Raw genomic sequence first — 144,179 nt, forward strand, 5'->3', positions numbered from 1 at the left:
TGTGCACTGTGATTCATAACAAAGGCAAATCCAGCAAAGCTATATTCATCTTGGCTATTTGACATGGCCCTTCTTTGTCCTGCAGAATACACATGATGTCCCTTCGTTGTTATATGATGTCATAAAATTCAAACTCATCTGCACACGTGCTTTTAAGAATGTGTATGAGTGGTTTTGGTGGAGGAAAGGAAAAATAGGAAGGCAAAACTGAAGATGAAAGACATTTTGTTCAACCTTGCTTGTAAAGAACCACATGGCCAAAACATAGATGAGCTTTCTTTCTAGCTGAAAAAATAGTTTGTGATACTAATATTTCCCTTTGCCAGAACCTCTGTCAGTGCATTTACTCTTAGTTGAATTCCAAAGATTGAACATTGTTTTTTACATAAAAAGCTATTTTTGGAAAGCATCAACATTCCCGTGGGATTACAACATCTGCACCCTGGTATTTGGGCCCAACTGAGTTTCCCTTGGACTGGGAGAGTGGAACATGAGTCAATGATCCCAATGAACTGTGTATTGAAGTTGCAGGCTAAGAGAAAGGGAAAACAAAATAACATGGATGTATGGATTGATCTAGGAAAATCTCATTGCTGACACAATGAGATCAACAAATAATAGACTTATTAATGAGCTTAGAGATTGCCCCATTTCATTGAGTTTAAGTTTACCACAACATTAAAGAGGTATGATACAGAAAAAAGAAAAGTGATACATAGTTTCTAAATGTTTTGAAGTATATTAGCAAGTGCAAATGGTAGGGCGGCTACAGTTGACAATCCAAACCTCACAAGTAACTGCTGTTTCTCTAGGCTGTTAAAGAAACCAATACTGAGGCCTCAGGTCATTTAAGGCTTTAGGCTTTCATGCAGCTATCCTCACCAGGAAATCAACATATACTCTAAGACAAGCTTTCCTCAGTGAAAGAAGCTATGAAACAATAGCAGAGGGGTTCCCAGCTAAAACCTGTGGGTGTGGGGTGGGGGTATGGAATCCCTTTTCTAATTTCTGTGGGAACTGTTCTGAGGAGAGATCGATGTAATATTTCTCACCACTGCTCAGATACCATTACTGAAGTCCCTTTCTTTTCTTTCCTTCAAAGTCTAAATTTTTTCAGTCAAATACTGAAAAATATCTACTATTAGTAGTGGTAATACAATAATTCATAATGCATTTTTTACATGGGTGTCAAGCATCTCCCACACAAGGAGATGTTAAAACTTAATATGGGACTTTTTTGCAGACTAAAGTAGCTATGCATTGATAGGGACAAGTCATCTGGAGATGTTAATACACTTTAGAACAGCTAGAAACCATTTACTTAGACCATCCTTGAAGCCGAGAAGAGTGAAAATAGGTTTCATTCTGTTATTTAGCCTGAGATCTAAAAATACTTTGTGACAAGGTTTTGACATACATCCTACAAGTAGAAGCTCCCTTCTCTATGGGGAAGTACTTGGCTGCTATTAAAGCTGGATATGTCCTTAACAATACAGGTGGCCCTGTAACTGCACAGCCACCTGGAGGGTTCATCAGGTATCTCTTCACTTAAACATCAGCAAGTGCCTGGAGGCAAAACCATATGGGATGAAAAGGACTCTCCCAGTAAAGTAATTTCTTACTTGTAAATCCTACTAATTTATGACCCTGTGTTAATACCTCAAGCTCTTTGAAGAAGTATTACATAAATCTTTTTTAACTGCATTGTCATCTCTTGCACACAAACCATAATTTATTCTAAGGACTCCAAAGGTCATCAGTTATCCTGGCTGCAGCTCCAGCCTGACATGGCAATCCATTAAAAACAGAGAGACTTTCTCAACAAAGTTTTTCACTTTAAATTGTCACATGACTGAAACTGTTAAGTGGTCACTCTCGGACAAATTGTCATATTTTTATCATCTTCAAAAGCTTCTGTTCAACTCTGCAGTCTATTAAGACATCAGCCATCTTCCCCATGGCCTGTATTTTTCAAGAATTATATAACATCCTCATATGTTCCTGTATATCTGACCTTGATGAGTTCCATCCCCAGTATTATCCCAAACTCTTGGAGTGGAGCACAAATCAGGGCAAGAAGTTTGTTTTGTAAATCTATTCAGAAGAAAGGCACCTTTTCCCAAGTATTTCGAGCAAGATTTCTTTGGTGTTCAAAAAAGTTCTGCCCGCTTCACATATGTTTATACCCCTGGTCTGAATATCATCTTTGTATCAAAAGGATAAAAATTCTGTAAAACTATTTCAAGTGTTTATCATAGAAAGTCCAAAAAACACCTCCAGAGGAACTGGAAAAAATATACAACTAAAAGAAAAAACAAACCAAAAAAGCTTGAAAGCAACTCAAACAAAGAGGGATTTACCAAATGGAAAAGACAGCTGTAATGGCTGAACTCTCTTTATCAGTATTCTAACAAATAACACCTCCTGTGCTTTAAATATTTAATATGAAATCCATGGATTTATATAGCTTACAAAATGCCAGAGGCTTATTATCTTTACAGATTGCATGACAGGAATATTCACATCATTTGATTCCACTCTTTAAGACAACAGGAATTCCTCCAGGTGCTAATGGTAGATAACTTGCATGCTGCTTCAATAATCTACTAATTATAGAATCCCTCAGGTAGAACAATGTCATTAATCTGATTAAATTATTTATATTTCTTGAAAGCAAACTTTTATTAGGTCCTTGGCATTTGACTGTGTATACTATGCAGCTGTGTTTGTAGTTTATGATGTGGAGGAAAAGGTCAGTATTTTACCTAGCCATCACCATAGCAGGAAGAGGACCACAGTGTCTTATATTCTAAATTATAGTATCATTCATAAATTCCAGGTCATGCTCTGCATTGCACAGGTTGTCCATTTAGACACAGGTTGTCCACTATAACACTTCGGAGAATGAAGGTTTGTTGTGAGGCATTTATCAGGCACTTCATCTTCTTAACTGCAATACAGCAACAGACATGGATGGATTCTCGTCCACCCACTTCAGGGTAACCATGTTAACAGTAGTGAAATTATCAGACACATTAATGTAAGATCAGAATCAAACCAACTGCCAGAATTAAAATGAGGGTTGTTTTCTATTAAATACAGTATGAAAAACACAGATGCAACATACGTTTGTGTAAAGCACAGTCAGATCCCAATTCAGTAGCTATGATTTTAAAACAGAAAGCGTAGGGGATGGGGAAATGGTTAACTACCTTAACTTGTAACTTAACACATAATAATGGCACTAAAACTGGATGCATTGTAAGTTAGCAAAACTAGAAATTTTGTTATTTACTTGCAGCACAGAAGATATTTTCTGCAGCAAGCACCTTCACATCACGTGGGGTCATGTGTTGATTTTGTATAGGTAAGTGACAAATTCCACTGTCATCTCTGTACACCATTGTGCAGTATACCTAACTTCTATTCTGCCACACAGCCCCATTTGAAACTTATGTCCCACATTTGCATGGCAACTAGAACAACTGTAATCAACATAAAGAAGTTCCCATAGCAAAGAAACAAAAACAACCGTACATTTTTAGTCATTGAATTATTAACGTATTTAGAGAACTCTTAAGGATATAATTTGATGTTGCACCTGTTTTAACTGCCATATCAGACAACTTACACATACAATAATTCACAGAATAATATCAAGCTGTCTCTGTAGGTCATGATTCTGCCAACATTTATTTATGGTCAACTTAAATTCACATCCATTTAGGGCTAAGAACAGGCTTAAATGTTAGTAGTGTCATGTCAAGCAAAAGATTGCAGTTTTGCGTTTATAAAAAACATCAACTAGTATGATCATTTAGCTTTTTGTCCTTCTAAAAATCTAGAATAAATTTAAGTACAAAATGAAGAGCATAGAAAGAGTTGAGGACACCAGTGTCCCACTGGGCACATATTAAAATACATGATATAACAGTCCTTTCTTCCTTTAAAAACCTATGAACATTTACATTTTAGAATTTGATATGAAATTCAGTTTTGAGACTAGAAGTAACACATACAGTACGTACTGTATGTGGTCAGCCACTCTAAATATTATAAAATATTACAAGTCCTAACTTTACTGGATAAGCTACAGCTTTTTATTCCTTTATACAAATTACCAAAGACTCCTTCCAGGGCATTACTGGCCACCTATCACATGCAAAGGGTACCTGGAAAGGGATTAGAAGGAGCAGTTTTACATATTCAGCTGATTCTTCTAACAAAAAATAATTTCTTTTTGTGAGTCATCTTACTTTCTGGCAACAACAACAAAAAAAAAAGATAACACATTTCACCTCTGTCCTACGCAAATCTGATCATATAAAATGTAGGATGTTCATCGCAGTGAAAGTGAGAAAGAAGACTCCTCTACACTCTCCGATAACAGCTCCTGCAATGAGTCATAGCAGAAAGTCACCTTGCATGAAACACAGCATCTCTCTCTGGCCAAACTCTCTGTTAGTTGATCTGGTGCAGTATAACTGAAATTAATTAACCAGCAACCATTTGTACTGTAAGAATATTCAGTGCTTTTTCTATCAACAGGTTTCTGATGTGCTTCTTGAGAACGGACTTTCCCAGGGAAGCCTGGTTTGCATGGCACAGATCTAAATGACAGCACATGCCTGCTGATACCACCATGTCAGTAGATTTCCTTAAAGCCTCGTAAGTGAGAAAAATGTCCATTCTTTCAGACACATCCACTTGAGTCATTGCCAGAGGAAATTTACAGGCCATCCTGGAGATGTAAAAGTGATGATTCTTCCATCTGCCTTAGATCAGAGGGATACCAAGCATCCTTCCACAATCAGTTCACTGCTCAGTTGGACAACATACTCAAGGTCTGAGGCTTTCTTATGTTTAAGAAAGTCCTCCGTGCAGAATGAGATACATAAATACAAGCACACTTTTCTTGTGACCATCCTTGCTGTTACTCAGGCCAGGGAGCTCTGACGTGTGTTTGTTATATATGGTAAGCATGTGCTAAATAGCCAAGTCCACGGTGAAGAGGAAAAGCATGCAATAACTTACCTTCAAGCTTAAAGACCTCATTTTCTCCTACTGTACAGCTACTGTCGTATCTCAAGGCATTATCCAGCCTATGTAATATTCCAGCAAATTCTACTGTACTGGGGCATAACCATACCAGCAGGTGAAAAAATAACAATATTATTCAATGGTCAATGAGCATTAAAGACCTGTTACAAGCTCCATGCTAAAGGATTTTAGTGTTTTCTCTAGAGGATACTCTGATTTGGTTTCCTATGTCAACTAGCCATCAAGTCCCAGAAGAATGACTTTTTTTCACCTGCAAAATGTTATATCACATATCAGAAGACAGATCTAGATTCAGAAGGCAGTAGAAACAGCATTGGTTCCTACAGCTGTTAGTAGGAGGGCAAAAGTGAATAGAAATGACAGAATCAGCTGTAGGTAATGCTGCCACCTTATTAATAGACCTCAGTGCACAAAAACTTTATGCCCACATACATTCAGAGTACATTATGCTCTGCTCAAGCATGCAAGGGATGAGAAGTTGCTTCTAGATGTCTTCACATCTAATGTGCTACAGCTCTCTTGCAGTCTTTTGCAGGAGAGATAATGAGCTTCACTGGGAAGGTTAGTATGGGAACCCAGTTCTTTCCAAAAAACTTCTAAGGCTCCACTTTCAAAATTAAATTTATTTTTGCCCTACACAAAGGACAGTGTCTACTTATCTTCAGAAAACAGAAAACTAGTCATAGAATTTGTTAAAGATTTAATTCCTATATAATTTTTTTTTCACTGCAGTTTAATAGGTCCTATTTCCTGCATAAAGTTAAACTGCAAAAGCAGACAAACAGTTCTTCTGAACTAGATGCAAACAGAAATACTGGGATGAGTAGAGTGAATATGGGGCATGAAAAAAGTGAGGGAATGCAAGACAGAACAGCAAAAGACAGGAGGAACAGATTATTTGTTCTTATAAACTGCAGAAACTTCTCTGGCTCCAGTAGACTATGGCAGTTTGCACATCTGAGAGCTGTCCTAGGATGAGAGACAGGGAGGAGAGATCAGAGAGAACAACAGTATGTCACAAGACCTGGTCAAAACTGGATTTTAGGTGTTAATGTTTGTATTAAGAGCTCTCTCAACTTCATGCTATCCAAAATGAGAGTGCAATGGTGGTGACTAGAGAGGTGAGCAGGTAAAAACATCTTCCAAGCCAGAAATATCCTTTTGCAATATTAACTGTCTACTCATAGTGGGTATTATAGACGCACTGTTTGGCGGGGAGCAGAGGTTGCTATTTTGTTTTTTCTACTGACTGCATTCTTGGTTATGGTTTTGTGTTTGCTATTATTTTTTGGCAGATTAAATAATTTGTGTAAATAAAATAAATATAGAACTGCGCATTTTAAAAAATAACAGTTCTTACAACATCAGCAACAGGCATGTAATTCTTGTACCTCTTGCTCATTCAAAATGATAACCTCAGGTACAAAATAATTCACATTTTAGTCACTTGAAAAAAAATTAAAAATCTGATTTCTCAAAATTGGAATATGCTCAGGCAGGTCTGCTGCCTCCAGCAAAATGACACCTGATGTCCTTTATAGGATTCAAAAACAAATATCTGCAAGTGTGAATGAACTCATCAGATGTCTGGCTGTGTTCTTTTCTCCTCCACCGTTTTCCAGGCTTTTTTTCCACCCAGGAAAACAGCGATCAGTATTACTCAGACTTGCTCCTGCTTTTTGTGTGCTTTTTTAATTCATAGTGCATATTGTACCTCAGTCTACTTGATTGTTTCCTCAGATTTAACTGGTATAATATGCAGTAGAGACACAAATACCGGTAGCCCTAACTAAAGCAAGCTGTCATATTAGGCAGCTATAGCCTGTTACCTGAAAATCTACCAGATTATAAATCCAATTACCATTTACAATAAAACCATTATATCACAGAATTGTAGAATCATACAATGCAGAGACAATGCATTGCAATATAAAGTATTATGGACAGTGGTGTATCGTGGGTAAGGTAGGGACACTTAACTTAGTTTTAATATCAGTAGGTGCAAACACAGCTCAGAAACATTTGCCTAAATGAACTTATAAATTAGAACATCTTTGCTGACAGTTGAGTACGTAAAGAAAATTTTGAAATCCAAATATCTAGCATGCTGAAAATGATCTTATTTCATTATAACCTCCTCCAATTTTCATACTCATCCAATGCACCTTTGGACTCAAAGTACAGCATTTAACCAAGAGCAGAAGAGCAGGCTTTAATTCACTGTTCTATCCGAGCACAGACACAATAACCTACACCTACATCATCATGTAAACATACTGTTCTAGAAACATGCAATACTATAACTACAGTGTGCAGGAAAATATAGCACTTATCTTTTTGTTGCTTGGTTTACCCCCCCACATATTGATTGAACTTAACACTTACTAGACTTTTGGAAAACAGAGGGGCTAGTCAGCCACATCTGCCAAAGGAAGGAGGTAATTCTGAAGCAGTAGAAATGTGGACTATGTATATTCTTATTACTTTTTCTCTCTCTAACTTCCATGGTGGGATGATCAGCTATTTATAAATATTTTCTTTTCTCAGAATGCTCTCAGCAATATGTAAATATTATTTTAATTGTATCATTTTTCTTGGTGCTTCAGATGATTCAGCAATACTACAGGCCCCAGCCCTCATATCACTCACAAACCTTCACCAGGGGATTGCAGTACATACATGGCATACTGTAGAAAAGCTGAACTCCCTGCATTACTGCCAAACACAAAGACTCCACCTCACCACCTGAATTATTTTCTAGTACTTCAACTGAAGTAAAGAAGCATAAATAAGGATAGCAAGTGAAAGGGAGATAAGCAATGAGGTTTAATTCTCTGACATTAATGCTCCCCAAGGATGCATTATCACCATTTAAAATAAATGTAATTAATTCTAATACCACTCAGAATTTTCAGATCAGGAACAGGTCTGATCTACTATGGAAAAATGTAACTTGCCATGTATCTGTTGGTTACTCTACATCTAGCACGCATCACATTCATGCACATTATTCCTTTTCAGGAGTATCTGCACTGTTTGGCATCATTTCTGAACAAGTGAAACACTATATGGTAGAGCTAGTTCAGAAATTTCCTGATTACTTTTCTGCTCCATAAGCCAATTCCATAAACCAGTAAAAGACCTAAAAGTTTTCCTGACACTTTGTTAGAACTGATGAATCCTTCTCAATATCCACCCAAAGGTGAACTTGGGCCTTAGGAATTCACTTCTCTAGCATAGTTGTGCCATGGAGCGGGGCTGGAGCATGGGAGGTCCCAGTCTTCAAGTCCCTCTGAATTCTTACAGTTACTGACCAAAACCACCAACGGGCCATTTTGCAGATTGTATCATGGGTCTGCACAGCCTGTAGCAGCCAAGGGTATCCCTTATTGCTTACTACGGATCAAGAGGTCCATGTAACTGTCCAGCCAGGACCACAAGCACTTTATGACTACAGCAACTGAAGGCATGCAAGAACTGTGGCCAAGAGGATAGCTTAGAGATTGGGTGCTTTCACTTCATTTCATCCTGATTTTTTTCCAAGTAGTCATCAGTTGTTTTCCAAGATCTTTTCCTTTCTGTAGGAAATTTTGGCATTTCTACTTCTGGTTCCAGAAAGGCAGAACTTTTGACTTTTGGACTAGCTCTATCATCTTGTTTGTCTATTAAAGTAGACAAATCATGACCATAAGAAAAGGAGCACCATGGAAAAAGGAGAGCACTTTCTGTGCAAACCATCTTTCTGCCTTCCTGTATTCTCACATGGTTCTATTTAATGTTTTCAACCTAAGAATTTTAACACAGGGGTCAGACCACACCTTTGTGATCTTCTTTACTTCTTTCTAAAGGCTACCTGATTAGTAAATGTAGGTAAGACCTCAGCAGGCATCTGATGCAAGGGGAAATTTGGACCTGTTCATCTGCCACCCTGTCTGAATGTGAGGGGAGGCAGATTTTGCCTAAGCAACCCAGTCCAAGGCAGGCCAGCAGCAGCACGAGCTGCACCTCAGGCAGCCAGCGCTGGATGTCCCACTAGTACCATCAAAACAAGGGGGTACCCACAGACCACTCGCGCAGCTCAGCTCTTAGCAGATGGTAACATGTATCTTGTCCAGCTGCTTTTCCGATTCCACCTCTGGGTCCCTTGGGGAAAGATGGCACCCCTCTTCGAGGCCTCCCAATAGCTACTCACACCAAGCTGATGCAACCAGTATGTTCACCTTGAGAAGGGGCGTTTTAGACAGTAGTCACCTCATGGATGGGGTCATCTCATTACGAGGCACAGAGATGCTCAGTTATATACTCTGCTCCCAGTGTATTTTCTGCAAAAGGTCTTTATGCTGCTCCACTGTTGTTGTCCGTTGCACATCCCAGAGGAGGTGAGAGAGCTGCCAGCTGGCACTAAACTGACTTACAGCCAGCGGTGGCCATCTGGGGAGATGAGAAGATCCAGGGCTAGCTAGATTTAGTCATAAGATAATTTTGGTGTTCATGATCATATGTCTGTGATGGGCATTACTCAGAGGTACAAGCAGTGCCAAAAGGAGAGAGATCAAGATTATTGTGAAGCCCAAAACAATAAAAATAAATCCAAGTTTGGGGAGGGAGATGCACACATTTCATCCTCGCCTAGACATGACTCATCAATACTCTCCTCTCGATGCAGCCTGAGGAGCTCCCCCCGTGCCTCCCTCCCTCCCCTCAGGCCTCTCTCCTGTTCACTTACAAGCCGTGTCAAGCCACAGCTTTACAGCTACATCACTTTCCTTGCACACAGCTGGGCATATCATGCATAATAATTCAAGGACTACCATTATGCTACTGTTACATAACTTTGTCCACTAATCAGGTTGCAATTGGATTAGCTTTCACTGCCTGACCTCACAACCATGCTAACCGGCCACTTAGAAACACTGCTTCATTTTCATCACAACATTGCAACAAGGAATTATTATAACCATTTTACAGAGGCACAGAGTGATTAAGCTCTTTGCTCAGAGTCAGCAGCAGAGTCTGCAGCTGAAGTCATAAAACCTAAAATCCCACAACTTGAAAAGCAGAGAGTCATCAATCGTCTGCCTCATTGATAACCCTGAGGTTACATGGGAGAGTTTCCAGGGATGGTCATGTTCCAGTGCTGCTCTCTGACCTCAATGACCGTTTCCCAGATTTGCAAATAGTAGAAAAAGAGAAGGGAAATATTACAGAACAAGTTTATCTTTAAGCTTAAGAAAAAACTGCAGACTAATTACACAATAAAACCTCAGGGGATTATACAAACAAGTACCACATTGTATACACTGAAGCAGAAAGGAAAATAGTTTGTGTACAAAGGAAAAGTATTTCAGAAGTATAGCTATGGCCAAAGAACTACAAATAAATTTATTTAAAGGTATTTATCAGAAATCTTACTAAGAGATTTTGATCATCCCGGAGATATCCTCTTAGGGGAATTTCTGTACTCCTACAGCCTTTAAAAGTAGTCCTCAGCAGTGATTTCAGAAGAAAGTGAGGCCTTTGACTGTATTCCTGTTGCTTCAAATTCCCCCATTTCTCACTCCTGCCCTTGACAGTGTATGTTGTTCTGTAAGACATCTCCCAGTTCAGAGGAACAAAATGCCAACTCGCTGTATGTTTTTCATCCCAAAAGAGCAAGTTTAAGAACCCAGAAAACACCTAGTCTGAAACCAAACTGAATCTTAATCCTGAAGAAGCTATCTTCTACAGAGAAATGTATTGAAAGTGGGACAGAAAGATCATTTTCCAGATATACAGGATCTAACTTGAAGACTCACACTGTTGTACCACATCCAAGGAAACAAACTTCTCATCCTCCTATTCACTTTGCAATTAGAAACCATATGAGATGAGAAGGAGTTACACATGAACCACAAAATTTCAAAGTAGCTATAATGTAAGCAGAAGAGTTTCAATCCTCCTTTCCCTCCTTATGCTGTATCCAGATGCGTTTCTCAGATTTTTTGACCCAAATCATTCTTCCTTGTATTTTTAAGGGGCTAACCTTTTGTTTTGTTTCAATATAACTAGCTAATACATTTCAGAAATGTATTAAAATTTTGCACCATTTTTAATTGTAAAATAGCTACACAAGATAAAAGTATGATTTTTCTGACCATTTATAGATTCTTTCTGCCATAAAAATAAGTAAATTATTTTGATAGATATGTCATTTTAAGCTAGTTGTTATTGCACTTGGGTTGTATAAAGTGATATGTTCAGTTAAATGCTGTGTTACAGTGAATAATGGCACTGTTGGGTAGACTTTAATGTTGACAATTTAGCCTGGCTGATCTCTAGTGATTCATGGAGATAAGCTCATTATAACTTCAGTAAGGAAACTGTATATCACGTGAAGTAACAAAACCCAAGGAAGATTTAGCTGGAGTGTCAGGAAAAATTGCTGTAAGAATACAGAATAACTGTATTACATTCTCCAGAAGAACAAGAGAATAGCAAAAGAAAAATACTGTTCTCTTCCAAAAGAAACACTCTTTTTAGGAAGTTTTCATGGGTTAAGAGCAAGAGGGGAAAAGGATTAGATAGATAAATATTGCATAAACTATATTTCAAGTCTAAGTGAAAATTTTGGCAAATAGGATAAAGGTTCATTATCCCTCTCACTACTTCTTTGTAGTTTTTCTCTAGGTAGACAACTCTGAGCTCTTTATGAACTGGAATCCAGAAACCTTTCTTTATGTCTAAATACAACCAGAGAGCAACAATTTCTGGAAAATGATTCCACAATAGAATAGCCTAGAAAGAGCAATGGAAAAGACACCGTAATCACTGTTCTTCTAGTAAGACTTTTTTATTATTCTTGTTTGGGGATGAAAAATATCAAGGTGTGAGATTTATGATGGGAAAGGAATCCCACTTTCTGCACAGTTCCACCGTTTAGGAGTTTCTGCAGTATCTGCAGAAATATATGCCCCAGATGGTGAGACTTACACATCCCAGTATAAGCTTCCTTCTTTTCCTGTGTGAAACAGTTTTCTCAGCACTCTTTTCCAGCAGTCACGCCCAAACCATATTGTAATCTGCAAACCCTTCATAGTATAGCTGAGAGCCTGCATTGTGGTTTGCAGACCACTCACCTCTCATCTTTTGCTTTTCTTTCACTATTTCATGCTTGTGCTGCAGCTGCACAATATTACCACCACCCCAAACACCTTCTCCTGTCATACAAGAGACTTCCACCTTCTTGGAGTCACCAGCACTAACTAGCAAGGCACTTGTTTGCTCAGTGATTCTTCAGTATTTGTTTGACATCTTGCACTTTCTTGACATCAGGCATTTCAGTATCTTCCCACGTTCCATACAGAAAACCCATAGGTAAAAGTCAGTTGAAAATGATGCAGTTTCTTTCTCTCTCTTTTTTTTGTTTTAAATCAGAACTTACAAATCCTGACAAATGGCAGTGCTTACAATGGACACTGATGAGGCACTGTTGTGTACGGAACTTCCCACCAAAGCCAGAAAAGGGCATCACTCGCTTCATTTTGGCAACACATCAACTGAAGAACAGTTTTGTCTTCCTCTCTCTGGCTCGCCTCCTTCTCACACAGGCTCTTCTCTTGCCTCTGACACAGACTTATCAGGAAAATCTCATGGCGAGGGACACTCGGAAAAGAAGTTGTGCTAATGCACCGGGCTTGGTGCTTGAGCATTAGCTTGTTTCTTTTCTCATAGAAGATCAACATATTCTTACCCTACAGTTTCCTTCACTTCCTCCAGAGAATAAAAGGTGTTTACAGGTCTCAAATACATGCATATGCATTTCTCCGCCATCTCTTTTAAAACAACCATTTGTCTTTTATCGTTTTCATGTATTATTTTCATTTTTCAGGTAAAAGCAGCTGAGATGCTGTAACTATAGACCTCAGATGTCCTCAGGAAATTCAAAGTGCTTTAGCTAAGCTGTTCTCAGTTTCAATAATGTGGGTGTTTGGAATTAGCACTTGTCACATTTATCTTATGTTAGAGTGGTTACAAATGCATCACTGAAACCATGACACTTTAACAAGCTGCCAGCATAGATTAGTACTCCCTAGCTTTTACATGGCATTTTAGCTGTGAATCTCAAAGCACACTACAGAAGATGGTAAGCAACATGCCATTTAGTAGACAGAAAAGACTGAGACACAATGTGGTGAAACAGTCTGCCAGAGGCTGCTCAGGAAAGGAGTTCCTGGCCACTGAAACTGGGGTCAGTAACGTCCTGAACAAGCCTGTTTCTTGCCTGCCTGCTGGCAAACCTTCAGAAACACGTTGCAGCCATGTGTCCAAAGAGCAGGGTTTCCCTGCCATGTTATGGATGTCAAGCTCCTGTTACAAAAGAGAAGAGGCAAGGCACACGACTCCCTACAGGAATCCATTTCCACAGATTGGCCTTCTCCTAAAACGTTTTTTTGAGTTGATTTTTCACTAGGAGTGCTTTTCCATTCTAGCACACTCCAGTGCCATATTTTGAGACTCCATTCAAACCCAGTCATATTGCTGAAACCACTAGAAACCTTCCCACTTTATACCTGCAAACCAAAGTATGACTCTAACCAAAATGTGCTCCCATATGAAAATGCCAGTTAAATATTTTAAACTGCAATGTATTTCTTTACCAGATGATTACAACCAAACTGGCTTTTAGCCAGTTACTCTAGTCCACTGTGCTGTACCATATCTTCCTTCACTAGGGCATATTGAAGCCTTTTTTACTAATCATGGAGTTTCTCCACTGATAAAAGGCAGGATAAGCAGCCCTTAATGCTTATATGATATGATATGCTTAAATCATATTTAAACATCCTTTTGATAGAATACAACAAAGGTAGTTTACACCAGTTTAGAGGTAAGATGGCAAAAATAGCAGGACCCTGGTTTTTCAGTAGTCAAGACCTTCTTCAAATGTTTATTTCAAAACAACCTGTTCAAGACTGTGGCTTGAACAAACAAAATTCCAACTACAGCTTTCAAGAAAAAGAGACCTGTGAAGCAGAACTGGATATTCAGAGCTGAAATTCTTGACTACTTATAGTAGGAAGCAAATGCATAGCATGCATAGAGGACCACGATTAAGCAGCTTTGAATCCCTGTATGTCTGACATATTTGAAGAATACTCAAAAGGAATCCGAGAGGACCACAGCACTATGTAACAACTTCACATGTGTGCATGCTTCCATACTATCTCTTTTGTCTTGGCAACACCTTGCTAAAGTTGGAGAAGAGATTAGTGTGACACAGTATAGGCTTTCTGTTGCCTATTCTTTCTAAGTCTTTTTGCACACTTTGAAGAGCTGATTCATGCTGTTTCGACCACATAACATGGTTTAAAAGTAGCTGGAGTGACAATTAAAATCCTAATTTGCATAGCCAGAGTAAAGCATTCAAAACAGAGTGAAAAACACTCTAAGATGTACTTTTGAATTGTTGGACTTTCATGGAAATGGCAGAGTTCAAAATAGAACTTATGTTTTCCCTTCAAAATTACTCAATATATTAGGAAAAAAGGAGAAAGAAGGAGATAAACTTTTAAAGGACAAAAATATATATATATCTATTTCATAATGATATTACATGGGGTTTCTAGTTTGAAGATTTCATGATCATATTCTCTTGTGTAGATCAGCCTTCCCAGTTAGCCCAAGTTCTTGTGCAATGCATTAATTGTAGCTCATAGTGGTTGTGTTCCCCTCCCCGCTCCCTTCAGTGAAGCCCAGTCAAGACTTGTGAGCACTAGGAAGAAAAGGAACCTGATGACCCAGAAGACTGCAGCATCTGAGAATAAAAAGAATTACATTTTCAACAAAAAAATAGATTTGAGGTGGAGAACATAGCATGCTTCTTGCAAAAAATTCAAATTTTCAGTTAGCCTTAGTTACAACCAGCAAACCCCTTTTTATTGGTAGAGGGCCAGCAGCTACTCTAACAAAATTTCTGCAATTAATCATTATAACAACAAATAACAAATAACTACTTAGATAGTGATGTGGAGGTAATATATACTTCTAAAGGAATTACTTTGCAAATGAGCAGGTTAATATATTTCTTGTACTATAATTTTCAATTTGCCAGCCTGACAGATAATGCACAGTGAGAAAAAATTATGAATTTTGGTGTTTAAGTAATTCTGTCCCTGCCTTGATATTTACTGTATATAAACAGAAGTGCATGGAAGAATTGGAATTATTCAGTAAATCACACTTAAACTTCACAAGCAGAGTATCCACTATTTCATATTAAGCACTAGCTGTCAAAGAAGTAGTGACGATATCTATCGACATTTGTATCTGTGCATAGGTAAGTTTATGCATTTGCCACTGGGTGAAGGGTTTTTTGTTTTGATTTACATCATGTCATTTATTTTTTTCAAAACTTTGAGAAACTAGCAATATTGCTATCATTTTTGACTAAGGAACTCTCCATATTTTCTAAAGGAAGAGCTGAAAATAAACAAAAGATAAAAAGAAAATGTTATATTCAAAGGCTTTAACGGTACATAACATGGTACTCAAACCACCCCATTCTTAACTTCATTTAAAAAAAGAGAATTGGAAAAACAACAAAAGTATTCACAAGGACAGTGTAGGATTATTTATCCCAGCAAACATGGGAGTTCACAGACATCTTATTCCCTGTACTAATATTTGGAAAATACTGCATTCTAGAAGCAATTCCTAAAGACCTTTACATCTTAAGACAGAGGAGAAGGAGGGAAGGGAAATTTCAGTCACCACCATGACCCATGTAAAAGAAATACAGTAAGTAAAATTACTAAAATAATACTCCAGGGTTTACTACACTGAATAGATGCTCACATAGGCAGATGTTGGATTTTTTTCTTAGAGGACAAGTGTTAAGAAGTTGTTATTCCAGGCTCACAGGATAACATTCATGCCACTTTCTTGGAGTTACAAACTCCATTTTCCCTTCTGTGCCCCAAATCCATCATTTCTAAAGAAATGATGAACTTTGCATTCCTACTTTCTTCTTCATAATCTCAAGGCTGGTTTTCTCCTTCTCATCTTTTTTTCCTTACCAGTTTCTCCAAATCCTATTAGAGATGGTTAAGAAGAAATTATTTTTCTCAGATGAACTAGAAGTTGGAAGCATTTTTTTCATAGAGAAGTGACAAATGTACTCTCCACCACAAAAGGAAAAAAAAAAAAAGAGGACATTAAAACATAATTCTGTACACTGTTTGACAAAAAATAACTTTTTTCCTGTGCTTTTTTAAAAAAAAAAGTTCAGTACATACTTTCCACTGAAGCTTAAGCATTCAAACAATAAAAAATTCAATCAGTTCCTACCAATCTCAAAAAGTCTCAATGCATAAGAGAATAAAAAAAGGTCAACACAAATCCCACAAAAAATACATGAATCCAAGCCCTTGCCTTCATGAAAACTTAATCATCTGAAACAGCAAAATAGCCAACAGCAATCACTCTCCTTATGACTGCATAAAGAAACCTCATCCTTTGCTGACTGTCCTTTCTTCTTCTCCAGCTCTGTCCTCATAGCTTTTCTATTTGAGAGCCATTTAGTTGCAGCCCAAACTCGTTTAAACAAAGCTTGGGGTAGGCTGCAGGGAGTCACATCTGAGGCTCACTGCCTTCAGATACATAGCTAGGACAAGGCGAGCCTCTTTCTTGTTTAGAATTATTTTCAAGGCTTTAACTTTCAGCTGGAAGTGAGGACGAGTGCAACAATAAGAGGGACCCTTTATTCATCTTTTCCCTTTTTTTAAGCCCTTCCCTAACACTGGTGAAGGGATGCACATGGGGAAGGAAGCCTTCTGCCACATGCCTATGCTCCCTGAGTAGGCAGCAGCTCAAATCCAATGCAATCACCAAAAATGGTAGACACTGACATTTTAGTTTTCTGGCCTTTCTGACCTCTGGGAAGGGATGTCTGGCAAGATTCTGGTGACCTCGATGTCACCTACTCCTCACCTCCTTCCAGGAAAGCTCTTCCCATTTTCATAAGAGCAGTTTCTAGGCCCTGGAACTTCCTCCTGTTCCTTGATCTCCCACATGAGGTAGCAGCAGTCACATAACAACTATGTTAAAAACAATTTTTAGATTGGGAAGAGTTAACTGAAACATTTACACAGTCGACACTCCTGTCAATGCTCGGAATGCCATCTTCCTAGCTTGTTTTCATATATCATTAAATACTAGCCATCAGGTCTTTTTTGCATTGGTTGTAACAACAAAATTTTAATATGTATGTCCATTATTAAAATTGTTGCATGTATTTCTGGAGTTACTTAGCCTTGGTTTTGTCAAATGCAGTTAAAGTAACATGCACAATCATTATCATGTCCTTGTTCCCAAATTATTACATATTTATTTGACAATAACAGTTCTTGCCTTTTGCCTTATGTTATCTTCAATGAGAAGTATGGTTGTAATTAGCAAAAGACTTGTGAAAGCAGAGCCATATCCATCCAGCTTTTGAAAAACAAAGCTAAAGTAGTACTGATGCAATTCAGCTTCCCTTCTGGAGGCTGACAGCTGTGTAAGATGCCTTTCAACACAGTGAGAACAAGTATTTCCCCTCCTCACTCATACTGAGTAACCTGGAGATGTAATTTATGATGAATTCACAAACAAAATGGTCAATGGTTCAATACAAACCAAACATAAGCAGACACATTTCTAAACCAGTCCGTCATGCTGCTTACACAATCTGTTGATCCATTGAACAAATATATGTTGAAAGATTAGGCGGGAGTTGACTGCCATTCAGTAAGATAAATGTAGACTAGACTCATTTTCTGCCTGACTTAACACTTAAGGATTTGTATTAACGGGGAGGGGGAGGGAATTCCAGCCACCTAGGTCTTTGGAATGAGATTACCCTGCCAAGGACCTCACACAGAGGTCCCTACCAGCCCTCTTTCACATACTGAACCATCTGTTTTCTGAATAAAATTGCTAGGCAAGTGAACTGGTACTTAAGGAGCACTAATTCTGGCTATTCAGTTTTTTTCTTGGCAGAAGAGAAAAAAGGCAGAAGGATAAAGTTGTATGGGGTACAGTTGTAAGTTAAAAGCACTAGCTGTGCTGTCATGATCTTTGTTATACTGTTGTTTCACAAAAGAGTTGCAGGCTACCGAGCCAGAGAGAAAACTGAAGACCATTAAGTGGGGAAAAGCATTCATGCTGCTTAGGGCCTTTCCCCAGCATATAGTAAACCTAGTCTTTACTTGGCTGCTTCTTAGTGACAGTCCCTCTGAAAGCAGCAGCTTTCCTAGAGGAAGATTCCTTGGGTTTTGCCAGAAAAATCCTTCACCGAAAGAGATACTGTTTTTTTGGAAGTTGGGTCCACCAAGATTTTGGTTTAACCATGATTTGTTGAGATTAGAAGTAGCACCCAGCGGGAGAAGAGCTTATTTTATGACTCATGTTTCCCATGAGACCTGGGAAACACTGGCACCTCCAGCAAAAAGGGCTACTGAAATTTTAGGTGAGCAAGCTGACAAGAGCTCCAACAGGTTTAAATCATTTTAGGTAATTCACTATCATGAAGCATTTCCTTTTCTGACAAAAAAATTCCAACAAATGAAGAAAGTTTCTCATGTCTTTTCATAAACTTCTGAGATGCAACTGAATATTTCAGGCAGGTCTGCAATAGAGCCCTGAAGAGACTTTGAAGAGACAGTAGATACAGCTGTTTTGTCAGGTGGACTTGGCTTTTAAAAACATGGCATAGAAAATGTGGTAAAATTCCCGGTTCACTGAAGTCAATGGCAACATTTCTGCAAGTTTCAATGTATGCATGTTTTCACGAGATTACAAAAAACATCTTCCCATTGTCCACACTTTGAATCCCCATGCTTCTGGGAATGTGTCTTACTGTAATGATTCCAGCAACCTATATCAAGTGTCTATCTTGTGCTCCTAGATTCCCTAGTAGAGATAAGTTACTCAGCATCTCAGAGCCATCTGAAATGCACTTGTAAATATTTTTGGACAAGTGACAATTTTCTAAGCATCTTGATTCTGACCTCTAACTCTTGCTTCATTTCTCACATAAGACCAGATTTGTCAGAAGCAGGATGGATATGGGTATCATTACACAACACTGTCCTGCAGCATTCTCTTGGACCAACACTGGCACATTTTCTTGGACGTTTTGCTACCTCACAAATAAGAAAAAACGTTTTGCATGCATCAGTGCATCTTTCCCTCATGTTACAGAGAAGCTACTCTTTCCATTTTTTTATTATTTTTTTTCTTTCAGAAAGAAGCACTTATAATTCTAAAATAAGCTGAACCTAGGTCACCTGTCCACCTTTCTCCCAGTTCATTTAATTTACTCTTTCTAAAGCAGATCTTGTGGTATTTTGCACAGGATGCCTTTCTGTTTGGTTGGTTGTTTCAACAAGTGGAGACTAACGGAGTGCTGATCCTTACTGGACACCACTATAATACTGAAAATAGCACCTCGGAAATATAAGCAAGCCCATTGTACCAGATTCAGCAAACACTGTCCAAACATTACTATGGTCGATTGCATCTCACTGTCTCATGTGCAAACACTAGTCTCTGCATATTTTAAGTTCAAATTCACTGTAGAAATTGAAGCATATCAGAAAACAGAGATAGTTTTGCTTAATAATCACCTAATATATATGATAACAAAACCAAGCATACTCGCTCTTCTAATACACTTGATATTACCACGGTACTTCCACCCCACTCATAATCTGTTCCTTCTTTGATCTTTGACATGCTGTCATGGTACCATGTACATGGCAGATGGTTTACATGGTCCTGGGTACTACCATGCTTTCTTTTCCAGCTGTGTTGCTACCACCACACAATGCAATTCTGCAACAGAAATATATCAGACTTTGGCCCATTACCGAGCTGTGAACAGTCTAGAGATGATGCTCTGCTGCATGACTATTACAATGCATACGGGGCATCACAACTTTGCACCTGGTATGTTCAAGGGCATTCAATGTGAAAAAATAGGAGACGGTGGCCAATAGCCAGTGTGAACTGTACTAACAGAGACATTCAAAGAGGACATGTTATACAACTGCTGTACTTGTTTTGAGAAGGGGAAAGCAACTCTCTTTCAGTTTTTGTTAGAATCTGATCTAACTAATAAAGCAAATGGAAATGTCATCCTATGACTTCCAATTTATATATATTTATTTGATGTTTATCCATTGGGTAGTTCAGAGGACACGATCAATTTCAATGTCATACACCTCTCCAGAATTACTTCCTTATAATTAAACAAAGATAAGGAAGTAAAAAAGTTTAACCTATTCCCTTCAGTTCCTTGTCATGATGCATTAGACAACATTGGTTGACTTATTCACGTCAGTACTTCTCCCCTACATCCAGGGTATAGTCATACTTTTACTGCAAGCAACTTACTGTCTAAGTTTCTAAAAGAATTGAAGGAAGGGGTAGGATATTATTTACATACTGGGAACTGCCCACTGTAGGAGCCCTTCTCATTGTAAATGGACAGAGTTCTGCTCCTTCATCTTTTAGGAGGGATGAAATAGAAGGATGAAAGCTAGTTTTATTTTAAAAGTGACAATAAAAAGAAAACCTACAAAGTAGTGACACCCAGAACTAGCTTTTCTGCCCTGTTCTCTCCCAAATTTAAAACCAGACACTGTCCCTTTACAGATGAGTCAGTGAGCATCCTACTATTGTCCCAATATATGCTTGTTCTGTTTCATTAGAAATCTGATTTCCTGGTTTCTCAGTAAAGTCATAGAATCATAGAATGGTTTGGGTTGGAAGGGACCTTTAAAGATCATCTAGTCCAAACCCCTTACAATAAGCAGGGACATCTTCAACTAGATCAGGTTGCTCAGAGCCCCGTCCAACCTGACCTGGAATGTTTCCAGGGATGGGGCATCTACCACCTCTCTGGGCAACCTGTTCCGGTGGTTCACCACCCTAATTGTGAAAAACGTCTTCCGTATAGCTAGTCTAAATCTACTCTCCTTTAGTTTAAAAGTGTTACCCTTTTTCCTATAGCAACAGATGCTACTAAAAAGTCTCTCTCCTCCTTTCTTAGAAGCCCCCTTTAAGTACTGGAAGGCTGCAGTAAGGTCTTCCTGGAGTCTTCTCTTCTCCAGGCTGAACAACCCCAATGCACTCAGCCTATCCTCATGGGAGAGGTGTTCCACCACTCTGATCATTTTGGTGGCCCTCCACTGGACCATCACCAACGGGTCCATGTCTTTCTGGGACTGGGGACACCAGAGCTGGGTGCAGGACTCCAGGTGGGGTCTCACCAGAGTGGAGTAGAGGGGCAGAATCCCCTCCCTCACCCTGCTGGCCACGCTGCTTTGGATGCATCCCGGGATACAGTTGGCCTTCTGGGCTGCGAGTGCACATTGCTGGCTCATGTCCAGCCTTTTATCCACCAGTACCTCCAAGACCTTCTTGGCAAGGCTGCTCTCAATCCCTTCATCTCTCAGCCTGTATTGATGTCAGGGGTTGCCCAACCCAGTTGCAGGACCTTGCACTCGGCCTTGTTGAATCTCATGAGGTTCACATGGGACCACTTCTCAAGCTTGTAAAAGTCACTACCAGGAGACTTTTGGATGCAAAGTGCTGATGGTTTTGTGTTTTATTGGAGTTTTTTTACTTAGATGTCTTTTTTTTTTTTACATCACTAGTAGTAGGTATTAGAATTTCATTAAGGATCTAATTCTATCAGAATTAATTTGTATAAGCACATTTTATTTAGGTTCTCATAATTGCTTCAGCTTTAGACTGCTTTGATTAAACAACTAAACAAGAACATCTGTCCTACATTTTGGGTACTTTTGGCAAATGTTTAAAACAAATTAAAAAGAAAATTCAAAACAATGAAAAGGTAAAGGAAGAAGCAGTCTGGAAACATGAGTAGACAAAGACATCTAGCATATTGGGGACCAACATTTCTTATTGAATAAGGCACTCATCCATGATAAGAACAAGGCAAATATCCTCACTGAATATATTACAAATACAGCTTCCTGTTATTCAAACATCTAGATTAATCGCAGACAAAACCAATGTATTAGCTATCTCTAGATACCCTAAGTCAATGATTTACAGAGTTGTACCCTGATTTAATTTAAAAAAAAATAGAAGGAAGGAGGGGAGCGAGAGAGAAAAAGAATAGTTGAACAGTTTAAATACTTCAGAAAGAAAATCATCAGACACTTGAGATTAGTTTGGCAGTCCCAGGCTTTTTAACCTAGCCGCTAAAAATATACTAGAAAAGAAAGCTACAATATGGTTCTAATGAATTCACTGGAGACAGTTTGCATTTTAAAGAAAACATAAACTTGACCATCTGGATTAAGTTATGGCAGATTGCTGAGTATTTTTCTTCCTTCAGTCCCACGTATATGTCTAGCAACATCATATTTGGCATAGCAGTAACCTGTGATCGGCTCCATGGCTCTTTTGAAAGCCTGCTGGTACCTGCTCCAAACTTGGGAAGTTAAATGGTAATCATCATGATAAATGACAGTCAAGGAAAGATTCATTTTGTATTTTCTTTTTCTTAAGACAGGCACTACTATAGCTCTTTCTTTTCTTGGTTCCATAACATATACTCAGCAAGTAACATCTACAGACAGCCCAGTCAGTATATCAGACCAGTTAGTGTCTGAAATGAGTGCTTCACACCAAGAAAAACACAAGACAAAATTAGTACCTGCCCGTAAGACCCCCGTTATTCATGAGCTCCTAGGCGTGCAAAATATGCATAGTTCAGAAGAACTTATTTGAATTCATCACATTTTCTCCATTCTCCTCAAGACAGATGTATGTTCCAGTTTTTATCCCTACTCAGCAGAAAGAAGGAACAGACAAGCTATATTTTTTTATATTAGAATTAACAAACAACAACACAGAAATAAGTGCTGAGTGGGGAAAATGGAGTTCCACAGCTACTGAAGTAGCTCAGTTCTTCATTCAGTACAAGGTACTTGCTTTTCACCAAACTCAACAAAATTATGTACAACTTACAGACAGATCAGGCTCATCTCTCTAAAAACCTTTTGATTTTCCTTCCTGGAACTGGCATATGGATTTGCCAGCTGCCAAAAGCAGGAATTTTACAAGCAGTACCTTACACTGTACTACACAAAGACTTTGAAGCTTCAAACACACTTATATGCAACTTTTCAAGGATAACAAAAAGAAATCTTGTTTGAAATACTGGAAGTTGAACTCAAAGTTTTACTGACAGAAGGAATCCCACAGGGTTTTAAAATACCTGATTCAGCAGAAGGTAAGCAGCAGCATGAAGAATGTATTTATTATGTCTTGAGAACACAGCACAGGTCACCTCTGCTTTCTGTTTACACTGCAGTGACCCCTGAAGCTTCTGGTGCAATTTGTTCAGCTGTGTCTACAAGCCATATTATGTTCTGTATTTCATCTAGTACCGTCTTATCTTTATCTTACCGTCAATATTCACACATAGTTTTTGATCTATGGTCATTACACTGGAAAAAGTGTTTCTGCCTTACAGGAACTTTGCCTTACAATTGATAACTAGCAAATGTAATCTGTGTATCTCAATGCCGTGGTAGAGAACACATTGTCTCATTGGACAAGAACACAGTGGGGCTTTTACGATAGCTGAAGATGCAAGTAGCTGAATAAGGAGTAGGAGGAGAGTAGCTCTCTTAGGATCTCTTCTGGTACATTATGCTGCATCTGGACACACACACATATCAAACAGCACCAACAGTACAGCTGAGTACTTCCAGGTCTTCCCCAGTAAGTATGCCCAAAGGAAGATGGTCATGCAAAGATTGCTATCCTTTTGGATCCATGTTTTGTATTACTATCACTATCCAAGATCATTCCAGTGCATAAAATGTTCCTGTGACTGATCAGGCTATACAAAGAGCTTCTAGGACAACTCGGGCACAATAAGAGCACATAACAGCTTTCTAGGGCTTTTGCAGTTTACCCAAGAATAAGTCATTCTCCATAAAGTCAGTGCTGCTTGCAGTTAAGGAGAAGTCATTTCAGCTACTGCAGGGGAGGGAGTGATTTATATACAGAAGAGCTTTAACAGTTCTCAAAGATGGAAACCACAATGGTATTTTTAAGGTATAAATTCCTCCTTCATATAACGAAAGGGGAAAAAAAACATGACAGAATTTTACAGCCCACTCAAGACTGAGTCATACCCATGGAGGAGTTAAAATTACCGTTTCTTTTTTCCCTATGTAAGATTGTCTTTTCCAGCTCCTCTCATCCCAGCTGATTACCACCTTCATTGCTTGTTTCCTCATACCGTCTAATCTTCTCTCCTTCTGCTTCATCCTGTTTGTCTCCCACCATTCATGATGGCAGGTAATACACCTTGCCATTATTAGGGAATGCAAGTTACCACTTGTCCCATTCCAGTAGATGAGAAATACATCACAAAAATTGAGCAAGGACTATAAGTGAAACAATGAAGAGGAGGAAGACAGTCTCTCTTCTCTCAAAGAGTCCTAGGGAGAAAGAGCAGCCCACAAGTCATTCTGCCCCATCAAAATATTTCTGCCTGTCAGGACAGTGCACAGCTCGCAGGACTGCACAGCCACAGGAGAAGAGGCAACCGTCCTTATTCTGACTGGATTTAATTAAAAAAATGTCATATTGAGAATGGTTATGCACTGATATGTGTTGTCCAGAAAACCTGTGGTATTTCCATTCTTGGAGTTATGCAAGACTCAACTGGACAAGTCCTAAGCAATTCAACATAACTTTGAACCTGGCCCTGTCTGAGCAGATGTTGTGCAAGACATACAGATATCCCTTCTGACCTAAATTTTATTCAGTGACAGACAGACTGCCTGAGACTTTCCAAGCTAAATCAGTAATTTCGGTAAGAACTGGCTTTGTGGGAAAAGGAGCTAGCAGGAGGTCAGAAGCCTTTATGAGATAAACATCAACATAAGGATTATGTTTTCTCCTTGATTTTACTGAGGTGGTCATGAACACAGGCTAGGAAGCAAGAACAAGAAGATATGAAGCTAGAGGCCTACACTAAATGTAGGGTAGTTTTATGGGACAAATACAAGAGAACTGGCTGAAAAATAACTAGATTTTAGCAAAGGCTGTCATAGTTGTATAATTGAGGGGAGCTATGGTGGATGTGCATGTGTGATGCTTCCTTCGGTAGAGCAAGTAGGTGTACTACCCTAAGAGAAAGGCTTTTTTCCAATTGGTTGTTGGTTTTGTGGGTTTTTTTCTTTTTCCAATAGATTTCCCGTTGGATGCCTGAATTGGTAGTTATCAGACAACCTCCCTCCACCCACAGCAGGAAATCAAGCACATATTGATTGCACAACATGACATTCATTGCAAAGCTAACAGAAGTAACAAAACAGCTCCTTCTTCCAGTACAACAAGATAGTAAACACTGTAGAGTCCTAAGTTGCCAAAGCCCAGCAGATTGGGATTTAATACCATTTCTAACTAGTTTCATCTAAAGAGGTCAGTCCTGATTTACTAATTCGTGCAGAACAGTCCAGCAGCCCAACCCACTCATCATACTGGTTCCTCAGGACTGGATAAGACAGAAATGGGTATTTCGCTTGTATGCATTCCCAAGAAAAACAAAAATCAAGGGGAAAAAAATAGAGTAGAAGAGTTACAGATGTTAGACAGGCCTTTCAAATCCTCCCCATCTCTGATTAGACACATTCAAAAAGGAAATTCTTCCTTTAAAAAGCTCAAAACTGCAACAGAAAATAAACCAGTGAAAGTAAGATCAAATTAAAGTTCTTATTCTAGAAGGGGAAACTTGATTGCTGTGGGATACTCAAACAATTGCTGAGAGCTGTTCTTATTGTTTAATTTCTGTTTTCTTTCATTTTGCTTTTGTAACATGAGTTTCTTCACATTGGCGTTGCAGCAAGCTACCTCCCAAGGAGCTGGAGAGACAGTCAAATAACTGGCAATGTTCTAGTTTTGATCAAATGTCCTGCTTGAGGCAAATTTTCAGGCTTTGGATGAAAGCATGGGAAATTGCTATGATAAGCCTCGGACTTTAAAGTAGTAGTGTAGTGGGGAACACACTTTGCTGTAGCACATATTGTGGAACATTTCAAAGCAACACGGCAGAACACTGTTCTGTTCCTGACACAAGAAGATTCTGTCACTGTATGTGAGATTAACAGAATTCACACAAACATAAAACCCACTTTTAAGGATTTCTGTAGTACCAGCCCTAGTAAAGCAAGAGTGATTTTGAATGATACCTGCAATTTTCTGTATTATTTGCCAGTTTGCAAAGATTAGAGAGCAAAGGATTTTCAGTAGGATTGCCAACAGATTTTTTTTTTTTTTTTGAGGTAAATGCCATACAGTGTTCAGCACTTTGTGACACTGGCCTGTATTAGTTCTGAAACAGGAGCTATTAATGTCACATTATAGTTGCCCCTGCTGCAAAAGGCAGAGGCTTCACTTGGGCAAATATCTCATCCATTTCCTGCCCTGTATCTAGGTTCCAAAGTCTCCAGCATGACTGAGCAAGAGTTAATCATCAACATATTTGCACTGGGAATTTTCAGTCTTTTCAGGATTTTGTGTTCCGGAACAGGAAGGCGAAATTCCTTACAAGTAAGATGTTTTCCTGGGAACAAGGAGGAGGACTTCTGATGGTACCTATATACAGCCTATTTTCATTAGAACAATTCCATGCAAGCTGGCTCAAACCAGAACGTTGAGGTCTTTGCCAAAAGCACATTACACTTTGACCACAGTGGTTAGCCATTGCCTGGTTGGATAAGACCATTTCTCAGGAACTTATCAAACATGCAGATAAACATTCGCTTGGATGTTTGCTCTTCCACTGCCTTCTTTCCTGAGGGTACTGAGAAAAAATCAGAACAACCAACAGCATGTCCTGGCTTCACTGTATTTGATTCAATAACGCAAATGTAATATTCCACCTAGATCTTTTCAATGAAGTATAAAGTCTTGGCTTACCTTTCTGGTGTTCCATCTTCATTGCTGCTCAAGTGTGCTATTTCTAATGTATCTCTGTTTCCTCTGTAAATGGAAAAGTCTTTCCTGCTGGCAGAAAAATAATGTTCCTTTCCCATCCAATCCACAGTCACCTTCCTTTCCAGTAAACAAGCCCCAGATAAAGCAGTTCTTCGCCCTGGCTGGAGAGAGGCAGCAGAGCCAGGGTGTGGAATTCCTTCCCCTCAGGTGCTTCAAATCTGCTGCAGAGCAGCTTGCTGCAGGGAGGCGAGGGACATGACAAGTTTGCTGTTAATTTAGTGGACACCCCACAAGTGGAAGCAGCCACAACAAGCCAAACACTTGATGCCACCCCACAAACCCTTCTTCCAGGCATTTTCCTTCACTTGCCCCTGGACCATCTTAGACCAGCCCGGATCCCAAACAACACTTAGTGATGGGGCCATAAATAATTTATTCATAAATTCATTAGCTCATCTTCATCCACAAGAGATTTATTTATACTGCATCTTTTGACCCCAATTTCCCACTGCCTACACCCTACTCCCCTAAATTTGCACTGGCAACCCTTGTCCCAGCAGGCCCCAAATGTCAGTCCCACTTCAGCTCCCCAGCCCTCAGCTCCTTGTCCAGCAGCCCAGCCCCAGCCCCTTCCCCAGCAGCACTGGGGCTGGCCGGGCAAGATGGAGGCCACACTATACACCACCACCTTGCATGCACACCATTGCTCACACCCCCCACCCTGACATTAGTGGGGGTCCACCAGAAGATGGCACCTGGGCCCCTCCAAACCCTTGCTAGCCCTGTCCTTGAGACCATGCACTTCACTGGCCTCTCTCACCTTCGGACGCTTTGCTCTTCCATCGTCTCCCCCTTCTCCCTGTTTCAACCAGTCCCCCACCTCATTTCAGCACTAAAAGACTTAAGAAGGGCTGTGGTCATGCCATATGAGCCTGCTTAGTGCCTTTTTATAAGCAGAAAGCTGAATCTTTATTAGAGTATAAAGAACAGCTTTGGGATATTTCAAAGAAAAATAACCTCTTTGGCCTAACTGGACCAAGCACTACTGGGTTTTGTCTCATAGTGTTGGGTTCTTAAGAGCAAATGGCGGGGACTAAGATGGTTTACTCTCAGCTGGAGTATGAAAGGTATGGTGCCAAGAGATTTTGGCAGAGCCCAGGAATGCTCAGATAGACTATTTCACAAAAATTAAACAACCAGTGGAAGCCATTGATGGAGAACTTTAAAAAAAAATTGTTAATTGTTTCAGTGAATGACTGTGAATATTATTCTGGGTACAATGAACTATTCATAGTTAAAAAAATTTTGCTGGGGCTAGGAAAAATGACACCAGTAAAACATTTGATATTCAACAGGATACTGCACTAAATTAGAACCATTTTATGACATTTGGAACATTGGAAATTTGAACAAAGACAAGCAAAAAAAGCAGCATTTTCCTAGTGTGGCAAGTGAGAAGTGTTACACAGGAAGGCCTATTTAAAAAAAAAAAATCAAGTCAGACTGATTAAAAAACTCAGATTTTGTTTTTCTGGTGTTATTGACTGTATTTATGCAATATGAAAAATATGGCCTGACCAAACTCAGACCGACCAGAGCTTAGATTGACAACACTCTCTTTGAACTAATTAGAAAAAAGAAAGCAAGCACAGCTTAGTGTCTTGTCTTTTGCTGGAGCTTATAAGCTGTTACAGGAAGAAGGGTGCTACTTACGTCTTGCACATCTTTTCCAGTTATTAAGTGTTGGCTGAGAACTGGTTGTCTGAGTTGTTTTTTCCCACCAACCCTCTTTTAAATCATTCAACTACCCAGAGCAGCATTTGGTGCACTCCAAATTGCTCATAGTCCAGACCGAATTTTTGTTCTTTCCATAAAAAAGCAAAAGCTTGCAACTTTGAATTTATGAAAACAAGCTTCTGCTTTTCATACAACAGTGATTTGTTTCCTCCTTGCTCTGTGTAGAATAATGGGCTTGGCCTCATTAAAGCCAGAGGAGTCATGCAGGTTCATAATCCCATCAACCAGGAGAAATGAATTTCTGGATACTCTATCACTCAATTTTGTTTGTTTGTTTGTTACAAGAGAAGGCAAATTCAGTCATTAGCCAGGGCAGATTTTCTATGTCCTCTAAACGGGGCAGATTTTGTGTGTCCTCTGGGTGTTCTTTGCTTGTTCCAATACAGATATTGCACTATACAAAAAACCCACATTTGTTACTAAATGGCAAGGTTTATTTTGAGAATGCAATTATTATGTAGTACCTTGGAAGATGAACAGCTATTGTAAATACAGAATAAAGGCTCGAGCACCGTAGCTCTTCTGTTCCTGTATTTGTGTTTTACAAGAAAAGACACACAGCACTAAACTGTATAACTTCCATAAAAGGTGCTATAACTAATTTAGAAAGACAATGTCTCAACAAATTAGCATTTCAGATCGACTCACATGTGCATGCATGATCATAAGGATTCAAAACAGGGACCCAGACAGCCCTGCAACATGAAGTGCTCTTGATCCCTTTTAGCTGTGCTTTGAACTACGAGCAGTACCTGTTTTGTCATCTGCCCTGTGCTCAGCTCCTCTGCCTCGGCTCCATAAGGCAGGCCACTAATTTTCTCTGATCAGTTGTGTGAGTGTTAGTAAGCCTTGTCAGCTCATTTACATCAGTGGACACTAATACAATAGGAAATGAACATATTGATTTAACTCAGATCCCTGGGCAGCTGCCAGTTACCAACAGACCTCGGCCGAGTTTGAAAACAGCAATGCTCTTGATTGCAAAATTACTTTTTCCCTGCTGCTGCCCTCCCCACGCTCACTTCTGATCAATACATCATTCTGATTCACACACACATCTTCCTCAGGAGGCTTTGAACCAACTAAGTACAATTGCAAGCTCAAAGAAAATGTTGGCATCTATTTTTTATGTTGCAAACTAATTCTACATATCCCCTCTCTCAGGATTCATCGCAAAGTCAACGCTTTTATTGAAGGGCCCTATAAAACTGAGGTGAAGTACAAGATTAGGAAGGTAACTAATAGAAATGACAGAGGATGAAACTCATTGCATATCACACCATAAAGAACACATGGGAATTTGTTTAAACAAGACAGGGGTGAGTTTCCTAGCAGCAAGGAATTTAATGCTAAAATCTGTCAGAACTTATGTGTGTCCCATGACTTTTACACTCAGCAGTTACAGTATAAATCAGCTCCATTTCACTGTTACTGCTCCAAAATCAAATGTTTATTATGGATATACACATAGAACGAAATAGCCAAAAACTTGTTCCTATGCTGACCAAGGCTAGACCAAGCAGAGGCAATTATCAATTTTTTTGAGATTAGCTTCATAAATTATCTTTCAGTTTTGACACTAAACCTTTGAATTTCATATGCATTAGCATAATTTAAATACCTGGTGGAGTTTGTCCATCTGTACAATGAAATTTCTGGATAAGGCTCTAACGTCTCGTCTCCCATCTTCCAATAGGAAGGAGCCAGGGGCAGCAAAACCTATCACTAATGCTTAAGCTTCCCGGAGCAGGCTGGCTACAAGCATAGCTAGGACAGTAATTTGTACCCTCCTTCAACCACACATAATACAGTCTTTATTCAGCAAATAGCAAAGTCGTTTCACACCATGCCAAAGGTCAGTTTTTGCTGTATTAATAGCTGCTCTGGGAGGATCAGTGCTGTGCTATCCTACGTTTTTTGCAGGGCCTGGAGATGCAATTTCCTACAATCTGCAGGCAATTTCCCACCAATTTTCTCCGGGAGCTAATAGGCTGTGACAGGAGATGGAGCTAGCAAGCAGCAGGCGGCTTCAGAAAAGACAAATTGCATCTCTGCCACCTAACTGGGCAATCTAGAAAGACAGAGTTTATAGCTTTGTAGTGTTATTGGGCCCCATGCGAACAGCAAATCATTCAAGCTGCTATCTGAATTTCATATTCTTCCCCTTCTGAATTTGTTATCACCACGTATCACTTTGTAGCACTTTTTCTACAAACGACAGTTAAACACAGATCATGTATGATTACTAGTTTAACTGCCTTTTAACTAGACAAGCCTTGCTAAACGCTATTCACACTCAGAAACAGAGAAATATACAGTCTCACTGTCAAACAGTGAAATTTTTGATTATTTTCATACTTGTCAAGGTACAAAGCAGATGCCTACAGAAAGGGATTGGTTTGTAAGCTAAATTCAAATGAATCACACAGTGCAAACTATGGGAACATTTAAAAAAGCCACTACAGTGAGCACACCTCTTGTCGTAAGAAAGCCCACTGATCATATAAAGTACAAAATGAAAGCACAAAAAAAAAGCCAAATATGACCGGTAAGTTCTCCCTCTACTCTAGCAGTGCTTGAAACCCAAAAAGTTAAACTGTACAGTCTATGATCAGTTTAAAACCATCCATAGAATGATTTATCTTACAGATTTAAAATTATTTAAAGTTAGTAAAACTAGTAAAGCTCTAAGAATGTATCACCATATCCACTTTAATAGAAATGAAACTGATTTAAAGCTGCTAACCCTCACCTAAGATATATATAAAAAAAAAATTAAAGAAAATTATTCAAAGGCACATAACACTAGCAACTATTGCAAGTTATATCTGTCACTGTACTTCCCCTTACTGTTACAGCAAATCCAGGGGATAAATACTGTAAACACATTCTATTACAGAACCCTGTATATCTGTATGTTTTTCTTCAAAATATAGAAGAAAAAGTTTCTGAAGGCATGGAGATTGTTAAAAACAACAAACAATATTAATGAAATTATTATAATTAGCAAGATTTGCACGGTTAATATACCCCCCCCAAGAATAAATTAGTAAAAACAATCCCGTCTAAATTATTGCTGTCCACTGGGAGACAAAATTAGTACTGAGATGTATAAAATTTTACTATAATTCAACCCTAAGGATTTTTTTTAATTACTTAAGTAATGAAAAAATGTAAAATTACAGTGAACAAAGTGTTGAAATATTCTAACATGCATTTTGAAACTCTCACATTTAAACCACTTGTCGTTAATATCCCCATTTCATATTTGTGGTTTTTAATAAGTTACAGCTAGATAAAATACTGAAGAATCAGGCAGGATTATAAATAGAGTACCAGGTCAATAACTTGCACTCAACAAAGAAGAGTGTCTACATAAACAAATAAAAAAAGCTATGAAAACAATTCAAAAACCAGAAGTACTTCCTTAAACAGATTCACTGATAAAAACACAAAAGAGCATCAGGACTTGGGAATCTTGAATTCAACAAATGCAAATTAATGATTTCTCTATACAAGTCTATTAACTTCTTGAAGTACACATTTAAAAACTCAATTATATCATAGACTAGCGAATATTCACTCAACTGCTGTCAGAAATACACATCTCACATAATTAACAATCAGAAAGACAGAGAAAGGTAGAAGCATTATGTATGTATAACGCATTAAAACATCTCTAGAGAACTAATACATACTTCAAGAGGAAACACAGGGGAGCACAGCAGTAAACTGGTCCCTGTATGAAAAGGAAACTTATTCCAGGAACTAAATTTAATGTGGCCACAGAAGTTGAATCACTGAACTCCGAAGTTTTGTTGCATGCATGGCATGCTAAGCAAATACCAAACTGACATTAAGGTAATTTACATACTTAACAGCAGAGTTTGGATGATTCATCAACAATCAAAAATATTTTGAATTTGAAAAGCCATCAGATTGTATATCTACTTAAAATATAGTTAAGAAAATACTCAGGTCCAACTGCAAAAAATAACAATAGCTGCTTTTTTTTTTTTTTAAGAATAAAGTGAACCTTCATTGCTCTCCAGTATCTTGCTACAGCACACCATAAAATACGAGATATTAGCTTATCATAATTGCAGCCAATTTTAAAGTAATGGGGTAATCCACTGTGGATTGCTGTAAGGAAGCGGGACAAAGACTGTGAAATGAACAGATAGATTTTATTTTGAACAAATTAGGTTCACTACCAGGAAAAGTAACAAGTGATTTCTAAGTTTCACAATGCTATCGGTTAACTTCCATTCATGACCCCTTCATTCTGCTTGTTAACTTTTTTAAAACTAAAAAAAAAATCAGTCCTTGAAGGAAAACCAGCACTTATTGTTTGCAGTTACAAGCTATCATCTCCACTTTCTATGCTAATGACAGAGTATACAAAAGGGATAATGATAACAGTATGTTTGATTACTTAATCTCCAGACCATGCGTTATCTTTGCCTCTAACTCATTCTTGGCAGAAAACAGAGATAGAAACAAGGTTCAAGAGATGCTATACCTTTGTACTGTGAACACAACAAAGGCAATCCTTGCCAAGCTCTACGCAATAGCAATTATCTATCTATTCTTGCAGCATCTCTTCTATCAATCAACATAACCTTACTGTGGGTAAAACCACATGTTAAATTTTAGGACAGGAAAGATCTCAAAATTTAAGTTGTACCTCAGGAGCCACCACAGAATTTTTCTATGGTGCGCCAACTACACCAACCAGCAATTCCACAAACAATAGAAGTATGATTATGGAACAATGACACTATCTTATCTCTGGGTCCTTGCTTCACTAAGGGAAATTATTAAAACACACACTGGCTGATGTTATCTATGCAGCTATCCACTAAAAGATTCAATCAGATTTTTGTGTAGTCTACATATTACCGACAGACTTGTTAGCAACAAAATTCTTAGTAATGAATGAGCCTGTTCAGCTCCTAGGAGTGAATTGTGGGACCTGCCAATAAGGAATATGGGGGCACACAACAAAACTCTGTGCAGATTCAAAAATAATAGCTAACATTGGTCCTCACACTACCAATTTTTTGGTATTCAGTTTTCTGATGATAGCACTTTAGCTCCAAGGAAACACAAACTCACCTCCCTCAAGAACTAATATATCGCAGAAGCAATAGGTTCTTTTGTTTTGGGATACAGCATCTTTAAGAAAATTCTGCCCTCTGAAAACAATTATGCATTCATTCTTCTTATTTCCCTTTGTGTTTTCTTGTTGTATTCAATTTACAGTTTTTAAAGTTATGAAAGAAAAAAAATAAATAAATCAACATAAAAAAGCAAAAAACCCACCCACATCCATGTGCTTAAAGTGTGTTCAACGCGCAGTTTCTTCTGGTTTAGAAAATGTTAAATTAGTGTTTGAGCTCTCCTATACAGTTGAACAGAAATTCTGAATAAACTTCTCAGAAATGTCAGTAAGCTAGACCCACATGGCAGATTTTTACAGCACCCAGTTCCTACGTCTGGTTTCCCTAGCAAAATCTACCATGCTACACTAAGCCCTTAAGCTGCAATGGGACATCAGGGAGCATGTTGCTGAAAATGGGATTATCAATTGCTGGAAAGCTGATCTTGAGCTACCAAAATATTAGGTAATGGGAAATGTTGAGAACTGGCTGTGATTTAACTCTCCTTTCCCTTAGGATTAGATGACTGCTGACGGATGTCAAAGAAATGCTCATTTCTAGTTCCAATATACAGCTCAGGTGTCCTTGAATTACTGTGCAGAAACATCTGAACTACTTTATGGAGAAACAGAAGTCAGTGAAAATACATACTGGAACCTCATTTTACGGGAATTTTGTAGATTACATGTTAGACTACCACTAAAATTTATGTGTGTGTACGGTCCTATTCTCCCTTGTCCCTCCATGTATTCTCTGCCATGAAATGTTTTTTTCATACTGCTGTTCATCAGGTCGTACTCTGAGTTGCTTCATCTTTCCCATTTCATAATGACAGACCTCGCTCTGACAGGACACTGTGACTCAAGTCTTGTATAGGCCCACATTCTCACATTCTTTCTATGCACTTGTGGTAGGAAAAAAAAAATAAAATCCTTCAAAGAGACAGCACAGATAGAGCCAGTCCAGCTTCTTCAGTGAAGTGGTGTAAGGGGTAAACACTTTATCAGTAGTGCGAAATCTGAATTCAGTACTCTTCCTTAGCCTGAAAACATTAATATCCACCTTTCTTAATCACTAGAATGGTGGAACTTCCCCATCGACTCAAAATTGCACCAATATAATAGAAAATCTAAAGGACTACTCTAACTAGATTACATGATCCCACAGGTGATAAGTGGGGCAGTCTTTCCACAAAAAAAACAAACAACACACACACACACAAAAAAATCAAATTGCCAATCTGCATTTAAGTTACTTAAGTAACCTCTGAAAATTCTACCTGCATCACCAATGCAAAGATGTGACAGAAGAATTATGGTCAATCATTTATACACAAAAGTACACATATGACCAGAAGATAGATTCTCCTTTGATGTTGATATTACAAAACACTATGATTTAACAGTCTATGAACTTCATATTCATTTGGTGCTCCCTCTTCCCTTTAAAGGAATACAAGTATTTGAAATGCCAAACAAGTTTAAAAGAATTAACATGGATGAAAATTCTCTCTCAAGGACCAGTGGCTTGTGGGTTGATGTGGGGAACTATCTTTACTTCGAACTATAATCAAAAAGAGGTACTCTGACACACTGATAAATGCATTGTGTGGAATAATTTCATGATTTTCTGCACAATTGATTTATAAAAGGTTATGCCTAGTGCACATATACATGTTAGACCTGTTAGATTTTGTTCAGTTGAATTGATATTGCCACAAATCTCCTCTTCATCAGTTATTGTTTGCACTGACATCCAATATGTCATTCCTAAGGACTCCCTGCTTCTATCTGGCATCAGTGTTTGCCGGAGGTGCACTGAGAAATCTCTGAATACTGACGGCCACCCAGCAAACAAAGACTGTCCCAGAAAGGGGCTAATCAAAGCAATCTTTTAAGATTGTAATTAAATTGACAAAAAAAAAATTCATGTCCTACACCATAGTTACTGATGTACCTCTTTTTTTCCATGTGCTTTTCCCAATGCCTTTTCTATTACTGCTGGTCTGGGTTGGTCTGTTTCTTCATTCAATACGCAATTACTTCCACCCACTACTTTACATAAAGGTATAAAAATTTACAGAAGTTTTAAATCTCGTAGGTAATAGTGTAGACATACATGCCAAGATTTCACCAAATGTATCTTTTCATTAAAAATTACACCTGCTGGTGGAATAGGCTCTAGTATTTGACAAATGAAAAAAAAAGTTTCATAAACTGTAAGTGAAACCTGAAACAAAAAACTGAGAAGACTATTGTACGATGCATGCCCAAGTTTTCAGACCCAAGACTTAAAGTAGATCTGATTGGGGAAAAAAGAATTTCTTATTTACAACTAAGAAACATATGGTACAAATATGATTAAATTCATTCACATGCATAATAATGTGAATAATAATGTCCAATTCTGTAACTGCTGACTCACTGTGCATTCTAGAAACTAACAAGAAAAGACAATGTATTTCATGATTTTCCTGATGCTATGATTTTGAACCTTCTGTTTGCCGAGAATGTTGTCAACTGTGAACAACCACTATGTCACAATTTATAGCAGATCTATTATATACATGTGTGTATTTTTTTAGAAGTTACATGAGTGTGTTAGAATACTTGCGTTCTTGGTTCTTCTGATACCAACTTTTAAGAAAGGCAAACTAACACCTATAAGGTAAAAGCCAAGGTGACAGGAGTTTGGAAGAAAGCCAAATATTCCCAAGTAGAGCAAAATTTGCCAGTGCTGCTAAACAAAAATCAATGATCATTGGCAGAGTCAGACATTTGGAAAAATTTCAATATGAAAACAGGATCAGCATGAAAATCAAGTAACATAGTACATACTCTTTTTTTGAAATTTTCCTTTTTGAACTGGCATAGCACTTCACAGTATTTCAATGTATAATTATTTCTTTGTAAAGCCTGATGATTCAGCTTTTTGCCTTACCATGTGTGAAAGGAACATGACCACCATCTAAGCTGGTCTGTCACCTTCACACAGATAGATATTCACAACACAGCAACAGGCAAAGATATACATATGGATAGAACACTAATTTTACATGTCTAGGAAACCAGATTACCCTGAATGGTTAGCATTTTACATTCCAAATGCAAAGTTAATGTGTTAAGGCTATTACAATTCTAGATGCTATAAAATGGTTTCAGTAGAATGGTCATGTAAATTGGAAAGAAAACTGATGTCTCTTCAGACTGGAAATTGAGAGAAAATTTGCCCCCAGATGAGAAATTCCCTAACCAGTCAATGCATCTGTCAGTCAAACTTGTTTCTTCCTACTTATGTGTCTTTGAAAGAGCAGGGATATAGGCCATTGGGTCATTTGCTAGCAAAACAAGAAAGCAGCTCTTCATAGATGAAGAGTCTTAACCTGCCTGCCAGTTTGTGTAACCCGAATTATTTGTTCAAAGATATCCTTCTGTTCACCTGTACTCTCCATTAGCAAAAGAAATTGTAATTAAATTACAGAACGTAGGAAATGACCCTCACTGGTGCAACACAGATTTTTCTAGCACACAGTGGTAGAACTCATTAATCTGAAAAAACATATTTAGAATAAAATGTACACATTCTCTCCTCATCCATTTCTCTTGAGTATACCAAGAAAACTTGATTTGAAGATGCATAGCTTTGGTAACTGGCTGCTTAGCATGGCTCTTCACAGATGTCACACACTGATGCAAGAGTGGAAAGGATTCAAAGATAGCTCAGTATGAATACATAGAGCCTATAGGCCTGCATAACATGGGACACTCAGGAAAATTAATTCTAATTAACTAGCGGATTAGTTAAAAATCTTCCTTTGTCAATATTCTCACAAGAAATTAAGAAGCAAGTTTAACTCAGTTTAGGTTAATTCACTTCACTTGCAGCCCTGCAAGTACTTAACATTGTTTAAGTGATCCCCTGTAAAACTCACACTTTTGGTAATTTAATTAAATTTACCTGAGTATCTAAGTATAGACAAGACATTAAAAAGGAAATGGTCATTAACTACCACTTCTCTGTATAATACGAAGGATGCAACTTATCTAGCTTTGTTTAATCATAGACATCCTCAGTTAATGAACAAAGGCTCCGGTGTACTTAGTTGAAATGTAGTCTCGCATGAATTCTGTTCAGCTGGGGGAGAAGGGAGAAGGAAGTCACCTTTTCTTCTAGAGAAATGACTGAATGAGTTATGATCAGGCACATATTACTGTATCTGCCAAAGAACATATACATAGGACATCAGAATAAACTTAAAATAAACTGCACAACTTTATGAAATGTTCAATTTTTATATTTACACTATAATTAGTACAAAATTGCCTTTTAAATTTTCTGCAGCACAAGACAGTATCTACTGGACTTGATACCCTAATATGTCAAAACAACTACTTTGAAGTATGATAAAGGAATCTAGGAAGAGTTATAAAGAATAAGACACCATTTTCAAACTATACATAGTGTTTGCTTTTGCTTCTAAAAAGGTACTTATATCCCCAAAAGGTTTTTAATTTTAAATAAGCAGGGTGGGCAGGGAGGGGCTAGGGAGGGAAGACTGGTTGTTGGTACTAAAGCCTTTACTGTAGTAAACTAAATATATTTACAGTTTATACAAATGTTTGACCTTCAACAAAAATACAAAAACATATCACAAGATGCAAAACCAGGAAGCAAGTTCATGTGAGACACCACTGCTCTACACAGGACAGAATGCAACTTGAACTGCAAGGAACAGAAAGGTATTTATCCCCCATATTCAGGCAATGAGAACAATTTGCGTGAGGTCACAAAGAAAGAAAAAAATAAAAGGCTCCAACATTCTTCAGTAGACTTGGCTTTTAAAAACTATGTCAAAAACCTAGGCTACATCTGTCCATCTTGCCTCTGTGTTCCATTTGGTCCACGTAGCCAATATTTAGTTGCTGGATGTTGCCTTCTATTTTGAAAAATTGGAGTAGTTTCATGGCAAGGTCTGGAACCTCAATACTTTTGTTCCTTTTTAAAAGGTAAAACCTTTCTACTTGTACAATTAAGAACAATTTTGGCCCAGTTCAACTTCTAAAAGTTACATCCCCATCATATTTTTCAGTAGATAACTTCATAGACTGTAGCCTTTTTGTCTCCAGAGCCAGTGACTATGTACTTATCATCCACAGAGATGTCACAGCTAAGCACTGACGAAGATTCTTTGGACTAGAAGAAAAATAGAAATATATTACATAATTTTATAAAAATCTTGTTACCCTTATCTCAGTATCCCATTCTGGGTAGATCACATAGGTGAAGAAATCCAAGTCCACTCTTGGGACTCTGGGTGTTCTAGTTTTTTCTTTAAAAGCATCATCATCCTCACCTGGAAGATACTGGCTCCATAAGGAGTTCTCCATGCATTAAGAAGGTTATCTTTCCCAGTACTCACAAACCATTTTCCTAGAATATAAAACAGAAGGACTATGAAAACATATGAAACAGACCTCTGACAAATTTTGGGTTTTCAACTCACATCTAAGAAATCTGTTAACTAACTGCCGTTATAAAAGCTTTCATCACTCATCAACATAGTACTTTTGCTTACAATCAATATGGACACTCATGCTTTTGCAGTGTGTTACATATGAGGAAATCCCTAGACCCTTCAAGTAGAAACAGCTTTTTACACACAAGTCAACCCTAAAAGCAGCCTTTAGACAAACAGATGTTTGTTTGTAGATAAGTATAGTAGAATTCATAAAGCAGAGATATTTATTCATAACTGAGATTCTAAATAAGTTTTGATTATCAAATGAGCTATGACTATGTAGTAACTAATCAGCAAAGCATGAATTAGAGCCCTGACCTCCAGTTCTGTCTTCAGGGCAACTTACCACAGTAAGCAAATTTGAGTGACAATACACAACTCTCATGAAGGTGCAGTTGATATTTGTCTGGTTTATTTACATGTAGCACTTCTACGTTGCTGCTCTCCATTCCCACAGCTAGCCATTCACCAGTAGGACAATAACCAAGAGAAAATATCTGAAAATTAAACCACATTTACACTTTTTATTTTTCTCTACAGTGGCTAAATTAATTGGGCAAGGGGGAGAGAGAGAGAAGGGCCAAATAAAATTCACATAGTTCAATAGTAAGACTGCTCTTCAAAATTCAAGTGACTAAATAAACTCTGTTCTTACCTATTAACTTAGAAAAATAGAAAACAGAGTAGTGTCAGGCTACCATTTTGTTCTGGAAGCTAAACATATGAAAAGTCCAAAATACTGTGTTGTGAGCAGCCAAAAGGAAGAGAGGGAACAATGTGCCAGTTGCACTGGACTTAATCTCAGCTTTCATCCTAAATGTTTCCACCCCATGCCCACATATACCCCCTCCAAACTACAGGAAAGTCCAGTTACCTGTGATGTGAAGTCATGCTGTTGTAGCTGTCTCCCCTCCCTCAAGTCCCAGGATCTGACAGTGTTATCCAAACCTCCTGTCCAGAGCTTGGTACCATCATTAGAAATGTCAATACAGCTGGCTCCATCTGTGTGGCCCTGGAATTGCCTGATAAAACAAACCAGATTGAATAATGATTTCCTGCCAGAGCTCAAGGTAAACACCATTGTGGTGTTAGTTTTGGACTCTGTATGTGTGTGTCATCTCTTCTGTGTCTACTGATGGGCAAAAATCCTCCCCTCCCTCTTACTGAGCATGAAATACAACAGTATTACAAAAACATTTTCCAGGTGCTGGAGAAATGAATTGCATCATGGCTAGCTGAACAAACTCAAATATTTCCTATAAGGTTTTGAAAAGGAAAAAAAAAAAGCTGGTGAGAACATGAAAGTACAGTAACTATAGTTAAAAGCACTAAGGTCAACTCAGATTAAAACAAGTGCTGAGGGAACAAAACTCCAGTTTCAGAAAAGAGCTTCTGTATTTTTCTTTGGCTGCAAGTCAAGGTGATAAATAATAAGCAGAGATATTAATAGGAAGGGATCCAGATAGAAATCCAGATAGTTAAACACAGGCATTGCTGAGTCAGCAAAGTTGCGTTCTCTGTGGCAGGCGATCACAAAAATCTACATGGTGCAGTTTGTTTTAAAATCTTCTCGTTAGTAATTCTCAGCTTTCATCAACCAGAAGGTCGTCTCAAGTTTTCCTTAATCCTTTGGCAAAAGCTTTCTGAGGCTCCTGCATTTTTCATCAGCAATTAGCTTTAGGAAACTCCCGTGCCTCGATGTGAAAGGTGGAGGGCGGGTGGAGGGGGGAAGACAACTAGCTTGGGAATGAAGGGTATGAATCACTAAGAGCTGCCACAGAAAGGTCACGCAGCACATTTTGTTTTGTAGCTCTGGTCTTAAAATTCCACGTGTTATCAATTAGCAAGATCAGCCAGCAAGTGCTGGGAACACCTACAGCAAACATTCAAAAGCCAAAGACAGTCACAGATGGAGCAAGTGCACCTTTACAGAGGCTAAGCATGCATAGGGCAAACTGAAGTTTTTATATAACTAAAATCTTCTTTGTTGACCTAAAAGTTCAGCAGAAAGTAAAATTTATATGCACATTAATATGACTCTCTGCACACAACTTTAGGCTTCTTATTGATACACAGGAAATTTAATTGAAACACAGCAGACTAAGCAGATTCTTCAACATTTGTGTTTGGAACTTTTAAAATATCACAGCCCTTCCCAGTTCAGGCTCTCTTCTCATAATATTGTAAAGTCACCACCACTTTGCTAAGCATAAGCCAAAATTTATCTTCTAGTAAACCACACAGCTAGCAGCTAAGAGCCATTTCACCCATGGCCCTATCTTTCTTTCTGCATCATAGCACTACTGCTGAACATTGACCTGCAAGGCACTTTGATCTTCTACTAATATATTCATTAATCAAAGGTCTAACAAAAGTTTTCAAAAAGTAATTTACATAGCAATCCATTTATTATACTCTGCAACACATCCTAAAAGTTTTAGGATGAAATTCCCCCAAAAAAACTTTCTCTCACGAATGACCAACATCAGTCCTTTATGCTTTCCTAAAGGACTGAGGGGATCCACACTTTCAAGCGCTTTTGTAAGATTAATTTTATCACTTATCATCACTAAATAAGAACTGAAAATTCTCTTTATTACTTAACAAGGCTTAAGAACAAAAGAAAAGAACAAAACTTAAAGAGGCATATTCAGTCTACATCAATAACAAACCAGCAGAAATGTTGCTTGTAGAAACCTGCAGAAAAATCCCAACTAACCGAAAACAACAGGAACTTTGCCAATTACTTCTGTAGTAGATGATGGACCAACCCTTCAGGCCCTGAAAACACAACTTCCAGGATTAGGTTGAAGCTACCAAAACTAGTTTCTGCCCAACTCGGGTGCAAACTGCATTCTTTGGATAAGAAACACTATTTACTTTGCTGTAATGAACCATTTATTCAGGGAGATAAATATTTATGTAGCTGTCCAAAGAGTAACTTCTATTAACGTTTTCTGTAAACAAGTAATGACTCACCTGACCAACGTCTGATTGTGCAGATCCCACACTGCGATGTTCCCATCACTGCAGCAGGAAAAGCACACCTTGGAATCAGGACTAATAGCAAGAGCGTAGCAGGCAGGGGCGGAGGATGTCAGCTCTGCTTTTATACGAGGAGTTGGTGCTGCCAGGTCCCATATGGATAGTGTGCTGGCTTCCCCGCCAACTATTAGGGTGCATCCATCAGGCAGCAATTTACAAGAGCGGATGTAGTTATCTCTGTTCTGTACAACATAAATCACCTCAGTTATGTTAATATATGCCTGCCAATAATGACCACTAATATGATTCTGACTGCATCCAAGTTTTAAACAGTACACTATTTTTTCCATTGCCAAAGTACTGAAGAGGAACCAGCAGATCCTAAAAGGTTTCAAACAGCTACTTCTCATCACTAATCAGAGCCTGCAGCTGCAGAAATTAAACTGCAGACTCCTGTTGCCACAGTCTACCCTGTTTTAAACCTGACGAATGTCAAGTCTTGCATCTCATTACACAAAAACAGAGCCAAAGAGTAAGCTTGCATTTCTGCAAGTGCACTCCATCAGCTAAGGTCACCAACAATAGAAATACTAAAGCAAATGACCTTTCATTTGGCATTTAGGCAACCCTGCCTGAAAATGCAGTTCAAGTCTCATGCCTTTCAGGTTTTGAAGTTGTTTTTTTTTTTTTCAAATACAACTTTGCATTCAGCATTTTAAAATCAAAATATTAAGTATTCCCATACTGGTCCCAGATTTATTCTGGTCCTTTGTAATTCAACATGATTCTTATTGTACTTATAATATTAGTTTTGCATTTGAGACGCTATTGCTGATTGAGAGGTACTACAGGGGATTTAGGGGTGGAAAACATTTCAAACTTCACTTATTACAAAAGTTTGACTCTTTCAGTGCATTGGACATCCATTTCTCCACAACAGCTGCCAAATTAACATGGTAACAGTTTTTTAGGAAATGAAGGGTTAAGATCTGTCCCTCAAAACATACAAAAAAGCACTGCAAGAAGTAGTCAACAGCATTCTTACTACTGTTTTTTTATTCACAGCAAAGAAGCAGCAAGTAGTGCAGTGGAAATACTGGCTTAATTAGTCAGCCATTACTCCTCTGTAACTAAAATCAAGGCAGCTAGGACTCTGCATCTAGACACATACCTGCACAGAACTGAATACATATTCAACCATACTTTTACTACTAGACAACTAACATAAGGGTAACACTAAATAAAGGGTAAAGGCAAAAAAACCCCAAACGAAACCAAAACAAAAAACCACCACATTTAATTGGGTCAGCACTGAAGCTAGAATTATTTTCATCCAGAATATATATTACTGTGCTTTACGGCATTAAGTCTTCCCAGTTAACATTACACAAGAAGCGATGCTGCTTCTAATATGAGAAACATCTTTTATTGAGCCGTTAACTTTTTTGAGCTACCTATACTACTGCACCCAGTGGCTTTTGTATCCTGCAGATGTGAAAATAACCAACCAAAATGTATAACTTGTGGATCACCAACAAAAGCATTGTGAGACTTAAAATGACCTTGGTACCTTGCCACATTATTGCATTACGTAGTTGCTACCCTCTTAAAAAAAGGTTGTCACTCCTGGTGTGAGTGAAATGCCTAGGATGGTTCTTTGAAGCCCTGCATAAGCTAGGCTACATTCCTTTCAAACTCATGCACAAAAATCATCAGCATGACAAGAAGGAAAAAAAAGAAAAAGAGGAAAAAAATCAGGTACACTCCCTACTCAGAAAGCATATCTAATCTGTTATTTGACTCTCAGTGATTATATTTATCCCTAAAAAAAACACCACTCTAACTCCATCCATTACATGTTAGAAAAAAACAGCTAAATATGTAAAGCAGGAAACAGAACTGCCTTCTATTTCCTTATAATATGAACAAAATCCAGACAAGGACAGCTATTTCCTTATTGAATCTCCAAGGAGAACCTACCCTTGTATACAAATTCCTGTTCACTTACCAGGCAGTCCAGCTGAGAGACAGGGCTCTTGTTGCCAGGCTGGCTGATGTCCCAGACTTTGACGCATCCCTTCCCACCCGTGTAGACGTGTCTCGTGGGGTTGCTGATGGTGACTGCACACACAACTTCCCCGTGGTTCAGAGTGTTGATCTGACGGGCATGGCGAGGGATGCCTGGACCGATGAGGGCATCAGGAGGGAAAGGAACCGGCTGCATCTGACCATCTGCAGTAACGTGAAAGGAGTAGGCTCTTTGGGGAAGGGAAAGAAGAAAAAATAATAATATAAAAAAAATATCAGCTAGTTACAGTACTATAACACAAGAAACAGACAGTATTCTTTTATTTGATTTCTTTGCAAATCTTTTTCTGATGAAAATCAGAGCTGCAGTGCCAAGTAATATGGGCACATGAAACCTCAGAGGAAGACAAGGATTCACAGTAGATATTTTCAGCTTGCCTCACCTAAAGTATTTGTGCAGTGGGGAAGTACATTAAATGCTACCCTTAACTCTATGGACAAGGTTGGGGAAGTACATTAAATTCTACCCTTAACTCTATAGACAAGGTCATGGCTGCTATCCCTCAGCCACCTGGATAATCAAAAGAGCTTTCAGCCCCTCATTTCCAGCCAGTAGTTCCAAGTCTCAGCACCACAAGTCCCGCAGCAGCAATTCTTCCATGAGTCTTGTACCTCTTGCCTTGCAGTAGCACTAGCCAAAGTTCAACTTCTGCTCCATTTATGCACCTCACCTTAACATCAGCACTAGCTGTGCTCACAATGCCTCTCTTTCCACCCAGTAACTAGTGCTTTCAACAGAAAATAGAAACATGCAGAGTGGTTGCACACACCTTTCATCAGAAAGCTGATACCATCTTCTCATAATTATGTTTTCTTGTATAAGTATTTAGGAAAATCTGAAAGGCTCAGTTTCCCAAGTAGTCTTGGCACTTCTGTAACATCTTCTATATGTATGCAGTGCATGATTTCAAGACATGGAAACTGAGGACTGAGGAAGTGCATCCCAGCACTGAATAAAAACATACCTCCTTGGGGAAAACTCACAAAATTGTTTCTTCATGTTAGCTGTAATGTTTAGAGTCCTATCTACTCAAGGATCAGGTCACAATAGAACCTAATAAAGATTTCAGGTACAGGGAGTTTTCTTTCTTTGTTTGTTTTAAATGATAGTGAAAAACTCCTGCAAAAGGCTTCTTTTTGTTACAGTGGTGAGCTCCTTTTTTGTTTGCTCTGTTTTAAGCACATCCATAGCTCACATTTTTGATGCTGCTGTTAGATCAATAGCATTCTTCAAGAGGCCAAAGTAGATTAAAAAATTGTGAGATATTAGTATCTTTTTTTTTTACTAATGAGCTATTGTCTCCCTAGTGATACCTTTGTTTTTCTAATATATTCTTGTGTTCAGAATTTCCCTTTCTTTTCCAAATGTACCTTCTTCTTCATAAATCTTCAGTCACCGTAGCTCAAGTATTAGCATTGCATCCCTATCCCAAGGACCCAACAATAGATAATTCAATTTAATCTTCTGTTCTGAGCTAGTATTTTCTAAGTATTTTACTGCATGTTTCCAAGTATTGCAGAGTTTAAAGGGAAGGAACAAGCAAGATGCCTGGATCCTTAACAGACATCACAAAGCAAATGAATATGCCTAGAAGCAGAAGATATTCCTTTAAAAAAGAGTGAGCAGTGGCAACGTGAAAGAACCCTATCGTTCTTTCATACAGAAGGTAACAGTGGAAACAGCCACGCCATGCAATATCACAGTTTTCTCAGAAGGGAAGGGTTAAAAACTGGTTAACAGTAACTGCTATTAAACAAAGAAGAAACTAACAGTGCATATACATGCAATTATTGTACCTCATTCATGCTTCATGGTTGGACATATGACTTGAAAGCCTGCTCAGAGACTACACAGAAATGGTGGATGAGTGACTGCAAAAGATGACAAATCTTTTTTGTCAGGGAAATGTCAGGAATGGGAAATGCAAGACAAGCAAGTGCAAAGTTCACTCCCTTACATATGTACAAGATACACAGCATATCTAACGTATTTCTACCAGTGGGACCCTTTCTCTTTTTTGTATGAAGAATTACAGTATTGATAAAGGTTTAACTAGAAATCTGTATCATTTCTGTGAAGAGGAGTAGAGACAGGACCGTCCCAAAGTAGTTATTCACTGAATAGATGAGACACAGGATGGGAGAGGAAGCAGAAGAGGAGTGGCAACAAGACTGCTCGAAGCTGAACAACTGCTCAGGTTCAGGTACAGAATCCAACTAAAGAGTCATACCACTCAAGAGGCTGAAAAGCTGGGCCCCATCCTCGGCTCCAGATCAAAGTCAGCTGCAGAACTTTTGTTAGGAATAAGAATACACAGAACTGCACAACTTTGAAGTCTCAGCCTGCCCTTGCTTTTATCATGGACAGAAGAAAAACAATTAAGCAAGCATTAAGCAATTTTTCCAGCATGTTTAAGATGAATAATCCACTTGTACATTTTTTTTTTTTTAATGGAAGGTTACAGCTTACATCTTCTGTTCAATTCAAAATACCTAAGGGGTGTTTTGAAATGCTTCTGTGCATACACTCAGCTTCTCAGTTCTTGCTGAGATAGGGTGGAAGACAATAGGAACATTTTTCAAGTGCTTCATGTGTACTGTAGAATTACAATGACTCTTCTGCTCTGAAATGCCAAAAGACTTACCCAGTGTACTTTAAATCATGTAGAATTTTACCAGTATGCCCATGTTTAAAGTGCGGTTAAACAGATCATAAGAGTAGTCTCTCTCTTTTATCATCATAAACAGGCATTTGCTTCCAAGACTGGTTGGTCAGGACTCAGGATGACTGAGTTTCAGGGCCTAACAAACAGACCACTGATAGTTTCTTACAAGCCAAAACAGCTTTTTCTACAGTGCAAGTTATCAGCAATCCGCTGTGTAAAGAAATGGCTACACATTGCCAAATCCATTTGCTCCTGCCAAGACAAGCACACAAAGAAGTAAATGTTCCTGTTCGCTCGAAGATGTGTGGCATGTCATGCTAACATCTCCACTGTCAGCGTATTTGTGTGGTCTAGTAACTTGTATCTACTAGGTATTATGATACGACTTTTCGTTACACATACATTTTACTTCGAAAAAACTTGCATCGTTTGCAAGACTGACACTCCCTAGACAATGAAAGCTTCTGTCTCCAGAACACATTACTGGAGACAGCAGTGCGAGCAACTGTTTGCTGGTTAACTGCTGTTGTCCTTGGCTACCTCTCCATCAGGTCACCATGATAGAGGGCCTACTCTGCTACTTCTGGGGAGAACTGTACTTCCAGTGCTACAAACAATTAAGAAATGACTCAATTTTTAATGAACTAGATATATTGACAGGCCTGTCTCAAAAACTGCCAAGCATTTTGGTTGTCCAACCTTAAGAGCCAATATTTAGTAAAATTTGGTAAGTTCTTGAGTTCTCTAAAGCTCATGGTATTTCTTGACAGGGACCCCATGCCCACCCATCTTTCTTCTCAACAAATTGCTGTTGGCATTTGAATTCTGTAACACTGCAAAAATGTAATGTGCATTTTTGTCCTTCTATGATGATCTTTTAGAACTGACAGTGTATGTCAGAAAATGCTGTTCAGCTTCATGATAATCATGGATTTCTGTCTCAGTCACAGCATTCTGTCTCTATGAAAAAACTGGGTTCCATGATTATCCATCTTTGGTCAAATGACTGTCAGCATGAAGATAGTCCTTTCTCACGTTGGGCTAACAATCACAGCGAACAAAGAAAAAGTTCTTATAGAATGCAATTACAATTTAACATAAAACAAGCTAAGTACATATCAACTAATAGTAAATATATACTTGTAATTAATTGTGTATTATGAACAGAACAGTTACAAGACAAACTCGCATGCCTTTTATTTAGGAAAAACAGTTCTGAGAAACAGTATACTGTCACTTATGATTATATTCTTTCCAAATAACAAAATTACTCTTCTGGTCTATTGCATCCAAAGACTTCTCCCCATCTGTGTCAAAGCAGCACTGAAAACCTGCAGAGTTTCTATACATTACAACATAGTAGGTGATACTAGTACAACCCAGTTTCTCACCTTAAATCTGGTAATTATGGCCCTCCAATTTCCAAATAAGTGTCAAATAAGTATATAATAAGTATCATCTGACATGCTGAGGAGAGTTCAGAATAATTAATTCACTGCTCAAGAATATGGGAAATCAATTAAACTACCTGCCAGCTACTCTAATTATTCAGATTGATATAATGCATGCAATTCCTACCTACTTAAAGTACCATGCCTTTAAAAAACGCTTCCACTCTATCCTTCCCATTCAAACAGAATTCCTTAACTAGCACAAAAATACCCCAACTGCAAATCACAAAAGCAGACAGTTCTTTCTACTGATGAGTGCATTTCACTTTCAGCTCTCCTTTGTACTCCACAGCTTATTTTTAGTTGTAGTTACCACAACAAACAGCAGATATCTGATTATGAAGTTTCATTGTATAAGAACAAAACGCCAAGAAATAAGGATAAAGTTATTTGTACAGAAATAACAACATCTTTAACTTCATACATGCCATCAAATAATTCTATCCAGAGGTGCAAAGGGGGCATGTCACCAAGAGACTACCAAGCCTTGTACAATCCACCAACTATTATCCACTGCTGTCGTTTCACATGGGCACCAACGATACAGCCAGGAGCAGCCTGAGGAGTTTCAAAAAGGATTACAGAGCCCTGGGAGTGGTGGTAAGGGAATCCAGAGTGCAGGTAGTTTTTTCATCAATCCTCCTTGGGGTTTGAAAGGGGCAGTTGAATCTAGCAAATCAACAAATGATTACAGGTCTGGTACCACAGCAAGGGGTTTGGCTACTCAGACCATAGGACTCACTTTGAGAAACCTGGTCTACTGGGGGCTGATGGGGTCCATTTGTCAGAGAAGGGGAAGAGCATTTTCGGTCTCATGCTTGCCAAGCTGGTGAAGAGGGCTTTAAACTAAAGTTGCTGGGGAAGGGGAACCTCAATCCATCCCACCCCTACACGTTTGATGTCAGTGCCAGCAATAGATGCCCAGAGCCTGGAAGAAGGATCACAGGTCAGCAGGTGAGCACCTTAAAAACACCACAAAGGAATTCCAACCACTTCCTGCTAGTAAGTCAGTTTCATCGGGCGTCCAACTTAAATGCCTTTACATAAATGCACATAGCATGGGGAATAAACAAGAGGAGTTACACACATGTGCACGCCTGCAGCTCTATGATCTTATTGGAATCATGGAGCCATGGTGGTATGGCTCTTATGACTAGAGCATTGGAACGGAGGGCTAAAGGCTTTTTAAGAAGAACAGGCAGGGGGAAAGAGGAGAGGGTGTCACCTTCATGTCAATGAGCAGCTGGAATACAAGGAGCTCTGCCTGCGGATGGATGAGGATGACCGAGAGCTTCTGGATCAAGATTAAAGGGAGGGCAGGGACAGGTGACATTACAGTGGGGGTCTGCTACAGGCCACCCTACCAGTAAGACCAAATGGATGAGGCCCTCTATAGGCAGATAGGAGCAGTCTCACATTCACAAGCCCTCACGGAGGACGCAACCACCCCGATATGTTGGAGGGACAGCACAACAGGACATAAGCAAATAAGGTGGTTCCTCGTGGAATACACCGAAAACTTCCTTCTCTAAGTGATAGAGGAGCCAACGAGGAGAGGTGCTATGCTGGACCTGGTTCTCACCAACAATGAAGAGCTGGTGGGGATTGTGAAGCTCAAGGGCAGCCTTGGCTGCAGTGACCATGAAATGGTGGAGTTACTTAGGAACTTCTAAGATACTTAGGGCAGCGATGAGGGCGCACAGTAAGCTCACTATCCTGGGCTTCAGGAGAGCAGACTTTGGCCTATTCAGGGGTCTGCTTGGTAGAGTACCATGGGATAAAGCTGTGGAGGAAAGAGGGGCCCAAGAAAGCTGGTTAATATTCAGGAATCACCTCCTCCAAACTCAGGAGCGATGCATCCCAACAAAGACGAAGTCAGGTAAAAACGCCCGGAGGCCTGCATGGATGTAAAAGGAGCTCCTGGACAAACTCAAACACAAAAAGGAAGTCTAAAGAGTGTGGCAGCAAGGATTGGTAGCGTGGGAGGAACACACAAACATTGTCTGAGCACCCAGGGATCAGGTTAGGAAAGCTAAAGCCCTGATAGAATTAAATCTGGTCAGGGATGTCAAGGGCAACAAGAAAAGCTTCTATAAGTACATTGGTGATAAAGGGAAAACTAGGGAAAAGAAGGCCAACTGTATCCTGGGCTGCATCCAAAGCAGCATGACCAGCAGGATGAGGGAGGGTATTCTGCCCCTCTACTCCACTCTGGTGAGACCCTACCTGGAGTACTGCGTCCAGCTCCGGGGCCCCCAACATAAGAAGAACATGGACTTGTTCAAGCATGTCCAGACGAGGGCCACCAAAATGATCAGAGGGCTAGAACAGCTCTCCTGTGAAGACAGGCTGAGAGAGTTGGGGTTGTTCAGCCTGGAAAAGAGAAGGCTCCGGGAAGACCTTACTGCAGCCTTCCACTCCCTGAAAGGGGCCTACAAGAAAGCTGTAGAGGGACTTTTTACAAGGGCAAGGACAAAGGGTAATGGCTTTAAACTGAAACAGGGTAAATTTAGGTTAGACATAAGGGAGAAATTTTTCACAGCGAGGGTAGTGAAACACTGGAACAGGTTGCCCAGAGAAATTGTGGATGCCCCATCCCTGGAAGTGTTCAAGGTCAGGCTGGATGGAGCTTTGAGCAACCTGGTCTCATGGAAGGTGCCCCTGCCCATGGCAGGGGGGCTGGACTAGATGATCTTTAAGGACCCTTAAAGTCCAGTCCAAACCATTCTATGATTCTATGACTTCCTAGATTGCTACCCAATTTCCCCGGGTACATTTGTACCACTGCTAACAAGGTTAGACTCTGCAAAGACAGAACTGAAGGATTCACATTTAGAAATATAAAAAGATGGTAGTAAAGACTAATATTTAATCAAGTTAAAGTAAGGCAAGCAAAAGACAAGCTTTTCAGACAACAGTCCCTTGATAAAAGTAAATAGAGAAGTAAGAGTGGGTCCTTAACAGGCTACTAATTTTTCTAACAAGCTAGTCATTAACAGCTTACCAGAATACCATGGGGTTAAAGAACACTGGGTGCTATCAGAAATGTCATTCCTTTGGAAAGAAAGGAACTTAATTTTACCTTGGAAGTGAGTGGTGTAAAAAAGCAGTCCCAGCATAGCCATTGACAAAAATGTGCAGCTGTGGGGCATACACATATGGCTGGGGATTCAATAGTTCAATTTGAAAATTCTCTGTACCACTTGCAACAAGACTAAGACTAAAACTCCACATCTCATAGAACAAATTCAATGTTGCACCTTAACTGCAGTCTAGGAAGAGGCAGATTTTTAATATAACCCAGCAGTAGTCCACTAGGTTGCATGATTATATAACCCATGTACTTTGTACAGAAAAAACAGGAGACTTGCCTAATGCAGGTAGAGATACTCAAAGATGCTGCAGGTAGCAGACAGCATCTAGCTACCTGTAGCCAGTCAAGACTAAAGAGATAGTTCTTAAGCTGTCAATGTAAAGTAAATAGATCAGTTTATGGAAATTTAGGTTTGCCTCACTTACAGTAATGATATGGAAAGAAGTCACTTTAGAGGAAATGACTGACGCAGCCCAAGTATCACAAACACACACACACACACACAATAAAAAACGAGAACACATCAAATCAAGTGTAGAGTAGGAATTGTGTAGCAAAGTAGATGACCTACAAAGCAGTGTGAATAAAGTGCTGGAAACACTAAATAAGGAAGAGATTAAAAAAAAAACCACACAGACTTAATTTAGTTATGAAATACCAGGATACAAAGTATAGCAGCATCCATGCATTGTTTTTGTGCATTGAGTAGTGCAACAACTAGAACTCAGCCACAGAAAGTTTCAGACTGAACAAAAATAGGTTTTCATAGCTTATAATATAAAATATTGCCAGGCATTACAAAGGGAATAGGTCACTGAAAGTTTACGAATATACTTGTTTAAAAGTAAAAACCTACAGCCACTGGATTATGTGATCTCCAAAAATATTTTATAGAAGTATGCCAAATTCTACTAAAGTCAGCAAGAATGAGTCTGACCCTTAATAAAAGAATGTTTTGAGAACAAAGCCTGATCCTTACTGTACTTAATACATGACCATCCCATACATAACACCAACTCACTGAACCCACACTTCAATAATCTTGTCAACATACCACCAACTTTTCTTTAAGTAAATCCAAGATTTAACAGGTTGCTCACACTGCCAACAGATAGATAAGTCTGTTCTTAGAAGCATGGTTGATAACAATGAAAACACATTCAGGATGTCTTTCCTAATCTAAGTCTGCTGCTTTCCTACTGTTATGAAGAAGAGTAGATGAAAACACACACCTTTTTTTTGCCTGTAAACTGGTGTACTCTTAAGGATGTTTGCATGACTGACATTACAACATATCACTGGCTATTAACAGGAGTTCAAAACTCTTTAAGGACCTAGATAGAGGGAAACCACTCTAACTGCAACCTTTTGTTGAAAGAGAAGAAAGGACTGAATGGCAAGACTGAAGGAACAAAGAATATGTTCTAACAGAGTGCCAAAAAACCTGTTACAATTCTCTCTGCCCCACTATCTCCAAGAAAACAGATCAGTCAAATTTGCAGTCTACAAACAGTACCTGCATAGAGTAGTTGCCCAGAAATACAAATTTTTATAATTATTTTAATAATCACATTTTCTTAAGAGGTCATACATGCTTATGATTCTACTGCACACAAATAATCTCAGCCTCAACAGTCTACCAAAGCCAAATTACTGAAAAATTTGATGTATGCTGCTTTGGTGTATTTACTTTATTGCACCATCAATAAGCCACAGCATCACAGAAGTCTTTTATTCAAGCACCTCTTAATCAATAATTAAAAATTTGAAATAAAAAGAATCTGTTGTGAAAGTTATCCTACATCCATGCACCACCTCCTGTGCCGCTGCTTCATCATCCTTTTGCTCTCCAGCTGCACACTTCTACCAACGTTTTAAAGAGCTTGCTCCATTACACAAGGTGTGCATCAGTTGCTAAAGTAACTGCTTCAGATACCCACTGTAAACAATTACAGACTCTCATGCGTGACAAAACAGGTGCCACACAAAGGAGTCTGCGAGTTTGCGCTACACATTTATGGTCAGAATAGTACTAAGCTTAGTTTCAATATGTTTTTATCTTACACATTTTACCACTGTCTACCAGTCTGTAAGTCCCCTTAACTTCCCCCAGAAAGGAGGAAATAAAAAAAACTTTAAAGTATACCTTCAACAGCTTTTCCTTGGAAAGAGGTTGCACATCTGTTGGTGCACACATTTTGGCATATGATAACTAACATTTGAGAATTTATATGCTGCACTTCTTACCAGAAGCAGTCTAAAACAATCTCTTGAGAACAACCAGACACCACCACCCCCTTTGGAATTCCTATCCTCTCTAGATATTGCAGATGTTACCAAAATGTTAAAAGTTACTTACGGTTTTCCCCCAGGAATTCCTGCTAGATTTGGAGGGATTCCAGGTACTCTCATGTGAGGAGGGGGATCAAACCCAACCTGACAATGAAAAATGAATTAATCTCACACTTGTAATTTCTCGTTCGGCAAACCCCTTTTCTTCACCCCCAAAATATTATGCATTTAACCAAAACGTGGCTTTTACCCACAGTATGAAATAAGTGCACGCCCCTTCATGGGGCAGGGGATGACATTTTCTGTAGACATGCTCTGCTAGAAGTATTCGTATGCAAACAGAAAACCAGGAACGTATACCACGCATTCACACCATCGAGCATAACACGAACACCCATGTTAGCACAGCGCTAGCCCTGGAACTAGAGTCCGTGGCGTGTCGGCGCGCAGCCACGCAGTGCTCGTCAGCGGTGTGACAGCGAGCGTGTGCCCGTGCAGGCACAGCACAGCGCTGGCAAGCGGCTCCAGGCCCTAGCGAGAATCTCGGCATGGCTTCACACTGCACTGCGTGGGCACATCAGCCGAGAGATCTCTCACAGAGCCACACTGCAGGCAAATTTATCTACAGCTTAAATATACCATGCTCTCTTTACATCCTGCAATTCCACTAAACTTTTATGTATGTATAAATATGAATAAATATGGGCATCAAATAATCCAAACAGAAATTCTGGGCCAAACAGACTTAGTTTTTCTTCTGCACACAATACCCAAGTTAAAATTCTTACTGCTTTAAGGAGCACATATGCTATTTAGAATTTCTACACTTTCACTTAAAATCCCTGTTTAACGGTTTGAAAAAAGTAGCTATATCTACAATAATAAGAAGATGATAAACCTAAGTCCAACCTTGCAAATTTACAAGTAGGTAAGTCTGTCTATGCATAAAGCTTCCATCAAGTTCATGTTTGCAGAATCATGTTTACTGTTAAGAATTCTGCTCAACAGCAGCCATAATTGCTGTGGTCCATTTACTTACTACACCCACAACAGCAACGATTCTTAACACACCTTATCCTAGAGCTTCAAGATATGTACCGACCAAGTTCTCATGTCAATTTCCACAAAACACAGAGACATAAATAAAAAGACTTCTATAGGCTTCAAGATCAATTTGGTATGTCCGTATGGAACACAAATCTGGTTCATCGAGAGAAAAGCAGATGTCCACAGCATCAATGAAATACTTTGTAGCTACCAAAACTACCTTTCCATTTAAAGCATAAAATAATTTTTTGGCATTTATTAATCAGTCAAAGCACTGATGAAGGTGAAGAAAGAAAGAAACATACACAAATACACCGAGATTCTTTGTTTTCAAGGCGCAAATTTGTTCCTCCAGCCACGCAGCAAAGTGAAACACACAGTGAAGCTGTCAAGCCTCTGGCACTGTTATAACTTGGGAATTCGACAGTGCTAAATGAAGCATGTAGCTTTTCTCAGTGAACCACAACTCACACGACTGAGACTGCATGCAATGTATGGCTTACCATAGGAGATCTTCCATAGGCAACCACAGCAGCTGCAGCAGCAGCAGCACTCATCTGGGGTGACATATTGTGCAGACTGGCATAGGCTGCCCCTGGACTGGTTAACTCTCCATTCATGCCAGCATGAGGAACCATTCCAAATGGAGCAGGGTACGGTCCCGGTACTGCCAACGGTGTCCGCAAACCTGCAGCTATGGAATAATGCAATCAGGTACCTTTATTTACATATTCCTTCACACAGGGAAGAAAACAGACCTTTTATTCCCCTGCAATACCTAACCTTCCCCTCTCACATACACACACTGCCAAGAAACATTGCCATAATTTATCAGTACCACCACCTCTTTTCACTCAATGTAAATAAGATCTACTGAAGCCTGAACTTGCTGATTACTTCTAACAATCTCTTCTAACATTACTTATTTCCATTTCTGTAATATTTCCCTGTTTATATTAATCTTTCCTTTGCCAAATTAAGCAGTAAGGCTGACAGACATGGCTTACACAGCTCCTGTCTGAAGCAACTTTGTTGTACTAGTCTGAATAGCAAAAAGTAAACTTCCCCCTGCATTTGTCAAGATTTACACGGCAGCAAATATTAGTAGACTCAGACAAAGAGCTGGCAAAGAGACTGCATTCACAATAAGTACCAGAAACTTCTGAGAAGTCTTTTTATATTGTATTCAGTCTCTGGATTACTTGCAAAAAAGATAAAGACAAAAGTAAACAAAGAAGGATAAGAGATAGAAAGATATTAAAACTCTTGATAATCCAAACATCTGCTTCTCATCAAGCCCTCTCTTGATATCAAGAGCAAAGCAATGTATTCAGTTAACATTCACACAGAACTACCTACGTGAAAAAAGATTAATTTTAGAACCATAAAAAAAACACGTGGGATAATGCATTACCAGCTTGGTTAACCAGAGGGTCCATTGCTGGAGGCTTGCCAAGGCCTGGACGAAGTCCTGGAGTTGCACTAGTGCCTGGGGTTGGCACATCACTTCGAGGAGTTGGTGTGCTGGATTTCAGAACAGGCGTGCTGGCTTTTTCATGCTGGTATCATTAAACAAATTAAATGAGTATTATTTTTAATCCAGGCCATATTATACAATTTATCACAACAGCAGCTGGGATGCTGGGCACCTACTACTTAGTCCCTCAGCCAATTTTCATAAATCCATGCAATGCTGACAACATTAACTTGTGAGAGAGAAATGTTGACCTTTTTGATTGCTGCCGGAATTAAAATAAGAAAAGAAACGTAGAAAGTTATTTTTCTTTCTTCCATTAGCATGAAAAAACCCAAAGCTTGAGCTAATTTTTTTTTCAGGACAATACACTATGCATCACCAAATTATTTTAGCTTGAAATCATTACTGTCTCAATTATTATTGGACACACCAAATCTAAGTACAAAAACAAAATACTACTGCAGCTGATAGTAACAAAAAATTGTGACACAAAAACTACAGAGAATCTGGCCAAATTATTAGTGATACTGCAGGAAGAGTTTTCAAAAAGTAGCAGCTTATTTAGAAGAGTTTAACAAAAGCCTCAAGAAATTCTTAATGACTATATACAGGCTATGTTAAACCATAAGATATTGCTCAAGAAGTAAAAAAAACAATGTTTAAGTGACTTTTGTACTTTTTAATAAATTTGTAACTCATTTGACAGAAATGTAGGAAATACAGGAAATCCAAATGAAGCAGAAAATATTACAGAGCAGGAAAGCTGTTTAATACTATAAAGGTCTGGAAAAACAGTAGTCTATTTCAACTTCAAATGTTTAAAAAGCCATGTACTTTCTGCCACAAGTAGTTGCAGGAGAATAGAGAGTTAGACTTTATAAGAAAGAACAAGATTTATCTCGACAACAGACTGCTACCCACCAGACTCATTTCTTTGGATTTGAGAGAAGTGGAACTTCCTGAAGAGGCTGTAGATGCTGGACTGCTAGAGGCATCTTTCTTCAGCAGGCGGGTTTTATCTATACCATTTTCACGTGGTGAATGAGTGGGACTTGCCCTTGGGGAAGAAGGATCCTGAAACAACAGGAAGGGAAGAACAGCACAGAACCATGTCATAGGGTGGTACACAAACAACACTAAGAAGTCTATGGGGAAAAAAACTAGAAGAATTTAAGCAGTAAGTTCAAATAACAAGACATTTTTTAATCTCTATAGAAAAAAGGCGGAAATTCCTTCCTCAATTTAAAGACATAAGTAAGTTCATACAGTAAACAATCTGGTTTTATTTTATACTACATGTAATCATAAACTGTTTCCAAGCATAGAGCTTGCAATCTAAGTATACCTAAGTACAAACTAAGGCAAGTGCACACGACTCGTGATAAGAGCAAGAAAGACCAACAGTAACTTCACTAAGTTTACACTTTTTTCAATGTACATTCTCCACGCACTGCTAGTGACAACAAACATTTCAATAATCTCTTTTAGGCCGTACAAACCTTGCTCATCTCTATCTTCAGAAGAAGAGATAGAGACGCATGCTTTATATGCCATAATATCTGTCACTTCTTCCTAAATACCATCTGCAATTGCCTCACTACTTAAATCTACAAGAAAAACTTAAATCCCCTCTCAGGTGATTATCTTTCTCTCTTCCAGAGGCACTCTCTCCATTAACTTTAACCTGAAATAGCCAGCCCAGCAAGCTACAATGCCATCAGAGCCCTGCAGGTTCTCCATGCTCCTCTAGCTCATGAGAATAGCAGCAGGGAGGACGCAGTCCTCACAAAAGGGGACTAAGTCTACTGATTGATTATTGAGCAGTTTCATTGTAAGTAAGGCTTCTGAAAGGATTACTAAAATCCCTAGTTGGATACCCATTTTTCTACTTGGCTGACATCATTTGGGCATTTGGAGCTGCTGAAGACACTATTCTATCAGCTTCTCTCCCTGTGCGTTTCACAGAGCAGAAGAACCTCACGAGCATATTCAGGCTTTCTAAATCTCTTTGCTGTATGAAATAAAAGATGAAGAAAACTGAAGGCACATCCCTTCACGTTGAAGACATTGCCAAATCTCTTCCCTGGAAAAAAAAGTAACTACAACCTCTGGAAAATTTTGTGAACTGACTGACTTCATTCTGACTTCAGCTGACTTCATTCTAAAAAAACAAGCATTTCTGGAAGATGCTGTCTTTAACACAGGATGTTAAAAAACTAGTAATTTTTAAGGTACCAAAAATATTTTTAATAGAACTGCTACTATTAAATTCAAGGTTAAAAACTGCCTGCCTTTTTCATTTGAAGACAGTGGTTTGGAAACCTTAGCCCTCCACCTGCATCTCACCACAACACTCTCCACTACAGAGCAGCTGTGAAGCGTCAGAACATAACTGCAGAGGGAACAGACCTGGACAAAGCAGCAGAAAGAAAAGCCAGGAGGGCAACCAGATAAAGCTCAGAGGAAGACATAGTAACTGCAGTACTACAAAAAGGAAAAGCTGTGAATATTTTAACATATCCACACAGAAGAGTCTTTTGTCTTCTAACATCTAAATGCACTTTTCCTTTAACCTTTGGGCAAACGTCAAGACTACAAAAATGAAAAAAGTTACCTCATTGGATACATCTACAACCAAGTTATCGTCACTCTTGTCCCCATCACTGTCCTATTAAAAATAAATAAATATAGTGTTCATTTCAATTAGTACATTAATAGCCCAGAGAGAAAGACTATGCATCTACTTAGACATTTTTTCGTGTTTTTTTTTTTCCTAAACAAAAAGCAAACAGCCTTTCATTAACTTTTTAGCAATAGGGAAAACAATGAAAACAGGAACACAACACCTTATTTCTGCTTCAGTAATAAAACCCAAATAAGGTAGAACTAATTGAAAGGTGGTGGTCTCACCATCGGTGCAAGATGGTCCAAAACCCCTCCTTATTACCATCATAAACAGTGTTATCACTACGCCTAAAAGAGAAACTCATTCTATTCACATGCTAATCTTATGTGTTAATCTGACGGAAATTACTGCTTGTGCATACCTAAAAAACAACAGATCTTAGAAAACTGGAGGTTTTTTGGCACTTGTTTGATCTATCAATTTCCCCAAAATGATAGGACAATTTTTCTCCTTTTCCAGAAAGGAAAGTCTTGAAATGGAAAACTCCAGTGAAGAAAAAACTTCAGAAATGCCAAGGCATTTCAACATTTCTGTCTAACAAAACCAAAATACTTTGACATTCCTAAATGAAAATATCTTATTGTGGCTTGTCAGGCTGCACTTTGACTCATTCACATGTATCTCTGTTCACCTGAGCTGCTCTAGTGCCTCACAATAGCTGTTACTGGAGTGCCTCCAGGTCCCTATCTCCAAAATGGCCTGGGAAGTCCCAGTAGACACATTCTATAACAACACAGTGGTCTAGTGATTTCTGCAGAGCACCTTCGTGGTTCAACCAGAAGGTGAGTCTTGACTCAGAAACAAACAAAAAAAAAAAATCAAGTGAATGACAAAACTTAAAATATTTTTCTGGGTAAGTTTGACATTTCCAGTAATAACCCTTTTAGTTAAAAAAGTTTCTAGGCAAAGAAATCAGCCATACAAGACTGCTCAAACTGTCCCCCATCTCTTGCTTCCAAAGTGTCTGGGCTATTACACTTACCACTGGCAGACAGAAAGTAAAAACAGCAGTTCCTTCCTCTCAGTTCAGGCCATAAATGTTTAAAAAAACCCAAACAAACCCCCAAAACTCCAACAGGTAGTTTCAAGCCTTCCCTTCTGCTTTAGCAGCTGAATATTGCTCCAAGAAATAACACAAACATATTCAAGATTCAAGAGTGCCACTGAAGACAGAATGTTGGCTCTATTTGCCACTCAAAGCCGTCCAACCAAAGGATGCAAAAGGAGAAGGAAGAGGAAAGCTTCAGCCCCGGTTATCTGCCACCTCTTCAAAAGCATAAAGCACCCAGAAGTCAAGAATAGGTTAGAGCGCAGTAGGTGGGACACTTGTTGACCAGAAATACCACCCCCAAGGAGGGCAAAAATAGCTGACAAGCAATGATTAAGTGCACTCCACTGACTTCATCATCTTGAGAAATAGAAGTTTACTAGGACTATCAAAGGCTTCTCCTATATGTACTATTAATATCAGAATATTCTCCTCACTAACAAACACATAGCTTGAAACTATACAGGCCCTAACAGGAACATTAGTCAGAAATCAAAAAGAAGAAAAACAAATTGCATTGTGCATCTTATTTCCAAAAGCAACAATTCCTAAAACTCATTTATCTCCCTTCTGACAAAAGCAGTACTTCTTTGTCCCTACAAGGGCCTCATCTAAAATGAGCTTGAAATCAGTAGTTCTGTGTTTGCAGAATTGGGGAACCTTTAAAAAGAAAGATCTTCGTCCAGATCAGAATAAATCTGGAACTTTCACATATCCTTGTTTTGCTCAACTATTTATTTTGATGCTGCCTTTATCTGTAAATTCCATTTCAAGCAAACAGCAAACAGACCACACATTTAAAACATGGATTAAAACAAACTGCTTCTACAGTGCAATAATATCCTTTCTTATGCTTAATCTTCAAATATTTAAAATTAAAAATGCCCATAGACAACCAAACCCTCAAATTTGAGGGAGTAAGATGGGGAAGTTTGCTGAACCCTTCTGTAATCGAAACAAGATTATTAGAAAGTGGTGGAAATACAGCTTGCAAAAACGTAACAGTACACCACCACCACAATGTGCAGAAGGGGAAAGCAGATGGGGTATCTGCTGTCAGTAGCTCCAGGGATATCCAATAGCTGCTCAGAGATATTCTGGGTCCAAGTGGAAAGATATTACCCTACCAAATACTGAGGAAATAAAGCGGGACATGATTTTCTCTTGGGTTTCGGTAACCAGGATTAGTTAGTCATTAGATTCAAAGAAACCAGACAAATTGCCACATTACTGCTATGCCAAAGAATACTATCATCTGTTAGATTTAAGTTCTGCCTTTGAGTGCTTGCACACCAGTCTAGTCTATAAAGCCTGTTCAAGTATCATCCTGCGATTTAGCTGAGCATTTAGACTTGAAGTTGAAAGCCTATGTGAATCTTTTGAGGTTCACGTACACCATACACCACGCTGTTGCACTGAAGTAAACTTCAAAACCAAGCAACAAGGAAGCTAGTCAAAAATGCAGAACACAAACTGGGAACTTTTTATATTTCAATTTGCTTTCTGCTGAAATTGCCCACATCAACCAAAAGCAGACAAGCAAACTTTAGTAAATTGGTACAACCTTAGAACATATGCTATTTGCAATGATAATTATTACTCAACATGGTAATACATAGCATCAGAAAAATGTACTAAAACCCTCCAGATCAATAAAAATCTCCACTTCAAACAAACCTGCAAGTTTTAGAGCAGTCCAGAAAGGATCTCTTGCTTGAACTCTGAGAAATGTCCCAGAATACTTGTGAATCACAAACAGCTACTCCTGGCTCATTATTCCCCATTGAGGAGTATTACTTGACAATAGCCCAAACTGTTGAGTCACTACCCTTCCCACAACTTGAATAATGGTCTCTCTGGCACATATATCCATGTACTACATCAACCATAGGAAACACATTGCCTTGCTCTTCACAGCTCTTTCGCTCCTCATACAAGCACAGCAAGTGCAAATAAATTAATCATTTCTTTGACACAGATTTGCTTACATAGTGGCTGGAATCCTTATCATCCACCTTTCTCTTTTTGATGTCATTGGTATATTCGGGGCCATTCCTGCGTTTATCTGTGCTTCGCAGACTGTCTGGGACCAACAGAGAATTACTCTGTAAAGACAAAAAAAAAAAGGGTCAATCAAAAATTCCTGTCAAGATTCCTTCATATATGCTTAAAAACTCAAATTGGAGGTGATAGATGCTTTAGAAATGTGATACCTACACAGTCTTTCATTCCATTTAATTCAACTCAAAGTCCTCCAGGCAAACATGTACAGCTTTATGCATTCTAAGAAGCTTGGCATTTCATTGTTCAACTTGTCAAAAGTTTAGTTCACTTGTCAGTCACCATCTATTTAACTAATTAATTCAACTGAATTTATTGTTTAGGAGAAGCAGGCTTGCTGTTTATGCATGAGCAAGTAACAATGATTTTTTTTTAATATACAGATTCCATGTAATAGGAGACTTACTAAATATAATCTGATGGATTGCTCATTTCCAGACCACCATAAGGTAAGGTAAGGACCAAGAAGGTAAGGCTTGGTACGTCTACATCTGACAGCATGGATAGATATATAGCAACTTGCCTTTTAACTATTAAAATAACAAATATTTACCTATAAGGTTATGCAGTAATCATTTAGTAGCTGCGGTAAACTCCAATGAGATGCCTTCAACAAAGATATTGCAAACAAAGATCAAATGTTTTTACTTCCAGCATAACATTCACTACTAGTGTGAAATTAAGGCTAAAGTGTTGTTTAATCAGACTTGATCTGAAAAACTGAAGCCAACACACAGACACAAGAGACAAAAGCAAAGACTAATCTTCTCCTCAAACTACATGGACTGCTTTCATTCATGTTAAGTTATGCTAAGTACAAACTGTTGACCCAAAAAGAAAGGCATTTTAGACATTTTTTCAGTCACATGACTATTTGACATGCCTGCGATTCCCATCTCCATCTCTGTTCCAGCTAAAGCATTAAAACGTGTTACAATGAGTTCTTTTAACTGCAGGATTAGCATATGCAAGAGGGCAATTTGTTCAGTGATGTGTTAATGCTGTGAACAATACTGAATGAGTTGAGAAAAAAATCTCCTTTCACAAAGACCTGGTAAACCTAGTTCCTAAAAGCAAAGTACATGGTTACATAAATAAATATATGCTCACATAAATATATCAGTGAATACGTATTCACACACCTACACGTATCTCTCACAGAAGAAAAGCTTAATAACGAAATATATATACTGTAAGTGTAGCCCTCAAAAGAAATACTCAGATCTACCCAAAAGCCAGAGATATTTACTATTAATACGTCATAAACATATACTAATAGCCAATGAACTGTGCACCGAATGGCTTCCCCTTTAAAACCTGAAGGCACCACAGTAGTTTTGCTCAGACATTAATGTTTAGTCCCAAGGAGATGGAAAACAAAACAGAGCAATCTGAATCCTCTTTTTCCTACTTCAGAAGCTGCACTTTAAGGCCAACTCTAAGCTCTTTTATTCATGACTATTCAAGCTAAACAAATGCCAAGGGGCTTACATAAAGCATATAGCAGGGTCTAATGAAATTCAGTATAAAGAAGCTCAAAATAATGTCTTTACCACAATGTTTTGCAGCTAAAAGGTGGGCTTGTTGGATCACTGAACTAACTGCCTTGACAAATACAGTCTGAATTTAACCCCTCATCTCCTCCCAGATGCACACAAACTCAGTGATTCACTAGTCTGAAAAACATTAAAACCCATGTTCAACATTTTAATATTGAATCCATCATGTCTGTGGAAATAGAAACTTCTTAAGAAGCAAGCTGTCATTTCAAACTTGATCACAGATTTGAGTACTGCAAATGTCTTTTCTTAAAGAGGAAAGTCACTTATGAGATACTTAACAAAAATAATTAAGGGAAAAAAATCTATTTTACTACTGAAAAGCTTAGAATAAAATAATGAAGGCAAATGTAATAAAGTGAATAAACTCAGTTTCTCGTTTTAAATTGTCAAAATTAAGTATGAATAATGGAAAGGTGACAAAGGGGCAGCAACTGGGACAAAACTAGTAACCCGCTATTTGAAGTTACTACACAGAAGTGTAGGGAACAGTTCGCAAATTTTGGCACCAAATATGTGTAACTACATCGGCTGGTTTTTTTTCTGGTTTAATGTAAAGTCTACCCAGACAATGCTGACAGTATTCTGTACAGTTTGTCTTGTAGAATTTCAATATTATGAAACATACCTAGGAACTCCTAGCTCCCACTGTCTGCTAAATGCCAAACAAAGATTATTAAACTTGCCTTGTCCTCAAAAGACTGACTGCTTACTTATCACATAAACATGTAATTATAACAATAATCTACAGTCCTCACAAGCCTATTCTGCACAACATCTCCCCTGTGGTCATTTTTAGACTGCCTTCCTCTAATTTAGCACATCCATTTAAAGCACTGTTATCTGGAATCAGAGCATCCACACTAGAAGCTTCTGTAGAGTAACTTATTTCACAATAGCTATACTGGCAGTCGCAAAAAAGATCGTGTTGTTGCTCTGGCAAAATTTACCAGTAAACTCCGTAATTAAAAAGTTACAGGTTTCCCTTAGACATGCAAGGAAATTCTATCAATTGCGACTAAAATCAGGTAAAGTATAACTTTTCATGAAAAAACAGCTTGTTCTATAACCTGCTACCGTAATACAAACCACCAGTTGTGTAAGATTTCATTCAACAGTACAAAAATATGCATCTTTTTAAGTAGTGCATATGGTAGATCCAGAGCATTAAAGTAACAAAGGGAATAAATGAAAATACAAAGAACAACTGGGAAAGAGATGATCATGTAAGCCTTAGGCTATTGATATCTCTTACCTACGTAATATTAAGGTTCAGGGAACAGCAAAGACAGCCTACTAAAAGCCTCCTTTCATCATTTCAGCTCTGGTAGAGTTTATACTCGCTGTATGTTCACTATCAAGCACAGGGCCAGGTAGAGGAGACAGCAGCAACAGCTTCAGAATGATAGTTCTCCTCATCTTCTCTTTAAATATTCCATTTAGTTCTTCTACCAGGCTTACTAACACCTGACTTATTTTCAAAAGTAGGACAAGCATTTTTATTTTAGCTCTAATACTTATATAATTTTTTTAATAATGTTACAGAAATTTTCAGCTGGGGTTGATCTTCAATAATAATCATGTTGTACAAAAAGGGCAAAAATATCTATACATGCATAGTTTATTTCCTAAAGAGAAACTGCATGACACCAGTTTTCATTTTGTCTTAATTTCAACAGACTAATGCATAATTGAGGACCAACCTTGCTTTCATACTAGGAGTTAAATTTATTAGGAATTACCAGTGCAACATCTCTAAATCACGAATCTCAGATCAGAACAAACAGTCAAAATCAATCTTATGTAAATGTTCTATTTTTCTTCCAATAATTCAAAATTTATTCACATGAATCCCTTTTCTTCAAAAAAGTTCCAAACGAAGAAAAAGAGCCTAATGTAGCACCGCTTCCTGCCAGGGTTACCAGACTACATGGGGGCTGCGTAACAGGCAGCTTGGGATCCTAAAGCAACTTTGCTGCCAGCAGAGTTGTGATGCTCAGGGAGAAGGCAGCTCCTGTATTAGGAATATAATGCACATTATTCAAACGCACTTCTTCGACTGCCATGCCATTCCCCATAGGAATTACTTCCGAACTACAAGTATGTGTGCCAGAGGTACAGGCTGAGGGCCCACAGTATCTCATTTAAGCCCCAGTTATAATACAGCACATACAAGTCACTAGAACATGCAGAACTGACAATTAACTTCATGCTGATCATTACAGCAATTTAATAACAGTATTTACACCACATCTGTGCTCAGGGTTCAGCTACACCTGGTTACAGTTAAGATCTTCTCTAGTGCTAGGGTCCCTATCCCTCCCGCTCCCCTCTCCCGCAAAGACACCCACACACCCCTGCTCTGTGCTTGGCCATTCACTGCCTCACCGTACATCCAAACGACCTGCACCCACCTGCCGTTACAGCCAGTTATTACAGCTGACAACTTGCCCGTACCACCACGCAGGGCCGCTGTGTTTATTTAACCACCACACGGGACCCTGTGCCACTGCACCACCCACAGGTGCTATCTACAGATATCCACATGTAGACAGGAACAAACGCCGTCCCTTGCTGAGTAGGCAAAACAGGATCAGGTCTAACATCTATAAACGAAACATCAGTTGTTCTGCAGTCCCACTAGTCATTGTCAGGACTCACTGACAAGAATATAGTGGACATTGGAAGAAGGACTACTAGCACTTAACCATCCCCCAGCAAGGCATAAGATTGCACTCAAAGTTACTCAGCTCAAGAATCATTAACTTCCATTTGTTGAATATGCTTCTTGCAAACACACATCAACAACCCAAAAGCTGACTTATAAAGTCAGTAGGTTTTATTTTAAATTACCGGTGATGTAAAGCTACTGACTTCGCCTTCTACTCGCCCACATTTTAGGTTATATTTAGACATTCATATTCATATTAGGAACAAGGAAATCTAGAAGCCTAAATGGATTCAAATCACTCTCCACACTGATTCAATAATCGGGAGACACTAACAATGAATAAGGCTTCTGTTGATTTCAGTATTTTCTAGCTAATGTTTGTTAGAATCAGGGTATCTGTAAAAATTTATACCAGACCACCCCAGTCCTTTTGTCCTTTATCATCAGCCTCATGCTGCTTTGTATCATCTACAAACTAAACTAACAATGCAGAATCCCACAGCTCTTCTGTGCTAGCAACTCCTGCTGAAGCTACTTTGTGGTTTGCATCCATAAAGACTGTAAGAATCGACTTATTTTTAAGTTGACAGAGCCAATAAAAATAAAAGATATAACTGATTAAAGAAATTCAAGTTTTTCAATTACAAGCTATATAATGGAAAATAATACTTTTTTCACAAAGACCAAGAAGCATACATGTGCTACACTGAAGAGTACCCTACATTTTCATATAATTCTTATGATTCTCCCCAATTAGAAGAGTTAAAACACAAAACAAAGACAGCTTGCATACAATATGAACCAAAAAGTAGCATCCAACTGTGCATGCCCCCGTCCGCCAAGACTGGAGGAAGAGAATAGGACAGAGAGCTAAGAGCACAGAATATTTTTCTGCTATAAGAAAAGAGCATTTGCTTTACAAAACAATAGCAACATTTACACTTGACAACAAAGGCAAAAAAAAAAATTCTTGGAAAATTTCTGAGTGCTTCCTAAGTCGTAGGAGACAAGCTCAATGTTTTTCATTAGGACAAAAGATAAACACCAACCTTAATGTAAATCCCAAGCACATAAGGAAGTCACATTTCACTGTCTACAAATTATTACTGATACAATAGAGCGTTTCAGAACATTTGCATTTCTGTGCTGTCCAAACAGGATACTAGAACAGTGGGAAGACGACTGATAAAGTAAAACCTAAGATGAGTTTGAAAAACATTGCAAATATGTTCCCTAGCGAAAAATATGTGGACATCAAAGTTCTTCTGTATTGATGTCTCACAAAACTTTATTAAGCTTCAGTTGCAAAACTTGCTTATTTTGCATGGCTTCATTACCTGCAGCCAGACTGTGTTTACAACACTTGGGATGTCTGCATTCCCGCAATAACATGACCCAGTTTTGGATGGTTAGAACTACAACAGCCAAAACCCACCTGCCGTTATGTATGTAGTCCTACAATTTATTTTTGACCAAAAATTTTAGCAGTTCATATATAAAGTATACTATTATTACCAACTTAAATGTTATATATTTCACAAACATGCACTTATAAAGAAGTTTCTTTCATTTTACTTCCTGAAACATTGAGTAATACAAAAAAGAAAAGTCTAGCCCCTTGTCATTTAGATATAGCAGGAGTAGGTAAAATGGACACTGACCACAATCAAGAATAATGAAATCACTACATCTTCATATTCCCGTACAAATACAGTAATATAATACCTCACTGCATTATGAGGTACGTCTAAACATACAATACACGAAAGTTTGTGACTGCTTATTTGGTAAGCAGACTTTAAAAAATAAAACTAGATCTCATTTAAAAATCAATATGCTGAAATAATATGCCACAATATGCTTTAGATCAAAGTTATGTCCAAAAAAAAATCAATTTAAAACCAAATAGGCAAGAGCTGAATTGTTGTCTTTCAAACTTGCACATTTAAACCTGTCAGCTTCTTCTGATGATACTGAAAGGTCACACTAGACATATGATGGAACTGTGGAACTGCACAATAATGCCAAGTATCATGGTTAATTTAGGTAACTAACAGACAGCGTGGGTTTTGGTGTCACCGATGATGAAAGCAAGCCTTTGCCAGGATTTCTGGCAGCACCATTACACTTAATGTTACTCTGAAAAACAAACTGATCTTATCTTGGTGACCCAGATGTTATAAAGTGATTTGCAAAATAAGAGCCTAGTGCTCAGTTGGAACCATACGCAATAATCAAACAGACCTGCTGGTATGCCTTGTGTACTTGTAACCAATTTTATATCATCCTTTAAAATATATTTTAAATAAATAATTAAAAAAACACAAAAACAACACACTACTAAAAATAAGAGAATTAGAGAATTCAAAGAGCAAATCATTCCCAGCTCATCATTTTAGCCATAGATTTGAACTTGACTATCACTTGAATTAAGATTCTTTCATGATTCTAAGATATTATTTACTGTTATGCCAATATTCTAATGCAACACTGTATTTAAACAACTTGAACTTAAATTTTAAATTCACCTGTATTCAGCTATTAAAAATCTAATTTAATTACAAAAAAGTGTTCTGCACTAGGACCAAAAAGAAATTATGGCCACCATAGTGTAGTAACCTGAACTCAATATATCCATCCGGCAAAGATTTTATGAAATAAAGCCTCAGATTGTTTAAAGGTTACTTAGTGGTAAACTCAGCATAAAAAAGCAAACTACAGATAATGACCAAACAATCATGAATTACACATATGGACACAGAAGTAACTGCAGTGACAATTTTATATACTTTAATTAATAAAATTAACAGATGTAGTAAACTAAGCAAGTGATATTGCAAATCTCCCACAACACAAAATCTGGGTTAATTTTTGACAGTTCTGCTTCCATAGTCAATAAGTATTCTTAGATGAGAGATGAGTTCAGAGTCTGAACTTCACAACAGTGCGAATCATCTGATTTTAAACTCAAAAACCTTTCGGCAAAGCAAATAATGGACAGAGCAGGGAAAGATGGGAAGAGAGCAAGGACAGGAAGCATTACAACCAAAGCAAAACACAAAGCCATTACTCCCACTTGTTCACATGTGTGTGCACACGGACACAGACACACACTGCAAACCTCCTTCCTTAGCTCTTAAGAAAAGTTGTTACAAATCCTGTGCTGGACTAATATCACTCAAAGAAATATGTCCCACTCAAAGAAATGTATCCTTATTACGTCTGAGGCTTCAGGAAAACCTAGCTTAAAATTATTTCCACAGTTACACTGTCATTAATAACATTAAGCAAGCTGAAATGAATGCTTCTTGCTTTGTAATCTAGAAGCAAAAAAAATTGCCAAAAAAGATATGCAGACAGTTTCCAGTAAATAATTCTCAAGACCTAGTATTAAAAAAAAAAAGCCTCAACAAAAATCAGAAATTTAGTACCATAAAGATACTTGTTAAATAACTTTTCCTAGTTCTTGTCTTCTGTAATTGAGAAATATAAACAAAATAGAGCTCAAATTCACCTATGGCATCAACAAGCAGAATTAGCTTTGATGCTTGAAATGACATGAAAGTTGCATGTGCCCATCTCCAACAGATCAATATAGCAGTATCACTCAAAACACAACAGTATAAAAAGCTGTAACAAAGCAGTTCTTTGGCTGTATTTTGAATAAGATTTTCTTAGACCAATTCTACTACAGCTTGCGTCTAAAGGGAAAAAAATATGTTGCTATGGAAGTTACACTTGAAGCACAAATTAAGCAGTAAAAACATTAGCAGAGCTCAAACAGATTCAGTTAAAGAAACTTCTAGGGCCAAACACTGTCAGGAAGGATGAATTTTAAATTTCTCACCTGTTCTGCAACTCTAATTCCTGAAAATCCTACAGGAAAAATCTTAACTAATAATGTTATACCTTAAGTTGCAGTCAATGTTCTGTTTAATTTGTGGCTTCCCCCCAACCCTAGTAAACAAACTGAAGTTCAAGTTTCCCCAAAATCATTCTGCTCAGAAACAAAGCTGATTCATACAGTCCTCCAAAGAAATGCCTTGGTGTTCTGCATAACCAAGAGATATCTTAACAGAAAATACATATGCCTAGTATCATGAAAATGACTAAAAGGAAGACAAAACAAACAAACAGTGCAATGGCTGATTCTTACATTATGTAGAAGTGGAAACGTTAGCAGGAATGTGGGTACTTACTGTGCCCGGCTCTCTGTCTGCTCCCGCAGTAACCAAGAAATGCACAGACATGCCCGTTCAGACACAGAGGCAAGAACAGAAATAAAAAAGGGGGGAAAAAATTAGAACACAAGCCACGAACAGTTTTAAAATGGCTTTTATTTATATAAGTCATTGCACATTCCTAATACAGTGATTTCCTGAAAATTACAGTATTTTGTAAACATGATTTACAGTTTAACCATATACAAAGCCTAGTTTTATTTCATGACAGAATAAATTATTTTCTTTTCAAAAATTAGTCAAGTGCAATTTTGCCCAGTATTTAATTGCGTACTAGAATTTAAGCCTATGAAACTAAAGTAACAGATGCAATTATCTAAATCTTTTGTTTGAACACATTCATTTCAAAATTTAACTTCTCGGTCCCCCTACCTTCCCACCCACCCACTTAATAACATTACTTTCTTTGAAAAAATTACCCATTATGCAATTTAACAGTTTTCCACAACATGGTGCAGGCCACTGGTGTTACAACTAAGCATTTACCAGGATGTCAAAATGCCCTGCAAACTATAGAGCAAGTGACACCTAGTGATCCCCTTTTAAAATACTGAAAAATTCCAAGCTGAAATTTGCTTCAGTGGTATATATGCAGACATTTTTAAGCTTCCAAGAGTTTTTTCTCATTCTATATTACTTGAATTCTTTAGAGATGCATATAATTTGCAGCAATGCGCAAATTTGACAGTGTCCTAATCAGGCCTGCCATGCCTCTCACCTCTGTGGTGTTCTGCATCGTGATGCTTCTTGTCATCTTTTATTGCCAAGTGAGACTGCCCACCCAAAGCACTAGAAAGGGCAAGAAGGCCAGCACTGCTTCCCAGTGGAGGGATTCCTGGAGGCTGAAGTCCTGACGGATGTGGTGTTAGAGGCACTGGAGGTCCATGGCCATGGGACAGATGTTGAGCCTGCAACTGCTGCTGCTGTTCTCAGCGGTATCATCATCCCCAGAAGCAAACATGTAGCACATAGTTTGGGAAGGAGAAGGGAGAAGTTTGGTTAATTATTGAGAACCAGCAGTGGATTTTTTCATTTGTTTGTTTGCTTTAAATCTAGCCTCAACTCTTTGTCCCCCCACACTATACATACTGCATTATATCATGCTGCCCATAGGCAGCTCTGCTTATGTCCCACAAACCAAAACAGGCTAGCTGGATACCTGTTCTGTGGCCCAAGGAATAGGTTCAACTACTATAGGTTGTTTTGGGCGGCGACTGCCTGCTACAGCGTCCCTGGTGACAAACAAACAGCAGCAGCAGGCGGCCTGAACACCTTTCTCTTTCTATAGAAAGGAGTATCGCTGCTCTGGGAAAAAAAAAAGTTTCACTGGCAATATTGATTTCAACTCACCTCCCTCTCTTCTACCACTTTGGAAACAGTAAGTGGGTTTCTATTTTGAATGTTAAAAAAATCTAAAAGACACTGCTGAATTTCATATTTTGTGTAGTTAAATTCATATTTTATTCTAGCCAACCTTTTGAAAAAATAAATTATTCATAAACTAACACTATGTTTAGGAGCCAACCTCATCTTAAAATCCAGGTATTCCAGATAGCATCAGTAAGATCATGGAATTCTCAACAAGAAACATGGTATTAATGAATTAAAATACCTCCATTTGTTTCAAAAGCAGCTTGCAAGATCAATATCATAATGAGTGGACATAAAACCCTGTAACCAATCTGGCAAAATAACCTGTAAGCAATTTTAGAAAGAGAGTCCTTATAATGGAATGATTTTCCCATAGTTTAAACATTAAGATATTTTATAGTTAAAACTGTTATGGTTTTATTAATATTTTCCAAGTTCAGCTATTTAATTTGTCCGAAATGCTCAGCACAGATTTGTTTAGAAAGTTAAGCATCAAAACCATCTTTAGCTTAGTCATAGCTCCCCTTTAGTCTGCTACAGGTTAAAGAGATTTTCTGCCTCTTTACTGCTTCCTTGGGCCTGCGCATATGAACAGAGGACAGAACAAACCTCTCCACCTTGGCCATACTCCACCATCCCTCTACTGAAGGTAGATACCATGAAAAAAGCTAGACTACCACCCAACTAATGAGATCCAAGAGAAGACAGATACGCAAATGTCTGAACAGGATGAGTTCAGCTAGACATAAGAGTTTGACCTGGTGAATAGGACCCCAGTGGTCCTGTAAGAGCAGGCAAAATTATTACAGTACTGCTGACAGCTACTGAAATCATACCTAGACTAAACCGCATCATTTCACACGTTACTCCAAAATAACTCAACTCAAAATAATGCAAAAATATTTTATCTGCTTCCATAGGTCCCAAGACTCTTCAAGCCAAACTGTCAACAATACCTGTGTAACGTCTACTGGCATATGAATGACTTAATTTATTACTATTTAGATAACTACTGTGCCCCTACACTATTATTTCTCATAACTCCATCCCAAGACATGCCTTGAGCTGTTTATAAATTTGTGTAGACACAAGTGACCATCAGTTAAGAACTCTGGACTGGACCTGCTAATCTTTCACTTTTCTGCTGTCCCAACTGTAAAGCAGCCATCACTTACTCATTTTTGATATACAAGACAAATCTTAGAATTTACCACGATCCTTTTAGCCAAGGTGCAGGACCCTGCACTTGGCTTTATTGAAATTCATGAGGTTTGCACGGGCCCACTCCTCAGGCCTGTCAAAGTCCCTCTGGATGGCATGCCTTCCATACCTTCCCTCAAGTGAATCAACTGCATCACTCAGCTTGGTGTCATCTGGAAACTTGCTGAGGGTGCACACAATCCCATCAGCTATGAAGATATTAAACAGTACTGGTTGCAATACAGACCCCTGAGGGACACTACTTTAGGAATCAAACTGTTAGGGACACATTAGCTAGAATTTCCCTGGCTTTGGTTTGTAGCCTACACACAGGATATTTTGAAAGTCCCAGAAATGAGGAACAGATTAATCCCCTCTAACAGGTTCTGAAACTGAAAGCATGTGACGAGAAGGTCTATGTCCTGTTTCTCCGGCAGGACTGCATACAAATGGTGGGGAGCAATGCCCAGGGTATGGTGTAGAACAAAATCTGAGTGCTTTAAGTGGAAACGTACCACCCTGTGTAACATCTTAGCAGCTTTACAAAATGGCTACTGAGGGTAGCAGAGGAAAAATGGTACCCAAAGATGCTTAAATATCCAACTATGTTAAACACACTTAAGACTGAAAACCTGATCATGGTCTTTTAAGCCAACAAAGATATATTGTGATTTAATCTTCACTATCTGAGGCTCACTGCTCTAAGACTAGAGTATATTGATTTATTATTTATATACTACCTATTCATAATAGGTTTAAAGTTCTCCCTAACACATGAAGATGATCTTTTTCAGAAGTTCATGCTCTTTTTGTTAAAAAAATTTGAATTGTTGAAAGTATATTTTATTCTCTTTCTAGAAAGGGAAAAGGGAGTATGTGCTGCCACAAAGGAAGGAACTAAACAGGAGGGAGATGAATAACAGCAGCACTCACTAGATGTATTTAGTAACTAGACATTTGCCATGGTAGATCCTAGAAACAATTATGTTATGCATATGATCACTTTCCTGTCACTTCAAAGACACTAATGCCTGCTCTGTCACCATTTAAGAGCTTAACAGCAGTGAGATACAAAATGGAGTAAGTTGGCAGCAGTATCACGGTCTACTAGGCATGTTCATTAGCTGTTAATTAAAAACTAGACACCTGCCATAAGAAATGTGATCAAAAAAGGATGAGTAACAGGTCTGTCTTACTACCAATTATTATCATTACTTGCAGAGCAAGGGCTGTGTCCACTTTCAGAGGGAAGTGGAAAGGTAGAGAAGAGTGCAATGATGCATACATAAGTGACTGTACTGAGATAATTAGCCATAGCAGTGATCTTAGAAACATCAGTAGTTCACCCACCATTTTGTTGCTAAAACAGAAGTTCTTCTTATTTGCAAAGGGAGAAAAGAAATGGCAAATTCAGCTTACTGTACTATCTAGACGTAGGTTTTACTGCCTCAGGTTTTTTTTTTCCTGATACCATCCTAACCAAACTGCAAAGACCCCAAAATCAACACGTGAAAAACACATCACTTGCTTTTCTGACCAAGCACCTCCTAACAGTTCTAAAGGCAGTACAGTTTTTCACCTCCAACATCCTAGGCAAGTGCCAGCTATAAAGACCTCTCTAACTAGGACTTAAAATTTGGAATTAATTTTCGAACTCTGCCAGAGATTTACAGAGACAGAGTTAGTAAGTCTTTATGAAACAGATTTCCTATACATAAACAATGACACATCACCTTTAGGCTTCTTGCTTATCAAGATACAGCATGAGCTCCTACAATCCCACTTCTCACCTTAAAGTAGATCTGTTGAGTTCGCAAATACGTATGGCTTACTTAAAAATCTAGTTTTGAATTCCTGGCATTAAACAATTAGGGCATTCTTCTGTTCTTAAATAGATATATGATGTACTACTCAGTATCTGCCAAAAAGCACCGAATTAAAAATTCAGACATGACTGTACCTGAACAGTGGGAAAAAAAGGTTATACCTTGTTGCTACTACAATAGCTGTCTTTTTCTTGTGCCCTTCTAAATAAACAACTTAGGAGTAGAAAAAGTTTTCAAAAACCTTATCAGCACTGGCACCAGTAATATTATCAATAGATTCCCCCAAGCTCCATACAGGTGTTCTGAAAAAACATCTGGCAAACACAAAAGTCATTTAGAGACCTAAAATATAAAGGGCACTATTTCATGTCAACTTCTGTAGAACTGAAGAAATGTGATTTTGTTAAACTCAAGCAGGCAGAAAGACATAAAAGAAAACCATGTATTACTGTGTTCAATTTCATTGGCATATTCTCTCCCTTCCCAGATGGAAATCTTCAGGTTTTTTATTTGCTTGCTTAAGTAAGCAAATGAAGTGACAGCCTGTGTCAAATGTCTACAGTCAATGAACATATGTCCGAACATATACAACAAGCCAACCAAGTGATAACCTTCTCCCTCAACTGTTCAGAAATATTCTTAAAACCAACATTGCAAATGAAACCTTCCAAAAAAGGAAACAACTCAAGATTATGCTCCCGTCGGATCCAGCCTTCTCCCTCATTCTAAGGAAACACAAAATCCTGCAGACACCACCCACACTACGAACAGTCAAATCTAGGAGTAAACTCATTAGACAGTCTAAGCCATTAACTAACACTTGCATTTAAGTTTCTGTAGGTACTTTCAAAAGATTATTTCAGCTACTGGGAAAAACATATCGCAGGTTGACAAACAACCTCCCTTAAGAACATATCCGCACTCTTCTACTATGGAGGGACTACATCAGTGGACCAGGGAAGAGCTACAGCTGTCATCTACCTGGACTTCTGGAAGGCTTTTGATATGGTCCTTCACAATATTCTTGTGGATTCAGTTGGAGAAATATGGGATTGATGGATGGATTAGTTAGATGGATGAGGAACTGGGTGGATGACCACATCCAAAGAGTCAATGAGACTCAATCCAAAGAGTCAATGGCTCAACATCCCTGTGGAAATTAGTAACTACTGGTGTCCCTCAAAGGTCCTATTTCATATCTTTATCAATGACATAGCTAATGGGATTGAGTGTACCCTCAGCAAGCTTGCAGACGACACCAAGCCGAGTGGTGCACTTGTTTCACTTGAGGGAAGGTATGCCATCCAGAGGGACTTTGACAGGCCTTAAGAATAGGCTTCTGCAAACCTCATGAAAGTCAATGAAGCTAGGTGCAGGGTCGTACACATGGGTCAGGGTAAACCCCAGTATCAGTACAGACTGGCGGATGAACTCATTGAGAGCAGCCCTGCAGAGAAGGACTTGGGGATACTGGTGGATAAAAAATTGGACATGCACCAGCAATGTGCACTTACAACCCAGAAAGCCAATCGTATCCTGTGCTGCATCAAAAGAAGCATGACCAGCAGGTTGAGGAAGGTTATTCTCCCCCTCTACTCCACTATCATAAGACCCCACCTGGAATTCTGCATCCAATTCTGGGGTCCTGAGTACAGGAAAGACATGCAACCTGTTGAGGGTCATGAAAAATTATCAGAAAGGGCTGCAACATCTCTCCTACAAAGAAAGGCTGAGTGAGTTGGGCTTATTCAGCCTGGAGAAGACCTTATGGTGCCCTTTCACTATATAAGGTTGGCCTGTAAGAAAGATGTAGAGACACTTTTTAACATGGCCTGTAGTGATAAGACAAGGGGCAACTTTTTTAACCTGAATGAGTGTAGGTTTAGATTGAACATAAAGGAAGTTTTTTTACATTGCGGGTGGCGAGACACTGGAACAGGTTGCTCAGAGAGGTTGTGGATACTCCATCCCTGGAAGTGTTCAAGTTCAGGCTGGACAGAGCTCTGAGTAACCTGGTCTAGTTAAAAATGTCCCTTCCCATGGTGGGGGCGGGGGTTGGACTAGATGATCTTTGGAAGTCTCTTCCAGTCCAAACCATTCTGTGATTCTATAATAGATAAACAGCCTGATACACAAGGTACCCAACACAGATTGCCTACTACTCCATCTTCTAACTTTGTTTCAGCAGCAGGAACTGTCTTTCCTCTTCATTGCTTTCGGCTTTATTTTTTTCCTTGATAATACCACTGTTAGTCTAACTATTCACAAAGTGTGTTAGCAGTCCCTGCAAGACACTTTATTCTGACCTATTTGAACCCTAAGCTTCAGTACCATAGCAGCAATCTGCAAAACTAAGCTCTAAGTTTGTTTTCTTTTGTTGGTGATACAAAACTGGGAGGAGCGGCTCATACACCAGATGGCTGTTACTACTCACAGGGACCTCAACAGGCTGGAAAAATGGGCTGCCAGTAATCTCAATGAAGTTCAAAAACGGGAAGCGCGAAGTCTTGCACCATGATGAACAATCCCTGATTTTATATTATATATATATAAAAATTCAAGTTTGTTTACTGTGGTATAGTGTAGCTATATATGCTAATATATGCTGGGGGCCGGCCAGCTGGAAAACAGCTTTGCAGAAAAGGACATGGGAGTCCTGGCAGACACCAAGCTGAACATGAGCCAGCAATGTGTCCTTGTGGCAAAGCAGGTGAATAGCATCCTGGGCTACATTAAACTAAGTATTGCCAGCAGGTCAAGGAAGGTGTTCCTTCCCCTCTACTCATCACTGTTGAGGCCACACCTGCAATACTGTGTCCAGTTCCGTGCCTCTCAGTACAAGAAATACATGGACATACTGAAGAGCATCCAACGATGGGTCTAGAGAAGGTTAAATAGTCCCAGTTCTCTCAGCCCCTTAATCATCTTTGTGGTCCACCGTTGGATGGCCCAATGACAGGGCAAGAGGCAATGGGCAAAACTGCCACATGAGAGGTTCCTCCTCACCATCAGAAAACACTTTCACAGTAAAACTGTGATGGTGACTGAGCGCTGGCACAGGTTGCCCAGGGAGGTTGAGTATCTCCAAGGACAGAGACACCACAAAAGCCGTGCAGACATGGTCCTACACAACTGGTTCTAGGTGGTCCTGCTTGAGCAGGGTGGGGTGGACCAGATGATCTTCAGGGGTCCTTTTAACCTCAGGCATTCTGTGGCAACTCTTATTGCTTACTGTTTTCTCCCTCTTAAAACATGTTTTAGAAAAAGGAGAGTCAGCTACTACTATCATTGCTTAATTTTCTACCCAATTGCTTTGAAACATCTGTGTTTATTTTGGTTCATTTGCTTTCCTTACTTCCTTTTCTTCTAAATGCTCAGATTTTATTCTGACAGATAGGAAGCTATACTATACCACAGTAAACAAACTTTAAAGTGCCCACTGATGCATCTCTAGCTAGTGAGCTGAGAATGATGCCTTTGTAGTTTTGTATAAGTTATTTGAAAACTATCCATTATGTGAACAAGCCACAGTGCCTTGGGTGCAGGAAGAGAATGTCCCTTCAGAACAAAGAAACAGTGTCTTCAGCAAGCCTATTCCATCTATAAACCATGTGAAATGTCATTGTACTGCAGAGATTTAAGTCCACAGAAGGACACTATTGGCAAAAGCTATCCAAAGACATATTTCATAAATATAAAATTCGTGTGGCAGTGGCATGATTATTCAAAGACCCAATTATCTCATCAGAAAAATCCTGTTCCTTTTTCATGCTTTACTACAGAAGATGCATACGATAGCGTCTTTTGGTCTTACCATTTATCTTCCACTCCCACAAAAAAAAAAAAAAAAAAATCAAGCTTTTTACTGTGTAGAGAATTGATGTCAGAAAGCAAATATCAAAGTCAGAAAGAAGATTACAAAGTTACCTTTTGTTCTTTGTTATTATTTTCTACAATGGGAAACTGCTTTAAACTAATATTAAATTTCTGAACAGAAGGCTCTTCAAAGTTTTTCATAATTTCCACTTGTTCAAACAACACAAACCACACTACTAAGTCTCAACTGCACATCAACTTTTTTGAAGCAGTAAGAGGTTGCATATATTGCCTCACATCAACCATAAAACTGATGCTATACTGGCATAAAAGCAGCTCCTCCCCCCCACCCTCAAGTGGTCCTTTTCTCAACAAATTAACTTCACCTAAGGTAACCGAAATAAGGCTGAGTTGTATTTCACTGCTCCGCTGATACAGCAGTCATAAGTACGCTAACAAACTACGCCCTTCCGCCACCTTTATTAAAAAAAAAAAAACAGATACAAGACCCTCAGCATGTCCAAAATACTCAATGAAGCTACTGCAAAACAACATGAAGTTTATGGTTCTCAATTAGAGTCTTTTATCTGTTTTCCTTTCTCAACTCCTTTTCTACTTGGTCACTTGATTCCTTCCTCTCTGTGTTATTTACCTCCTTTTCAGAGTTCATTTTCAGTCCTCTGCTATGGGATCCTCCATTAGGAATCAAGTCTTGTTTCCTCTTTGTTCTTCACAAAACTCAAAATAGGAAAAGCAATACTGAGTTGAACTGGGTCATGAAGATTAGAAAGACCACTTCATGCTCTGGTACTCTCACTACATTTTTACACTGATGCTGATAGCTTTTTCACTGTAAAATGCGTTTCTTCTACAGATTTATGCTACACGTTTTTTCCATTGAATACTAAACCTGGCCAGCTCTAGAGTCTGGTTTGGTCTTTTCTCCTTGCATTAGAGATTAAACTATATTCTTTAATCTTGCTAAAGTAAGGAAAGCGAGCATAAACACTTACAAGCATAATTCCCCATATACTTGCTCTGTAAATCTAGAAGTTCTTCTCTAGCTAAAAAAAGAAAAAAACTAGTTGCAGCCATGAAGCTGACACACTAACTTCTCTGAAGCAAAACTAAGTATTTATTGATTGGTGATGTAGTTCAAGAGAAAAAAGATTGCTTAGAAAAATTACAGCACAGAAGAACACAGATTCTAACGTGGGCAAACAAACCATTGGTGTACATGGGTCACCTCTAAAGAGCCCACAGAAGGCAATGGAGACAGCCAACAAAGGTCAAAGCAGTTATACCAAAGTCTGCATCTACCTATCAAAACTCTAAATTCCATTTTTCATTACTATTTCATTTTATTACAGGAAAGTTTTTAGAGAGCACTTTAAAATCCTTATGTGATATATAAATACATTCTTTTATTTTAAAATATGTTCTGTATTTCATGAGAATTTTTTTTTTAAACGAGGAAAATGAAATCTCTCAATGTGAGAAAGGCCTGGGTTGCTATCAATTCAAATTACAAAGCCAGTACCAGCCTACCTACAAGTACACCCACAGTGCTGCTGTTGAATCACAAGATCCCATTTTTAATACTGTTGTTAGCTTTACACCTACAGAACTGAAAAACAGGTCTTCAGTGCTCCCCAATATAATGCGAGTAGCAAGTACAAAAGTAATTTCCAGGGGTAGCTTACTAACTGTTGATTAGTTCTTAGATCACCATTATAGATGGTGGAATAGAGTGCAAGAGAGGAAGCAGCACTCTTCAACAGCACTATGCTGAGCAGCAGCTCTAACCTTCGCTGTGCCTTTCTGTCTCAGTGTAGACAGCTAGGTTTCTCTGCTCCTCCTTCTGGCATTTTGGAGAGCAAGCCCAGGCAGCAGAATTAAGAAGACAAAAAGATGGTACACTTCAAAAAGTGTACTCGTAAAAAAAGATCAGTCTTGTACACAGTAATTGACAGAAGTGACCCCACCCAAATAATTTGTTATCCAGTGAACGAGCACATCAGGTGTTTATCCACTAATGTGATCAGCAACTAACTATTTAACAAAAGTTTAGTGATAATTTCAAATGGCAATGTTTTTAACATCCCATTGACATAGAGGGAGTGATCACATAGTACTGCCAGCAGGACTGGCACTTTCGCAAGAGCAGATCTGCACTAGCAGCCCAGCTACACTGTGGAGGCTCTGTGCATCATCCCACGCCAGCAGAGCCCTGCAGCGAGGACTCGGGATATTGCCAGCAGATGGAATTCTTCCAGTTCAGCGGCATCTTCTCCCCAAGGTGCATTAGCACTTGACTGGTGTAGCTGCACTCACACAGGGTCCTTTGCCAACAGAAAAGAAGGGTTTTCTTTCCTCCTCCATGCTTTTAGGCACTATAAGTCAACTTAAAGCTTAGTGGCTTGTACCAAGTACAGACTCACTGAAGCATGGCTAGCGCTTGTATGAGCAGCTATGCTGGTAACACAACCAGCAGTCCACCAACTAAAGCCCTTCTGCCAAGTATAACCTTCTATGTATATACACATGTAACATTTTATATATGTATCATATATACACAATTATTTATTTTATATCTTAGTATATTTTATCATTAATATAGTTATGTACTATATGTTATATAGTATACATACTATTCTGTGTATCTTACAGATATATGTTGATTGTTTATACTTTAATATAAAACTGTAAGAGTTATTCTGTGTGTTCATATATATAGCTTTTTCGCTGATAGCTATTCTTCTAAAAATACGTATTACAGGGCTGGCTTAAGAACAGTTCCCGTCTCAAACAGTTTATAGCAAAAAAAGGAAATAGAAACAAGTCAGAAGACCAAGTTCTAAGGGACCTTGTATTAATAATCGTAATTATTTTTCCTACAGTTAAATAATTTGGGGTTTTTTCCCCTTCGGCCACTTCTGAAGAAATAAGGGACAGACAGCAAAGCTGAAGTTGCACTGGAAGAAAAAGACTGCAACAATGGGGGAACCAGAGAAGCCTTTATAAAAGACAGATGCCACAGGGCAAGAGGGAGTGCGGGTGTAGAGTCAGAGTAAAAATGGAAAAAATTATACTTGTGCAGGAAAAATATGTCTTCACCAAAGGACTTCTCAGACTCTAAAGGAAAGTAACAAATTCAAAACCACAGAAGACGACCTTAAATTCTCTTGGTCCAGACAAGACAAAGCCTGGTTTTCTGCAACCAGTTACATTTTTCTGATCACTGTTAGTCTAAGTCGGTTCACGAACAAAGCTTTTCTTTAATTTTAGACAAGTACATATTGCTTTCTCTTTAGACTCAGATGCAGGCCTTAAGTCTCTAGAATGAAGCTGTCAGCACACATTGCTTCTGGTCTGCGGAAACTGCCAGCACATTTTTTTTTTCTGGGGCAACCATAAATTCCTGCTATTACTCACCTTCTAACCTCCTTTGCCTTTTTAGCTACTGTTACCAGGCCGCTACCATCCAACACCACTTCAAAAGCACGTTCCTGCTGCCACAGCCCCCAAAAACAACTAGTTCAAGCATGCACCAATTCGGAAATTACTTAAAAATATTACTCTAAGGGGTTTTATTACTGACATATGGTTATCTTTAAAAGTATTTATTTTCCTTCCAGCCTCTTTTAGTCTCTAGAAATTTAAATCTTGCTGAATGTGAAGATCATAATGATGGTATAGAAGGTTTTTTGGTAAATTAAAATCCAGAAGTTAAATATAGTATTCCACATAATGCTCATCACCCTTTTGTCCCTGCTACTACTAACTACAAAAACATTTCAGAGATATCAAAGAATGAAAAATATGACAGTCCTAAGAACAGCATTACATTGATTTTGATTTACTGTTCCAAGCCACAGACCAGATTCTTGGAAATTCCCTATATGACTTCCACCTACCAAACGACAATCATGTCTGAACATGCATTTGAGCAACCCACTTTTGCTAATCTTTGCTTTTACTGCCTCAATACTACTGCTTGTAAGTATTTGATTTAAAGAGCTACAGTTAGCCAGCACCTTTAAAAACAGTACTGGACATTCTCAGTAAATTGTTATACAAGACAGCAGCTTTAGTTCAGCAGGTACTCTGAAAAAAGAAAAAATAATGCAGTTACTAGGTACCAGGAATCCTGCAGTTAATACCAAATCTTTAGCAAACTACTATACAAACTGTGTCTTCAACCTCTGTTTAATATTTCCTGAAGTTATCCTAAATCCCGATGCTAGTCCTCCCTTGTGCATGAACAAGGAAAACAAGCTTCTCTTTCTCTTCCAGTCCTCCCACACAGCCCCCATCTCAACAGTTTGCCTTACTCTTCCCTCGTGAAAAACACAGTGGGTTGGTGTTTTCTTGCGCATTTCCAATGTTTAATATTTACAGTACTTGTGTCCACTTATATCTTCCTCCAGCTCCTCTGCACCTATCTCTATGCACTTTCCTACTCCCACTGACTCCATCTTTGTCGCACTCACCCAGCTACAGGTGTATTTTGCCTGTGCAGCCCATACCAAGAACTCACCCTTTCTCCCATCAGCACACTGACAGTTCATCTCAGTATATCAGTATTTCTCAAAACTAGATCTTAGTTCCTTTCGTATCTGTACGCTTCATTCTTTGCACACCTCTATCCTACTGCAAAGTAGTGCAACTTACAGTCCTACATCATTCAACAGGCAAACTCCCAACACCTTTGTTCCTACCCATGTTGCAGGACAACTCCATGACCATGCTTTGCTTGATTTCACCTCATGTGCAGTCCCAGCTGAGTTTCTCTTTTGTCTGGGCCAACTGATTCTTTCCAACTCCTTCCTCCTCCAAAGCTACCATATCTGACTTCTTTAGAAGCACTGAAGGTCACATCACATTTTTATCTCAGCCTACTGACGCTTCACCTACTGCAATTCCCTCACTTGTCCCACTTCAAGTATGAATGCAGAGCAGACACTTGTAAGATAGAAGAATGTATGCTCATCTCTTCAGTTTGTCTCCTTTTACTTCCTTTCTAACTTAGGGAAAAGCTGGGTAATATTCACAAAAACTATCTTCAAACATGGAAAGTTATTCTGCCTGCGTATGCTTTAATTAAGGGACATGCTTTGAATCACTCTCTGGAGAAAGCAATCCTTTCCCCGGGATTAAATAACCTACCCTTCTGTGCCAATGACTTTATATACATATATATATATATACACATACATACATATATACATATACACACACACACGCTTATATTCTCTTTTTTAAAGCTCACTGAACACACTTTCTGTAAATCCTTGCCTTGAACTGTACTCTTCCAGCATTTTGACCGAACTTTAGTCCTTTCCATTCCACTGAAACTACTCATTCCAAACAAATCTGTTTAACAGAACCATTTGGAGTCAAGTTCATTATTAAAAAAAAAGAATAATTTCTTGTACCATATCAGTCTCCTGTGCTTCTATCTACCTAACCCTTCCTGAAACCACATTCTCCATTGAATTTCCTGGTCTTCTGTTTACTACTGCCACATATGCAGGTTATTCTAATCTTACCAGTCCCCTCTGCACCTCTGTTCTTCTGCAAAACAGACCAACCTACAGCTCTACACCATTCAACAGATACATCCCATATCCCCAACTTCTGCTCAGTAGACCGTAATCTAGCAAGCAGTAGCAACTCACTGTTGGTACTTCACATGCTCATCTCATCAGAATCTACCGTTTCTCCACATTCACGAGTTGCAGCTGTGTATCTTTAGGTTTGAGCTCTAGCTAGCCACATTTTTTTCCAACCATGTCCCTTTCAATCCTTTCTTGAAAGCTGTTTAGCTTCACAAATTTGTAACCATATACTTGGTCTCAACGTTGACTTGTAGCTTAGATACTAGACCTAGATGAAAGAGCCACGTAGAGATCTTTTGGTTTGCTTTTTTGGACAAGATCCAAGATGAAAGCTTCATATATCCACCCACACCTGAAACCTTACAAGATAAGGGAGTTCTGGCCTGCAGCTCAATTACATTTGACTTTTGGACTCATTTGACTCCCATCTTCAGAATGACTGAGAATATCTTCTTCTCCAGGAGGTTATTGTCTCATTTAGATGCTACTCTCCTCTATATTGCTGCTCCAAGGTCCTCCATTTCCCCATCCGTCCAGAGTGCAGGGAGGGGTGACGTGTATCAAGCAGAAACCAAGTTTGGTTAACACTATGTATTAATTCACATTTTACTCACCTTCCCCCAGGTTTTATGTTTTAAGTAGGACAAACTACCAATACACGTCAATAACGCTGTCTTATTTTTCTTCAAGCTTAGTGACACCAACAAGAAAAATCTGACCATTGTTTGGGGACTGGTATTTTGAGAATACCAAATGTCACACTGACAAATACCTTCTTCCTTTGCCACCTATTTTAAACTTAGTTTACAAGCCTGGAGCCTTTGTGTTCTAAAAGCACCTACCGTGACAGAATCCTAGCATGTAATTAAGGTCTTCAGGTATTTTAAAAAAGCAAAATATGAATAATAGCCCAGGATGTTGTCACACAATACAGTTCCTGTTGCCAGAGTTTAGTAATTTAGACTTGGGGTTAGCTAGTTTATGTTAAAAGTGAGGACACAGTGTCTTATGCTCACTAGATCTCATTTTATTTAATTTAAAAGAACCAGGCAATTTCCCCTCCCTCAGCACATAATGCAGATCATGGCTGAAGAGGATCTGAAGTAATGCTACAGCTGCTTAGCTCTTCCCTTGCACTAAGTTCTGCATTCATTCCTGCTCTAGTCTGTATTTCTATTTTATAATGAAACATACAGCCTAGTTATTTATAGGCTTTCTAAGGATTAACTACACACTCATAAGAATAAACCCTCAAGAGGTTAACCTCATCCTCTTAAGCTTCACACACTACAATCCCAGAGATAGCTGGCAACCACAGGCAAGAGAGGCAAAAATAATCCCACATCTTGCTAATCCTTTAGCCAATCACCTCACGCAACAGTGGAGAGGCCTCTCGGAGGCCTACAATTCAATCTATCTCAAGAGAACCATCAATCCAAAAGACACGTATTTCATAGAACCATTAGCAACCCACCTCAAAAGGCAAAATAAGACATATCTGACTACTCAGTACACTGAAATAGTGCATCTAAAATGCAATGCTAAAAAATATTCCAGTTTGCTGCTTGTATTTCCCATTCAGATACTTGCATTTTCTACTCATTAAACTACCTAGTTTATTAATTGAAAGTAAATCTAACAGATTTTGCATTGTTTACATTTAGATAGTCCAATCTTACCTGTCTCTCATACTTCGTAGAATGAACTTTGAGTACCTTTGATTTATCAGCCAGATCATACCTCTCAAAAGAAAAGAAAAAAACACCCCTCATCATAATCTTCCTAATTCTTTCATATAATGATCTGGATTCTCCCTTAACCCCAAAGGTGGACACTGCCTGCAGCTGCCGCAGTGCCAAGGAGTTAACAGGTGCACTTATAAGTCAAAGGTTTCTGTTTTGTTTTTTTATCTAGCAAAATTGTTACGTAATTCAACTTTAATATAAAAAAAATTAAAATATGCCAGTTTTAAAAATTGGCAAGGAGGTTGTTTAGCCACACTGCTACCCCTTGGCTGGAAGTTACAGCCCTCAAGAACATGCAGGAAAAGTATAAGGCCAGAGATACGACTGTTAATAACCAAATATCATCCACAATTCTTTCCTGAAGTAAGAATTTTTAGTCAACAGAGGATTAGCACTGCTTACAAGCTCACTGAATCCAGCTATATTACTTTTTTTTCTTTTGAATGTGTCAATTCATTCATTCTCTTTTTTATGTGCTTAAGAGACACTAGGCTTTTGACTTCGTATGTAAATTCTCTGACAGAGAATAGAGCCCCATGAGACTCCAAGTCCCTATCTTTACAGTCTGTCCTCTAATAGGCTTCCATTTTTTCAACTGGAAATTAAAAAGAAGTATAAAATAAAGATAGTTGAGAATCATCTTGGAGTTCAAGAAGTTGTTCCCTCTAATTAAAGGTTTTGTTCCCTTCCAGAACTGACATATGGCTCAGCAGCAATAGGAATTGTTCTAACACAGGCAAGCTAACTGGGAAACTCTTGAATCATCTCGTGTCAGGAAACAATGGCAAATAAAGAGAGAAAGGAAGGATGGGGAAAAGAGTCAAACCCCAGCAAAAATGCAGATTTTATCTAATCAAGAGAAACCATGCTAATGAACATCAGCTAGGAAAATTAAACTTTCTTCGTATCCTCAAAATTTGTTGTACATAAGTATCCTTGGTAGCATGACACCAGAGGCTACTTGATTGCATCTTCTACTGTTACAGATTGCTACAGCCTATTTGCATTCTGAAAAGAAGTTTCATGATCTTTCATGCTTATAATAGATGTCTAAACCGTTAAATTACTATTTCTTTTCTTATCTTGAAAGACACTGCACTTTAACAGCACGGCCCTTCCATTGTTCTTTACACTAAGTCAGGTCCCTGAACAATACTGACAGCTGCTATCAAACTGGGCCATGCTCACTCTCAGTGCAGCTGCCGCTTGTAGAAACAGACAGGCTTCTGATGTCTCCTCCCCTCTGGGGAGAGAGCTTGACATGCTGTGAGCTCAGTGAGGGGGTGCAAAGGTCCACTGAATTGTCAACCCAATTTTCTGCTACTCAGATTTTCCAGGATGTGCACCGTCCCTTTCAAACAAAATCAAGCATATGTCAGAGCATGAAACTTACTGTGCGGCACAAGATAATTATTGATCACGTAAGACTGTAAAAGATCACTGTGACATACATCTAATTTTAGCATTATGTATATGCAAGCGTCTACATGGTCAAAAGAAATCTTGTGCCCAACATGTTCATTTCCTCATTCACAGTTTTGGATTTGTATGGCATCATTCAGAAGCCTTTCATAAGACACATGAAACTATCTCTTCTGGTCTTAAGATAATTTAAAAACAAAAATGCTGGAGTCTTCTATTCCTGCTCCCAAAGAGCTTCCCCCCTCCCCGCCCCAAAAACCCACTTCTTAATTGCATGTGCTACTTGTAGATACTATTCCTTTTCAAAGACTGTATTGTGCAGACTTTAAACATGCTTGAGGTAGGATAGTGCTACTTAGCTAAACCAAATTTTGCTAAGTCCAGCAGGAATGTTTTAAAATATATTTTAATACATATTTCCATTTACTGCATAAAATATGCTTTAAAACTAGTTCATTAAAACGGGTTTTCCATTCCATTTTCATCCTAAAGAAGTAATTCATTTTTAAAAAATGCAAGAATGTACAGTTCTCTAATCTTTGCTAATCAAAACACACAAATGTACATGTGCTGTATTTCAAAGATCAAATCAGGTATTCATAAAGTAATTCATTACACAAGCAAAGCCAGAGGAGATTGTGACAAATACAGACGTAATTGTGTGGGTTTCTAAGATGTGATTAGCAAATCAACTAAGTAACAGTCAAAATTTTATATGAAGGGAAAAAGCAGCTCAGATTTGAAGGGGGGGGTATGTTTATGCAAAGCTAATCTGTCAAGTGTAATAAAGCAGCTTGAATAAAATTTAAGCTGAAAATCCACTGAAGCTCCCCATTTCAGGGAGGAAAAGCTATTAAAAGGAAATGAAGGTCACCCTCCCAGTTTATTTCACCTAATTGACTGCCAATAGCTTACCACAGGCAAACCGACTGCAGATCTGCAATTGAGAAACTGATGAAAGGAGAGTTTTCAAGCTGAGGCTCATTCTTTTAATCCTCCCTCACTCCTATTTTTTTTTTTCCATCTCCAGTTGGGATGTAATTTTAAGAACAGATGGATTAACTGGTTCCATTGTCTGTAGACGTCATTGGACTATGGCACTGTTAATCCGTACAGCAGCATGTCTAATTATCATTACAAAGTGTCTGAGGGAACTATAAAGACCAGCAGGGCATCTTCTCACAAGCAATTAACATAAATTGATAAATGAGTAATTTGAATCCACTCAAGGCGCTCACATATGAATAAAATCAGAAAGGACAGCTTCTTGTTTCAGCTACTTCTTTCACTTAGTCTGGAAGGGCAGAAAACATGAGAAATATTCTAGACTTAGTGGCAGGGGAAATGAACTCATGCAGTGGAAGGAATGTATGGTTCAGAAGGTTCATTAATACAAAGCAAATAACTTGTGATTGACAACCAGTAACAAGCAAGTAGTATTAACTTATTTCAGCATATTTAGAAGCACAAACTTGGTGAAAGGCTATTAGAACACTGTGTCAGACAATTAATACTACTTCAAAAGCAAGTGAACTTTCTTTTCAGTAGCTTACTAATTTAAAATTCATGAAAGATTCACAAGAAAAGGAAAAGAAGGAAGAATGAATAGTTGTACAGGTTCCAAGAACTCACAAAAAGCATGAGGCAAAGGTAACTAGATCAACTGACATACAATACCTACAAATAAAAAAACAACTCTCCTAATAATTATATTTCTTGCAGCGAAAGTATTGTTATACACAGTGCTGCTGCACAAAATTATGTTCTGACAAAGTTCTAACTATTAACTTTACCTCTGCTAAAATTTGTGTGAAAAGCAAGGCAAACACTCCAGCAATGCTGGGCATCAAAACAGCATTAGATATCAAAACATTAAGGTTACTTTAAAAACAGAAAAGCAGTAAAATATGAAAGCAAGTTATACACACTGTAGGAGGTAGACCTGGAAGGCCACGTACCCCGATGATGGCATTCAGTTCAGCCATGGTCACTTGTTTGGCACGTTCTACAGCTTGGGCCACTTGCTGCTGATGCTATTAAAAGAAGAAGGGGTATGGAGAGGAATTTGTGTTAAGGTATTGACCATACCAAATTAAAACAGGATCACAAACACCTGAATAACCAGTTTGCCTGCAGAATCCTAGGCTAGCTATTACAAGACTAAGATCTTATGCAGGTATAAAGCGAGAGTGCGCTATTTCTCACCTGCTCAAAAGCAAAGAACCGCCCTAAAGGAAGACACCTCATCTCTTCCCCCCATACCACTTCAATTAACTTTATTAATTTGCCAGAAAATTAATGATCAGTTACTAATTGAGTTGGCAGGACAATAATGTCAACTTTACATTAGAGTCAATTTTAACATTTATATACTCTGTGCCCACACAGCAAAACCTACTGAAATTTCAAACAGGGAAAAGTGCTTCACTGAACTCAACAAGAATTACAAATACTCCTTGTAGAGTTTGAAAAGGCATATGCAAAATAATAGGCTTCAAAATCTAACAGCAGCTGCCCACAATGTGCTACAATCACAGTGTTTTAGACCAGATGCAGGCTTGTAACCTTAAACAGTGTTTTGCACCTGAGCTAACTACTCACCTTTACATTAAAATTCAATACAAATTACAAAGACAAGATAAGCATGCTTATTTCACTAGATTCATATTTGACAACTGAATATCAAATAAGGAATCATCATGATTAGAAATTAATTTTGTTGTACTGGTAATATTTTACAGACGCCTGCTCCCCTCCGGCAATGAATGAGGTTGAGCTATTGTCACTAGTTTGAACTCAGATTTGTTAGACTGAATTAGCAGGGGGTTTGCACACTTCAGCTATAACAGATGTTCCTTACACTTGTGCATTGTGATAAAATTAACATCTTAAAACTAGCTAATTTGCAAACAGAAAAGCAACATAATTGCACTTTAACAGCTGAACAGTTTTACTTACTTCCTGAGACAAAAATGGGATGACTTGTGCACAAATTGTATTCAATCTCTTGGCGATTTCTGTCTATAGAGGAAAAGTATTTTGATTAAAAGTGTGGTTTATGTTTGTTGCCATATATCAACTACTGTACAGGATTATATTAAGTTCACACAGTGAAGAAAGTAACATAAAATCCACATATTCATACTATTGCAAATATAAATAGTTAATATGTAAGCCCAGAGGAGGACAGAGATTTAGTTAGCTACTCTAGGACATCTGCCATGTCTAAAGCATCTAATCTGTATACACATTTAGGCACAAATCTGGTCCTTGTACATAGCTCATTAACAAGTAAAGCATTTTTGAAATCCATTAAGTCCAAGATAAAGCCTTTTAAAAGGTAGATTTATCATTACCCAAATTATCAAGCAGCATAAGATGAAGGTGACAGGCATGGAAGAAAAATATTTGTTTCTTGATCAATTTTATCTGCTTATTAAAAGGTAAAATTAGTTTTGCTGACAGAAACACACCATCAGGAGTACAAAAGAAATACCAAAACAGAATCTAGGCAGAATGAAGACAAAGGTACAGACTTCTAAAACATCCATATTGAGAATTAAAATAATGCAGAAAAATAATCAGATCAGAAAATGTGATATTCAGTAACAACAAATTAGTGAAACCGTGAGTAACAGGAAAATAATAAGGCTAGGAACCAGCAGAGAACAGAACAGTCCTTCACTGAAGGGAGCAGAGAAGACAGCAGGACAAAGTGTTTGAGTTCCACTTTTGACAGTTTTATGCATCTCTCACTTTTGTGTCTCCCACTTTTGACATGAACACAGGATTTCTGCTGGGGTAGAGGGTTCTTTTTGTCTCATTACTTGGTCTTACCTGTGCCTACAGTTTTTCAGATCTATACATCTGCCCACCATTATAATTAACACTCAAGTCTTAAAGGCACTCTCAATTCCTACAGTTTTCCTTAAAAACATCTCCTGCAAGTCATTGGAGCACAGCTGCACAAAATCAAAATTAGCATCCAGGTAGAAGACCTCTGAAGAGCTCTTGTCAGTGTTTGTCATATCATTAATCCATGTAGATATTTCTTAGTTTTTTTTTTTTTAAAGACACAAGAAACAAGACATCCCCGCTGAGAATTGTTAAGCCTTCCATGCAATGACATGCATGAACCTGAGCAAAGATAAACTCTTTCAAAGAAGCCAGATGAAAACATCGCTAACTCATCTGCTGACTCTCCCTGAGCCTTCCCATCATCCTGAGTTTCTTAGGAAGACACTGCAATGTGCTAATCCTTACACATCATTCCAGCAGTAATTAGGATACAAAAGCCACACTCTGCTTTTGTGTCTCAGTAGACAGGTGATTTGGGATCTAAATACAGCTGGCAAGCTGTAACACCTTTTTCCTCACCTCTGACAGACACCGGGAAAAGACTTGATAGCACTGAGACTTGTAAAACACCATGTCCCTCCGACATGAGCTGAACTAGGCCACCTGACCGAAGTCTGAACCTTGACACATCCACACTGAAGTTTTGCGGAGACAAGAGTCTCGAAAGCAGTTCTGGCATGGTTTCTTCCTAGGACGAAAAGGCTCCCCTTAAACAAGGGCAATGAAGTGACAGTTGCTTTACAGCAAACCTTTCTGCCCCTGCAACCTGGAGAACAGATCTCTATTCTCAGCAGAAACAGCTGCCATTTCACAGAGTACCAGAATGGTCCATTTTTGTTTGGGCCATGACCATAAAATATCCATCATTCTGTGTGTGGTCTTCAGTACAACCATACCAGCAAAGGCAACACAAAGAAGTTACCACCTTCACTGTTATCAGTTATCAGACTTAATTATTACCAAATCTGTTGGCAATTTCAGTGTCTGTTAACAAAGGGGGGAAAAAAACCCCACACATGACTGATAATTCATGTACTAAAGGGCATTTTTCCACATAGGTAGTATGTCTCTCCAGAAAGGAAGGTATCTCAGCAGTGGAAAGAAAGTCTTTTACATAGGAGTCTGGCTGGCTGATGTTTAGCTAAGGTATGTAGGGTCCAAAAATGTAATTGTCCTAGACCAATGGGATTATCTTTGTTTTCAGGATAGAGATCAGGATGAATCATAGCAGGTGATAAGAAGGAAAAGAAAAAAGTAAAATAAGAAGTTAGTTTGGTTTCTACTGGAGAGGTCTTTGGTCTGTATAGTCTACACAAAAGTCTCCCATTCTGCAATACTAAGTATTCTTATTGTACCTGTTAAAAAAAAAAACTCACTCTATTTTGAGTAGAGTCTAAAACATGCAAGCTGTCCACATTATGGGGTTTTCCTGCATAGATTCCAAATACCTGAGCTTCACTTAATAACACAGCATACAGGATGGTACACAGTAAGATAAGAGAATGCAACATCATGAGATAATTACCAGTCCCAACACAAGTTGATTAGGTTTTTTTAAATTTTACTAGAGGGGCAGAGGGGGAGAGGAGCAGAGAGGCAGAGGCATAAGCAACTTTCCTCCTTTCCCAGTCAATCTTACTTTAAAATTATTGTCTCAGTACTATCACACCTGACTTAAAACCAGAACTGAAAAAAATTTATCCTTCTGAGTTTGTCTTTACCAAAGCAGGGCATCATTGATGATCATATATGAACAGCATCCTTAATATTCATCCATAGTACTAGGTAAACTTAAATGTATACACCATAGATAAGTTTATTTTGAGGTTTCTTGCTGCTGTTACAAGTGCCAGTTAAAAGATATTTACACTGAAAGAAAACAGAGAAGACTATTCTACACTTCATAAAAAAAAAGTCTGCTTACATTTAAAAGGCTGTTGGCCTGCTTGCACTATTTCTCACATACAATTAAATAAAGTACTTGAAGTTACTTATCCGCTAGGAGATCTCACACATCTCCTGTTTGCTGCCCTCAAATGTTTAGTAAAAACTATTCTTATTTACAAACATCTTAAAAAAAAAATCTTTGTTCTCTAGTGAGTTGTGAAAGTTAGGTTTTAATGCACAATTCACCTAATCTTGCCCATCATTAGTTGCAAGAGGTTGTTTTCAGAATTGAGAAAAGGGAACTTCCAATACTTTAAATACAAATCTAGCTGTTCAAAGGGCAATGTACAACTCACCTTTCCAGGTGAAATATCTTTGAGTGTATATGTGTGCATGTGTAAATACATATACTCATTCTTGAAAGCAAAAACTTTTTAAGGAGTCAATGAGGGCTTTGGTAATCCAAAACTAGGCATCAGTAATTGGTGGCATTAGAGTAAACTCTGTATTCCAGATTTGGGGCTCATGCACTTGAAAGTCTTAAAAGAAAGGTATTATCAGTTACTTCTAGAGGCCCTCCAGTACAACATAGCTATTACTGAGCTGCTGATCTTGAGACATGCAGGGCAGTCAGAAGAATGAGTAAATAGAAAATTTTGCAGTAAGCTGTTGGAGCATCAACAAACATGACTAATTGCCCAAGTTCTTTGGCTCCTTGGTAAAGCAGATTGCAGAGGCCTGCATCTCATGAAAGCCCTCTTAGGTCTAAGGCAGCTCTTAGCAAAGCATCTGAAGTACCCTTAATTGTTTGTGTTCTTAATGCAGAGCCTCTTGAATACATTCATTTTTAATAGAGGATTTGAGCGCGGGGCCCATCAAAGAATGGCAAAACTACATCATTCACTGGTTCTTGCTGTTGCAATGATTGTCTTTTGATTTATTTGCAAATGACAAGCTTGTCAGACCCCTGATTGAAGTGCTACCCTCATTTTTGAAGTATCATTAAAAATTAACATGACGGAATTCAGCTGCATTTTCTAAAATTGAGTCAATGGATTTTTTTTTCTTCACTCCTGTAATTCTTCTGCCTCCATTCCATCTAATTAAGAACTTAAATGTTTTGACCTAACCATTGCCAAACTCAAGTGTTTGTACTTAAGTTTGTCTCTTGCTAAATAAAGTGAATTCTTAACAAAATGACAAAGAACAAAAGGAGCCAGACTAGCTACTAAATATAATATTCATTTAAATAAGTCATTTTACTAAGTAGTTAAGAAAGAGGTTGTACATACAATTGTATTTTTTTTTCCTTCTGCACTGTTAAAAAAAAGTATTGAAGTGTTTTCCTCTACAGTAGTCTATTCCAGATCATTTTGCATTTTGTCAGCCTGCACCTTCCAAAGCACCATGTAAGATAACATACTTAAATCAACATGATTTCTTGAACTAAAAATTTTTGCACTGGAATGAAAAGAAGGAAGTATAACACAAGTATCCAAACCTTATATTTCTCACCACACCTAACACTCGTGCATTTTATCACTAATGCTGGAAGCCCTAGCCTAAAGGAGCCACCACTCACACTTTTGAGTGAATATTACAACCTTTCTCTGAGGAAAATTAGTTCATCACCTTTCAGCTTCAGAGGTTTCAACAATAATAATTTTGGGTTTGCTTCAATACGTGTCTACCACACATGTCACAGTAGTGACTGTAGCTATAGCTTCCATGGTGATCTAAAAAATTAAATCCTCCACGTTATTTTTAACAACCAGTTGTATTGTGACAACTGCGTTATTATTAGTGCCGAAACTCTTCAAAACTGTCCAGGCCTGCCTTTACAAAATAATACTCAGCTAAAAGTGTCCATTGTATGTCAGAAGCTTGCTATTCTTTCTTGCAAACTGTACTTCCTATATCACAAAGTTAGATGAGTATTTGAAAGCGCTCCACCACCACTTCCTAAGGATGGGCTTATGTATTCTCATTTATTACATTTTTATTTATGTAAGTTATTTCAACACAATGAGAATCACGTTTGACATTAGAGTGGGAAGAACACAGCTTTGGAGCAAGTTTATTAAAAGTAAAGCACGAAAACCCAAAGTTCTGATGATACCAAAAAAGCATCTCCTAATCCATTCCATTAAAGCAAGAGAATCAGCCTTTAATGCACAGAAAACAATATACTATCAAATCACATTCACAAAAGCTTTAGAAGGCAATTCTGAAGTACTCTGCCTCCACTTCCAACATGTAGAAAGCCAAGTACAACACTGAACTCCTTCTGGAAGAACAAAATGGACTTCCTGCCATTTACAGCATGTAACACAGTAATCCACCAGGGAGTAAAGGTCAATGTTGCACTTTTGGTCATTACCGAATCATTTGAGATTATCTGTGGTGGGGATGAGAAGAAAATCGAAGCCTATGAGAATGCTGCAAATGGCGCGACCTCAGACCAATTTTCATCTCTATAACAGACACATGGATAAAAGCTCTCTTTATGGGACATGCTTGACCAATTTTTTAATCCCTGTGTCAAGCCAGAAATCAGCTAAATACAACTTTTCAAGAGTCCTTGGATAGGAAACTGCATGTGTATGTTTTAGTCTTAAGCTAAAGTTTATTAACCATTTAATATTTTAATTTTTCCAGCAGAATCACTGAAACAAGCTGTACATTTAAGTGATGTAGCCTTTATTCTTTTTGTGATTGAGATCTTTGAAGACAACAAAAAGCACACACATCCACAGAGAAATTACGAAAAAAGAAACATTTCACTGCACTTAGCTCTCCGCATGCTTTGTAACAACTTTGCTACAGACTCAAGCACTTCCAAAAATTTCTTCCTAAAAATTTGGGGGGTGAGGGGATGTTGGAGATTTAATTAAATCTCAAAACTTAATAAATTGAGGGTTTTGAATATTTAAGACTAGCATTCTGTTCATGAGTTACTGAATCCATGTTGAACACTGAGATATGCATATATTATTAATGCCCTTTTATTTAAAACTAATACACTACAATCTGTTTTGGCAACGGTTGCAAAAGGAAAAAAAAAAAAAAATAAAGGCAACATGTCATTTAAAAGTTTAGGCCCCCATAGTATATCACTGTCAAACAACAGCGTGTCAAGCTAAGATTCAATTCAGGTAAGTGCCACTGCCAAATTTTCTTGTTCCCAGACGTGCTTTAAGATTATTTTATTGCTTAAAATTTAATTTGTTCCAACTCATGTCTCCATGACAACGTTGGCTAACCCTGCAAATCATTTGAGTAATTGGATATCTTATCTTTCTATTGCTCGCAAATCGAATGATTCTGCTAGAACTGCAGCAGCCAATCAAATTTACAGGCCTCCTGAGTAATAGACTTGCACAAGTAGCCACATTTATCTCCCCTTTACCGCTGTATTAACCACCCTGTGACAAACTGTGGAAGTTGGCCTTCAAACTCTATTTTAAATTATAAACACTGTCATTACTAATATTCTCACCAACAGGAGGCGGTGGGAAGGTTTATTCTCAACAGATACTTGAAATTCAATCTGACAAGTGGCAATGGGTAGCGCTCATTTCAGCGACAGGAACAATCTTTGTATTTTGGGCGTAAGCTGTCAGTTTAGCATGACAAATCATTAACAAATACAGCTTTCCCTCTGCCCCACATTTGTACTACTCATTTTAATTGCAAGATCAGCCACCCACAAGATGATATTAAAACCCCAGAAGACTGGCGTGAAAAAGCCTTAACTATGAAAAAAAACGAAAACATCACCATATTGCAAGTGGGAGTGGGGAGAGGAAGAAGTAACATATAAATATTAACAGAATAAAACCTCAAAATTATAAACCTACAGAACGCCAGATAGTTTCCACAGTAAAATTAGTGGTTTTTTTTTTTTTTAATTCAGCATCTAAACTACATTTATCTGAATCCTCTTAGACATCAGTTTAAATTACAGAAAGGTCACATTAATTTAAACATAAGCTACATATGATGCACCAGTCAACAGCCACACTTGCCAAACATCTACTACAGGTTTGGACTTCGTTCAACTGTAAAGTGAAGAGACTTGATATATTTCAGATGTCTAATTTCAATGTTTTCTATAATAGAGAGAGGTTGCTGTGTAGCTCTCAGGGAACCACTGTACACAACTACCCATCCCATTTCTAGCTGTAAATCCTGTTGAACCCAAGCCAACGGGCAACAAAGAACCTGCTGTCAGGATGTTAAAGCATTCACTTTCACACACCTTCACTATGTCAAGACTCTTCTTAAACTTGACTAAACAGGACAATTATCACATTTCTCTCTTAATCCAACTTTAGCCCACCTTGCTCAAGCACTTGCAACTACAAAAGGTGTGTTTATCCAAATTCTAGTTCCACAGCTTAGTTTCCATGCCTACGGTAACCTTTAATACACACAGAAGTATTTAAATGTCAAAGTGAGCACACGGTTTCATTTTACTTTCAAGTTGTTTTCCAGCACACACAATTCCCACTTTTGCTTAGATTCCATGAGATTCTGAGTAATTCAAAGGTTGACTCCAATCCAGAAGAGAAGGTCTTGCCATCTTTGCTTCCAGGGGCACACTTTCTTCAAACCACGCTGAAGACATTTAGGACTTGTCCAACATCTCAACTAACTAGTCAAGCAGAAAACATTACTACAGAGGGAAAGGGCCAGCTTAGTAGACCACCACATCAGTGAGTTAAATATGCTCACAGGAGGCATCCATCAGGCAGCAGAGGAGCCCAAGTGACCAGGAAAACTGAGCTGGGAGCAGAGGTTTTGGGAAGGAACAATAAGCTATCGGATGAGCTTCCCCTCTTCCCACAAGACTACACTCTCATGTTCTCTTACGGTGCTCTAGAAGAAGCATGGTCTCCAAAATTATCCAGCATGCTTTGTATTATTACCCTTAAGAACATAATTTACTCTGGAAGTCAATTGAGCAGCAACAGTAAGAAGAGAAAAAGAAAGGAGGCATAGAAAAGCAGCATATCCAACTGCTACACCTCTACCAGAAATGAGCCCGTCTGGCTTTTCATTTAGTTTAGGACGTTATTTTAAAACTACTTCCTGTTTTTCTCTCACTCCTGCAAGCCACATCCAAATTTCTGCATACACCCTTGCAGCACTTGCCACACTGAGCCACTTCATTGGTCTGGCAGCAGAAAGTCAGAGCTCTCGCATAGCTGGAGAAGTGCCTAGAACCACACAGCTTATAAAAATCACGAGCATAAAATCCCGCAAACCAGGCATAAACGTTTACAGTATGCGAGTCGATAACAAAACTTCCAGTCAGGATTCAGTCCTTATCAATTCAAGGAAGACTGTAATAGCAGTAGAATCTGGACTTGCCTAGAACAATAAGCATGCCATCTGACAATAAACAAGATGCACCAAGACAAGGGCCTGAAATATGTGGAAAAATGTAATATATTACATTGACAGGAACTTTAGAAACAACTACCAAATTAAATTTACTAAATAAGTCACACGCACTTTTGTATCTTAAATGTAATTTCACCATTTTACAATACTTACTATATTCACAGCTCAGTTTCAAAAATCAGTCGTCAGAGAAACAATTTAAGGCCTTAAAAAGGTGTTCATATCAATGCTTCAGGTGTCATCAGGTGACTCACTAATGAATAACCAGTTAAGAAGACTGACAACTCTTGTTAGTTACTAGCAGAATTATCCACCACACAGGAAGGCAGGCAAAAAATAATGGGCAATTTTCACTACATGAAGGAAAAGGTTTAGAAATCTCAGCAAAACCTTGGGAACCTGTCAATAAGTTTCTTCTCCATTTTATCATTTTTTTAATATATATTCTGTTACTCACAGAATAGAAAAAAGTGAATATACCATCTAGATTACATTCTAATAGAGAAGAACTGATTGAAACTGACAATCATTGCAGAGTTTATAATCACCAGGACAGGAATAAAGAATGGAAAAGCCAGTAGGACTTTGGGAAAGCAAATGCCAACTGGCAAGATCAGCTTTATAGGACCTGTTACTGAAGGGGGAGATAAAATGGCATTATGGAGAGTTGACATTATCTATATGAAACAATATTAAAGACATGGATGACAGTTAATACACGTGAGAATGGAAGAAAAGACACAGGGAAAAAGGGAAAGGATAGAATTATGCCAAGAGACTAAATCCCAAATTCTTAACTGACTCCATACAAACAAGAAAGTGTACAGGAAGTAGAAACTAGGTCAGGTGAGCCAGTATGAATATATACAGCACAAGCACATGTTTTCATAACTATGTGCCACTAACAAGCAACATCTGAAGTAAAGGTAGTGCTCTACAGGTTGGAATTGTTGGTGGAAAACAGAAAAAAAGTTTGATTCCCTCAACTAGAAAAGGAAAGATATGGTCAAGGCACACACCGAGAAGGCCAAAAAGTCTATACTTTTTTGCATCTATCTTAACTGTACAAGAATCATCACCAACCACGTAATTAATATAAATTATAGTCACACAAGGTCAATACTGCAACTTAAACAGGAAAGGAAGAGATCAGAGCATTCCAGGTAAAATGTCTTCAGATTGACTAGGCCTGATGAAATAAAAAGGGCACGTTAGTGAAGACTGCTAGGGGACATCTTGCAGAATCTGAAAATATCAAGTGGATAGGCACTGTCCTTTCATAACTGCCTAACAGACACAAGTGAACGAGCAAAGACACTCCAGCTTAGTTATTATTCCTCAAGTTAGGGGTACTAAAAAGCCTCTTCTCCATAAACATCTAGGTGAAACAGAGATATACATCACAACTCAGAAGTATTGAAAAATGCTGAAAAGCAGTAAACGACATCAGAATTATGCGATGTCCAAAAAGGTAGAGTAATTGTGGCTAAGAGAAGTAGATGATGTTAACATTCTCACTAAGAATTTGACACTCGTAGCCCTCTTAGGAGCAACACAAACAGCACAGCCCAGATAAAACTTCATGGGAACAAGTACAAAACTGCTTGATGATTAAACCATGTATGAATACATCCTTCTCTTTTGCAAATTAAGAATGTCTGCATGCATGATAGACCCAGGGTTTTTTCAGTATTTCCCACTAACAAGCATAAAGATCTCTTCATTTGCCCTAATCCTTAATTTGCAGAGAGTTTCAAGCTGAGAAAGGCAGAATATGCCAGAGAATAGCTTCAGATCTCACTTGTCAATGAATGGAAAAATGGACTACAAAAGAAAAAGAAGGACAGGGATAAATAGGGATAAAGGACCATAGCATGCCTAGACAGGAACATAAAGGAAAAGGAAATAATGGGCCAGGAAGGAATCTCTTGGTCACAGCAGATCAGAAGTTGAACCTAAATCAATAGCGTGTTGCAAAAAAAGCTTCCACCACAGTAAGCCGTACGCTAAGTAAACCTTCTGTGCTACTCAGCGCAGCATTTCCTCCCCTGGAGTACTGCACTTATTTCGGGCACTGTACTTCAGCTAGGCAACAGCATTCAGAGAATGAACATCAGACTGTAGAGGTACACAGAATGGTTCTGGCAGGCAGGAGAATGACCTGCTTTCTCTATGCACAGTGAAGAAAATGCATAGTAAAGGACTGAAGCTGCAACAGAAAAGATCGAAGTTGTAACTGAAGCAGCACTTCAACAGCAAGGACATAAAAGCACGCTGCTACCTAGAGAGTTTGCGAGTCACCACAACTGTTAAGCCTTCGCCAACAGATAGGACAAGCGCCCTGTCAGGAATGACACCGGTATAGCTGATCCTGCTAGGACACAGGGAGGCACTAGGTCCTCTCTAGTGCTGTGATTCTACAGTTCATATTTCAGTTTAAAGAAACAACCTAAGAGCCTCCCACAGGCCTTGTTAATTAAAGATTTTTTTGTTTGCTTAACTGGCAATTTACATCCATCATTTGAGGCCACAGACAGCTAGCTGTCTGCAAAGCAACGGCCGGAAGCCTTATAACCAGTTACAAAACAGAAATTAAGAGCAACCTTACACCCAAACTGACACATGAAGAACAGTGATAAACATTTTAGCTTTTTTTTTTTTTTAACAAAACAAAAAAATTTCTTGGAAATGGAAATTGTTGTGCCAGCACCGCAAAAGAATGAGCTTTCTATTAGTTATTTTTCCCAAGAAATTGTGAGGTTTTCATCCCTTCCCCTGAGGGATTTAATTCAAACTTCTACATTTAAAAAAGTTGAGCTCATCATACCACGAAGCAGAGACCACAGCAATTCAGGGGTTTTAGAACACTTAAAAAACAATTTCATAAATATGCAATTTCCATAGATCATGAAAACTACGCAGTTTTAGATGTCCTTTCCTTTTCCTGACCCAACAAAAGCAGGTTTCTTCATAGACTTAATACCTAATCAAGATGCAGCTGAACAAGCATACCTATTCTTGCTCCCCTTCTCCAAAACTGAAAGCTATCTTTTTGTTTTTGCTTGCTAATCCATAAAAGCCTTTAAAATGTCACAAATAGAGGCAGCAATGTTTTGTTCTCTAAATCAATTTTATCCTCAGCCATCAACTAGATGTTCCAGCACAGAGAAAGAACAGTCCTTCCCTTCTAATTCAAAAATCCATACTACCATTGCCCTTGCAAACTGCTAAACAAGCAGTATCGGCAATTCACTTGTGTTCTGTAATATATTTACTGCAAATCCCAACGGCTTGCCTCCTAATGCAGTTTTCTATTGTGTCTGTTCTTGTCAATACACTGGCTGGTCACCTTACAAGTAAGCTGCTTTGACCGACTGTTTACACAGACATCAAAAAGATTCAAGAGGAATAAAAAAAAAAAAGACTGAACAGGAAAAAAAGAACATCCATGCTGCTGAGAGAGGAGGAAAAACAAACAAACAAAAAACCCCAACCCTACCCCAAAACACAGATTAACCTCAGTTTTCTGTTTTGTTATCACATAGACAAAAAGGCTAGTTAGATCTTTGGATCACCTGAGAAGTACAAGGTATTTCCAGATAAGCAGCCCTGACAAAAAGCTTACCCAACACCCGTTAAAGAACTTTAATTTGTAATTTAATCATCTGTGTTAATTTGTTCACATGTCTGGAGAAAGTATAGAAAAGGTGAGAGCAACTCAGCCAATCCTCAATTACAGATTACAGTCATCTAAAACACTATGGAATTTGTCATTAGCTGCAGAATACTATTATCATTATAAAAAGTTCAGTGAAACGTACCAAACTGATTAGTTTCCTGAAATGCTTTCCCCATCCTAGAAAGTGTATTTTGTAACAACTAGGCTTGCTAACAACTAAAATAATCCTCAACATTTAATAACTTAAAATACTACTACCCTGTGGAATAATGCTATAAACCTTTTACTATTGCAATTTCACTTAAGGTACTGTGATTATGGTTCCAACCCTGAGAATTCAACATTGTTTCCAGTTGTTTATAGGAATCTGGTGACAGAACAGGGAGGACTGTTTTTTTTAAGTACCAAAAAGTGCATCACTACGCCTTCTTTTAAAAGGGAAAACCTCAGGTAATAACTGATTTTTAAACCTATTCAGATTTAAACTAGAGTTCAGTTAAGAATGAACCCGATTTCAGTATGCTCTAATCTACTCTTCAATCATCCCCAGCACCATGCCATAAACAGGTCACCGGTGGAGTTTCACTGGGGCCTTTACTGCAGTCTGGTTTATGAATATGTTCAGCAGTGCAGCCTGGAAAAGACCGCAAGCAGTGAGTAAGAAAGCTTGCTCCATAAGAGAGTTCATTCAACGGAAAAATAATGGCTGAAGAACTGCAAAGAGACCTTACAAGTCTAAGTGGGCAATGAAAAGAATTATATATAAACAAAATTTATGCATACTAGGAGTAGCCATCCCTAGCCTCAATGTCAAGTGATGGCTCCTGTTCATGAGCAAGCGTTCACATGTGAAAGGTGACTCCAGCAGTTCAGCGCTTCACGGCAGGCAAAAGGGATATCTGATACTGGGAACTTTACGAAAGAAAAAAAGAAGAACTTTCTTTTTCTCTTTCTTTTTCTTTTACTAAAGAGAAAAGAAAAGATATCCAGAAAACAGAATTATGTGATAATATAAATCTTTGAGAGAGGGGACCTGATTGCTGACAAAGAGGTGATTACGGAGAAGACTAAGCCAGATTCTTCTCAGAGGTGCACAGCAGAAGAGCAGAAGTCAAGCAGTGGTCACCAGTACAGAAAGGCAAAGTATCAGTTAGTGACGGAAAAAAAATTTTCATGATGAGAGTGGGTCAAACACTGGAAAGTGTTGCCCAGAGATGTCACCCAAGATTACCTCCACAAAACACTTAGATAGAAATGCAATACTTGCAAAAGCACAGGCTGGAAGTTCAGGCTGAACATGGGACCACGTGCAAGTACTTTAAAAGCCATGGTTTACAGATAATCGTAAGGACTGATCCATCAAACTAGCTGTTTTGACAAACACATGCTGAAAAATCAGGAATTCTCCCTGTCAGCTGCTGTTTTTCCTCTTTCTAAAAGCAACTATGTGAGCACCTACTATTGCTCAAAGTGACATCCAGACTCCAACTAAGTGTAATGCAAAAGGCAAAAATAGTAGTGTTTGACATAATTGCCATTACATATCCCCAAATCTTACTTCGAGTGGAAAGATAACCTCGTTAGTTCTACTCAAAGCTGTTATCATTTTTTAAAAGAACAACACCATGCAGTCTTCTGATAAGCTCCAGTTAACCTAGAATTGTTTTTAAAGGCTTTTACTGTATGCCAGTGGTGACCTACTACCAAACCTAAAAGATCCTATCTTCCATTTTGCCTAAGAGACACAATGCAATTTTACTGTTTTGCTACAAACACTTAAGTGCTAGAGCAGGGTGGGAGTGAAGGCAATTCAAATACTCAGCTTGATTTGGTATAACAACTAGCAGAAGGAGGAAAAGCGTTAAGCTTTTTCCCCTAGAATCTGTTGTAACAGAAGGGGTACTGCAAATTCACAAAGCGTCTTCCCTCTTAAGTCTTCTCCCTGCCCCCAAAAACACCAGAAAAATTGTTTTGGTCCACTTGAACCAATCCATAAAGTACATCAACAGACATTTGGCAACCTAAGTTCCATCAACGCACAGGACGTTTAACAACAAAGCTGGTAGGAACAAGTTTCCTCTCTCCCTCCACAGTCCAGTGAGGAACATGAAATCTGGTAGACGAAGTCTAAAACGCGAGATGATCAGGCAGTATTTAACGTATGCACAGTGTTTACACTGTGACATACTTTCAGATTAATTTGTATATATAGTTGACGTAATAGATGGTATCTGACAATATGGTTATCTCAAAGCCACATGGAGATATATTTCACAGAGTGCCCTGAATCTGTCAGATAAGCTCTGTAACAATAATGCTGGTCTCAAGCCTGAATGTGGTTCAAGAGACAAGAAAGTTGTGGTCATTACTCTAGTCGTTCCTCCCCGTTCAAACTGGCCACTCCAGTTGTGGCAGAAATGGCTGCACTGGTGATACCACTGTACTCATTTAGAAACCAAACATTTGTAGTATAAGTACAATTTTTTTAGTGAAAAATCTATGCCCCAATCAACCCATTTTCTCTTTTAAATAACAACAGGTTTTGCATGCCTTGTCTGGCAGCAATAACTGTAAAATGCTCTTCAAACACTCATTGTACACCACCAAAACCTTAAGGATTCATGAAGTTTTTCATTCCAGTAATTAAAATGCAAGCAGGAAAAAAGAAAAAAAAAATAATTTATCTTTAAATCCCTTTCAAAAGCACAGCCATCCTACCCAGGAGCTGTAGAGAGCTAACTAAGCTCCTTAATTCTCTTCTATTTAACCCACTCCTGAAGACCGATGTTCTAATGAGATAGCAGTAGAAGATTCTTCCCTTTGCCATAGAGCGTTAGAAACGATGCCACAAAACAGTCCAGGCTAAAACAGACATTTAACTCTTGTACAGTTGTTTAACATAATGCAGTTTGGGAGTTTGTACCCTTTTCTACAAAAGGCAAGGTACTGAATGACAGGTCTGCCTCCAGGCAGGTCACAGAGATCACAATAACCCACCCAAAGAGAAGGAAACCTAGCTGTCACCATTGGGATAACAGAAACCCACATAATGTTGTAGTTTAGATAGTCTGTCAGTTACTTCAGCAGTGATGAATTTTTCTTTCTTTGGCTGCCTGCCACTGAACGAAAGCTAATCTTGCTCCTAAACAATCTAAGCATTAAATGCACAGGAAGCCTTATCTTCTGACTTATGACAGAAGATGACAGACAGAGCTGGTGAAAATGAAGAGGTGCTGCCCTAATAGCCAAGGGCAGCAACCCTTTAAATACAGTGTGATTTTTAACACCCAACGAACTCTAGATGTTGGCACTAACAGTTGATGAATCTGCTTTGCCAGCCTCGGATGTCACAGTAGGAAAAATCTGACTTGGACAGTATAACACAGATGAGAAACGTAGAACCACACAAAGTGTCCTTACTTATGCTGTCTTCTTGACACACATGAAAACGGTGTCTAAACCAAGTGCATCTATTCAAAATGAATCCTCAGGTGTTTCTTTCTGTTTCAGCCATGCAAACCTTAGTTAGTAACTATTCACCTTAAAACAATTATCTCTGAAAACTGTATAAGAATACACACACACACACACCATCCTCTTAAGAAGTAAGCTTTGAAATTCTTCTTTAAAATAAAAATATTTAAAAACCCGCACAGAAACAAGACTAACCCCCCCCCCCATCACACAGAAACCAGCCACAAATATGCCAAAAAGATTATTTCCTGATCACTGTTCAGCCAGCAGGTTGAAATACAGCACCAGTACCTGGATTTAAGCACATGGTTATGCAACTAAACACTGCAAAGTGCCAAAGCTAAAGTTGTGAAGGAAGCCTCACCATGGCCATTTCTGGACTCCAATGCAACACATTCAAGTGGAAAGCTCTGCAGTACAGCTCTTTGTGTATGGAAAGTTTGCCACCAATTAAGTCTGTTTATAGCAACATTCAAGTCCTGGCTAACTTTGTTTCAGTCAAATTGTAATAGATTACCAAATCAAATGAAGATGGAACTGCTGATGCAACTGCATCGGCACAAGAAACCAACTCTTCCACAGGCAGGCAAACTGCAACGACTTCATTTTTTTCGCAGTGACTCTACCTTAGCAGTGGCGACTGCACCACACTGCATAGAAAAACACTGCTGCAGTGTAATTTTCTTCTTTTTCGATCAGCAGCCCAGGCACTCTGAAGGGCTTCACACAGAGTGCGTGCAGATCCACATAGGAGGCAGGCCTTAAAAGTGTTACAGCTGGTTCGGTGGAAAGTTTCCCCATCACTGCATTTTTCAGTAACAAAGATGTTGTCAGAAATGACAATTTTTCGTGTCCCCTGATGATGCCTTGCTAGCATTTGGTTATAAGCCATAAAGCAGGAATAATTTCAGCCTGTCAGGAGTCTAGCTAATGCCCAGTTTCCCCCTAGAGAGAATTCCTGTCAAACGTAATGAGAGCTCCAAAGGCCCTCTCTACAACATAATGAGCACTTAGGCCATGCTGGTGATCAGCCAGCAAAAAGCATCAATTTGAACCTGGCTACACCCTTGGGGCTAGACGTCACCAGTTTTAATAAGAATTATGAGTACTATCTGCCAAAAGCCTCCTCGGAACTTATCGTTAGCAGTGGAAATTCAGAAGAGTGTCACCGGCAGATTACGGGAAACAAAAAACCCTAAGACCACCTACATATTGGACTGTAACACCATTTGGCATCCTCATTGCAGGCATCTAAACCAAGAGTCTTTAACAACAAGTTGCTACTTTTATTGGAAATTAGAAGTACTTTACATGTAAAAGCATAGTATCTAAGACTCATATCCAGGGAGATATATTTATGCCTTCAAAAGCTCATTCTTTTCTTAACAGCATACACAGAGCAAATGTGCTCTACTCTCCCCAGCTACAATGACCACAGGTATAATGCTCTGTCAGAAATCTTAAAAGCTTCCTGAAGCATCACTGCCTACTGGGTATGTAATTATAGTTGCCATACATACAGAACATTAAACCGTTGCAATACGCAGATGTTAAGGTCAAAGCGGAAGCCTCAGTTCTGACACTCTTTAATCTTGTGGGCTTAATTGATTTTATCTAAAGTTAATTCCCAGTACATTTACTGAAGTCACACATTCTCTTCAAATATCTTCTGAAAACAACTTCCATTTTGCACCAAATGAAACTCCTATACAGATGTTTGCTTCCTCACAGGTTACAGGGTGCTAAAAATTTGTTTAGGAGAAGAAAGAAATCTCAAAATCACACAGCCTGGAAAAGTGACCTCACAGAAAAACTGACATTCTTCTAAAACACAAGACACAAGGAGACTAATCCAGCTACAGTACCGAACAAAGCCAAACACTACTCTAGTTGTTCTGTCTACCTATTCAATGCATTAGCTTTAAAAAAAAAAAAAAAAGAGGCTGTCATAGTATTTCTTCGTTTACCAACTTTTTGGATTCAAACAAGTGTACCTCTAAAAACCAAGAGAATACCTACCCAGCTTTGCAGGCAGAAAGTTATCATAGAATTACAATACCACCGTATCAAATATAGTATTTTTAGGGGAAGACAAAACAAAAATCAGAGAGTTCAGAGTTACAAAAGCAAAATTCAACTCTGCAATTCACTAGTTTAATGAAAGTCTTTGAATATACTGAAGATCCAAAGCCTGAACTAATCAATTTATTCGCTGTGCCCAAGCCGGTCAGCCATGCTCTTTTAATTTAATGAAACAAGAGTTTTAGATGAAATAGCACATACACATCACGAAAGAATTGTATTGTTGCACTTTGAAATGTGTCCAACTGTGCAACTTCATCTAATGATAATTTTTTTTAAGAGGCCATCGATTTCTGAAAGACTTATTGTACCAGCATCTTGATGAAAAAGTGAATGTCAGCATATCTACAGAATACTTACACCCTGCCATTAATGCTTTATTTGGCAGACAATGACTACTCAATTGAGGGTCCTCTGGGCTGAGCAATCATTTAGCTTTTCTTCTCTTATGAGGTCCTTAGTGTCTTGTTCCAGTTCAATACTCTTTTTATTCACCATTATAGTGGCCATAAGTGTGAATTTTATGGGAACTTGCAAACTCATAGTCATAACTAGAGCTTTCCAAGTCACTAATCTTTTCATACCTTTAAATGGCAAGGATTTGAGCAACTATCACCGCATATGCTACACATGCCTAAGACCAGTTCTACATATCAAAGGCTCTACCACCAACAAAAGAAAACCACATAAAGCACTGAATTATATTTTCGAAACCACAGACACAAGACCTTTCCTTTTTTTGCCAATGTCTTTTGGGACCATTACCAAGAAAGCCTTGTCGTTCAAACTAATCTATACCTCATTTGACAGCAGGTAGGCAAAGGTTTACTAATCACAGCTACAAATCAGCCTATTGATTCAGATGCATGATATAGTCACCCGAACATTAACAGAACAGCTACATTTAAATGCACTAGACAGACTGCAGATATTGTGGTTTAGAAAACAAAACGCCTTACCTGTTTGTGCATTTCAATGTTTAATCCATACGACATTTCATAATACTGCAAATAAAGAAGCATACATTATTTTTTTATTCTGGCTTATATTGAGCTAGGAGATATTTACTCAAATAAATAAAAAACAAATATACTTACCATCACATAGTGCCTCTGCATTTCTGTCTTTTCACTTGCCAGTTTCTCACATTCCAATTTAAGGCTACAAAATAGATCACACTTTAATGTAACTGTTATATCATTCGTTTTGACATTTACCCACTTTATTGGTATTTTGACAGAAGCAGCTAATTAAAAAAAAAACTCGTTAAACTAGCACACAAACACAGAAAGACTTAGTTCATACTTTAAAAACCAAAGCTGAACAGGAAATTTAAAAGGTATTTCATGGGTGCTGTATGAGACCCAAACTGTCTCCAGAACCCAAATATAGCAGCTCTGCCAAAGCATGAAGATTGGCTATGAAGTGCTACAACTTTCAAGCTGTAACAGGATCTGAACTTCTCCAAAGTATATGGCAAATCACTGCCAAGTAACACCACTCTCGTTTACAATTACAACCTGTGTATGTCTAATTCTTAAGTACTCACTAGCCAAATGTATCTTGCCCACAGCTTGAAAATCAGTAAATTTGACTATCAGTTACTAGAAAGTCTTCTATTTTTGTTTTCGTAAATTAAATGAAGTTGCATTTGGCATTTGCATATCTCATCACTAACAAGGGTATAATTCTGACTACTGTCACTGAAGGCAAATGCCTCAACACTCCCTTTTGTTCCCTCGCAAACTAACTTTTTTTTTTTTAAAATGACACTAGTAATCATCCCTGGGAGCAGTTGGTGCGTAAGCCAGCATTTTTCACTTCCAGCTGCGATATCGAATGTTTATCGTTTACACTTCATTTCGAAGGTAATATACGGCTTAAACAAGTTAACGACTTTAGAGAAGACTATGACTGCAGTATCACAGGTAAGAAAGAGGAAGCCTAATCAAAACCAAGCGATTTCTAACTGGTAAACCTGAAAAGATTTTATTCCTGTCCTGGTCTTGAGGTGCACGGAAGTAGAAAATTAAGCAAGATTAATGCCCCTTAAGGCCAACTGCCCTGTGTACGCAAGAGCCCACACCCTCAATCTCTGTAGGGACCTCAGCAGCAAGCACAAACACAGCAAGAACGTTTGAAGGCCAGCATAGCAGTCAAAAACGCATGCCACGGCTTCAGGAGATCCACGTCAACTTTGTGTTAGTACTCCAGTACTTGTTTGCTTTAACAATCCTTCTTGACTCTTTAAGCACCGCACATTAGCATTTTATTAATCTTTGCATTAACACCACACACAAATGAGCAAACATGGGAATTAGCCTCCTTAATGCTCGGTGCCACAGAATTAGCGACGGTCTTCTCTCGAGATACTTAAAAAAGTCCTCCACAAAAGGATCCCTACCAATTTTTTTTTTTTTTTTTTTTTTTTTTTTTTTAATGCATACAAGCGCCGAACCGCTCCGGTTTCGGCATTACCACCCCCGGGCAGGTGACCGGGCAGCACACCGGCAGCACAGCGGCAGCAGGGCCCACCCGGCGCTGGGCCGCCTCTTCCCGAACGCCCCATCCTCCGGGCAGTCCCCGCCAGGGACCGCCGCCCCCCGCCAGACCGGCCGGCGAGGGCAAGGGGGCGCGGGAGGCCGGGCCCGGCGGCGCGGCTCAGCCGCGGGGCCGCACGCCACCGCCTGGACGCGGCCGTTCAGTGCAGCCCACCCCCCTTTCGCCCCCCGCGCCTGGCCGGGGACGGGGCAACGGCCCCCGGCGGCCCGCCGGCGCTCACCTGTGGTACTGAGCCTGGAGGAACTGGAACTCCTCCTTGATGCGGTCCAGCGACTCCGGGATGGTGAATTTGAAAGGCTGGCCCGCAGCCTGGTGCGGGGTCTGGCGCGGCGGCGGCCGGCACGGGAGAGAGAGGCACGTTCAGACACAGCGCGGCCGCCCCGCGGGGAGGGAGGGGCGGCTCTGCCCGCCGCAGCCGGGCCGGGGCGACGGAGGGAAACGGGGCGGGGGGAGAAGGTGGGGGACAGCCCGCCGCGCCCGCCACCGCCCCGGGGCGCTGCGCGCTTGCTACCCACTCGCTACGCACCTTCCCGTCCCTCATCTGCGGGGGGCGAGGCTAACCGCGCTCCGGGAGCCGCTCCGGCCCCGGCCCACCCGCTCCTTCCGCCGCCGTCAACCCGAAAAGCGGGGCGTGCCGGCTCCTCCCCGCCGACCCCCGCCGCGGGGGCACGCCCGGCCCCGGCCCGGGCGCCGCGCTCGTCAGGGAGGGGATGCTGCCCGGGCCGGCGGCGACCCCCCCCCCGCCGTCGTTCCCAAGGCAAACAAGTTGCCCATGAAACAAAAGGGGTCGGGGGAGGGGAGGTGGGGGCGCACCTCCTCCCCGGCCGCGCCGGCACGCAGGCTGCGCCGCTCCTCCCCGGAGGGCACAAACTTGGGAGGGAGCCCGCCCGCTCCCCGCACCCCAGCGAGCGTGGGAGCCGGGGGTGCGTCCCTGCGGGTCAGCGGGGCGCCGCCCGGGCCGCCCAGCCCCCGTCTCGCCCCGCGCCCCCACCCCGCAGAGAGGCGGCCCGGCCCGTACTTACGGGGTGCCGGCTCTGGGGGAACATGGCTCCGGCCACAGCGGGGCTCCCCTAGCAGCGCGGTTCTCGCGGCGAGCCCCCCGCTTTGCACCGGCTTCGCAGCCCGAGGAGCCGAGCGGGCCGGAACGGCGACGGCCGCCTTCCCTCCGCCGCCGCGGAGGGCAGGAGCGGGGCGAGGCGCCGCTCAGGGCCCCCGCCGCGGGGACATCCTCCGGCCGCGGCGTCCTTTGTTGCTGTTGTTCCGGGGAGGGCTGGGGGTGCCCGGGAGAGGCGGGCGGGCCGCGGGCGGGACGGTCACCGCCGCTCCGCGCTCCTTCGGCGGCGCTCCGGCCGGCGGGCGGCGCCCACCGCGCCCGGGCGCGGCGGGACGGGACGGGACCCGACGGGGGACGACCGCAGGAGTGAATAATCCCCCCTCCTCTCCGGATCGCAAGTTGCCGCTGCAATTGTAAGGCCGGAACGGCCGGGCGGCGGCGACTCCACTCCCCGCTTCTGCCTCTTGCCAAGAGGGGAAAATCCAGCCGGAGGAAGCGGGACGCGGTGTCAGCGGCGGGACCGTCGCAAGCCGGGGGGGCGAGAGAAAGTCTCCGGGGAGTGCCGCGCTGCTCCCGGGCGCCGGCGGAGGAGCCAGGTCATCGGCAAGACACGGAGCGATGAACAAGGGAGGAAGGCGGGAGGAGGAGGACGAAGGGGGCGGGGGGGGGACTCTGCACAGCCGGCCCCGATCGGAGCAGCTCCAGTAGCACATGCACGAAACGCAGGAGGGCAGAGGAGGGGGAACCCCACACGCGGCAGAGACTCTTCCGTTAGTTGCAGAGAGGTCCCTAGGACAAAAGAACAACTGAACTCCTCAAAATGCCTGCTGCCCCGGCCGGCCAAGCCGCCCGCCCCGTCGGGTAAAAAATAAGAAATAAGAAATAAAAGCGTCCGTGTCGTGGCTAAATCAGACGGAAAGCTCCTTCGTGCAACGGCACCACCGCAGCCTCCTCCAGGCGGGCGCGCATCGGGGAGCAGCGCGTCTCACCAGAGCCCCCCGGGCGCCCTACATCGCATCGGCGGCATCACCATCATCCTCGGCAGCATCGTCACCATCCTCATCCTCCCCCTCCGCGCTGTCCCACTGCTCCTCGCCGACCCGGGATGAAGTTCTCCCTGGCTGAAAAATCCGGGCCGGAAGCGGCACCGGCCGCCTGTCCCCCGCCGCGCCGGCCGAGGGGCAGGGGCGCAGGGGCGGCCCCGCGGGAGGCGCTCGGCGGGACGGTGCGCGGCCGCGGCCGAGCGGGACGCGCTGTGCTCGCCCGCGCCGCTTACATTAGCACGCGGTTTCACACTCCGCCAGCTAACCAGCCGTTCGGCCCCGCCCACGCCACAGGGCGGGGCAGGGGGGGGTGAGGGCCGCCGCCGCCCAATCGTCGGCTCCGGCACCAACGTGGGGACGTGATGCGCCTCGGCGCCGCAGACCAATGGCGAGAGCGCAAGTCCTGCCGCCACTCAGCCTTTCGCTGGGACCCGTTTCTGGCGGAGCGGTGGGAGCGCTCGGAGATGGCCAATAGGGAGGCGCGGAGCGCGCAAGGCGGCGGGGAGGAGGGGAAGGTCGGTGGGAAGGAGAGTGGCGAGGCTGAGCTGTCAATCAAAGTAACGTGGGCTCACGGACGGGCGGGCATGGAGTGGAGAGGCGGGGCGAAGAGGGAGGGGGCTGCCGGCGAGCCGCGCGCGCAGCACCTGCGCGGTCCCGCCGCCCGGGCCGGAGGCTCCGCGGCGCGGAGCTCGCGCCGCTTCCCCACGCGCGCGGTGCTGGTTTTCCCCCCCTCCACCTCGTTCGTCGTTTAGCGCGGCTGATAACGCGCGGCGCGTTGTTAGCACCTGCCCCGGCCCGCTCCGCGCCTTCAGCCCGCCGGAGGTTTCTTTCCAGAGGGACGCCGTGGCGAGCGGCGGCCTGCCCGCCAGCGGGAGAGCTGCTCCGCGCGTTGCGTGCGTACGCCGAGCGGTGTCGGCAGCGCGCAGACCCGCGGCCGCCATCTCCTGCGGTTTTCGCTACAGGGGGCCCCGACCCGGCCCCGCCCGCAGGCCGGGGCTCCTGGGGAGCCTGGCCCAGAGCGCTCGGGGCGCAGCGGCTCCGCTTCCCTGCTCTGTCGCTCGGGCGGGCAGGTGCGGCGCCGTTCCCGGTCTTACCTGCGTGGGTGATAGCGGTGCCTGCCACAGCACCTGCTGGCGGTGCGCTCAGCCGTACAGAAAATACCGCTGAGAAGGATAAAACCTCAGGCTTGTTCGCGTCACTCGAAGAGACCAGCCGAGCTGTTGGTTAAGAGTGACCCTGTGATCCGACGGAAGGTGTCCTTTGGGGAAAATACGGGCTTTTTCGTAAGAGGGGCCTGCTAGAGGAAAAGCTGTCAAGGACTTTGCTGTTGCGAATGGCTTATAGGCCCACTTGAGGTAGATGAGGGTCAAACAAATTCCACAGGCTCTGTGTGTGACTACTGAGATGGCGAATGGTGACCCAGCTTGGAGTGGGAAGTAAACTTGAAAACATATCCTCTATTAACAGCCACCTTATTCACAGCAGAATTACACGATAAAGGGTGAAATACTGGTACCCTTGGACTTAAAACAGTGCCTGAAGACATATTTATGCTGCTAGTATACCTGTATATTACCGAAAAAGATGCCTTGTAGCGCATCATTTAAACATGGTAAGGGTAATGCTATACTTTGCATTTTATTAGAATTACCCGTTGATGTTTACTAGATACACTTGTTTAGAATTGTATTGAGCTTCATCTTGTATCCTAACGAAAGAGCAGCCTGTGTTTAAAATTTGATCTGAAATATGATATGTTGCAATGTCAAGATACAGCTTTACTCATTCCGAGTGCTGATTTCCATACTACGTTATTCCTGGTTTTACACAGAAACGACCAGAGGAAAAGAAAATGAGACTCTCTCAGTCTTCTGCAGTGAAGTTTGGATCCATTCTGGGCCTACAGAGTTTTGACACAGAAAACAGATGCACGTGTGTGGGTCTGTGTGCATGTATATGTGTACATATAATAGTGTCTGTACCTATAGGTGTCCATTCCTATACATATGTATGTATGTGTATATATATATATATTTTATATATATGTGCATATGTCTTTGTGAATACATAAATAAATGTTAGGAATTTTAATGTTTTTTAAGAGGTGAGGCAAAATACCCTTGATACTGACATTTGATAGACTGTGATTCCCAGGACGGGAATGTAAACTTGTCTGGAGTTCCACATGCATAAGTCAAGCTAAAAATCTTACATTCTTTTCCCAGCTCTTCCCTTGTAGTCCTGGACAAGCCAACTCACTGCTCTGTTCACAGCATTGGAAATCTTAATTAATTAATGCTTATAAAGTACTTAGATCTTCAGATGAAAGATGCCATAAAAATGCAAGCTATTATTATATACTTTATGTGTGTACCTAGTAGCTATGGAGTCTGTAATAACGTAACACTTACCTAACTTTGGTTGTACTTTACCTAACCTGCTGGCACAAGTTGTTAATGCAATATTAACAGATACGATATTAAAACACTATGTTTTGGAACATAAACAAAAGCTTTTTCTTTTAATTGCTTGCCTACATGAAAGTTGAAATGTCTTGTAACATTTATTTGTCATCATTAAAATGTCCAAGGCATGTTTTAACAGAAAAGCTCTATTTTCTTGATTTTTTTTTTTTTTAAAGTGTTTTTAACCTACTTAGATTCTGGAATCAGACACTTAGGGGCATTTTGAATCTTCTCCACTATAATCAAGATAGAAGTGCTGCAAAAGCAGTTGTAGAATCAAATGTGATGATTTGTATTAGTTTTTTTTTCAAATGAGAGCCACTGACATTACATAGTATGAAAAATAACCAACATGATCTGATATTTAACTAATTTATAGTGCGTCATCATTGGTTGATTAGAGCATAAAAATTTTCTTTTTTTTTTTGATGTGTATAAATCTGGATTAATCCCAGAAAACTGAACATCCTCATTCCATTGCAATACTCACTATTTACACTACTGAAAGACAGGCCAAAACATGGCTAAGCATGTTGTAAAAAGCTGTATTCAACTCAAGGTAGTATTTTATACCAGATCGTTATGCCACAATACTGTACAAACTCTGTACAATTCTCAAACCGGATTAAAAATAATTGTGTTTAAACCTTTGTCTCATGTTTTAAAAATACAATAAAAAGTTTGCCTTCAGTATTAGATTCCCCCCTCCCCAAACCATTCTATTTAATCATCCATTGGACTCTGCTGTTTGAAATCAATTGTTTTTCACTGTAAGCATTTTAATGTAGTGTTCCTACGATGTATAGCTAAGTGCCTAATCCTGCGTTGACTACGTACTGAAAACTCACACTGGACGCAGCTGGAGCTTTGAGTAAAAAAAAACAGTATTGGGTCCAAAATGTAGTTTGAATATACTGAAAGGATTTCAGATGTAGCATCTGTTCTTTAGGGAGATGACGTCTTGTATGATGTTCTGCTTACCATACTGTTTATATTTTTTTTCCTTTACTGTTAACACTACTATTTACAAGCAATATTTTTTAACTTCCCACAAGCTGGCACATATAAAAAAATTTTGACAATGTTAATCACGAGGAGTTTGCTGCAGGTGGGTGGGAAATAATTTAGCAAACTTGTGATTTATCCCACTGTTCTACTACCTATGTAGCGAGAGCAAATCAGTGAAGGAAGCAATCACAGAGTTGAATAGATCTTACGCTGTCAAAGTTTTAGATTGAGAGATCATTGGATTTTCAAGTGAAAGAGAAAAAGAGTGTACATTTATAAATTATGTATACATTCATGGGGGCGGTTGTTCTATTTTTTTTTTTTTAATGACAGGACAGCACAGGTGGGATAGAGAAAAAATAGTACCTGAGTCATACCGTGTATGTAGTATAGTAGTGAATACCTATACAGCTGCAAGAATAATAATTATTTTGAGGGCGTGCAGAACAATATCACTTTAAAAATATTTCTTTGTTTATGAAGTGCAAATGATGTGAGCAGGTTAAAGCAATTACATTTCTAATTATTCGCTATCTTTTGGCTAATAGCCACTGCATACCCTCTTTGTAATTTGATTTTTTTTTAATTAGTAGCTTTCCTTGTAGGCAAGAATGTTCAAAACCTTGTGCTAGGTCATTTTATCGTCATGTCTGTATTCCCTTCCCCCATTTTTTCACCCTTAAAAATTCTCCAAGTTGAATTAAAAATAAAAGTCAGTAGCAGATCGTGCAGCAGTAAAACCTCACATAAAATCAGATCCAAAGAATCCCTTGTGGTTTCACACAATATGGTAAAATTAGAGATTGAAGGAAACCAACAAAATTAAACTGGGAACATTTGAAGAGAAATGACCAGGCTTTATAAAAATGACACATTGACTGGCCAGTGTGTTTTTTTTTATCGACAATTTCTTTGTTGAGGCATAGATCAAAGAAACCTGCATATGTTTTCATTTTGTTCTAAGTCTAACTAGAAAATTACATCCAGATGTTTAATAGGCATTCTGTTGGTTTTTCTGCATTGATTAGATATGTTGGTACTGTTTGCTTACAAGTGTAGCCGGATCATTAGCTAATGCAAAGAAATGTTTGCAGCGAGTTGCTAATTAGGTCTTTTGGAAACTCTCCATACTCAGGAACAATTTGTACAGTGGCCAGAAAAACTTGTGGTACTTGAGAAGTCGCTTTCCCTTCTGTGTCTGGGAAAAAACAGTCAGTTGCTTTCCCTAATCTTCTTTTGCCTACAGGGATTGCAGCTTGATCCCAATGGGTTGAAGTGCAAATAAATTAGGAAGAGACCACACACACGCACGCGTGTGCGCACACACACCCACACCCCCCCCCCCAATCTGCTCTTTCAGTCAAAATGCAGTTGTACAATCTTACAAAAAGCTAACCAAGATGGAGTGTTTAAAACTAAAACGTGTTGAATTCTCAACCTTCATGTTATCAAATACACAGCATTTTTGAGCATACTTTAGAGACAGATGGGGAAGCCCTTTATGATAAATGAGTGTACTTGAATTCATTACTGTGGTACTTATAATTAAAGTAGCTCTTTCACAACTTCACTACTTCTGCAGGGTACTTCAAGACAAAGCTTAGGGGAAGCGTATACATGGATGACAGAGGGGTGAAAGAGGCGCAGAAGAACTTTAATCTCCTGTGTTTTGTTAAGTCTAAAAAGGGGTCAGAGATATTACCTGTTTACAGTATTGTGAGGGAAATTGTTGTAGACTTCATGGCTCTGGCCTGATAACCTTTTAGGTGCAGTGTCACCTTTCAAAAGATGCTTGACAATGTCAATGGCCTTTCTAATAAAAACCACCTGCCAGTACATCACACTTCAGCCTGTTGCAGAATGAGGTCTCCACCACAGGAGATGGCAGCAAAAGGAGAAATGTGTGTCTATTTTGTACAGTAAAACGGGACACATGCTCATACCAGCTCTCTGAGCTTGTTGTCACACATATGACTAAGTTTACTCCTGGAAATAGTCAATGACAATACTTGCCTGGAAAAGGATATCTCTGTGTCAAACTTCACCAGATGAAGGTCATGCATGCAGAATGCATAGGTTGTATGTCACATACATGTGTAAAATGTGTGTTTACCAACGAGGCTATACAAGTGTAGAAGACTGGGTTTTCTCCCCTTTTGGGGGGGAGTTATCTATAAGGGAAGGGTACAGAGGTACCCTTCAGTAGACTACTCGTGGTACACTATTTTTCCTTGACTTGCAAAATCCTACAGCTTTTCCAGCCTGTTTTGGTTCCCTATATGTTGTCTTTTACATGAATAGTAGAATTTCTTTAATCATTTTCCTAAGCTGTCAAAAACATCTTAGAAAGAGTCTACAGATCACCAAAGATCCTTAGACCTAAAATCACTGGGGCAATAGTATTGATACAACTGTTGCTTCCACAACATTTATTGAAATGAGTGAAGGAAGTTTCATCTTAGAAAGAAAGAGATTATCTGAGAGGGAGAGATGGCACCAAGTGCACTGGCATTTCAGGGTTAGGAGCAGCAACTGCTTGCTGCTGCAAAGGTACATGAAGCCCTGTTCTTTACCCTAATATCTGTTCTCCATGTATGAAAGCAACAGCCTTGAGGAATCTTTTAAGTACAGTTGTGATACAGAAATATTGTGTGCGAAATCATGACTCTGTCAGCCAATAGGAATTAGGTTCAACTGGAAGTTGGTTGGAGTTTGGCAGCTGTTTCTCTAATACTTGTGCCTCTCAGTTCTTCTGAATTTGAGCTCTTGCCTACACTGAGGTTATAAACCCCATATGAGCTGCTCTCATACCAGCCTTCTACTCCAGACCTCAGATTTCAGTCTGATGGAGTCTAGATGAGAGCAGATTGTGCTGTCCTGCTGTCTCTTCATAATGCGGATGCTGTAATGTGCTGGCATGCTACGGCTGCAACATCTGCGGAGATGTTCTTCTAGCACTGGTGGCGCAGAGACACTAGGTCTGTTTCCAACTTTCCCCATGCTGTAAAAGCTCTGGGTTCCCATATTCTTGAGAGAATGGATTTACCGATATGTCTTTTAGGATCCAATGGGAAGTGGAGAGATTATGAGAAAGAAGTTGCTGGACAGGGATAGATGCAGAAAACTGGGGAGAGGGAAAGGAATTATACAGGGAGGGAACATTTCAGTACAAACGTGATGCAATTCTTAACACATGTGGAAATTTCCTTAGAAAAACACCATTGAACTTCAGGCAAGATTGTAAAAAGTTACAGTTGCTCAGAGTACAAAAAGAAAATAATTAAATGATTCTGTCATCCAGTACTGTCCACTTCTGTTTTTCTTCTCACTCTGAGCTTACTTCCCTTCTATTATTTTCAGTTCAGGTGTCTCAATTTATATTCTGAAGGGCTATGTAATCATGTAATGACAACTGTGACTATTAATCGAGCATATCATCCTCAAAAAGACGAAATAATAAATTCCATATTTTGTCATACATGTAGAACTATAACTAATATGGATCACCTACTCAGTCCTTAAGTGAATGCTCAAAAGAAGCATCCCATCAAAAAGACATGTCTTGCAACTACTGATCTTTTCTGATACACTGGTATGCTTGTGATCAGTGGCATCTCCTAGTATAAAATTGGTATAAAGAAGAGGAAAAATAGATCCGCCCCACTTAATTCCACTTACGTATCACTGCCTCTAAAATACTATATAAACCTGCTACCTCAGAAAGCCACACGATATGATTACACAGACAGTAGAGTAACCATGCACCAAATATCTGAATATTTAGCAGTTGGAAAGCACAATTAAAGGTTAAGATTAATACTGGTTATTGTGGAGATAGCAGCTAAAGTAACTGAAAGGACATTTTTTGTGAAAACAGAGGCCTAATGAGTATGGTTTAGGTGGGATGTTGTATGCTGAACTGCTTGGGTGGGGAGGGGATGGTTGCATGTGGGGTTTTTTTGGCGTTGTGCTTTTTTGTGTGGTTTGTACAAGAATGATTTGCCATCTACCCACCTGATCTCAAAAGCAATGAAATGTATGCATATATACCATAATTTACCAAATACAACAGTTGGTAGTAAAATATTTTCTATCCAGCCCCTCACATTTTCTGCTGTAGCTTTACTGTCTGTTGATGTCCTTATGCATACTCAGGTGCTCAGCTGTCTGAGTTAAGTAGCATCTATGCAGCAGAAAATCTTGTTACATGACCCCAGAGCATAGCTCAGGAGAATGTCTATGCCCTAAAACTGGCAGTAAGTTTTACTTTGGGAACAGACTGGATTACATAAGTGAAATCATTATATCTTCATTAATTTTGCAATTAAATAATTTGCAAATCTCACCAATACAAACCATGAAAAGCAGGGAGTAAGCAGCACAAGGCATACAGATGTGTATATGCACCATTTAGCATAGTTATTCATTGGATTAAATGTTCTCATATTACCCATATGGACAAATAACAGTTAAGTGTCACTATTTTGCTTTTGAATTAAGGTATTTCAGTTAAATGAAAGAGACAGATGATTAGTCTTCTGAAGGTGGTTCAATAGAAAAGCACTTTTACCAGTGCTCTCCACATCTGCAAGTGAAGTACCTTGAAAGACAAGAACAGTATTGAGGGATCTGTAGAGAGCCACTGGTTGTGTAGATCATTATTAATAAGGTCCTATGAAGTCAGGCACCTGTCCTGAAAACATTCTATTGCATCATAACATACCATCAATACTTTTTTTTCTTTTTTTTTTTCTTTTTTTCCTAGATTTTACTTTTAGCTCAACAATGCTGGGGAATGTTTGTCGAACAAAAGGAAGAGGTGGGTAAGCATTTAGGGATACTTTCTACATGCATTTTGCATGGCATGTTCTGTAGTCTTGCAGAACAATTCAGAATATGGTATTTAATTTTCCAGAGAAATGTATTACCTGCAGTGAAGGGCAGTTACTTCAATGCAACTCCTCCAAAGGCGTGGAGGTGTTTCATTCATTTAATTAATCTGGTAAAGTTTTGTCCATTTTGATTTTATTTACATCCTTTTCTTAGGAGCTTGATTTTGCCTGTGTTTCTTAAGAATTGTGGTATGTCTGAATGTAGATAGACACCTGAACAGCTCTCATAATTTCCATTTAAGTAAGTGGATATTTTTATTTTGAAATCACATACTCTAGTTTGAATTAGAGGGTTGTGCAGTTTCTTTTCTTATACTACTAATTCCATTGGGGGTGAAAAAAAAAATGTGGGGAATAAAAACAAATCACAGATCATTGTTCAACTTAGGTCTGTCAGAGGCTGAGATACTTTGGTAAGAGAAAAGGCCATGTTCTAAACCAGTTTTCTTTAAGTGGTTCACAGAGGGCTCCTGCTGAACTGGCCAGATGGTGCAGACAAGGTCACATATGTTTTCAAATCATTTTTTTAATATTGGTTGGGTTTCTCCGAAGTAGGCAGCCAAACCACAAGACAACTTCTGAATCCTCAATTGAGCAAAACTCCCACAAGCAAATTGCTCAACAAAGCCTGGCATATTTTGCCCCTGTGTTTGAAAACAATAGGATTGGGAAGCATATTTCCCGACTTCTATCCCAAGCTGTGAGACACCTCACAGAAGGCTCTAAGAGAACAGGTCGTGTATGGAAGAAGGGGTGTAGTGCCGGGATGGTTGTCTCCTAATGGTTTCCCTTGAATGTGGACTGCCAGTTGCAGCACAGCCATAAACCTGGTCTCCTTTCCTCTGCTCCACACATCACTCTACCTTGTTTAATATCATAAATCAAGCTGATCTGTGTCCCTGTCCCCTGGGTCATAAAGCATGAGAGCCTCTCAATGCATGAGGTACAGGGATAACTGTAGGAACACCGACTGTGTAGGTATCCTGCTCTGTGCATTCAACAGGTCCCATTCACTTCAGATGGGGTAGGATTTCATCCCCGGTACCTGACATGTCTAGTAAAATACACTGAATGTCCTAAGATATACTGAGAGTTTTCCTGCTTGGGAAGGAGAGATAAAAGCAACCATCCAGAATCACCGATCTCAACCTAGTTGTCAAGCATAGCTTTCTTCTCAAGAAACCTGTGCCACTGCAGAAATGCTGCTGGGTGTAGGCTGCAGAATTTCACTCTAGGGAGTATTTGTCCCTCTTTGTCCACTCCTTCTTATTTTAAGGTCTTTCACAATTTTGCTGCCCTGCATGAATGCTGCCTTCTTTCGCCTGCAAAGGACATCTGGGTCTTGTTACTTACTTGCACAGAGAAGTGCTAGAGTATAGTTTATCTGGAATACAGTGCTAGAAAATATTTTATCAGCAGCTGTTTGGTTCAGAAGAAAATACATGTTTCTCTAGATAGCCTTCCATCACTTGCTTTTGTATTTATTTTTTTTTTATTCCACAGAAATTTTAACTTCTAGTGGGAATATCGTGGAACTTCAAAAATAGAAATCTTCAAATCAATCAGCTTATTATGTTGGCAGTCCCCTGGAACATCGTTGCAAGAAGTTGAAACTGCAGTAAATCTCCAGTAAAAGCGGAGAACACAATTATCTGGATAACAAGTATTTGAAAAGCATGCTAGAGTGGAAAATAAAGTTTAGTTTACTTTTAAGTGCTACTTTAGATATTTGCTTTATTTTTTTTCACTGAAAACATTTGAGAAACCATTACGTGAAGTCTTGGGTCTAGTTAGGTTTTCCTAATGAGTGGAAGACTATTACAAAAAAGCTAGACTACTAGCATCTGGCCCAAGCCAGAAAGATTATTCTTTTATAGAAGATAGACTGTATTGCCTTAAGCCTCTGATTGAACTCCTTTTTCTATCATCTAGTGTGTGACTATTAATTGCCCACTCATAAATAAGATACACCACTTTTAAAGTGTTGCTTGAATAAAAAAGTGAGTGCTATGCTTTTCCAAATTTTCTGGAAAAGCACAATTTTATAAGCATCCTGTACAGGTAAAATAATAGCAAAAATGTATAAACGTTATTCCTATCTTTCTCTTACCTCAGCTAAGAAGAAAGGGAGACTCACAGGCACTGTTTAGGGCACTAAGTGTGGTATATACTGAATGATGGCTATGATACAAAAGCTTGCACAATACATTGTATATTTTTGTGTTTGTTGATTGTTTTGAAAAAGCGGTGTTTATCAGTAAACTGGGAAGTTATTTACGGATACATACATATTTATAGTTAATTCCATACTGTACATGTACACATACATGTATACATATACAACAGCATGAGGTAGCAACTGATCTGTTCAACTGCCGGGCAGGACATCCGGTGAACCCAAAGGGCTGGGAAAAGGGAACATGATCCAGAGGGGTAAATCTTACAGTTGATGCTGTGATTAACTGAAAGTCAAACCAGAGCAACCTCACTTTTTTTTTTTTTCCCCTATCCCTGTTCCACATGGTTATTCAAAATTAATACAGAATGCTTAAAAATGTCCCTGTTAGAGCATCAGATGCCAGGGAATGCTGTTGTCTTCTGCTTTCACCATTTTCTACCTTCTGTTCCTCAGTGTAAATGGCAAACTGGAACTGGCACCTGAGAAAGTGTTAAAACACACTGGAAGTATTGGAGTGATGTTGATAAATGCAAACAGACTGCCTGAAGGAATACCACCTTCATTTAGATCATCTGTTTTCAAATATGTGTATCTGTGAAAACAGACGTATCAATGTAGCTTTTACCACCAAATCAGTACTTGGAGAATAATTTAAATGAAATAAAAAATATCTGTTGATAGCTTAAGAAGAAAAAAGCTCCTTCAGATAATTCTGTAATTAAGAGTCCAAAATTTTTTTATCATATGATAAAACATTGTGAAACATTATTCTTGCAGTGTAGGAGTTCCTGGTCCTTTTTTTTTTTCTCCGAAGTTTTATACAAAAATAAGACAAAATATATTTCTCCCTTTTCAGTACAGAATCTAATTTTATTAAATGCTAACTCAGTTGTGAAACTTCATATTAACCAATTCAAAGTTGTACTTCAGACTGTTTTGGTTTTTTGTTGCACTTTCCTTTCAAGCCCCTCTGTCCTTTTCTGGGGCAATATGTTTCAATCAGATTGGGATTTAGTATTCACATTTTTATATACGAGAATGTGTTGTTCAACTTTTTCTCTCCTTCCATTTGCACATGTGTGCACACTCACATGCATTCATATATTCACAGGAGCAAATACAACACTAATTAAAAGATGTCTCATGATTGTGGAGATGGAAGGCCACTGGGTTTTTTGATCAATGTGTGCAGAAGAAATTTAGAAGAAGTATTTGATAGTGTTAAGGATATTCTAGCTGATATATGTGCTTGGTCCTTTAGCTTATTGGGTGGATGCTGACATGATGTTTTATATTTATACACAGGAAGCAAACAAGCTGTGAACGTATCTTCATCCTTGAGTCTGGTTGAAGTAGAATATGAGAATAAATGTAGTTTTCGTCTATATAAAAAGGGTAAACTGTGAGACCATGTAGCTAGCTTATGTATCGTTCACATTGGGTCTGGTAGGCAAGAGCAAAGTGGCTGCTGTACTCAATGTACTCAGCACCAGACTGAGATTTTAGTATAGCAAAGAATGACATTTTAGAACTCATATGGGCTGGTAAGATGTCTATATTTCCTCTGTTAATTTGAAACTCTCAGATACATGATGCTTTTTCTGAGACCACACTTTTTCCGTTCCGCAGACCGTTCCCTCATTTCCCATTTGCATTACCCCTGCTGCCTACTGGTGAGAGGGGGAAAAGAGGTGTCTTTGCAAGGCTGCAGAGCATTACAACAGGATGTGCTCAAAAGTTACATCTTGCTCTCTGGCTGCTGTATAATAAAATTAAAGACTCAGTGGTTCATTAGGGAATTCCAGCAACTTCCAATGTGGCATACTCCTCTGGCTTTATGAAAGAACACTACAGCCAGTCAATTCAGAGACTCCTGCGGTACTTCATGTATATAGGCGTGTTGGTTTGGTCCCACAAAAGCACCACTTGCTGGCTTTTTTTTTTTTTTTAACATGTCAAGTAACACCCCCAGGTTTCAGGGTAAAAACAGCTGCAATTATGAAACCCTGTTTCATCCAGTCTTGTAATTCCAGATTGGAAAAAATGTTTGGCTTGATGTCTAACCCATTTACTTTAAAGGGAAGTGAGAACGTTTCTGTGAAGAAGAAAAAAATTAGTCAAATCATCTTTTTCATTATATTAAAAATATTCCAATTCAAAATTTTGTTTTTGTCAGTCTAGATGAAAGAGTCTGTTGTTGTGTTATTACTTAAAACTTATCTTCTACTTAAATCTGCTAAATATTCATGTGCTGGAAATATTTAAGAAACAGGATTTAGTCAAGTGGAGTTATTAAGCTTTTTGTTCCAAGTAGGTTGGGCCCAGTCATTTCCCTGCTTGTTGTAAACCCAACCTTTTATCCATGGGTATCTGAAGGACTGAGGGGTTTCTGTCACTGAGAATAGGGCTGATTATGTGTCTAGTGACTGTTTTCAGTTCAGTAAGGACTTACAGATCCAGCTACAGCTCACTGCTAAAAGACCTCTCCTTTTATTTCAAAAGAAGTCTGTAGTGTGGAAATGAAGTACCAGGGTTCCAGTTACAACATCTGTAGGTGTTGAAGGTTATTAAAGGGAAGCAATCGCATAAGCAAGATTGGGTTTTATCCCTTTTGATTCTTCTTTTTACTAAAAAAAAATCACATAGAATTTAAATTTAGGGCTGTATCTTTGGCAACTAGAATACATCAAAAGTGTTGGCTAAAAAAGTAAGTATGTCTTCTAAAGTATTTTTTAATAACTGCTTTGGAGTATTTTCCAAAGTGCCTAGATTTTAGCTTCACCTATTTGATAATGGTGCCATCTTTGTAGGAACTGAGGATAGGGTTAAGAACACTAAAAAATAAGTAATGCATATTTAATATTTTCTTTTCTGTCATCAGAGGCCAGCTTTTAAGGGGAAGAAACAAACACTCATGTGACCAAACTGTTCTTCACAAACCCTGTTTAAGATTCTGCTTCAAAATATGTGTGTCTATGCTCATAGCAGCTATGGAAAAGACGATTTAAAATGGAATAGGAAGCATGCTAAAATAAAAAAAGAGGTGCAGTTCAGAGCCTGCTTTGCAAATAGTGGTCACAGCAAGATCACTTCCAGTGTCCACACTACCTCATTTAGAGTTTGTTATCAACCATGTACTGGGTAGTTTGGTGGAAAATAGTCCTTGGAGCTTTTCTGCAAGGAAAAAATTTTGTGATGGGATTCAGCTTTGCAGTACACTGACTTACCTTGTGGAGTAAGGGTGAGGTAGTTCAACCCACTGCAATGGGGAATTGCCTGGAATAAGTGTAAAACCACCTGGAAGAACTAAAGAAATGTGACTGGTTGCTAATGTTATATATTGAAATAATTTCCAAAGAGCACACTCAGTCTTCCATTGGAAAAAACAACAGTCAAAACATTGAATTTTTTGTTTGGCATTTAGTTGCTGACATACAGGAACAGCAACCCTACCTTACTGATCAATGTGAACTAGTGGAACAGTAGTAACACCAGCACAACAAGATAATGGGCCAACACGAGAGAGGAGCAACAGCGGCTGTCGTGGACCTTGTATTACCCTTCCACAGAATGTCAAGATAGCCAGTAGGTACAACAGAGGAGAAGTTTGATTTTTCAAAACAGAGTAGCTTCTGTGTTCCTTTTCAAGGAGCACTGCCCGTGGTTCCCTTCTCCTTCTGTCATGTAGGGAGCTATTATCAGATACTTGGACTTGATACCTGCATAACAGTGTTTTCTGATGTGGATGGGTCCTGTGCAGGTCCTTCTGTACTGCCACAATTTCCTTCTACTTCTTGAAAAATTTTGGGTACATTGTCAGATATGAACGCAAAGGTACCTCACTTTTTTTCCTTTTGGTTTTTATTTGTTGTGTGTTTTAATCAAATATTTGCTTTGAAGTTTTAGTCAGAAATTCAAGATAGAAAAAAGATGCAACTGGAGAAATAGTAAAAGGCAGCTGATGTATCCAGAGATGCAGCAACAAATCCAATACGAGAAGAACTCCAGGCATCATGGATGACAGCTTTGTGCTCTTACACATCTAGATCTGACAGAGCTGCAGTAACTGCAAAGGAAAGGAGCCACATCAGCAGACGCACAGATTTCATGCTACCAACCCCATGCTACATTGATAATGTGTGGTCTTAAGCCATGTTTTCTATCTGGTGGAGTTTCTCCCAATCTTTAGACAAAAAGAACTTGAAAACAATCTTTTGTGGGAAGCCATAGAAATTTGGGGACTATAAGCAGATATTTCTATACTGAGTGCATGATTTGGTTTATGTACACTAAAAAGCTCTCTTTTAAGTATACTTAAGTGATAACAATTATGGAAAGTATGAAAAAATCAATTGATCTACATTTTAAATCAAATATATGTTGAACTTTCCAATAAACAGCAAATCACAGGCATTCCTACATGTTTATATGTATGTATGAAATAATAAAACTCTTTTAATATGAGTATGATTCTCTTTATGCTGTTGCTCAGGTCCTGCATTATTTAACAGAGGGAACATCTGGATTTTTTTTTTCCATATTATACATTTTACAAACATTGACTCAGGTTTCTCAAACCTGTGAATGAAGCTTAGTGGGAATTGATAAGCCTTGCTTGAAGAAGAAATAATCCTAATGGCTGTGAGTTGTTGTTATGTGGTAGAAGTCAAACTCAGTTATCTTTCAATTCTACAATTCTCCATCTACCAAAAGACTGTTTTGAACTTCTACCAGGTGTCCTTCTTTATTTAGATTCTCACATCTGAAATACAGCATAGTGAGGAAAAGCAAAGAGCTAGTCAGTCCCCAAGGAAGTCTGACTCTTTCTAATGGGAAAAAATACCTCTCTGTCAATCATGGATGATATCTCCTCAGGACTGAGACCTGCATTTTCATAGTCCTCTCAGCTGTAATTAGTAAGTTCATCAATAAATGGTTACAGCTTTCAGTATTCAATGACCTGGACTTCACTTCCAGGCATATTGTTGCTGTAACCTTAAATTTACTTCCTTGTCCTTCAGAAATCAACTATTTTGGTTCTTTTTATAGAAAAAACAAGGGCTTGTTATAGAAATGCAGGTTCATCCAAATTGCTTGAAAGGCGAAACATTCAATTTCTGCATCTTGTAATGTAATGTCATTGCTTCTTTGTAACATATTGCCACTATACATATCAGCAGATTTGCACATTATGGGGTTGAAAGGACTTAAAATTTAAAAATTATATTTAAAAATATAACTTTTCCTAAAGGAAAATGATTTTTTATTAAAATGTAGTCTGGTAAACTCTTCAGAAATTTTTATGTTCTTTCGGGTCATCTGCTGTTCATTACATGCAAGCACCATTGCTACACATCAATATGTAGAAATACCGAGGAAGGACGTACAAGCACTGGAAGTCACAATTTTTGGTGTGCAGTAGTACAAGAAGAGCATCAACTGTTGAAACATCTGTAGCCTTTCATGGACTAAGTCTTATGGAAATAAATACCTTGTTTTGAAACATAGTTTTTACTTCTATATCTTCCATATCTCCTTGAAGGATTTTTTGCCACTGTTCAAGGTTTCCAGTTGAAAAGACAACCCACTTGCTTTAAACTTGAAAAAAAAAATTTTTTTTTGTCTCATTATGAGAGGAGTGAAGCATTAAGAAGTGACAAAAGAAAGAGTAAAGTAAGGTGAGAGAACATGAGAGAGAACACCATGTTTGTTTTGTAGCATGCTGAATTCAGTCTGACTTGGAAAATGACAGATGCCCTTTATAAATTTAAGGGCGAGTTTGGCAAGTGGAAAATACCAATTGTTCCAATATGTCTGTCCAATAGAATTGTTCCAATATGTCACCAGATGTATCTTCTGTTGTATTGATAGACTCTTTAGACTCTAGTCACTGGAGAAGGGGCTGTACCAAAGCATTACATCTCTTTCTGTAAGAGTTGATTTTGCCTGTAAAGAACTGGTATGTATAGAATTCCAATAAAAAATGCTATAAAACTATTAACCCATTAAGAACGTAGAGCAACATCTGGGTGCTCCTGTGACGCATCCTACATCTGCAGATCCCAATCTGCCGGACTCTTGAGTAGGCATGATCCCCTGTCTCAGCCCCTTAGGAGGCAGACCCCTGTAAGAATTTCAAAGCAGTGGCTGTCAAGAAAGGGGGCTATGCAAAACAAAATGCATTCCCAAAATCCATAGATACTTGATTGCTGACTGGGCAAGGTGAAGCACATGGCTTCCACTTCTGTAGGCCTTGCCTGTTAGATGGAAACATCTTCAGGCTTCTTAAGAAGACTTAGAAGACTTTGGGCAGAAAAGGCAGGCAAGTCCCAAAGACAGACTGTGTGGGCAAGCCTCAAAAAGTAGAAATGCAACAGGAAAATTTCTGGTCCAACATCAAAATAAAAAATAATGGAGAAACTGCTCATACTTCTGGGGAATATTTAGGAGCAACATAAAGCCATAGAGTCTGTGCTCAGGCATATGGCTGGCAGAAAAATAACCTTGGTTTCTTGTGGTAGATCTGTGAGATTAGAACTACTACCTTTAGAAATCACTAGAAAACGTCCAGTGGAACAGTATTTAATCTCAAAATGCTGATTCTGCAAAATACAAAAATTCTGTGAGAACATGTTGCCTCTGTTGTAATACTGAGCGGATATTGGGCAGTCAGGTAGTCCAGGATTACTACTGGGTGGGGCAGAATGTTATGCCAAAGTTCAAGCTAGGTGAAAAGAAGAATTTCCATTTTATAGTTAAGATTCCTTGATCTATTGAGCTTAAGGTCCATCTTTCCCTCAAAACAAAAGTGTGTTGCACGCATCATGCCAAAATATTCCACAAATTACTTCTTAAAACACACAAAAAAGGTGAGAACAAAATTTATATTCTGTTTGATATTGATTATTCTCAGTCAATGATTAACTAAATGTCTGCAACAGGCTTCCAGTGGAATTTCTTCTTTCAGAGTCTCCTTATGTAGGTATCTCCATGGGAGGAAACTCTGTCCATTTTCCTGTATGGATTAATCCCATGCCAGCCACAGTTAATGACAAAATATCGTATTAAGTAAGTGATAAGGAATTAGGCCTTCAATAGGTTTAAGCAGATACAGTATGTGTAACGTAGTTTTCAAACATTGACAGATAAGCTATTTAGATGAAAAAGATTAAACTTTAATTGTACGTATTATGGACTAATGTTAACACATTCCATATTATATATCAGCGCTACTTTGATTGATAAGAAAGCAAGCATGAATCTCTGATAGCCTGGTTCAACAGATTTCAACAATTAATAAATCATATCATGGAGAGTTTAAATTGCAAAATAGCTTCTTTGGAGGTTTAGTGCCTGAAAATTCTGGCCCAAATTCATGGTTAGTGCAAGGGTAGTGATTATATTTCACTTAAAAGAGAAATATCCACCAGTAGGCAAGCAGGCAGATGTATGCCACTGCAAAACCAGGAGCGTGGACTCCATTCCTTTTTAACCAGTAACTTGGCTGAAATAATCTGTTTTATTAACTAGGCTATCACCTTTTATCCTTTGTTTGTGGAATGTGTAACTGCTGTTTAAAGAGAGTATTTTCTTTCAGATTTTCAGGTAGTGATAACTAGGATATAATTTATCTTATTAATCCTCTCAGTTTCCCTTGTTTACATGACTAATGTTCCTGCATTGTGCATGTCTGATGCCAACACATGGCTCCGTTGTCCCTTTTTATTCTCCACTAAGCTTAAAATCAACAACCAACTTTTCTATCTTTCCAATCTTGGATTTCACCTTACATGCCATTCGGCTTTTAGAGGGCGTGTGAAACTCCTTTGGAAACAAAGTAGTAATTCATGTTTACTACTGAAAGAAACAATTACCTATCTTTCATTTCCAGTAATCTACTTTTATGAGTAAACACTGCTTTTAAAAACCCCCGCCTTCATAAAAAGTGAATTAACTTCCTCAAGCTCAAAGCCTTTTATTGGTAATAACACCTCCCTGTTTATATTCTTTGTATCTATGTTATCTTTTACTTCTGAAAAATAGAGATACAGATATATATTCTGGAGTGTGTAAAAGCAGGTGGCTAATGACATTTCCCTGAAGTCCGACTGTCTGGCAGGCTGGTAACCAGACTGCCAGAGCTAAAGAATAAGAGCACATTTATTCTCTGCCTAGGCTCTCTGCCACTAAAATACCTGTGCTGAGACTCACCCCAAAGGAGGGGAGGAGAAGAGAGGGAGAGGGAGAGGGAGAGGGAGAGGGAGAGGGAGAAGGGGCTTCTGCTGGTGCTGATAAGAAAGGCTGGTAGGTGAATACGGTGGAAAGGGACTGCTCCGATCACTGAGTCCAGTTCCCTGCTTCCACGTGTGCCACATCATAAAAATATCCTTGCATGAATTGTTAAACTGCCTTGAGAATTCTGTATTTAATAGTTAAATAAACAAAATGCCCACATGCATCTTTCAGTTCTGAATATCACTTTTATAGTGTGGAACTTCATTATGCTATATTATAATTGAGTTTTGATTGATCCTTAAAGTAAGTTCAATTTACTTAAAGAAAGTCTTGAGACTGGAAGATGATTCAATTTAGAATACAAATTTAATAACTAAAAAATTCCTTGTGAGCCTTGTATTTGCCTTAAATATTTTTTCCTAATTAAATTCTTTTAAATACTTTTCTTTTAAATATTGCAACTCAATTTTGGCTTCTGTTTGGAGATAATTCCTAGAGCATCACATTTGCCATTTTCATTATGCGGGACACATTTTTCATGGATTTACAATTGCCCATATTAATTTATACTGGAATTATTCATATTTTAATTCAAAGAGATTGTGAAAAAATTTTAGGGATTACTATGTTCCTGGACTATTGGCTTCTCTTGTTTTCTAAAATCAGAAATTGTTTAGTGCTGTAAAAAAATGCATTCTTACACATATGATAGAGGGTTTTTTTATGCTGCAAAATTTGTGCTCCCTATGATTGTGCTTCTATGTGCTTCTATTTCCTTTCACAGGAAATCATTAGTGTCTCATTATTGTAGCAGCCCTGGGTGAGGCCTGGGATCCCTTTGTGATACACACAACACAAAGGAAAAACAAGACACTTTCTGCCTCAGAGACTCACAGTCTGAAATCAGACTTTACACTCATCCCTCCTGGAAGATGTTTTCTCTTCTAACAGATAAGAAAAATCCTATCTACCTTCTTTGCAGACAGAGTTATCATGAAAGATGCAATGCGGGAAGAGAAAAGGGAAAGGTGGGCTCTCCTTAAGTGTCTTTCCATAAACTGCACAAAATAAATGCATGCCAAAGTTCTGCATCCTTCTGTCATGGAAAATTCAGAAATGCACGTAATGAATAAATGCTGGGTGAGCTCTTTAATTGAATGACAACTCAATTAATGTCCAGATGAACCAATATTATGAAATTCAGTGGCAAAATATACAAGTGTGTAATCATCGCCTAATTAGTAGTATATCTTTAAAAAACTTGAAGGAGGAGTGGAATTATTTCTAGATGGGAAAAAAGTAGGAGAGGAAAAGAGCTTCTGAGTTATTCGTATGTCTGTACTGACTTTGCCTTTTGCTGATTTTACAAAGTTGGTCAGCTACTGCATGGAGACTAAAGCTCTGCCCATCTCAAGGTCATTGGTTCGTAACATCAGCTTTTACTGTAGCAGATGCTGTGTTCGAAGTTCACGGCCTATACAGTCAAACAAACATCTGATGGATATTATACTATCCAATGAATAATTTCCTAAATTATTCTTTCTACCACTCTTTTTTATCTGCACAGGTATGCTCTTGCATTGTTTGGCCTACAAGAACCAGTTTAAGACTGTTAAGGAGATTTTTCTTTTGTTTAATTTTGATTTGAGTCAGCATATAAAAGGGAAGTAGTTTCCTAATTTTAATCCTGCTTATTCAGGGTTTAAAACAACTTTTGAAAGTCACTTTATGTTAGAGAAAATGTGATGGTAGTCTTGTGCAAGATACAGAGCAAACACCTACTTTCAATGGTAAACACTCATCCTGAGTGGTATCATTGTAAGGGCATTCAGGCAATCAGCAGGAGACTGAACATCATAATTTTTGTTTCTGTTTGTATGTCAGCCTATCAGGGTCATGTCAGCAGCACTGCTTGCCTTGCTGCATGACATGTTCAGAAGAGGAGTAGCAAATGGAAATACTGCTCTGCGGCAGAAAGCTGACACCTGAGATTGTATTTTCTGGCAGATACTAGATATTTTTCATAATTTTCTGCAAGCAAGGAGACTTTTGAACAGAGGGACAAAATTTAAATTTCGTTGCATGCACCTCTCTAATTTTGTCACCACACACTTTCTTACAGAAAAAATGTCATTGATTCTCATAGGGAAAGTGACAACAATTACAGTTCTTTCTAAACACAATAACAGTATTACATGTGAGACTAATTGTTCATAATTCAAATATGGTATTACTTTTCAAAGTAGTACACTGTTACATGGTACTAGGACTGCCAGATGGTTATTTTTCACGATGACAAGACTAATCTTGGTTCTGTGCAATGTTGTGCTTAGTGTTAAGATGAAGGCCACAATTACAGGGATACTGAAGAGTGTAGGAAGGAGAATGATTTGAAGAGCCTTCTGGGTTAAAAAATAGTTCCAATACTTTTTAGTTACACTTTCCCCTATTTCAAGTAAAAATGAAGACTTACTTGTAGCGCAGCTTGATCCTTTGTTGACTTGGGTAAGGGTGTGGTAAGGCCATGAGCTGAGGTCCTGATCCATGCAGGGATTTAGGACTTTTGACAACTCTTGGTTTTAGGCACTTTTCTCTCATATTCCATGGTGAATGTGCAGTTTCGTACGCATTCACGCTGCTGGTACAATGCATGTGAAGGGTGAGGTCCCTTGAGATCCCTGGACAGAAAACAGAGCTGCCTGAACAAGGATGTAGGGATATTTCAGGACAGTCAATGTCTTAATTTCTATCTCAGTCCATTGCTTAGGCTTGGGACTGTGGGGGGATAGCTCTCCCAAGGAGCACCTACACCCACAGCCCAGGGCATTAGCCTTTTCTTTTGACAATTGGGCAAGGCAGTGTCTTAAATGCATTGAAGGAATAGAGGGGCAAGAGAAAGACAGGAATTTCACTCCCTTTTTTTTCCAGCATAGCACCCTGTTTCAGTTGAGCATAAGTCAACGTAGTACTTCCCCAGGAAAGAGTTCAGCCTGAAGAATTCAAAGCTCATGTGACGATGCTTTCATTTTTTCTGTCTTTGCTCCAGCATACCTAAAAAGCCTGTGTGACACATTGTTCAGCAAGTTATAAGGTAGGAGAAAACATGTTTTTTTCCTTGTCAACCATTAAAGTATAAGACTTCACTGAATTATTAATAATGAAAACAGTCATGAACTTCAGAAGTTACAAGGGACACCATCATGCTTACAATAAGAAAACTGAGTTGGAGCTTCTTGACTTTTTGGACAACCAGAATTTCCACTTTAATGTTGCTATAATGTTCCTTTCACATATAATTTTTATACGTGTTTTATTTTACCTTGCCTTCCTTGGAGTGGATTAAAAAAAAATCTTAGCTACAATTCAACCTCCCAAAGTATTTCTGTGTCTTCTGATGAAATACTATTTCACAAGCACAACAGCATTTCTCAGTCTCTTATCCTTCCATAAATAAAAATACATTTCAAAGGACTTTTCTAGTTTGCATAGCATCTGACCGAACAAATGAACTGCTGTAACAAAACTGCTGAACTGTTCCTGTCTACCACATTACTAGTAAACTGTTATTTTGAAAATGCATTTTGTTATAAGCTTCCAGATAAAACTTTGATGAAGAAACCTGTCTAATGTCCACGTTTTCTGGGTACAAAATGGAGGTTCAAGTCTTCCCGTATTTCAGGAATAATGATAACTGTGGAGTCCAGTTATGATCATAATGACAAAACTAGTTTCCTTCAAAAAATATCCTTTAACTTTCTTAATATGCTTGTTTATTTTTTTATGACTGTATTATCAATGAAGCAGTCTTCATATTAGAACAAGGTCTTCTTATTAGAACAAGGAAGCACATACTGAAATCAACTTCACAGTGAAAGCTGGTGTAAGAGGTATAATGTCACTGCCTTCTATAGGGTTGTACTAGGACTACTTTTTCCCTCAATATGTAAATTTTGCATGAATCATTAGCTCCTAAGGAACTGAAGGACTGTGACAGTTTTAAAATCAACTCTGTCCTACATACTTCATATGAGTAATAGCATTTCAATTAGTGGAAAATAGTTCCTCCCTTTTCCTCTTGAAAGCATATTGCCAGCATTATAAAAATTAGTTTTGTGAGCTTTTACCCCCTCTGAGTATTTTATAGTCTTTTCTCAGAACAAGAAACTGAAATGCCATCTGTTTCTAGCCAGTCTTGGCTAAATTTCAATGAATTAGGGGTTTTGTGACATCTCTTTATAAATGATATACTGATAAAATACTTTCACAGAAGTAATCACATAGGACTTCTAATCCCATGATTGTCTTTGTCCACACTTGAACCAGCGATCTTTAAACTGGTGGTATTATGTGTCCTATTGCCACACTCCTGAACCATGCAGTCCCTTAAAATTGATATATCTTATTTGTCACTTGTATATACATTTCAGTCTTTGATAATGTTTAGCTCTTGGCAATAGCATAAGAGTGTGGTAAATGATAATGAAATATACTGAGTCAGTTTCATTATCCTTCCTTGTGTTGAATGAAGCTATTATTTTTAAATAGGTTCTCTAGTTTTACTGGGATTATCTGTAAAGGAGAGAAACAATGTAAAGAGGGGGCAGAAAAAAAAAATATTCACTTCGAAGTAGACCCTACTTCTAGGTTCATCTACTCCAGGATTTTTATGTATTATGTTCTGTAAAAAGAAAGGAAAGCCCTTACAATGTAAGAATATAGCCCTTTTTTTCCCCCCACAAAATTGGTATTTATTAATTGCCTCCTAGGGATACTTGCTGGTTATTTGAAGTACTTCATCATATGTGTTATTATTTTATACGCTGGGAACTTTGTTAAACTCCGCAGGTAAAGGCTGCTCTTTGTCTATGGAGTTGCCTGATGTAGTCAGGTAGAAAACATATGGGAACACCAATATTGAGCTGAAAGGAAAGAATCATAGGTGACTGTATGAGTACAGCTGAGAAGTGAATCTGACTGCTAACCTGGCAAAACAGCAACAATCATCCTCCTCCTCCTTACAACCAAAACTTATCTTCGTAAGTAACTACTTTCTTAAATTCTGACAAGTGTTTATGCCACTTGCATATTTTTATGTGTAAAATGGCATTGACGCACTGAAGGGCAAAGATTTTTCTATTAAAAGACTTCTTGAAGGCTTTTTCTTTATTTCTAGGAAAGATGAACTGTAAAATTCTGTATTTGTGAAGCCAAGTCAAAGAGCAACTCTGAAAGAACTGTTCAAGGGGACAAACAAGAAAAAAATTAAGTGTAGGAGAACAAAACAATAGTAAAATATAACCTGAAGATACAGTTTCATTTAACACCATCGTATTAAATTGTGTTTAAATTAGAGGTAAGAATAGCCTTGGTGATAGAGTTTCAAGCACCACCATCGTGAAACATGCTACAAGTTTTTTCGTTGTAAAAAGTTTTAACTGCAGTTTTTCAGACCTTGGTATGCACATGGGGATGTGGTCAGATTCCCTCTAAACCTCTTAAGAGTAAGCTCAGATGTGTGATACCTTTTGCTGAGGTGCAGAACTGCCAACATGACCTTAGGGAAACAGGACATATGGAAGTTTTAGTGTTTCAGAGAGAAAGATGCTGGCCCCTTACCTAAGCTGTGGCCAAGCTGAAGCTTGCAGAAGTCTGTGAAAAGGAGGGCAAGTAAATTTAACAGTGCCGTGCATGGGTGGGCAAAGGTCCTGACCCTGCGGATTGCATGGAGAAATCTGCCTGTGCCTGAGAGCCAGAGAGCCAGACCGCGTACTTTGTAGGCCTGGGGAGAGAGGAGCTGTGGGAGCTGCCTATGGACAAGCAATGTGTCTCTCTTCTACTGAGGGGTGGTAAAGGGCATGGTGTAGAGTCCTCTCAGTAATATCAGGGATGTGGCTGACAGTGAGAAGACTAAGCCAGAATGAAGAATTGCTCCTGGAAATTTCCATTTATAAGGCAACCTCCTCAGAAGACTGTAAATTCAGTTTGCATGCCACTTTATGCCACAGGGGTGCTAGAGCTGGTGTGACTCTTTTTCCATTGCTGGTTTGCAAGTACAGGCCTGAGAGCAAGAATTCAAAGATGTAATAAAATAAGAGCTTTGATGAAGGCTAACACCCCCATTGTTTCCAGCAAAATTCAAGATAATTCCATGAAATAATAAAGATTTTTATTCTGAGGCAGTTAAACTGCCAACCAGCTCCTAGCTAAAATCCAGACAGAATGCAGTCAGCATCAACCCTGGATCAGAAGATTTACTTTAATGATAAACTATTGTTCTGAATTTGGTGCTTTTACTGGCCAATCCCATTAAAAAGCATTACATTACAAAATCTGTATTTGCTTAGACCAGCGTCTGTATTTACGTAGAATGTGCCTTTTTTTTTATTAGATAAATTTTAGAGGCAAATCTTTCTAACTGGAGCTAGTATCTGTGGTGTTATAGAGTCCATGAGCAGTATACATTTCTAATTGTGACCTACTTTACCAGTTACTTGAAGTTAATGCTAAATTTCAGGGTCATTTGAAATGGAGTTCCTACTGCTTTGGATATCACTGTAAAGTCTAGGGCATACATAAACTTGTTAGGATATAGAGAAGGAATTTTATAAATTTTTAAAAAGAATACTATTAGTTATGCTTTCAGGCACCTCTCTTGTTTTCTATGCAAGTTTTTGCTTAATTCTTTTAATACTATGACAGTTTCTTCCCACCTCCCATTCCCTTAGCTTATAGAGTGCTGAAAGGAGCACTAGGTCCATTTTCAAAGAAATTAAATAAGAAGCCTCTCCCGGACTATGCAGACATCTGAAAAACATTTTTAGTATTCCAAAAGTCTGAACTGAACAAGTTCTTTTAAATGCTTCATTACAGTTATTCTGGCAATCAGTCACCAGAATGCCATATGTTGCCAATAAAATAAGCCTTCACTAGATAGCCATTGTCCCCTACAACAGACATAAACACTTGTTAATTAAACCTAATTAAGCCAATAGCATACATATTGGAAACACATGCTGACCAATTTGCTAACCAAATTTGCCCTGGCCAAGTCTTCAGCTTTTGGCGGATTGCTGACATCTCAAAGCCATGTGCACTAAGAGAAAAGTCAGGCCACTTGGGAAGATGGACGTGAAAAAGGTTTGTGTACCCAGACACAACCCTCTTGTCTGTACAGATGTAAGGCTAATCTTCTCCATGGCCTGTGGGCCAGCAACTCCTCCAATTCAGAGAATTCAGTCATGAAAGTGTCTCAAAGAAAAGAGAAATCACATACAACTTCTTCGCCACTTTGTTGGTGGCTATGGACAGGAAATACCAATGCATGTATGGCCAGAAGAACAAAAAGCTGGTTCCCCCAAAAGCACCAAATATTGCAACCCATTCACAGGACACCAAGAGTTTTTATAAAACCAAGACTTCTTGGTTCACAGGTGTCTGTGTGCTTTCAAGATCAGTAGCAGCTAATTTTCAGGTTTTTTTCATAATGACATTAATATTGTACAAACTCCATCACCCTTTTATACATTAGCAGGCTACTGTGACGTGAGAAACCGTAGGGAAACAATACATCACGGCTGTCATTCTGCTACACTCAATACTTTTCCTTCCCCCCTGCCCGCTGCCTCAATTCACCATTTCAGCAGTCTGGTTAGTGCCTTAGTAGTCCAGATATTTCAGCTAGTACTTTTGAGGAAAGCCTGCCTGAGCTCTACCACCTGGGGCTGTCAGCGTGGAGAAGGGCACAGGCAGTTACCCGTGTCGCAGCCAGCAGGCAATGGTGAAAAGGCTGCCTGAAGTGTTAGTGCACATTTAGTGATGAGTGTCAGTGGCTTTTTTAGCGTAGTGGTAAAGCTGCCTGATGGTTGCTGTGCAACAGCGTTTCCTACAAAGCATAGAGCACAAAAGAGAGTGCAATGGGCTTACATTTTCGTGAGGTTATAACCTTACTTTAAAATAATTCGTATTTTAGAAAAATTCTTATTTTGACTAGAAAATTTACTAGTCCCATGTCACACCTGCTGCCTTTTAGAAGCTGTAAGTAGCAATATACCATGAGCAAGTGGAGGATGTAACTTTCAACGCAACATATATACACTGAAATAGAGACATTTTCAAGAATGTTGATAGGAAAAACACAGTAGTGTTTTGCGTCTAACTACCAACCGTTGCAGTTTCTTATCCAGAGATAATTTTTTTATAGTATAAATTCTTAGGAAGACTGAAGAAGTGCGATATCATTATGCACATTCCAATACTCACGGTTGCCTTAGTCTTGCTGTGCAAATTCATTCACTTTTCCAATGTCTAGTATGGCATTTTAAGCTTAATGCAATAAAATGAAAACAACTTCATTTTTTATTTAATTCAAAGCAAAATTTAATTCCGATGTCTCATATGCAACCAAATATTTATATGAAATATCCTGTGTTCATGAATATTATATTAGGAGCATTTATTAGTTGGCAATTTCAATTAGCCTATATTTACATATGCAATATTAAGCCACAAAATTGCATAAGTTTCCAATTACTATAAAAGAACTGAAACTATTTACAATGTTTAAAGTAACAGCAGGGAAGTTATTGCATTGGAATAATGGGACAAGAACTGGATGTTTAAAACACTGAAATATCTGTGGATTCCTTAGAGGGCTGATTTACACATACTTGCCTCACTCAGGCATCAAAAGAAGTATTACAGTCATTTAAAGTTTAGAATATGGTGCCAAGACATGGTGAAGCTATGACCAGATGATTAATTAGATCACAATACCACCTTGTACAGAGTGATGGAAGTTTGCAGGAAAATGTGCAAGCAATTCTTCCTACTGGAAGTCATTTAAATCATTTCCCCACCACATACAAAAAGGAGACAACAACAGGTCCAAATGTTTCTGCTAGTTTTCTAGTTGTCTAAGACTGCATGAGAGGCACTAAATGCATGTGTGTACTTCAGGAAAAATTAATTTATTACCAATATTGCTCTACCTCTCCTGATTTTTGAGAAGCAGCAAATAAAATGAAATAACTTTTCCAGATTTTTTTTTTTTTCCTTTGGTAGAATGTGAATAGAGACAAGGACAAGGTTAAGATGCCATAATATACATTCAGGTTCATAGGGAAACCATTAATTCTTGTTGCTTTCTGAATGAAATTTTTTTTTTCTCAAAATGGTAACTGCAAAATAAATCCTTAACCTCAGCTATGATATTTTCTATGGATTAAAGCAAACCAGCATTTGATACGGCCAATCTATATAGGCTCTTGTTTATAAAATTAGTAACTAGTTACAGAAGTTTGTGGTTTGTAATGTTCTGGAAACAGAGGCATTCAAGCCAGTTATGTCCATCGTTTTTTCTAATGAATCTTCCTTGAAGACCTGTCTGATTTACTTCATTATTTAACTGTGCATCATATGCTTACAGAGATTATTTTCAAATTAAATTTATTTATTTTACCGTATGTTTAAAATATGCTGCATTAGTTTACATGAAGGCTTTGTGTCTCTTGTGCAAACTATGTGTGCGACTAAGTTCATGCATCCCAGAAACTGTGCTTGCAAGAGAACACTTTTGTTTATGGGGTTTGTAGATATAGTAAGATATGCTTAAAACTGTATGAATTTTACTAAACTCTGAAGAACTTTTATAATCCATGCTCGCAGAATTTGTTGCAAGCAGGTGAAGGTGAAATGCAGGAGCCTTCATCATGCCATTGATGAAATGTGCATTGCAAGTCGCTAATGGTCAAAATTCGATCTACATTAAAATAGAGGATTTTTCCTCCCCACTGTATCATTTCCATTTTGAATCTGAAGATTTTTCATAGAAACTTGATCACAGATTTCTTCATAAAATGTTTTAATTTTCAGGTCGAAATGGCCATTTGATGAGGAACCATCATAAACACAACACACATAAACACATGGATGGATAACCAGAGAAAAAGAGTCTAATTTGAAAGTTTTAACAGATCAGATCCTAATCTTTTTCTTCAGATTTTTTGTTCATAAACATTTACATAATTTCTATTTTTCATTCCAAGATGAAGGCAAAAAAGTCAAAATTTTAAAATTCTTGTGTAAATTTGTTCCCAGCACCACGCAGAAATTATGCCATACTCCACAAGCCTTTTCATCACTTTTCTTGAGAAAGACACAAGAGATGTTCTTCAGATTGACTGTTACATTTCTTCAGGTTTTCATATGCAATACCAGCCTTTTTTCATAATAGTCTGGCTGAGGATGGTAAAATGTTCACCACCTTACCATTAAATTTAGCTTGAGCATATCAGCCTCATCTCCCTGCTTTGTCAGCAGTTTCATCCATAAAATAGTGTAGTAGTCTTTACTTCATAGATCCTTGTAAAAATTAGTGTGTTTTGGCCACTAGATCTTTGAAGATTTTTAAGTATTGCTAATAGATCTTTATACTATGCATGTAAACACTATTCTCCTAGTAAAACCTGGTCTTCCAAAATTTCTTGCCTATGAAAACTTATCAAGTTCAGTAAGAATACTCGTATGAGCAGAAGTTTTAAAAGGCTGGTTACAGAATCAAGCACAATGACTAAATCAGCACAGTGAGTCTTTAATTATTTCTTTCCCAAACTGCAAATGTAATCACCCACAAAGTCTGTGATTTCGAAATAGTTAAGTCAATATAGAAAAAGACAGCGTATGTGTCTTGGCCTTGGGGGAGGAGGCATGAAATGTCCAATAAAATTAATTTTGTTTAAGAAAACTATTTTATCACTAGTTTGTTGCTGGACCTGTGATGATGCATAAAACTACGCAAAGATAATCAAGAATCTGATCTGACAGCCTTGACTACTGTGGCTAGAAGAGCAAATGGCTTTCTGAAGAGGATTATGTAAGCATAGGCTCTCTGTTACCAGTCACTTTCAACAAATCTGTTAACCATTTTAACACCTTGCTGAGGTAGGAAAGTCAGCTATCTGACTGCCAGGAATAGGAATTTTAAAAGGAAGTCAATAATGAGATCTGTTTCCTCTCCAAAAGAGGACAATGTTGCTGTTTTAATGTGTTTCTGAAGCAAACCAAGGAAAGACAGATACAGCACTTAATGTAATACATAATTTTATACATTACAGTTTAGGTAATTAGCAGAAATCCTTGAACCAGACTGATAAAGACTTATGTGTCACAAAGCAGTATTTTGAATAAGTTTTTTTCTAGGATTGAAGCTGTGGAGAAACTGGAGTGCGCTGAAGAAAATGGGAATCCTTTTGGTGAAGCATATCGTATGACACATAGTAATGATTGCTGATAAAAGCAATGCAACTGGTTACGGTTCTTGTACAGAGAAATTATTTGAATGCATGACACATTCTGCCATTTAACTGTTTCAATGTTTGTACCGGGTCTGGCTGGGATGAAGTTTCTTGTTAGCGGACAGTATGGTGCTGTATTTTACTAAACCACCTTTTTCTCCACCCGTGAGTTTTCTTGCTTTTGCTCTTCCTTGTTGTCTCCCCCATCCTGCTGGGCAGCAGGGAGTGAGGGTGCAGCTGTGTGGGTGCTTGGCTGCTGGCCAGGGTCAACCCAACCACAGTGTCACACCTACAAAATAGTTTTCTTGCACGCTCAGTTACGTGTGTTTTTATTGGCGAAATAGCAAATGCTTGTCTTTTGAAAACATACAATGTACTTCTGTTATAGGCCATGGCATGTAAAGATTATCTGACTCCATTCTCAAATTTGAGCCTATATGGCTTCCCCCCAAACCTTACACACATACATATATATATATACATATACATATACATATTCATACAAACTGCTCAGTCGTACTGCTCATAATTCCTACATCTCTGCCTCCAAGTTTCATCAGAAGTGAAGGAGATTCTGGGCCCTTTATCCCATGCATACCTTGGCTGATGCAAATTTACCAACTAAAAGTCTACTAATCTACATGAAGAATTACCTGGCCTTTCTTTTTTTCTTTCTTGAATTTGGACTTTTTTTTTTTAATTAGTAGATTGACACCAAAAAAACTTTCCTATATCTAAGCAAACTCATATGTGTTTTGCCTGACATCAGGAAGTGTTCTAAGCATGAAGAACATTCATTTGATTTAGCAATTTTATTGAGCATAACTAGTCTTGATATGTTTTGTTTGGCACAACGTTCTTGGTGTAGTGGCTTTGTGGTTGAATTCTGCAGACTTTGTGCAACAAGATCCCCATTTAATCGTTTAGTCTGGCTGTATTTCAAAAACAGACAAAATGATGCACTTTTATTTTATAGGCTTCTTTTCCAATTTGTGGCTTTCATTTGTTTTTTTTTTTTTCTTTCTGATTAGACAGTATGCCCTTTTATATATGAATGGCAGCAGCCTGCTAGGAAAGAATGCTTTTTGCAATATTTGATGTCAAGAATGTGTTTACATGTTGCTGTAATAATTTTTAAGCCT

The 144,179-nt window shown here is 39.0% G+C and overlaps 1 protein-coding gene across 3 annotated transcripts; it reads right to left on the reverse strand.

Annotated features, from left to right (window-relative positions):
* Window positions 1-39,119: 39,119 nt before the first annotated feature.
* On the reverse strand, window positions 39,120-111,916 carry LOC309415664 (transducin-like enhancer protein 1; the record flags this gene model as incomplete). Of its 3 annotated transcripts, none has more annotated exons than XM_082013264.1 (20): window positions 39,120-39,227; window positions 39,388-39,464; window positions 39,899-40,049; window positions 40,427-40,574; window positions 42,532-42,779; window positions 44,546-44,795; window positions 54,196-54,272; window positions 55,679-55,869; window positions 56,635-56,734; window positions 57,574-57,726; window positions 59,267-59,320; window positions 62,375-62,491; window positions 70,877-70,893; window positions 71,637-71,841; window positions 89,878-89,952; window positions 90,878-90,940; window positions 109,268-109,312; window positions 109,406-109,469; window positions 111,091-111,191; window positions 111,893-111,916. In XM_082013264.1, the coding sequence occupies 20 exons, from the start codon at window positions 111,914-111,916 to the stop codon at window positions 39,120-39,122; spliced, it is 2,268 nt and encodes a 755-aa protein (XP_081869390.1). The 3 variants fall into 3 exon arrangements, with proteins under 3 accessions (XP_081869390.1, XP_081869389.1, XP_081869388.1); XM_082013263.1 differs by having other exon boundaries at window positions 56,590-56,734; XM_082013262.1 differs by having other exon boundaries at window positions 56,590-56,734; window positions 89,848-89,952.
* Between the last annotated feature and the right edge of the window lie 32,263 nt (window positions 111,917-144,179).

The sequence above is a fragment of the Phaethon aethereus genome (genome assembly GCF_964289735.1).
Source record: "Phaethon aethereus genome assembly, chromosome: Z".
In the NCBI taxonomy this organism is placed as follows: Eukaryota; Metazoa; Chordata; class Aves; order Phaethontiformes; family Phaethontidae; genus Phaethon; species Phaethon aethereus.